Source organism: Apteryx mantelli, chromosome 1 (assembly GCF_036417845.1).
Source record: "Apteryx mantelli isolate bAptMan1 chromosome 1, bAptMan1.hap1, whole genome shotgun sequence".
Lineage (NCBI taxonomy): Eukaryota > Metazoa > Chordata > Aves > Apterygiformes > Apterygidae > Apteryx > Apteryx mantelli.
Genome location: NC_089978.1, coordinates 13,063,152 through 13,182,676, shown reverse-complemented (window position 1 = coordinate 13,182,676; position 119,525 = coordinate 13,063,152). Strand labels below are relative to the sequence as shown.

The 119,525-nt window shown below is 40.5% G+C and overlaps 5 protein-coding genes, 1 long non-coding RNA gene and 9 other non-coding genes across 25 annotated transcripts; 11 read left to right on the top strand and 4 right to left on the bottom strand.

Annotated features, from left to right (window-relative positions):
* The first annotated feature begins 13,354 nt into the window (after nucleotides 1-13,354).
* VSTM5 (V-set and transmembrane domain containing 5) lies at nucleotides 13,355-24,977 on the top strand. Of its 7 annotated transcripts, none has more exons than XM_067289577.1 (6): nucleotides 13,355-13,618; nucleotides 17,797-18,126; nucleotides 18,222-18,359; nucleotides 19,997-20,121; nucleotides 22,995-23,233; nucleotides 24,511-24,977. In XM_067289577.1, exons 1-4 carry the CDS (start codon nucleotides 13,534-13,536, stop codon nucleotides 20,038-20,040), a joined length of 597 nt encoding a protein of 198 aa, XP_067145678.1. In that variant the 5' UTR covers nucleotides 13,355-13,533; the 3' UTR covers nucleotides 20,041-20,121; nucleotides 22,995-23,233; nucleotides 24,511-24,977. The 7 variants fall into 7 exon arrangements, with proteins under 7 accessions (XP_067145678.1, XP_067145695.1, XP_067145673.1 ...); XM_067289594.1 differs by having other exon boundaries at nucleotides 22,954-23,233; nucleotides 24,878-24,977; XM_067289572.1 differs by having other exon boundaries at nucleotides 22,954-23,233.
* On the bottom strand, nucleotides 24,779-38,713 carry MED17 (mediator complex subunit 17). The gene is made up of 12 exons (XM_067289548.1): nucleotides 38,432-38,713; nucleotides 37,951-38,117; nucleotides 37,114-37,333; nucleotides 35,722-35,858; nucleotides 35,544-35,628; nucleotides 34,225-34,377; nucleotides 33,230-33,360; nucleotides 31,928-32,112; nucleotides 31,188-31,325; nucleotides 29,980-30,097; nucleotides 28,496-28,655; nucleotides 24,779-25,166 (listed from the first exon to the last, which is right to left on the bottom strand). Exons 1-12 carry the CDS (start codon nucleotides 38,661-38,663, stop codon nucleotides 24,961-24,963), a joined length of 1,932 nt encoding a protein of 643 aa, XP_067145649.1. The 5' UTR covers nucleotides 38,664-38,713; the 3' UTR covers nucleotides 24,779-24,960.
* A 553-nt stretch (nucleotides 38,714-39,266) lies between these two features.
* C1H11orf54 (chromosome 1 C11orf54 homolog) lies at nucleotides 39,267-52,401 on the bottom strand. 2 transcript variants are annotated; one of them, XM_067289531.1, is made up of 9 exons: nucleotides 52,322-52,401; nucleotides 49,172-49,295; nucleotides 47,085-47,183; nucleotides 46,063-46,136; nucleotides 45,130-45,231; nucleotides 42,842-43,018; nucleotides 41,922-42,071; nucleotides 41,213-41,329; nucleotides 39,267-39,691 (listed from the first exon to the last, which is right to left on the bottom strand). In XM_067289531.1, the coding sequence occupies exons 2-9, from the start codon at nucleotides 49,227-49,229 to the stop codon at nucleotides 39,518-39,520; spliced, it is 951 nt and encodes a 316-aa protein (XP_067145632.1). In that variant the 5' UTR covers nucleotides 49,230-49,295; nucleotides 52,322-52,401; the 3' UTR covers nucleotides 39,267-39,517. The 2 variants fall into 2 exon arrangements, with proteins under 2 accessions (XP_067145632.1, XP_067145638.1); XM_067289537.1 differs by lacking the exon at nucleotides 41,922-42,071.
* Nucleotides 52,402-52,514: 113 nt separating this feature from the next.
* On the top strand, nucleotides 52,515-68,427 carry TAF1D (TATA-box binding protein associated factor, RNA polymerase I subunit D). Of its 2 annotated transcripts, none has more exons than XM_067289514.1 (16): nucleotides 52,515-52,556; nucleotides 52,994-53,077; nucleotides 54,784-55,035; nucleotides 55,138-55,594; nucleotides 55,892-56,067; nucleotides 57,195-57,246; nucleotides 57,568-57,848; nucleotides 59,501-59,550; nucleotides 60,886-61,043; nucleotides 61,397-61,445; nucleotides 62,344-62,381; nucleotides 63,264-63,336; nucleotides 64,151-64,206; nucleotides 65,143-65,218; nucleotides 66,072-66,146; nucleotides 66,868-68,427. In XM_067289514.1, the coding sequence occupies exons 3-7, from the start codon at nucleotides 54,797-54,799 to the stop codon at nucleotides 57,652-57,654; spliced, it is 1,011 nt and encodes a 336-aa protein (XP_067145615.1). In that variant the 5' UTR covers nucleotides 52,515-52,556; nucleotides 52,994-53,077; nucleotides 54,784-54,796; the 3' UTR covers nucleotides 57,655-57,848; nucleotides 59,501-59,550; nucleotides 60,886-61,043; nucleotides 61,397-61,445; nucleotides 62,344-62,381; nucleotides 63,264-63,336; nucleotides 64,151-64,206; nucleotides 65,143-65,218; nucleotides 66,072-66,146; nucleotides 66,868-68,427. The 2 variants fall into 2 exon arrangements, with proteins under 2 accessions (XP_067145615.1, XP_067145622.1); XM_067289521.1 differs by having other exon boundaries at nucleotides 64,893-65,218.
* LOC136991214 (small nucleolar RNA SNORD5) lies at nucleotides 59,291-59,362 on the top strand. Its single transcript, XR_010883258.1, has one exon. It is a non-coding gene; the product is annotated as a small nucleolar RNA SNORD5 (small nucleolar RNA).
* On the top strand, nucleotides 60,653-60,778 carry LOC136991208 (small nucleolar RNA SNORA40). The gene has a single exon (XR_010883252.1). It is a non-coding gene; the product is annotated as a small nucleolar RNA SNORA40 (small nucleolar RNA).
* LOC136991201 (small nucleolar RNA SNORA8) lies at nucleotides 61,136-61,269 on the top strand. The gene has a single exon (XR_010883245.1). It is a non-coding gene; the product is annotated as a small nucleolar RNA SNORA8 (small nucleolar RNA).
* On the top strand, nucleotides 61,673-61,805 carry LOC136991203 (small nucleolar RNA SNORA1). The gene has a single exon (XR_010883247.1). It is a non-coding gene; the product is annotated as a small nucleolar RNA SNORA1 (small nucleolar RNA).
* Nucleotides 62,874-62,946, top strand: LOC136991199 (small nucleolar RNA Z40). The gene has a single exon (XR_010883243.1). It is a non-coding gene; the product is annotated as a small nucleolar RNA Z40 (small nucleolar RNA).
* On the top strand, nucleotides 63,969-64,101 carry LOC136991205 (small nucleolar RNA SNORA18). Its single transcript, XR_010883249.1, has one exon. It is a non-coding gene; the product is annotated as a small nucleolar RNA SNORA18 (small nucleolar RNA).
* On the top strand, nucleotides 64,897-65,035 carry LOC136991200 (small nucleolar RNA SNORA8). The gene has a single exon (XR_010883244.1). It is a non-coding gene; the product is annotated as a small nucleolar RNA SNORA8 (small nucleolar RNA).
* On the top strand, nucleotides 66,193-66,325 carry LOC136991202 (small nucleolar RNA SNORA25). Its single transcript, XR_010883246.1, has one exon. It is a non-coding gene; the product is annotated as a small nucleolar RNA SNORA25 (small nucleolar RNA).
* Nucleotides 68,428-68,514: 87 nt separating the features above from the next.
* On the bottom strand, nucleotides 68,515-117,433 carry CEP295 (centrosomal protein 295). Of its 3 annotated transcripts, none has more exons than XM_067289499.1 (29): nucleotides 117,391-117,433; nucleotides 115,536-115,668; nucleotides 114,104-114,304; nucleotides 112,790-112,914; nucleotides 111,822-111,915; nucleotides 107,317-107,430; nucleotides 105,835-105,975; nucleotides 102,160-102,343; nucleotides 99,753-99,920; nucleotides 98,560-98,784; nucleotides 97,298-97,404; nucleotides 95,335-95,550; nucleotides 94,436-94,533; nucleotides 93,213-94,308; nucleotides 92,071-92,236; nucleotides 91,771-91,923; nucleotides 89,655-89,873; nucleotides 82,925-83,031; nucleotides 80,691-80,829; nucleotides 79,303-79,461; nucleotides 78,277-78,431; nucleotides 77,866-78,028; nucleotides 74,260-74,921; nucleotides 73,317-73,490; nucleotides 72,127-72,217; nucleotides 71,099-71,302; nucleotides 70,296-70,404; nucleotides 69,648-69,747; nucleotides 68,515-68,623 (listed from the first exon to the last, which is right to left on the bottom strand). In XM_067289499.1, the coding sequence occupies exons 2-29, from the start codon at nucleotides 115,653-115,655 to the stop codon at nucleotides 68,573-68,575; spliced, it is 5,541 nt and encodes a 1,846-aa protein (XP_067145600.1). In that variant the 5' UTR covers nucleotides 115,656-115,668; nucleotides 117,391-117,433; the 3' UTR covers nucleotides 68,515-68,572. The 3 variants fall into 3 exon arrangements, with proteins under 3 accessions (XP_067145600.1, XP_013811441.2, XP_067145607.1); XM_013955987.2 differs by lacking the exon at nucleotides 117,391-117,433 and adding an exon at nucleotides 116,997-117,069; XM_067289506.1 differs by lacking the exons at nucleotides 68,515-68,623; nucleotides 69,648-69,747; nucleotides 70,296-70,404; nucleotides 71,099-71,302; nucleotides 117,391-117,433 and adding exons at nucleotides 71,317-71,738; nucleotides 116,997-117,069.
* On the bottom strand, nucleotides 81,068-81,151 carry LOC136991207 (small nucleolar RNA U2-19). Its single transcript, XR_010883251.1, has one exon. It is a non-coding gene; the product is annotated as a small nucleolar RNA U2-19 (small nucleolar RNA).
* A 404-nt stretch (nucleotides 117,434-117,837) lies between the features above and the next one.
* Nucleotides 117,838-119,300, top strand: LOC106495511 (uncharacterized). Its single transcript, XR_001294462.2, has 2 exons — nucleotides 117,838-118,060; nucleotides 118,917-119,300. It is a non-coding gene; the product is annotated as an uncharacterized lncRNA (long non-coding RNA).
* Nucleotides 119,301-119,525: the final 225 nt, after the last annotated feature.

The window sequence follows — 119,525 nt, the reverse complement described above, 5'->3', positions numbered from 1 at the left end:
AGAAAGATGTGGACCTACTAGAGTGAGTCCAGTGCAGGGTCATTGAGATGATTAAGGGACAAGAGCATCTGATATTTGAGGAGAGAGACTGAGAGAGCCGGGACTGTTCAGCCTGGAGAAGGGAAGTTTCAGGGGGCTCTTATCAATGTGTATAAATAACGGATTGGGGGAGAAAAGAAGACAGAGGAGGAGTCTTCTCAGTGGCATCCAGTGGCAGGACAAGTGGCAGTGAGCACAAACTGAAATAAGAAAAATCTTTTTTACTTTGAAGGTGATCAAAGACTGGAACAGGTTTTCTGGAGAGGCCGTGGAGTCTCCATCCCCGGACATATTCAAAACTCAGCTGGACACAGTCCTGAGCAACCTGCTGTAGCTGACCCAGCTTGAGCAGGGGTTTGGACTAGATGATATCCAGAGGTCTCTTCCCACCTCAGCCATTCTGTGAGTCTGTGACCCTGAAAGAATGCAATGTGTGTAGCAAATGGGCTAGTGGTTCAGTCTGCCATGACGGATTTTGGAAATACTTGTCCCTAACTTTAAGGACTCACCAGCCACTCCAGGAGGTGTTCACTGGAATGATGCCTTGGAATCTGTGAAAATTAAGCAAATCTGAGATGTTTCTGGTGACATATTTCAATTCAACAAGCTAAACTCTTCCAACAGCAGCATCCCTACCACGGACTGGACTGAGGTTTGGCTCTTTTAGTATATGTTCTTGCTTTTGTCATTGGTAAGAGGAAGCAGCTGAATCCTCGAATGTTTTCATTTTAAAATTATCTTAAAACCATGCCTTTTTTTTATTGCTGTACAGAGGTCTGGACTCAAAGTTGTCCAATATAATGGAACTCCAGCTTAGCCTGCTGCATGCAACTGTTTATGAAAACTAGCAAAAAGCTGAAACAAAAAGGCCAGAATGGGCTGGATTGTTTATGTGAATGTGATAAGCAGTATTCAAGGCTCCAGGTACAGCTGTGGTTTATGCATTACAAAGAGTAGAAAGATTCTAGAAATGGGAAGAAGAGCTTACAGAGATCAATTGCTGGACTTGGTTTTTGTTGGTTACCTTTAAACAGATGAAGGCTCTCTGGGACATTGCTTGTGCTAGGTTACTCCATGGGACAGGGAGAGGACCTGGTGGGCTCAAAGGCTACATCTACATCACTAAATGCATCCACATGATGTTGCCATCCTGGGCCCTCAGGCCAAGCAGTGTAGAGTGGATGCACCTGGACTGTGGGGGATGCTTGAGCCTGTTGGAATAGCAGTGGATGACTGCAGAAGTTGGAGAATCCAAACCTAGTTCTGTTTCAGCCCTCTGGGAATGGTCTGGAGTGGACTACCTTCAGAATAGCACCTGGATTTTGTTTTGGAAGTTCGTTCCAAAAATGACCCAGGGAATGAACTAACATTCACGCAAAGTAGACAATCTATAGTCCAGGATCTGGGAGTGGACTGAGAAGATGAAATCCTAGCAGCACACAGACTTAAAGAAGCAAACTTCAACATTGGGGCTGCACTCTACTGTCTCCTGGGGTTGCAGGATCCTCTGTGACATTGTGTGGCTTCCATAGTCTTGATTTTCCTTGACATTTTTAGACTTTATCTTTGTAGAGTGTCTGAGTTGGCAGCAATCTGATTAAGAAACAAGAACAATACGAAATCAATGCCATGTACTTTAGGTGGGTTAACAACTGGCTAACTGACAGGCCTTAAAATGTAATTACAAGTAGGAAGTTATCATCCAGTATCTGAATCTCTAGTGCGGTTGATTCTTAACATTATGCTGTTGAACTGCATTTATCAGTGACTGGGCAGGCAATGAAGAGCAGTCCGTATTGCGTGCTTGGTTGGGCAAACAAACAAGATGCACTTTAGTATGGGCTAATGGACAGTCTAACACAGATGTCTATACACAGGTCAGGTGAATCACAATCTCTGTTTTCTCTGTTGTCCTTAAAGGAAACCCCGAGTGGTGCTGTTATGTTAAAAGTTCAATGAGATGAATCACACCCAGAGCATCTTCCTGATACTTTGATAATGGCTCTTTCCTCTCACAGACAGAGCTTATGACATGATCCAATGTCTGGAAGTTAAAACTGGACACATTCAGACTAGAAACAACACTCAACTTCTTAACTGTAAGGACTATTAATTGTCAGAACACTTTACCAAGGGTTGCGGTGGATTCTCCATCACCAAAAATGCTACAATGAAATTGGAAGCTTTTCTGAAAGTTATCCTCTATTTTAAGGAGGAATACATTCAGAGGAGCCCCAGGATATGTGTGCTTTCTAGCCTGGATTTCAGGCTGGGAAACCCCAGTGATCCCTTTTCTTCCTTACCTCTCTGAATCCTTGCATCACGGCCAGAGAGAGGCAACCAGAAAACATCACCACAACCAGTTTTAGCTTAAAGCAGATGAACACTGCTTGTCTTGCTGCCGTCTGCTGAGCTCCAGTCATAGAGCTGAAGTCAAGACCGTGGTGTGACTTATATTTCTAAATCTGAATCAGGGCCTAAATCAACAGACTGTCTGTATTCGGAACCCCACATTATCTGTGCAAAGACATATGAAGAGAGTGTGATTATTAAAGCAGTAAAAAGCACAATTAAAAATTCAAGCATACTTATATCCCCCCAAACTGTTGTTATATAATTGCAAACTCTGATACTTGGATTCCACTGCAGAAAGGGCATGAGAGGGTTTTATTTAATACACATATGGGATTTATTTTCTTCTAGAGTTTAGCTATGCTCTTTCAACTTAGGAATAACAGACTTTGATATAATTACATGATGTGAGAAAAACTTTACACCATGGAACTAGAGCAAACTGAAAAATTTCCAGCTTTTCCACACTTTCACAGTTCTGGTGAACCCGTGCAGCATTATGTTGTACATTGCATAATGCACCTCTGGACAGAGCTCAAATTATAGTGTGATGAGCACAGTTTGAGGATTGATGTAGAACAGAACTGAATAGGACAGTTTGAAACAATGTCTAAAAGAGATGAATTCCCCTGCACGTCCTTAATCATACTAATTTGTCAAGCCCAACTATGATAACTAATTGCAAACATTAACTATCTAATTGGTGATTATCTTATTAGATGGGATTAAGAAGGAACAGGTAGGGAACCCTGCAAGTTTGAAAGTGGTCATTGCTATAGGGAAGGAAACAAGAGGAAAAAGTGGAAGAGCCATAGACAGCAAAGAGCGAGAAACACAAAGGGAACATAGGATTGAGGAAAACAACACAGGGTAGTCATAGACATGGTGCTAGATGTGAGACTGTTCTCTCCTATGCGGAAAAATTCCCATCTAGGGAATGCTTAAAGTGACAAATAGCCAGAAGTTCAGCTACTATTAATATCCACCTTTTCCAAACCTGCCATCGACACCAGTGGACAGTCTGTGTTGCATAAATTTATCCCACAGCCCCATACAATCATTAATTAAAGGAGAATTGGCATGTAGGAGCAGAAAGTTCATGGATAGTAAAGGGGAACCATTATGCTTTCCCAAGCAGTAGTATTCTCAGATATCACACACACTGGACCTTCAATTTTTTAACTATGCAGCTGTCATCATTTCATTGGGTGGCATTATCTCCTACACTTTCCTTGGAAGACCATACTCTCTTGCCCGTGTGGCTGTAATACAGCTGGTTTCTATGATGGCCAGGTTGGTGACGCCTGTCCACTATCAAGATATTTGAATAAAGTGAAATAGAAATAAAGGAAAAGGAGTCCGTTTACATATAGAAATTGGCTTTGGGGATTTTTTAATTTCTCAGCCTCACTATCTGATTAATAATGCTAAGCATAAAAGGCACTTTAAGCACAGGGAGTTATATACAGGACATAAAAAAGAGACATCTGATACTCAGAAAGGAGTTACTTTATCCACCACTGATGTTTAGCTTCTTCATGAGTGGATGTGGCTGACTGGTTAGAGACCACCATTCACACCACTGCTCAGTACCCAAGGAGAAGGAGCACTGAAAGTGGTTGGATCTAGAGAGGGAATGTAGGCAGATTGTACAAACTGTGTCACCCTCCAAGATGTTCAGAAACTGAGAATAACATACTGCTCTTGTGAAAATGAAGTCTGTAATGCCTATGAGAAATGGTGGCCACCTGAGCTTTCCATTTGTCCTAAAAGGTGATAACCTTTAGCAGCACCGCAGTCACTGAAGGCCATGCAGATGTTGTGTCCTGACATAATTCAAGCAAATTCATGCCACTTTGGCACAAATTCATGCTGACTTGCATGCAGTCTGTGAAAGATTACTGCTCAGTCCCATCAGGATAAATCTAGGTCAACCTCATTGAAGCTCCTTTGGACATACACCTACCTCTTCAGGAGAAAAGTCACCCTTGCACACATCAATCTGTGAATAAGACTGTGAAAAAAGTGGAAAGGAGACTTAAATCAAACCTACAATTTCTGCCCTGGGGCCTCTTCAGTTTGTCCAGTTAAAACACAGTTCCTACATAGGCTTATAAGAGGTTTTCACAACAGCATGAATCAAACATCAAACTTTTAATGAGGCTCAGACTGAACACATAGTAAATAGTAAATCTTTTTTCCCAGTTGTTATATTGCAGTTTCTACATCAATTCATCAAGACACTACCTTTCCAAAGCCCTTCCAAGAACAGAGAATGATTTAGACGTTTGAAACAGACAAAGAGCGTAGAAAAGGCAGGTTGTGGAGTTGTATCTCCTATGAGGCTGACTGGTATAATTAGGAAACATGGGCAGGCAAGCCCTCCTCCTGCGTTGTGCCTTCAGATGAGTTAAGGAGCCTGGCACGCTCACCGCTGCTCAGACGCTACAGAGGGGCCATGGAGCTGACGCTGACAGTGTATCCACCAGGTAAGGGTACCTGAGCCTGGTCTCAAGCCCACACTCACCTGTTATCCCCTTTTTTAATTAACCAGCTTATTCTGCTGTGGAGATTTAGGTCAGTCTAGAGATGGAGAACACACTCTGTCTCATGCAGTATAAACCCACACTTTCAGTTACACGTCTAACAACTCAACCTATCAGCACACACACCGGGCTCAGCTCATCCTACGTGCAGGATGGATACTCTAAGCCTGACATGCTACAGCTTGCAGTATGAATCTGGCCACGTTACACCCTGCTTTTAACTTTGCAGTGGAGATAGGGTCTGACAGATTGGCACACGAGTGTTAAAACCAACAGCAAGGCTTAAAATTGACCAGTTAGAATAAAATGTGAAATTTCTAGCTGTACCTCCACTGTTGAGTTCAACAGTATCATGCGCCAGCCCTGTTGCAAGGAAGGGCCAAATTCTGGGTCCTAAACACTTATCATAAAGCAAGCACCATGTTCTAGAAAGTCCTAGAGCCCTCATCCAAATGCTGTGTATGCCAGGACCATAAAAAGCCCAAGTGAGAAAGGCTGCTTAGCTTTAACAAATGAATGAGATACCAAAACTCACTCAGTCCAAATTCCTGCAGACAGATTGGATATCACAGCAGCACACACTTGCTCTTTGGGGTCTGAATGTCACACTAGCCAGCTCTCCTCTCCCTTGCGTGACTTGCAGGGCAATGTAAATCCATGGTGCCAATCCCGATTTGCATGGCAAGAAAGGAGAATCAAGTTGCTTGGAAATTTGGAAGAAAAATGACCTGTGCCAGAACTATGACAGAGGCTGCACTCACTGCTCCTCCTGGCTGCCGTCTTTGGGGTGAGAGAATGTGTAAGCCAAGTTTTGGTCTTTTAATTTTTATTTGGACTGTATCATTCTAAAAATCCCTCTAGTGGGAAAGTTAGGCAGGGATTTTGACACTGGTTAAAACATGAGAGTCTCTCATTCTTCAAATTAGGTTTTGAGAAAGTACTAAAAAGATCAAATAAATTAAGATTCTTTTTCCTTAAATACTACTGGCCTGGCACATCCTGTGAGATGTGCCTCATATGACCGCTGCAATGTTGAGTCAGTCTTCCTACTGTTCTTCACAAAATGTTTTAGGGACAAATTCCCCCCCCCAGCTCCCAGTTCAGGCACCCAAATTGCAGAGGTTTCAATTATTTACTCTCTAGCACCACCTAACCCCAGCTCCAAGTAACACAAATCAGCACTTCCCCTTTGGAGCACCCCATTCCCTGTTGCCCTAAATACGGCTTTCTCTATGTCCTCAGAAGTCTCCTGATCTGGGGACGCAGACTGCAACCAGGCACCATCGTCTGCCACTTGCCATTCAGAAATTCATCTCCCAAAGCGGCAGACGTCCTTCAGGCTCTGGCGAGGCACCCCACAGCCCTCATCAAGTCGCCGTGCACCAGGCACCTCCACTAGCGCTGCTGGGAGGTCTTCTGCTGCCACTGATGGTGCCACGTGACCTCCTTCATGGGCCACCTAGGCTGTACTGCACTTCTGCAAACTTGAGGCAAAAAATAAACGAAATTTCCATCTACAGTATGTCCAGGGCAGTTCCTAGGACCTCCCCCTGACGCAGGCCTAGGCAGGAAGCCGGGGGCAAGCCTCTAATGGATGGAGTGACGTCTGCGGCGCTCCAGGAGGAAATCACCTGCGGCACGTTCGCAAGGGTCTGAGCTGTGTCTGCCTTCAATTACCAGCATTTGCTTCCGTGGGCGACACCAGTAATTACATCAGTGTTGCCCAATCACAGCTATTATTCGAAAGGCTACATGCCTAAAATATTTCAGCAGCCATTCTGCAAGGGCCGGATTCAATCTGCTTTGGTGCTGCCTATTTCCGGCAGCCCCTGCAGGGCGCTGTGTCCGCAAGTGAGAGCAAATTCGGGGAGCGAGCCTGCGCGAGGCCAGGAGAGCAGAGCTGCTCCCGCAGCCTCTGGGTCTCCAGAGTGCCCCTCATGGACAGCACCTGCTCAGCCCTCCCGCAAGCTTAGAGAAAGCCTAAATCAGCTGCAGAGAAAGGCTTCTGGCTTCTGCAGCTCAGTTAGACCAACTGAGGACACGGAAGTGCTGACAGAGCACATCAAAGAAGATTTGTTATACCAAATTTACCCTGAATGAAGTGGAGAAATACTAGGTGATCCACATAAAAAGAGCCATTGAGACTGTGGTGTAGATATTTAAATGGTCCATTTAAACTAGACCAGCTTAATCATGCTTAATTATTGCCTTGCTTAATTATAACTCTAGCTTAATTCTAATGAAGTTCTCAACCCCAGTATGCACATATCACTACTCCTGCATTGGCAAAATTAGTGAGGAGAGGCAGGGTCAGGCTCCTCAGGCATCCCAGGAGCTGGGATGATGAAACCTTGTGCTATTCTGGAAATGAAGAGGGGAAGTTGAAAATCACAGGGAAAAGAGGGAAGACACAAGGGTTTCTTTGCGTATTTGCCCCTTTTTGAGACTGTTTTCGCTCTGCACACAGTGGATATATGTACTATTTGCTTTGCTGAATTCTGCAGATGAAAATATTTATATTGCTAATAATGAATATACATAGTGCCATGATCAGCAAACTAGAAGTAGAGTATTCCGGAAAATGGTTAGATGAGTTCCTATATGTGATAAGAGCTCCTTTCACATCTTTCCTTTGTATGGTGAAATACTGCGGCCCCTTTCTAGAAACCCAGTCTTAGAGAGAGAATTCTTAGGCAACAGATGATAACTTTAGACTTTATTCTTTCAAGGTGGATTCATGTCAGCTGAAGGTTTATGTCAGTGAAGGACCTTCTGATGTCATAGCCAAACTGGAACATAAATAATTTTATTTAATTGGAAATTCTTTTTTTATCTTGTTGGTGTAACTTTGTTTTTGTTTTCTGAAATTAAAACCTACCTTGTCTTGTGGGGTTAACATTTCAGGGTGAAGGAAACAGGCATCCAGTCACTCTCCTCCATCCCACATGGCTAGAAGTGCCCATATTTGAACTGGGTCTCCCATTTCCTGGGCGGGGGGTTCAACCGCCGAGCTATAGAATAAAAGAGAAGAGGGGACAGACGGTGAATCCCGCTCACAGGCCTTTGGACTCTACTCAGGGGACAAGAACCCTGAAAATATTCAACAAATGGGATTCAAATTCATGAACAGTTTTAGGTCAACCGAAACAAGATTTTGATACTGACTAGGTTCTATTCAGCATCGAAATACTATTCACCTGGGTGATTCCTGATATTCTTTAAGCCTTTCTGATTTTTAGAGCTGGACTACAAAATTTGAGAAACAAGCCTTCAAGTGACATTTATACAGCTTTCTGGGAGAGACTGTCTGCTTGTGCCATTAGGCACCACATTTCCAAGGTCCCCCAGGGACCTATACTGACTGCACCAGGCTGGAAATTCCCATCCAGCCTTAGTAAACGTGAGGCATGGATGTATTAATTGCCTTCACTTGTCTCTGGGAAGAACTTCATGGCAGATCCATTTCCAGAAAGTCTTTGCAGCTGTCTCCCTCTTATTTTGGAGGGGTTGGGTGTGTTTTCATGCTCCTCACACCTGCCCTGACTGGTGCACTAGTTGCTTGCCTGGGTAAAGCTGTTTCTTGAGCGTTATTTGTAGCATATGAATTGCACCTAGCGTTGATAATCAATGCCCCAGTGCCTTCGGCACCATCTGCAGGTACATGCGCAGCACACAATAAATGAGACAAAGAAGATGGAAGGAAGACGGAGAGAGAGAAAAACAATAAAGGAGAGCTCAGCGAACTTCACCGTTGGTATAACACGTGTCCTAGCGCCGCAGTGAGAGCTCGCAGCCACCGCCTGTGCGCTGGTGGGCCCCGGCGTCTTGGTGAGCTCGCGGGAAGGCAGAGGCATGGCCAGGGAGAGATTTCACGGCCCGGCACCCACCGCTGCGCTCCCCTGCCCAGCCAGCACCCAGCCCGGCTCCTACCTCACCTTCTGGAAGGGACAGCGATGACCTCAGAGACTCAAGGAAGCAGGTTTTGAGTTTTTTCCCCTCTGTTTTGCCACAGGCTTCCTGAAAACAAGCAATTTTATCTTCATGGTTTGGCTTCCCATTTAAAGAACACAGAGGTATTGTTACGTCCTGGTTTCAGAAGCGTGCAGAGGGGTGAGTAATGTCTTGGACGTGTTTCAATGCCCCGTGGTGATGGCCTGTTTCACTACCGATGTTGAACAGGGTGATATGGGCAAAAGCAATCACCTGGATATCCCCACTTGAGGGTGTAGTTTGCTATACCTCTCATCTGATAAAAGTTATTTCCAAATGTCTCCCTTCTACTAAGTGTCTGTGCACCCCCCCAGATATACATTCCCGTACCTTTCAGGGTTGAATTTCACTTCCTTTCATTTTTTCCTCTATTTTCCTAACTCCCAAAGCCACAAACCTCAAACCACAGAGAGACTCAGATAGTACAGATGGCTTAAAAAGTGGAGGAATGCTGACAGACCGGACTCCCTGTGATTGCTCCTCTTAGAAATATTGATCTGTTTGGGATAAGATAAGGATACTTTGTACTGTGCCCTTGCCAAAAAGTTAAAAGGCAGAAAGAAACCACCAACAGACAAAGTGCAGGATTTGGCCACTTCCCGCTTCAAATGCTGAAAATGACTTTTTTAATCTTATACGGAAGAGAGGAATTTTTTTACACAGTGAAACCCCACCATCCTCCTAATGAAGGGTCTTTTCACCTTCAAAAGTAAGGTAAGCTTGGGCTGCCAACTACACGTGAAAGAGGAGAGTCCAGCAAGACGCTACCTGTTTTTCCTCCACATCTTTGTCCTGCGCTCGGGGCGCTGCTTCGGCAGCCTGCAGCTCACTCCCGCTATCTGCCAGCCGTTCGCTAGCCTGCAGCTACCAAAAGCGTCTCAAGGAAATGGCACGTAGCCACCAAACCCCTCGGGCCCTGCAGATGAAGTGTCCCAAAACCTCTGTTAACATTTCTTCTCCGTATTTTCTCCCAAGGTTTCTCTCAAGACAAAATTGCCTCTAAAATGCTGTTGCAGGTCGCTGGATACGGGGTTGGAATCTCTGTGAATTTTTAACTTTGGGGTAATTTTTCTTTTCTTCAGCAAAAGACAAGGTCAAGCATTTGTTCCTGTGCAAAAAAACATCAAAGGAAAGGGCAAGAAAAAAAAAAACACTTTGTACAAAGCATTTCAGAGTACTCATGCAGCATATTAGAGAGCAAAGGGAGCTGCCTGGCTCCTAACTGGCTGTTGTTGCAGTTGTTAATGTGGTTTTGTTCCATTATTAATGACACCAGAAAGAGAAATCAGGCCTTCCAGACAAACTTGAGAGACTCTCAGACAGCAAAGAGAAGGCAGAAAAAACCTTGAAGTACTGAAACTAAGCATGTAGCAATAAAAATCTCCAGACATCTATAGCACTGTAGGGATGGCGAAATGACTCTTTTGTAAAGCTTGTAAATCATTCCCAGAGTCTGCTAGTTTCAAGGCACTTTGTAATTGAAATAGGAAAACTAATTCTCTGCGGCCTGTACTTTATTGTTTGATACGCTCGTATTTCCTACAACTGCTGTTTGCCATAGAGAGAAGAGCAAAACCGGAAGAGCAACATTAATGGACAAAACGTCTGTAACCTGGAGCAGCGTATCATTAGTCTCATCTGAATGTGGAAGGACAGGATTTCAACAGAAGGCTGTGTTAGGAAAATACATCATGGCTAAGCCGGGATGAGCAGTCTCACAGCTAACACTGTAGTCTGGATTTTCTGTGAAATTGCTCTGAGTTAGCAGCCAGATCAACATTGCTGTGGAAGAGCAGGGCAGGGGGTGCCCCGTTCACTCCCACCCGATGGAAACCCACTGCCAAAGTCTTGCACTTTTTTTTGCACTCCCCATGGCCATTTCGGGTACGGAGAGGTGGGCGCGTGCTGGGGGCACTCGGGGTGCTGAGCCCCAGGACTCGCCGGGGCTGAGCACGCCGCTGGGGCGCTCAGCTGAGAAACTCAAGCGCCAAAGGTCAAGTAGGAGCTACGCTAGCCAGCTAATCAACGTTGGCTAGCTACTAATTAGCAATACAGCTAATAGAGTTGCTCCTCGAAGTCCAGGGTTGGTGTGATTTGCGCTCCAGGAGCGGAGCCCCCCGGCCGGTTTCCCCTCCCGGCCCCGAATGCAGGAGCTGGCGCCCACCCGGCACATCCTGCTGCACCCCACGCGTCCCCGCACCAGCATGCCCCCCAAAACCCCCGAAGAGCCCTGCGGCCATCCGGCACTCAGCCCGCTCCCACTCCCGCTCCTGTGCCTGCCCCTCGGCTGCTGCCCGGCGAGCCGGTGAAACCCTGGTGCAATAGCTCCTTAGCGCTGAGTATCTCACAGCATGTGCCACTGGGTACTTCTTGAGGTGCGGAGGGTTATTTTCGTTTTTTTCTCTAGATGTTTTATAATTTTCCCTTTAAAAAGAAGGAATCTGAGATCTCTTTGCTGTTATATGTTGGTGCTGAAAACAAACTTATCCCAAGACTGAACATTTGACCTATACCCCAAAGCCAATAGTTCTGGAAGAGCTTGAGACCTGGATTTGAATTTCATGACTAACATCTGTCTTTCCAATAGACCAGATTAAATCAATGGAACCAGTGTGATATACTTTTTTAATTACTCAAAGTTCAATTAATTTTGTACAAGCATATGCCCCATGTGCTGTGCTGCCAAAACAGGATCCTGAGCCAAGAGCTCAAAAAAAAAATTAATACAGCTTTAAAAAATGAAAAAGGAAAATGACATAAAGTCACATTACCATAAGATCTTCTTTAAAGCTTTGAGGAATAAATTCACCATGAAGTCCTTTGGGTGAAGGATTGTCCTTTGGGTGAAGGACTCTGTTACTTTTTTCAGTAATCTCATTTTCAGCAAGGACACATGGACATGATATTGGCCTGACAGAGCAAGGGGGATTTGGCAAATCACAGGAACAGGCTCAAGCAGATGGGGTGTATGGGGGAGATCCTCCAAGGCTGCCTTTATGGATGAGGTGTCACCACAATTCCAGATGCCCCCAGCACTAAGTGCACAAATCAGTGCAGGCTGCAAAACCTACTTAAAAGCAAATATTCAGGCAATAGGTCTTCACTGACTTTTTTTTTCCCCTGCATCTCCACCTGACTCCCATTGCTCAAGAGATGCACCAAAAATCAGGGGAGCTGGTGATTTTCTTGCATCCTGAATGAGAAAAGGGCTCTGGAGTCCATGCAGGTTTCAACCTTTTCACCCTAAGCCTGAACTAACTCCTGTGAACTGCCCCTGAGGTGTGCAGATAAGAAACAAGTTTCTTACAAGCTTCACACCAAAGTTTTCGTCTGGTTGCCCGTGATAGTGTCACATCTGCTGGAAAGCCCCACAGGGAGCAGCTCAAGGTGGATTTTGGGAGGGGGTAACAGATAGGCAGGGGTCCCTCTGCCCCTGTGCAAGACGCGGGGCTGTGCCGGCGGGCTGCAGGGCAGCCGGTTACTGAGCGCGGCAGCTCGCAGGCCCCCTCGCACCCACGGCTGAGCCCCAGCGAGCCCGGCCCCACTTCTGCTCAGCCCCCTGCCATGGGGCCGTGTGTCGGCCACCGAGAGCCCCACGCGGTGGCTCACTCGTCGCCTTCTGGTTGCCTCCTGCGGTTGGGCAGCGCCGCGGTGGGTTCCTCTTGCCCTCGCGTCCGGCTGCACGGGGTGAGCAGAGACTGTCACACCACTGCCCAGCAGGGGAATGTCCTCTCAGGCTAGAAATCTGAATCTCAGTCCAGAAGTACGTCCCCAGGTCCCTACTAGTCTATATAGCAAGGCGGGGGAACCAGCCGCCCGTAGCAGCGGGATCCGGCAGCCCTTAGCCTTCCTCCCGGCACAGGAATTGCCCTTGCCTCCCACGCGGCTCTAAGGACTAGCACAGCGTAGGTGCCTAGCTTTTGCGCAGACCCCACTGGGTTCGCCAAGCAGGAAATTCAAGAAGAGGGACGCGCGAGGGAAAGGCGGAGGGAAGAAGCGCGGCAGGGCCGCCCCGGCTGGGTGACCCCTCGCCCGCCTCTCCCGTCAGAGGGGGCCGCAGCGGGGCCGCGGGCAGCCCCCTCCCCTGGGCAGCACGAGCCGCCGGCGCGGGGGCCCTCGCGTGTTTTTAGGTCACGCTGCCCCCTGAGGCGCTCCGTTCCGGCCACGCTCCCTCGGGACGGTGCCGAGCCCTGCGCCGCAGCCCCGCAGCGCCAGGAGCCCCGCGGGCGGCAGGGCCGTTCCCGAGGCGCCCCGAAGGCGAAGGGAGGCTCCGCGCCCGCGCTCCTTGCCCGGCCGGCCGGGCGGCGCCGGCGCCGGGGCTCCGCTCCCCCCCCCTCCCCCCCCCCGCCGCCGCCGCCGCCGCCGCCGCCGCCGCCGCCGCCGCCGGGCGGGCGCAGCCGGCAGCCGCGCGCAGCGCGCAGCGCCCGAGGCGCCGTGTGCGAGCCGGTGCGCGGCCGAGCCCGGCGGGTACGCGCCCCCTGCCAGCGGCCGCAGCGGGAGGAGGAGGAGGAGGAGGGCGAGGAAGCGGCCCGGCAGCCCCAGGCGCGGCTCGCGCTGCCCCGCGCCGCTGCTTAGATGCGACCCCGCGGCTCCCCGCGCGCCGCGGATGAGACCTCTCCAGCGCTGCCGGCGGCGGGGCGTCTTCGTGGGCACCGTGGCCCTCTGCCTGGCGGCCGGGTGGGCTCTGCAGAGTAAGTGTGGGGCCCCAGCGGGGCGGCCCCGCGCCCCCCGGCCCCCCGCGGCCGCCGCTGCGCTCCTGGCGCTCAGCCGCTTGCGCCGGCGGCGCGCTCGCGCGTGCCCTGCGCTCCCACGCGTGCCCTGCGCGCCCGCGCGTGCCGATGCGGGGCGCCCGGAGAGCTTCCCTGCCTTCAGCCCCGGCTGCACAGCGTCGGGCTGCACCGCTGGGGAGGGGGACGGGAGCTCGGCACCACTTGGCCTCGCGAATGTCAGCAGGAGTGCCCCACGCGTGTGCGTGTGCGTGTGCGTGTGTGCGCCCGGGGGGAATCGCGCAGGCATTGCTGCTCTCTGCAGGCTGGAAATGTTAATAGTCGGAGAAATCTTGATTTCTGTTCTCTACTCCCGGTGCTCGGGGGGAATAAGGGAGCTGAGAGACACCAGGCTGGGCTGCTGCACGGGTTCGGAGCGCGGCACGCCAGCTGCGGAGGGGTGAGCGATGCTCCCCGCTTCCGGAGGGACAGGCGGCTGCGGGGAAGCAGGTTTTCTCCCTGCTTTTTAAACAAAAAAGGAAATGAGAAAATGCAGAGCAAACAAAGCCTGTTTAACCAGCCCGAACGGCTCGAGTCGAGCTGAGAAATGTGGAGGCCAGTGAGGAGGGAGGTGAATTTGGACACAGGGCCCCATGCAGGGTGAGCGGGGATGGCGTGGCACACGGATGGACAGACAGACAGCTTGCGGCTGCTCCTGGCAAAGGCAGGGTTAAAGGAGGCTGCCACCAGCATCCACACCTGGGACCAAGGGTGGGGAGCGCTCCGGTGGGGTGGATGGGGGTGGACATGTCACTCCATCTCCTTCTTCACTGAGGTGACACAGAAGCAGGACGGTGACGGGCGCTGATGGAGGATCTGTCGCCAAAGTCCCTCCACCGCCAGTCAACAGCAGCTTGTTCTGCTTGATTTTGTGGCTCTGCATGGGCAGCGCCTGCACGCAGGCATGTTGCTGCCAGCCTTTTTCCGTCTGCTCTCCCAGCTTGCTCTGCGGGCCTGCCTTGCATTGCTATGGTAGGCGCCGGCAAACGCAGCATCGCTCCTAGATTTGACTCTCCGCCAGATGAATAGTTCGGAGTCCGGTGTTTGCAGTAGGCTGGAGACACGAACCCGCCGCATTTAGAGCAGGGCTGGTACACTCCTCTCCGCTGGTGCGCGCGCACTGCTGTGTGTGTAGGAGCTGGTTTTGCAGCGGGGGAGAGCACCGTGGCCTTGCACGCGGAGCTGCGCAGGGGTGTGATGTTTGCTCTCGAGGCTGATGCAGCTCTGCTCAGATTAAACTGGTTCAGGTGAGCTAGGCGGACTGCATATTAAAAATACTTCCAAATGTTTAGGTATTGCGTTGCCAAACTTGGCTTTGCGGGTTGGACAAAGACATAACAAATGTTTGCAAGTAATGTAATGGCAACTCGTGGAAGAATTTTTTATATTTACCTTGCAATCACACATTCAAAACAAAGTCATGCCTTTATCAAAGCATAAAAGAGGCTCTGTGGTGACACTCAGCTCACACATGGTCAGAAATAGAGCAAAAAGCCTTTAAACAAACACGTGTAGCAGAAAGAACAATTGGAACAATGTGCAGTAATGACCAGAAGTCCCTGCCGGTTCTGCCTGTCCAGCTGTCACTAACATCTTTTTTGCAGGTCTCTTGTGCATACGTGGTGAAACCGAAACCACAGCTTAGCTGAAGATGGGCTACCCAGAGCGTGGCGTCCCTGCGAAGGGACCAGGAAACGCGAGCATGCCAAGATACCCATGAAGGGGTAATTCCAGGAGTGTTACCCTGGAAAAAGCCCCGATCTCATGTGGTTAATAAAAATAGGGGGGCTGGGGCTTTCTCCTATGCTGGTCCCTCACACCAGGACCTGAGAATCAAACTGCCCCCCCCCCCCCCCCCCCCCCCCGTTATACATTACCTTGACCAGCAGAATTTCTGCAGACCAAATACTGTGTTACTCCACTAAACTCTGGTGGAGATCCCAAGCGGAGCAGTGTTGGCTTCTAATTCATTTACCCATCTCTCTCTCCATTCATGGTTGCTTTGGAGCTTTCTGGCCCAGGGGAAAAGTAAGATTTTTTTAAAAATGTTTTTTTCCCCTGGAGCTTTTTTTCTTTCTTTAACATGCTTCTGTGAATTTGCACCGCCTCCAGGAGGCACCCCAGAGAGGCTCTCTTTGCGCTGCTTCAGTGTAGCTCAGGACCCAGCAATTTCTGACCTCTGGGTTACAGATATTTGAAAACGAGCATTATTTTTCAATTCAGCAATGGCAGACAGGCTGCTCAAACAGTAAGAGAGAGAGCTGGTGAGCTGGTCCATGCTGAACCAGGAAAAGATATTCAGAGGTAAGGCGTACTCTGTGCTTTATCTGGCTTTTGTCTGGTTTGATTTCTGTGGGTAGATAACTGGATTTCAGTCTCCAGCCAAGTCTCTCAAACATGCCACTAATTTGAAAAATATGTATGCCTATTGAAACTTGGATGTTTGGTGTTCGTCCAAATCTTCAAGCAAAAAAACCCCACGTATAAGCAGAATTATTGCAGTTACACATTAAACTGCATTAAACAGTGGTTAGTTCGGGTCAACAGGGTTACAAACAGCTCCATAATCACATCCGGTGACGCCCTGTGCACAGGATGCATCCTGTGTCATGGGAACTGTGTGAGAATTAAATATTCTTTTGCATCCATTCTTGCCTTGGAAAACGAGTCCTAGCTTAATGTGAAACTGGGCACCTTTGATTAGCTGTGATTTATCTGCACTGGCATATATAACTGGCTGCTTTTACTTCACTTACATTTTGCTGTTGTCTCAAATGACTGATTACACATTATTACTAATTTACAATCCATTTGGTATCACCAACAGTCAGCTGTGCTTCTCTCATCCTGAAAACATGATGAACTCCTCACCTAGTCTTCTACAGTTCTTGCTTTTGGGGAATGGTAATCAATTAACATAACAGGTTACCTTGGCCGTGGCAATTAAGCTTGCAGTTTAAATGCAGGATTTCAAAGGAAAGCCAGTTACTGATGAATACAAAATAAGCATATTTATCTGCACAATTCTTGATCCATGGCATAAGGTAAATAAACAAGGTTTTATACAATCATATTTCTTCAAAATGTTCATTTTCTTTTTTTTTAGTGGGGGCATTAGGTTGACTTAGCCTCTCTGAAGTCCACGTAAACTGGGATGTTATAATTGACTTTCAGAAACATAAAAGCCATCTCTAGATTATTTTAATTTTTAGCTGCCTGGCAATTAAGTTGTAAACAAATCACTGTGAAACATCTCGACTTTGGGTAAAGCGGGGTAGGAGAGATGGGAGGTGAGGGCTGCTCACAAAAGACAACATGTCTACCCCCGAGGAAGACTGGTGCCAGGACTTGAAGAGAGAGGTACTCGCTGTCACTGCACTGCACTATAACAGGGATCTTTATTGTAAGCTATGAAGCAAATGCAGCATCTACTTTTCCCATGTATTTACACACATAATTTGATAGTTAAAATGTGTTAAAGATGAGATTTATGAAAGCAAGTGATGATTTCTTTATCTCAATTTGAGATATATTCAAGGTCAGAGTTTTCAGAAAATGTTGCCCTCTCTTCCCCAAAAAAGACTCTTCCAAACCATCTTCTCTTGGGTAAACTGAAACATGCACAATTACATGTCTTGTAAGGCAGAAACATTTCTCCTAACTATAACCAAATAAACTGTGTATCTATAAGTTAGATATGTACGTGCCTTCTGTGGTCAGGAGAGAGACAGAGGCTGCAGAGGATAACCCATCTTCTAAGATGCAATGCTGAGATGGACAGGATGACTTACCCCCCAGAGGCACCCCTCTTCCCACAGACTAAAGAGGGAGCTCCTCCTAATTTTTAGACTACGCATAATGCATGATTTTCTGAAAGCCAGTACTGAAGTGAGATGAATACCAGCCTTAGCTAGTATCTGTCTCCTCTGTTGTCAACAGAGAAGGTTGTGTCAGTGATTACAGAGTCTACATAGGGCACTCATGTTTGTCCCACGCAGCCCAGAATTTGCGCAGTGGCTGAACACTAGCCATCGTGTCAAGGCTGATCGCACACCCTTGCTGAAACATCACCTCCACGCTCATTGCCCTCCTTTGTCTTTCAGCCCCCGGAGGAGTTTCGTTACGTGTCCCGCAGCCCAACATCAATGCAACAGTGGCACAAAACATCCTCCTCTCAGTTGAATACTCTTGCAGAGGTGTCGCCACCATTGAGTGGAAGCATGTGTCGAGTCGGGGCACCACCAAAATTGTTGAGTGGAAAAGCAGGAATTATGTTAACATATCCACAGTCTACAAGGACAGAGTGACTATTTTTGAAAATGGCTCTATACAGCTTCTGAACGTGGGCGTGAGAGATGCTGGCTACTATTTTGTCACTGTAACAGAGGAGTATGGAACCAACATCTATGGGACCATCGTAGTCAATGTTTATGGTATGAGCTAGGCAGGAGTGCTTCGTTTTACCCCGTTTAAACATTAATCTGCTCATAATCAGTTTATAATATTAATTTTTCTGTCCTCCCTGCAGAGATTATCTATGAAGATTTACATTTTGTAGCAGTTTTCTTTGCATTTCTCACTGGGGTATCTGCTATTTTGATCTGCTGCATGTGGCTGTGTAACAAATCCCTGCATCTATTCCAGAAGAAGACACACAAACTAACAGGTATCTCCCTAAGAATTCAGTCAAGGTATGGGGTTTTCAGGTCTGAATTTTGAGCCTAACTTCACTCATGGTTAGAGCCACAAAAGTGCTAAGCAGTGACACAGAGAAACAAGGTTAGAAGGGCTCAGTTGAGTTATCTTGTTCAACTCTATTCACATAGTCAACTAAGTAATAGGTATTCAGTTCAAAAAGATCCGCAGGACATCAGCCCTACACATTTCACATCAGAAACCACAAAAAGCTTTCCAACATTGCTAACTGCAAAACTTTGAGAGAAAAGGCCAGAGCTTCAATGTCACATGATATAAACCAAAGTCAAGAGTATTTGCAACGCTCTCAGTGTCTGCAACAGAAGGGAATTTCCTAGGGGAAAAATACCCAAACAGCCCCTGGGAGTGGACTCCATCTCACTTTACAGAGGGCAGCACTGCTCACCCTCCTTCCAAAACTCCCTTTAATCTGCCCTCTCATCCAATTTATCTGCTACCTTCAATGAACAGAGACTAATACCAAAATTAGACTCCTAACAAAAGCCAAAACAAGATATCAGTCAAAAAAGCATTATTTATAGTCAGATCAAGAGAACATGAGGTAGGCATTGAAGGGAACTTTCACACATTAACGGAGAAACTTTCAAGCCAAAGACAGGGATATACTGCCCCGGCAGCAAGGCAAGATGCCAGGCTATGGGTTTTGGCTCAAGCTCTAGGCACAGCACTTCCTCCTTGGAATGGGAGGTTTCTTTTACCACTTCCAAACATTTCAGGCATTTACCTGCCTTCTTTGTAAGTGCAGATCCACTAGTGATTTCTTGCCCTGTAGGTAAGAAGTCTGTATTTCTTCTCTTGAAGCACTGCTTAACTGTTACAACAAGCAGCTGAAATACCAGTGTTTTTCCAGACCAACATAGACACTCCAAGAATCCTAAGCCTTGGGGCCCAGACTCTTTCCTGACTCTGCAGATGCTGATGCGATGAGAAGAGAAGAATTTGGCTCAGGCTGTCTCTTCCTATCTGTCTCTTACTGCTACAGCTCTAAGGGCTGCTGAAGTTTTCACAGTGCACACATGGTTTACGAGTTTCTATAGCTGCTGAAAATTTTCATGCCATGACAGAATATACAGGCTTTTGTTCAGCTAAAGACTCTCCTTATGAAAGAGTTAAAGCCGATGTTCCTACAAAGCCAGTTTTACATAGTCTGAATCAAATGCACCTGTTGGGCAGACTTTTGGAGTAATACAATTCTGGATACCTCCTCTATAGTCAATGTATAGTTGCCCAGAACAAAATTCAAAGCAGGAACCTAACTTTTGTCATCCAATTCCACCTTAGAAGAGTCCTCCTTTCAATAGTCATTGAAGAAAGGAAAAAGGATCAGCCCTACGGACTTCTAATTAGTTTTGATGGTGTCTTTAGTCTTGTCCTGGAAGAAACCAGTGTCACTTTAAGGATGGTGAGGGACTGTTTCTACAGTTATATGTTTTGAAAAGATGTCTTATATTTAAAAATACTACAATTGTTCTCTAATTGTAGATGAGTAAGTTTGAACAAATACTAAGAAGTTCACGATGTCTCAGCTATTGACACATAATTTTGGAATCCATTTGCCAATCAATAAAATTATCCTTTTATTTGCAGCAAGTACAACTGAAGAGATTGAATTGGAAACCATTGAGTGTTAGCCAAGAACCCTTTCATAACAAAAATAACAATTCTACCTCAGGAAAAAATATTGGCAAGGAAAGCAAGAAGAAACCTAAAAGGTAAAGTGTTTGTGACTATTATAGAAACATCCTGACTTGCAAACCTAATTAACATGAAATCAGCAGTGATGGAGCTGTTTTTACCTATTAAGATTTTGGCTCTACTAGTCAAGGTTAAAGTGAAAGAAAGCATGCTTTCATGGCTTAGTATGAACACATTTTTGTGGTTAATTAATAAAAATCTACAGCCTCTACCATATTTAGAACAACCAACCAACCATGCCTCTAATACCAAAACATAATGGAAATGATCATGGTCTTGAAGGACATCTGTATTTTGGCTACAGCAAGTCTCCTATTACAGAGAGAACAGTAATTAGCATTCTTCAATGTAATAAATTTAGTATCTAATTACAGTATTACATTAAAAAAAGGCAAGGATAGAGTCCTGTTTATTGCACATATGCTGCTACTTTTGGGCATAACCCTGAAGCTCTGAAGACAAACAGTAACTCTTCATGAGACAAAACTGACTTTGAAATAATGCCGAGCTGGTCAAAGTTCCCTCACTTACTTTTTCAATTGTTTACATTGCCCAGGGATATTAACACACATTTTATGACTTTATTAGGGAAGGTTGTTAAATAAGGAACCATGCAGAGGTACTGAAGATGACGCTGCCTATAATGATTAGATTGTTCAGATAAAATACTGACGCACCACGCCAGTGGGGTGGGAGAATAATAACCTGTTTATTGTGAAAGATGTTGAGTTCTTTGCAGACTTAGCCCACTGAAGAACAGTCTATCTGGTAAGAGAAGTTAACATAGCATCATTTTGAAATTTAGTATTTACAATTACAGTCCTGAAATCACTCTTGCTGAGAGGGGCCACCTTTGCTTTCCTATTTTGTAAGGAAACAAAGTGATTAACCAGCATTTTTTTTTTTTTTTTTTTTTGAGTCTGTGTGTGCACCTCAATTTTCCAACTGCAGATCAGCTGGGTGGAATAACATTTGCTTTTGTGAGCAAGAAAGCACTGAATGGACCAAGCTTCAAATGATCCTGGTTTATTTTTGGAAAGAGAAGAATTTTGCAGTGTGAAATATACTTTGAAAGAGACTGTGGATTCTTCTGCGTCTGTAAACTGCCACAGGGCTCTTTGAGCCTAACTGCTGTTACGGCCTCTCCCACACTTTAACTTGCTTGTTAAAGCTTTTACAAGGCAAGCTGACACAGTTTTCCCCCGTTCTGTGGAGTCAGGTGCAGACATACTACGGGCTAGATTCGTAAAAACAAAGAAATTCTCATTAGGTGCCTAACAATGCTGATAGGTGCCAAATAAACTTTTTCCAAAGTGCCCAGTACACACAATACCTTTAAAAAGTCAGCCACAAGAGAACTGGCCATTAGTAGAGCAAAAGGCCTCTTGTCTGCTCATCAGTTCAGTGCCGGATTCAGCTGGTTGCTCTTTCCCGCATCCAGAAGAGGTCAGAATGAGTGAGGAACTGTAGGAAAACCCCAGTTACAGCTTGGCAAAGGAACCATTTGTTCCTATTCCTCACTTTAAGTATACTAACAATCTTCGTATCTGTGACTGAATTCAGCTTTGAAGACACAGAAGGAGCTGAGAGCATGTCTATTTTAATCACCAAACTTGAAAGTACTTTGTAGGATATCCATATGGCATATGGATACCATGAAAGTTTTTTTCTGTGCATCTATTTTAGATTATTGTTTTTTTAAACCCTGAATCTTAAAACTTGAATGTGAAGTTATTCGTTAGGCTGAGTACACAGCACATACTCTGCCAGACATATTTAAAAGTTATGAAAAGTGCTACTTAAAGGAAACACCACTATTATCCGCTAACATTTACTTGAATACTGTAGTTGTCAAGAGAAGTCATGAAATGTACACAGACATGAATGACCTTTGAAAGCTTTGCTGAAAGGGTAGTTTTAAGTGATCTCTACAGTATTTGAAAGTTAGGATGAAAGTAGTAAATGACCACTTAAAATTCTTATATTTAAAGATACGATGTAACAGCAGAAAGAAGTCTCCAGCTAGCAACCTCTCTCAGCCTGGATAAAAATACAGCAATTTCAGGCATCCAGCCTTAGTTATTAGTTGATACCAATCTTGCTTTTAGGTCATAACATCCTAGGCAAACCACAGGGATTCAAAGAATATTCAGCAAAGACACAGAGTACAGTTAGGTTTTGTACTACTTTTCTTAAAGACATTGTCTACAAGTTTTATGCAAAATTTAACATAGTTACTCTATGTAGGCAGAGTCACTTATAAAATATGAATATTTTGTGAATTTGATTTTTCTCAATATGCATTAATAATTTCAGTAACATTTGACCAAAAAATACCATAAGGCTAAGCAGTCTGGAGTTAAATCTCTTGCTACAGGAGAGGTGATTGAAATATCTGAAATTTTATGGCAAGCTGTTAAGGTTAAAGTTTAGAAATTAGTAATGATTCTTAATCCCATCATAAACTCCATGCAGAACAGCAGCAAAAGTTAATATTTAGAACATTCCAAGTGATCAAAGGGATTAAGGCATTTTGCGTTTAAACTTTTTAATTAAAGAGATGTCCAAGTTCACAGGATTGCTTTAGCAATCAGTCTAAAGGTCTTAATCATCCATTAATGTCTCCATTTCATATGTTTAAAGATACATTACCAAGAACTTCAAGATTCTCTCTCTCTCCAGTTAGGAGTCTAATATTCAGTCTGTTTTCCATTAGTGTTGAACACACAGGAATTCTCACTTTTAAAAGTCAGACTCTCAAGGTCTCTAATCACATTTTACAATGCTAATCTTTTGCATCCAAGCCTGAAAACCTTGAGGAATGTCTTTACTACTAATCCTTTATGCAGTGTTTGCAGCACAAGAGAAGTGTTCCTCTTGCATCCATTAGGTCTTTTCTGAAGGGGACAAATCCTGCAATCTGAAAAAGCTAATAGCTCCACCATGATCTTGCCAGAAAGGATATTTCTATGTGCGGACCTGTTTAGGGTAAGAAGACAAAAGTGTGAAGACACGTTTCAAGATTATATACTTATCTTCTAATCGAGTGAGACATTTGCTGTGTTGCCAGAGTCAAAACAGGCCTATTATAGTCAGAGGCACAACAGATGGATTTCCACCCACTGTTCAGTAAGTATAAACTCCTCTTTCTACCTGCAATCCTACAGTGTCACTAGCCAGGTATGGGAACAAGCATCACAAATGTTGCATAGGATTCACTCATCTTTCAAGAAGATAAAGAGACACACACACTATTTTCAACAGGTATTTTTTCATTTTCATGAGTTATCCAGGACAATTTATAAGAAACTGAAAGCAGAATCTTTTCTTTCCCGTAGTTCAGTTAGGCAGAAGTAAGTACTTCAAGAAACTGAAAATAACCATGTGTTGCATACTGACAAGTACTACCATAAGCACAACAGCTGCTTTGAATACACACTGAACAGCAGCAGCTTACCACAAGCAGCTGCTTAATATATGTATTTCCCGTAGCTATTCTTTATTGCTCAAGAATGTAGCACCATAGAAATATGACGGTTCAATTCAAACCTGCTCTGCCATATGTAAAAAGTTCTTGTGTGTATGTGTATATATATATATATATATATACACATACACACACACCCCTTATAAACACATAATATGAATATAATTCTAAACCAGTTCTACAGACAGGTTTCAAAAAGACCTTTAGTAATTAATTATCAAACAAAAGAAAAGCTTTGTGTAACACCTTAATAGAAACTGCAAGGCAGCTACAATTACAACCAAAAAACAAGTTACATTACCTCCTTGTTACTTTAAGAACTCAAAAAATGTCCTGGATGATAATCAGTACCGGGGCAGAAACAAAAGAATACCATGCCTGTAGAGATCCAAGATGTACTGCATGTAAGTTCCCAGCTTCTACCCAGTCATGACCTCTCACAAAAAAATTACCCACAAATTCAATTGTCAGGAGAATTCTGTAAGCAGAGAAAGACCCTTCCTTCTAATGTGCTTGCAAAAGACCGACAGAAATCACAACCAAAGTAGCTGACACCACGTAGACTCATCTGTGGCCACCAGAGGTAGGAAGCTTGCCACAAGCTGCAACTTCGTAACGCTCTCAAATCATTAATTAAATACCCCTCTCAAAAACAGAAATGGAGTGAGCAACCCAGAAGCCACACCAATGCACAGTTAGCACAAACCCCAACTAAAGAACGTCACACAGAGCAAAGACTTGTTGCTTGAATCTTAAGGTTTTTTTAACCTTAACTTTTGATAAGGGTGCTCTGTTTCTCCTCCTTTATCCCACTTCTAAATCAAACAAGTCCACTATCTTCCAGGATAGCCATTCCTGACAATACAAGTCACCGAGAGCTTATCAATAGCACAACTCAATTCTAATAATCTTCTTTCAGAAATGCCTGCAAAGATCCTACTGAGGAAAACATGCGGGGGGGGGGGAGGAAATCACTGAGCGTACATCTTTCATGCAGCAGAGGACTACAAAGTTTGACTTGATAGAAGAAAATTACATGAATTACTCGGATATAATGTTACTCTACACAGACACAGAGCAATCTCCAAAGATACAGTTCTGCTACTGTTTAAACTCTGTGCGAAACAGTAAATTAATATGTCATTTTATTTTTAAACTTTAACTGAAATGTACTTTTTCAAAAGTCATTTTTGTATGTCATTGAGAACATTTTATTATAAACATTACAATGGACATAGCTGTACAGGAAATTAATTTGTTTTTTCTTTCTTGTATTGCCCTATAAGTTCCATTTCCCTTTGTTGCGCTGGCAGCGATCCTTCACATGGCAGTAACAACTTGAAGCTGCGATGGAGAAGCTGATGGATTATTAGCACGGAGTTAGGGCAGCCATGAGGAGTTCCATTTTATATACGAAGTTGCGCCCTTCCATTTTATTCCACTGCACTTCCTTGAACGGCCCCCGAAGATGATTCCATTTGTTGTCTTGCAGTACATCACCTTTGGGGAGATCCTTGCATTGACTCCGTGGAAACTGAACCATAACTTTGCTGCCACTTTCAGGACCATTACGCACTGTGATGAACAGAGATTTTATGAGCACTTTACACTTCAGAAATTCCTCATACTATACAGCGCCCTTCATGTATGCTATACATTACTGTCTAGTCAACTACAAGCATGCTGGAAATAAACAAGGGAAGTTCTCTTTACACACATTATTTTATTAAAGGTATCTTTGCATTTGCTCTGATTGCCCACATTTCCCCCATGATTCTTGTTAGTGCTGCATGTTCTTGGTTAGAGCAAACCAGAGAAATACAATAAAAAAAAAAAAAAAGACTAAAAAAACCAAACCAAAAAAACAAAGGCATTTCTTTTTCCCCCAATGATGTCAAGAACTCCAAAATCTTTTTTGACAATTCTCACCTTGGATGTTTTGCTTACCACTCTGTTAAAATAAGTGCTTTCTAATTCTCCTGAAAGGAATCTATAATTTTTTTTCCCTAGTGGATTTATCTCAAAGGCACAAGAATTAAGTCACTTTGTATTTTTGCTGCTTTTATCATCATAAAACTCTGCAAGTTTGGTGGGAGGGGGCTGGGTTTTTTGGTTTTTGTTTTTTTTTTTTTAAATAACTAGTTAGAGACTAATGCTCAGTTTTCCCAAACAGCACAATCAAACTTAGTTAGCAAGCGATGAAAACTGTGCTGCAACATCATTTCAGATTTTGGAAGCACAGGGGACAGACATCTTATGCTCTGATCAAAAGTAACAAACCTAGATCAAAATCTAGACCCAGAAGTGACTACCTCTGTAGTCTATATTATGTACATAAAGTTTTTACATTACATTTGGAAGGCCTTCTCAGAATCACAGAACAGCTGAGGTGGGAAGGGACCTCTGGAGGTTGCCTAGTCCAACCCCATGCTCAGGGCAGAGTCAGCTAGAGCAGGTTGCTCAGGACCGTGTCCAGTCAGGTTTTGAGTATCTCCACAGATGGAAACTCCACAACCTCTCCAGGAAACCTGTTTCAGTGTTTGATCACCCTCACAGCAAAAAAGCTTCTTCTTAAAAAATTTCTTGCATTTCAGTTCGTGCCCTTTGCTTCCTGTCTTTGTCACTGAGCACCACTGAGAAGAGTGTGGCTCCATCTTCTTTATTCCCTCAATCAGGTATTGATACACACTGATAAGATCCCCTCAACTCTCAACTTCTCCAGCCTGAGCCATCCCTGCTCTCTCTGCCCGTCCATACATATATCAAATGCTCCAATCCCTTAATCTTTTTCATGGCCCTGCATTGGACTCACTCCAGTAGGTCCATGTCTCTCTTGTACTGGAGAGCCCAGAACTGGACACAGCACTCCACGTGTGGCCTAACTAGGGCTGAGTAGAGGGGAAAGATCACCTCCCTTGACAGGCTGGCAACACTGCCTAATGCAGTCCAGGATATCGTTATCTTCTTTCCCTTAAGCGTACATTGCTGGCTCATGGTCAACTTGGTGTCCACCACAACCCACAGGTCCTCTTCTCAAAATGCTTTCCAGCTGTTTGGCCCCCAGCATGTCCCAGTGCATGGGGTTATTCCTCCCCAGGTGCAGGATGTGGCGTTTCCCTTTGTTGAACTAAATGAGGTTCCTGTCGGCCCATTTCTCCAGCCTGTTGAGGTCCCTCTGAATGGCAGCACAACTACCTAGTGTACCAATCATTCCTCCCAGTTTTGTATAATCTGCTGAGGGTACACTCTGACCCACCATCTAGATCATTAATGAAGACATTAAACAGTACTGACCCCAGTATTGAACCCTGGGGGAACATCACTAGTGACCGGCCTCCAGCTGGATTTGGTGCCACTGATCGTGTCCTGTGAGACCAGCAGTTCAGCAAGCTTTCAGTTCACCTCACTATCCACTTACCTAGTCTGAACTTTATCAGTTTGTCAGTGAGGATGTTACAGGAGATAGTGTCAAAAGCCTTGCTGAAGTCAAGATAAGTGACATCCACTGTTCTCCCCTCATTCACCAAGCTAGCTATTTCATCAAAGATGGCTATCAGGTTGCTCAGGCATGATTTTCCTATCATAAATCCATGCTGACTACTCCCAATCACCTTCTTGTCCTTAGTATGTTTGGAAATAATTTCCAGGATTATTTTTTACATCCCCTCTCCAGGGATCAGGTGAGGCTGACCAGCCTGTATTTTCCTGGATTCTCCTTCTTAAAGACAGGAGTGACATTTGCTTTCTTCTAGTCCTAAGGAATCTCTCCTGATCATCATGACCTTTCAAAGATACTCAAGAGTGGCCTCACAATGACATTGGCCAGCACCCTCAGCACTCATGGATGCATCCCATCAGGCCCCAAGGACTTCTGTACGTCAGTTCGCTTAATGTTCCCGAACCTGATCCTTCTCTACTGAGGGTAAGTCTTCCTTCCGGATTTTCCCATTGGTCAGGGACCTGGGATTCCTGAAGGCCAATAGGCTCATCTTACCAGTAAGGACAAAGGCAGAGAGGCAGAGTACCTCAGCCTTCTCCATATCCTGTCACCAGGTTCCCTCCCCATTCTGCAGCAAGTCCACATTTTCCCCAGCCTTCCTTTTGCTGCTGATATACCTGAAGAAGCCCTTCTTGCTGCCCTTCATGTCCCTTGCCAGATTCAAGTCCAGATGTGCTTTGGCTTTCCCATCCCCATCCCTGCATGCTCGGACAGTGTCTCTATAGTCCAGTCCTCTTGGGTCACTGGTCCTGCTTCTATCTCTTCTGTGCTTTTTTTCAAATGTTCGAGTTTAGCCAGGAGCTCCTCATTCACCCATGCAGTCCTTCTGTCACCTTTGCATGACTTCCCGCGTATCAGCATGGACCATTCTTGAGCTCAGAGGAAATGATCCTTGAAAAAAAATCAACCAGTTCTCCTGGACTCTCCTTCTCTCCAGGGTCGTATTCCATAAGATTTTTCTAAGCAGATTCCTGAAGAGGTCAAAGTCTGCTCTCCTGAAGTCCAGGCCTGTAATCCTGCTATTTGCCTTGTTCCCTTCTCTCAGGATCCTGACTGCTTCTGCAATTACTTTTATGTATATATTTATATATTTTACTTATTTAATATATGTATTTATAATATATAAAATGTATATACAGGCTTTGTACGTCTGCTTCTAAAATCAGTCTCAAAACCTTTATAGAATATTTTGCTATAAATTGTCATTATTCTAGAAACAATCTCTTTTGCATATTGAATTGACACCTAAATAGAATCAATACTTTGCCAAGTAAGCAGCTTAATGTAACCATAGTATATTACCTTATTATACAAGCTTGAAAATATTTCTTAAAATTAGCATAGAAAAAAGGTATATAATACATATATTTGTGTATTTTATATATATTTGCAAGAGAAGTAATACCTGAAATGGCATAGTCTCCATTCGGTGATGCTACAGTTATTGCTGACGCATTGCCAATACTCTCCACTGGCCCCAGACCAACGTGATTACTGAAACTCAGCACATGCCATCCCATAACTTTTGCCAACTGCTGAACTGCATGTACTTGGTGCTGTGACATCTGAAAGATAACAGAGGTTTGTCTTCTCTAATATTTGCACCACAGAATGAATTACATGTTAGTTTTACCCATCTTTTTTCTTCTGCTGCACAGTAATTATTTATAAAAGTGACTTTGTGTTATATGTTCTCTAGTTTAAAAAAATACCTTTAGTTCATTTGAAATGCTTATGCAATATACATGCCTTAGAATAGTTCCTTTGCAGACAGAGAAGATCACTGTATTAAGCACACACACAAGTTACACAGCTAGATAAATCTTTCATAGGCATATGGGCTTTTGCATTTTATTTAAGTATTACTTTCAATAAACCAAAACCTTTATGTAGGTCTCAAGAACTTATCAATGTGTTACAAATAGGATTTTGAAACAATCCTTTCTTCTTGGAAGTGAGGAGAGACCTCTGCTCTATTTGCAAGAATAAGTATTATCATGGCAAACTCAAAAATCAAAGTTGAGGTTCTCAGATGCATGATATCCCCACTAATGTTCAAGTGTAAGTACTGCACAGTTCCTAAGAGCTAATATTTTTCCTTATCAAAATTTAAGTCTTGTAACAAGGAAGAACATAGCACTGTTCAGCCAAGCGGTTCTCCGTGAACTAGTCTTGATCAAATTAATACCCTCAGAAGAATCTGTTTCAACTAGGGTTTTTTGTGGGTTTTTTGTGTTTTTTTTTTTTTTTTTTTTGTGTGTCATGGAGTTTCACGTAACAGCAGCAGGACAGCCACTATTACCAAAGACCTGTATTTTGACTATTTATAATGCATATTAGGGAGACTGTCACTTCTGAACAAATCCAGCAGCTTGCCCTAAGCAATTAAGAAACTGCACTTCATTCAAATATCAGCTGATTTAGTAATGGCTAATGCAAGGTGAACATTAACACAATAATGTTGAAATGACAGTAATTGTGGGCCCATTAAGATCTCTACTCCAGATAGGATTTGGCCATAAGTTTCATATATAAAAAACTTATTGTCTGTTATGACTCTCACTGACTCGTTCTGAAGTCAGCAAAAATCTTAGTGCTCCCATGATGAGTAGCACTAACAAATGTACTATTTTAAATAGGAGGAAAAAAAAAACCTGATTAATACTACTGACCTTAATAAAAACTGGCACTGTGTTTCAGTACTAGTTGCTAAAGTCAGTATATAAACAGACTGAAACATTTAGTCATCCACTTTCCTATTTGCAATATTTTTATTTGAAGTTTTCTATTATTTTCTACAGAGATAAAGGGAAGATTCTAACTTCTTAAACAGAACTTCTGTTCCCCAAAATACTACAATAAAGGGAAGAACAATGTATAAGAGTCTACCTGAGATAAAAGGAAATCCTGCAGTTCTTGCTCTTGATGCGACAACGTAATAACTCTTCCATCTCTATGCACTACTCTGATCTGTTCAACTCCGATGTTCAGTTGTAGTTGAATGGATCTTTGAAGACAAGATGCACACTTATTGAAAATGTGTAACAGCACTTAAGAAAGGTATCTTGTTCTAAGAACACAGAATTCCATTAACTGGTAAGAACTCTAAGATGAAGATGGTACAAAGCCTGCGGAACACAACAGCGACACCAAACATTTCAATTTCATCAGTCACCACAGCAGCGCTCCCTATATTGCAGGACAGGTGTATCGTATGGCAGGTTCCCAGACCCCGTGCACTGCTTTTTCAGGTCAAGGAACTTGCTGAAGTACCTCACAACTTCCTCCCTGCCAATATGACCAGGTTTCCCTTCAGAGGTGCGTGGGAAAATGATGTGAATCCAGGGCCTGTTCTATTCTGCGGCCAAGACTTGGCCACCACATGTACCCTGGGACCAGGCCTGGAGACTGCACCAATGAACACATCTGTTCCACAGTGAGGAAAGTGCCAAAGAGGACTACTCAAAATGGAAAAATGAAGCTGAAGCAACCAGTTCATCCACTGTTACAGATTAGTTATTTCATTGCCAGTCAGCATGCAGACATTCGTTTCTGGAACATGAAATCTCCTATTTCGATGACAGTGTGCATAATTAATAGAATGAATTCCAGCTAGTTTCATGTTTTAGTGCCTGTGTAATCAAGTTAGGACTGAGCACTGACTAGCTCTTCATAAATAGATTGGAAGCTTAGAATCCAGCACATCCAACGGTACTTTAAATCCTGATATCTCAGTCTGAAGTAAATCCCTCCTTAAACAACCACTTTCAGCTTTGATTCCTTCTTTGGAAAACAACAACCAAACACTGCTGGTTAACTACTTACTAAGTTTCTTTGTTAAATGCAGTGTAAGCTGGGTGAACAGCTTTCTGATGGTGGCTGTTCTCCCCACCATCCAGAAAGCAGTGCTTACAGGTAAACCCTGCTTTTAAGTCATACCATCTTCAAAAAAACACTCACACACAAATAACACACTTTTAGTGGTCTGTTTGAAGCTGGATCTAAACCTGCAGAAAAACAACTTTAGTATACTCAGTCACTGTAGTCTAAAAGCAAGCTTCTACAACTAGAAAAATACATGCATTTTTAATACTTACTTGCATATCTGCTCATATCCTTGAGAAGTTATTAGAACTTTAACACTGGATTCATAAACATCATTTATATTTGACCAATGAGCCTGAATCTGAGGATCCTCAATACGACTGGCCAGACTGTCGATGGTTCGAGCAGTTCTAGAAAAGAAAGACATATTCCACCCACAGTAATCTAGACAGTTTGTGCAGTTATCTTTGCTTACAGGAAATGAGTAGGTTATTAGTTTGATTTCTTTGTGGCATACAAAAGAAATATAAAAATTTTACAGAACCATGTAAATCAGAGTTCTATTTGAGCACTTGAACTGCAGATGAAGCACACTTGTTTACTCTATTTCCTATGCGTCCTGCAGAAGTATTACAATTACATAATTCAGTATTGGCTATTTGATTTTTCCTTAATACTGCACAGCAGAGAATATTAAAACAGATTTATGCAGTCCCTTAAGAGAAGCAGGGACAGCAGTCTATGTCATAACTGCAACAAGCAGATTTCAAAGTAATCTGAACTTTCCTTTCTTTTTTTTTTCTTTTTCTTTTTTTTTTTTTTTTAAACTACCTGGTGGTTATTTGCACATATTTGATATGTTATTGATTCTCAGTACTTAAAAATAAACACTATTTTAATAGTCAAGGAAAAAGAAAAGCAGCTAGTTTTAAGAACACTGAAGAAACAATCAACTGTGGTCTACACCATGATACATTTTATTGTGACTTGAACAAGAACAGGTGTGACCTACCTGCGTCTCAAAAAGATATGCTTTGCCTGCTTTATTATCTTTTCCAGAAGTCCTTCATTGGACTGTAAAGAACTGATGTCATTTTTATCAAATGCCTGGGGTCCTGCTAGCCTCATTCTCTTATGGCCAAAAGGTGCACTAGCTGGATGTGGCATCACTGTTGAGCTCAGAGTTTGCTTGTGACACTGCAACAAACAACAGCTGTTACAAGAGAAAGTGACCAAATGACAAATCTGCAGCAAGTAATAGGTGTACTACAATATGCTGCTTCACACACTGGTTCAAAAAGTGTTCAAAAAGTGCATTTTTCTTTTTCTTTTTTTTTTTTTGCTTTATGCATTTGACAGCACTTTATATAAAGCCAGCTTTACACTTACACTTTGCTTTCCCGGTTTATGTGGATCTTTCAAAACTTAATGGAAAGAGAAAGCTATTAAAAAAAAAATTGCAAAGTGCAAGTCAATAAAAAATTGGCAGTGTGGCTCCTACACATCCCAGAGCCTTAGGGAATAAGTCTCTGAAGAAAGACAGATTGGTCAAACAGAAATAAAGGAAGCACTTTACAGATGAAAATTGAGGTACAAGAAGATTTAGCAACCTGTTCAAAATTAGGGGAGGAAATTTGCAGCAGAGCTGGGCACTAAGCCAACAACTCATGAATTCTGTTCAGTGTTTAAACTACTGGACTATTCCCCATGACTGTACAACTTGTGGAACCATGCTCCAGGGAGATAAATGCTCTCTAGAACATGGTTTCACAACCACTTGGACATCTGAAATTGAGCTCCCTTACCTGAACAGACACAACCTCAGCCTTCTACACCACATCCTTCCACTAGATTAAAAGATTATAAGAAAATCTAAAACACTGAAGCAGAGAAGTGGACCTCAAATGAAACAAGTTATTACAATAATTGATTTTCATGACTTTCATTCCTAATGGGAGTATGGTTTGAATAGATGCTCATTTTAAGTGCTTGACAAGCAGTAATTAGACACAAACGAAAAAGGGAGACTAATGAGCTGTACTGAAAAAACATCGAATGGCTGCTCTTCTGAAGTGAGCAGCTAGGCCTGAGGTTAAGTCCAGAACCAGTGTTCCATGGAAGCACACCTGGAACTCCCTAATCACTCATACATATTAAAACTGAACCATAGGTCGCCTTACACAAATAGGGAGAAATCGACTGACCTCTAGTGGTATTCTGTTGTTATAACATTGTCACAGGCGGTGTGAAATTCTGAGCAAAATCAACAAAAACAAAAACATCCCTCTTCAGTACTTCACCATAAATGCATTACCTCTCTGATAAGCTGATGCAAATTATGTTCCAGAACATAGAGATGATCCTCTGGATTCTGTTTTTCAGAAGCAGATTTTTGTGATTTTTTGTCATTGGAAGAGTGACACAAAGAAATAGACAACTGCAAACCTGTATACAGCAAATAAAGTTAAAAAAAAAAAAAAAAAAAGAACACTGACAATTTTCAAGTAGCTACCATGAACTTTTTTCCTTCACCTTTTAGAGTCATTGGTTTTACAACTGTATTTATGGTCTCAGAAACAAATCCAACAATGATGTCTGAGAACACAGCACCAAAAGTAGCTGAGACTTGCTATTCACTGAAGTGTTGACAGGTCAACTACTAACTTAATAGGCATATTTCACATCCGATGTCTCTGACTCAGTCAGACACAAAAAAGGGAAGTCCCAAGATAACACACAGAAGGAATGATTTACCATCCTATCTATTTTTAGAAACCCAGAAATATATTCTTCATATGATATACTTGCTTGCATACCCCTTGCAGGAACAGAGGATTCACCAGCCAGCTCTGAACTGTCTTCATGCTATTTAACCATCATCATAGATGAATAGAAAAGTACTGGCCTTAGCTCTTCTGAAGGCCCTTTAACCCAAATCAAATCTTAAGTTTTTTCTGCACGCAACTCAGGGGCAATAACTTATACACAGCTCCAAGTTGCGATATGCAAAGCATTACAGTTGACAAGACAACTTTAAATACTAGTGTTAAAAAACCTCACAAAATCCACACAACAATAAAAAATGAATAAATCAGAAAATAAAGTGCATTAGTTGGATTTTTCTATAACTACTCAGAAAATTCAAATTCAGAATTCAGGGAAATCCCATTCTTCAACAGTTCTGAAGAACAAGGAGATTAACACTCTTTCCTAAAAAAGTCACATAAATCAGAATTTCAGTCTGGATTTAAGCAAATAATCCTCTACTTCCACATTCTTAGGACAAGAAGAGTCTTAAAAAGCTTCTACCTGGGAAAGGCTGGGAGATGATTTGATTCTTCACAACAATGTGAGGAATTTGTGATTTAATTTGAACAGCTTCTCGTGACAGCTGGGCAAAAATTTCTTTACATAAGAGAACATTCTGTGCAGTCTCCAATTTCGTCTGCCAGTGTGGAGAACCTGAAAATTTTAAATCATTTTTTTCAGAAGAAAAGAGTAAAGAGGAGCTACTTCCCCCCCCCCCCGATGTCAGGTACTGAGCAGTAACTATAGGGCATCAAACAAACAGACCAGCTAAAATAATAAGCTAGTCAGCATCTTCTATCCAAACTGAATCTTTTTAGAATTTTACCTCAGTTAAACTTAATAAAAACATGAAGAAACAAACAAAAGCATAAAGAAAACACTAGTAAATTTTACTCAGAATTTACATCTGTATGTTGTGAACTGCTACTGCCTTCTGGAACTGCACGCTATATTCTCAGATATTTTGTGAACACTGCCTATAGAACCCCTGCCTTCATGACTTGCAGCTTTATTAAATTCACTCTGCAAAGAACCACCAAATAATGTTAAAATTTAGCTGCCTGATGCTATAGGCCAAAATTCTTGAAAACTCTGGTCTGAATAAATACACAAACTCTATATTGTACCCTGAATGCCATGTAAAACATCTACATAATACAGCATCCTGTCTATATTCAAGACAGCACAAGCAACTGTGGTCACAGACCACTGTGAAATAAAATCCTGCAAGAATCAAGTTCTTTTTAATCCTGAACAGTTAAGGATTAGTTTATAATCCAAAAATTAACAGCTTCAGATACTGGCCTGTTTCAAAAGAATCAAGCTACTATCTGCCAGGTGAGTTGTTGTAGTCAATGCCCATGCTGCCAGCACAGTCTCAAATTCAGAGAAAACATGTGAGCCACGGCAACAAATGATGCCTTTTTGGACAAGATTAAGAGTGAACAGATGGCCATTTAGTTCAGTTGAGCTAATGGGTTGTTACTGGCTGAACCGAAGTAACTTGGTTTACTTTCGGTTATGTGCTCAAGCTCTTAATGACTGGCACACGGTGCTCCAGAATATCTGAATACAATTTTAAGAATTTTATTTCAAAAATGGAGTAAATGCATATGAAACACTGAAGGACTACTAACACTTTGAATGTGTCATGTTTCCAAAATCGAGCAGCATCCTACAAACAGAATTTCACTTTAAATAAGAACAAGAGAACATTATTCTTCACTCTTCTTTCAAGCTCTATGCAAGTGTTTTCAAATGAACATCATACGCAAACATATTTCTTGAGAATGTGTTCAGAAAACAACATACAGCCATACCTGGTTTTGATTTTGGCATGGGTCTTTTAAAGAGATTAACTGTCCCGAGGTCACCAATGTCTGGAGCTTGTTTCTGAATAGAAACCTGTGAAAGAAAAGGTTATTCGCTGTTTGTTCTTTATTGCAAGTGTACAAATAACAAACAAAAAAACCCACACCATATCTGTTTCTAACAAACCTTTATATAGGCTGATCCCTCCAAATCACTTGGTATTTGAACATCCAGAGGACAGTAATCCTCAGGTATCTTTTTATCCAGGTCAATGTCAGTGTTCTTTATCACCTCAAAGGTGCCGTGATGAAGAAAAAGGGAACCTAGTAAAAGAAGAACATACATGCTATATAGCATCTTTTGCAAATAAAGAAGCCCATAAATACATATTCTTCTGAAACTAGAGTATAAGTCTCCAAATCTTCATAGTTTGTGTAAGATATTACTAGCACTTGACTCAAACTACTTCTTAAAAGATATACATAAATAAGAAAGCTGTTTAGTGCAGCATCTTCTCAGTCTTCCAGTGTGCAATGTGCAATATTATGCAGTAAGTTTTCAAGCAGTATTTAATAATTATAGAACAAAAACAGTGTTTTAAAATCATGTCAGTAGATGTAGGGAAGAGGAAGAAAGTTATTTGGTTATTAAAAAAAAAAAAAGTTCAGTGCCTGAATTTTTGCCAGCAGGTAGCTACAGGTATATATACTTATTGATTTAAAGTGATACTGTTTATGTTTGGCGTGCAGCCTTAAAACTATGACAGTGTTGAGCCTGTAAAAAGCAACCCTGCAGCCACTCACTCTGGCCAGTGGGGCTGATAGAAGTAGATGGTTACATCTGACCTAGTTGCATCCCTTTCACATGCAAGACATAGTTCATCTAGCTTAGGAAGAATCATCCAAAAAAGGGCATATCCCAGGCTACATCTACAACTTCTTCATTAACACAAGATGAGTAACACCCTAAATTGTCTTTCCCCCCTTCACTGACTACAACAGGACCCTAGCATAGGCTAGTTCAGGTGTCTGCACTGTATCTACACGTTCATTTTGGTGAGATTCTGTATTCAACCCTGTATTCCATACTTGGTTCCAGAATTCTGGGTAGGTTCCCTTCTCCTACTGTAATTCATTTAGTAATATATTGGCAGGCCCAGGATCAATTCTCAACAGTGTACAATTTAGGATACTGAATCCGTGTCTTCACTCAGAAAAAAAATGCAAGATACTCATTTTTTTTAAATTCTTTATAGACTAAACATGGATAAAAGCCAAAGACTTACAAGATCTACTTGTCCGCTGATCAACCTCATTGCCAATGCAGAACTGCTCCTTAACATTATCTTTATTAAAACTCTAAACATTTGGCCTTTAAAAATCAACTTTCTCCAGTTATGAATGAAAAGATACTTCTCATAATAAACAAGTTTCCTCCCCCTTCTCCTAATTATAATTATCACAATCCTTTTGTTATCTACATTTTTTTAATAAATTTATTCCATTTCTGTTTTTCTAGTTACCAAAAATACTTACTAGAGATAAAAATATTAATTCCTGAGAAAATACTACTATATACCTGCACTTCTGTAGCTGAGATCACCAAGAATTTTGTCTCCCACTTTTCTCAGCTTCCAGTGTTGTCTCAGCCTCAGCAGTTCAGAGTTGAAGTCTCTTTGTCGTTTATTTTCCTGGTTTTCTGCAACTGATTTGGATAATCTTTCTGCTCCTTTCAACAGGATTTGGGCTGCTCCTGCTAATGACTTCTTCTTTGAAATTAACTGTAAAAACTGAGGATTCTAGTAGCAAGAAAAAAAAGCTACTTTTATCTTAATTCTCCAAAAATTATTAGAAATTGATTGACAGTGACCTGCAGTGACAATGACTGATAAATAGCTTTTACTAGATGTTCAGAAACTTATTTGAAACTACTTTCATGTCAGTGTTACATGGCCACAAGTAGCATTTTGACTGAGCTTCAGCAAAGAGGCCTTTGAAACCAGTCTTATGTCCCTTTCTTAGTCTTCCCACTGACCCATAGCACACTATACCAAGACAATGCAATGAATATTTTGCTAAGTTTTGTACTTATTACATAAAAGAAATTCCAGTGAAATAAAATCTTCAGTATCTAGGCAATGGGCACAAACTGAAACACAGGAAGTTCTGTCTGAATCTAAGAAAAAAACTGTTTACTGTGAAGGTAACTGAGCACTGAAACTGGTTGCCCAGAGAGATTGTGGTTGAATGTCTCCATCCTTGGAGATATTCAAACCTGTCAGGACAGGTTCCTGAGTAGTTTGCTGTAGGTGACCCTGCTTGAGCAGAGAGATTGGACTAGATGATGTCTAAAGGTCCCTTCCAACCTCAGCCATTCTGTGATTCTGTATGAGCTATGCCATAAGCTGCACTGTACCTGCTTTGGAGGAAGGGGATCCTGCACAACTGGATCCAGAGTCATGAACTTTTTATCCTTGACAATGCTGAGAACATCATAAAGCACGCACATCTCAGTCAAGGCACTTCTTAAGTTGTTCCTCACTGAATCCCAAGGCCAGAGGGATGGCTGAAACTTTACCAACCCTAAGAAAAACAAAACAAAAACAACAAAAAATGAAATAAAGGTTTAGAAAAAAAGACATGGTGTAAGGCTGGTTCTTAAACCACTGCCAGGCACTAAGAGGATGAAAAAGACCGACGTCCGGATCTATCCTCTTCCTCTCCGCCACTGCGATTTGTTGGCTACAGTCACCAATACCGATCTGATCCGCAGCCAGCCAAGTGGAAAGGCGAGCCGGGCCCAAGCGCCGCGGGGCTGCGAGCCGGGCAACTCCAGCCCTCCGCGGGCCGCCGCGGGCTGCAGCTCGCCGAGGGAGCCGCGGCCCGCCGCCCCTCACCTTCCTCATCCTCCGCCTCGCCCGGCTCGGCCCAGGCGCGGCCCGCCGAGCCCGGCTCGTCCTCCTCGGATCCGGAGCCCTGGCTGAAGTCGATGCGCTGCGCCAGGCGCGCCAGGTTCTGGGACATGGAGAGCGGCTGCAGGTAGGTCTCGCTGCCATCCAGCCCCACCTCCTGCACCTGCTTCTCGCACGCCGACTCGATGCTGATCCGCACCGCCGACACCCCCGCCATCTTGGCGCCACCTCCGCCGTGGCCCCGGCTGCCGCGCCTGCGCGCCCCGCACCGCGGCTACGGGTGCCGGGCGGGGACGAACAAGCGGCAGCGCGGAGCGCGCCCTGCGGAGGCGGGAGCGCGCCCTGCGGAGGCGGGAGCGCGCCCTGCGGAGGCGGGAGCGCGGCGCGGCGGGGCAGAGCTCGCCCGGGGCGGCGGCGGCGGCGCAGCGCTGGCCCCCAGCCCGCTGCCGGCCCGGCCCCGGCGGGACCGACAACGCGAGCCCCCTGCAGCAGCTTCCTTTTATTGGCGCCAGGCGCTTCAAGAGCTCGCCGAAACCAGCGGAGGTTTCCCGCTGCCCCTCGTTCAGCAGCCGCGCCCGGCTGGCGCAGCACGGGCAGGATCTGCTCGTCGAGGAGGCTGCGGCACAGCTCTGCGCCACTGCGGCCGCTTCCTTTCGCAGTACTGTTTTTTTTTTGTTTTTTTTTTTTTTTGGGGGGGGGGGAGGTTGTTTGTTTTTTGGATCAGAAGCCGTTTTCTTTCCCTGCTCTAAACATAAATTCACTTTTGGTTCCCCGTCATCAGTCACAGCCATGCAGGAAGAGCAAGCAAACAGCAAAAACGTACATGATCAATACAGACTTAATATTGGAATGAAATTACTGTTTCATTTTGGACATAACCATTTCAATTATATTGAAGCTCTGAATATCCCCCTTTTAAAAATGTAAAAAGTTGGCAATTTATTGCTCTCATATTTGTTCTTGACTATGATAAATATATGTGCATAATTGAAAGCATTATAAAATCAGCATTTTTACTTAAAACATTAAATTGCTATGCCTTCACCAAAACCTCATGGTTTATGGACCAATTTAGTCTCTTCCAACCATGTGAGTCTCCTTGGGCCTGTCGATGCGAAAGAGCAGTTCTGCAGGCAGCAGGTACCCCAGGTACTGCACGCTGTCCGGCGTGGTGTCGTTGTGGTAGTGCCCTCCTTCGCCGTGGTGGCTGAAGCAGTGCGTGTGCTCCACACGCAGGTCGAAGCCCTGCAACCAGAGAAACGCCCGTGAGCACGCTTCCAGTTAAACAAATGTAAGAACAGTGCTTTCATAGTGTCACATTAATGCTGCGTATTTCCACAGATCTCTACAAGCATTAAGGAGTGAAAACTTGCCAGATGTTTGTGAAACTAACAGTAAAAGACAACAAAGGAGAAGGAGCTGTTTGAGGCTGCACTACAGGGACAGCAGAGGAGAGGAGAGAATTTTAAGTCCTGACAGCCCCCAACCCTCAGCATTGAGCTCCCAGAGATTTCCTCTTTTTTTTATTTTTAAATTGGGATTAAATATTTTTTGGTATTCATAAAGCAGTAGCACCAAGGAACCCCAGCTGGAAGTCAGAACCCCACTGTGCTGAATACCATAGAGCCATCCAGTCAAATGACAATCTCTACTCCAATTCTGAGAGCCAGCTTAGAGGAGAGTGGGAGAAACAGCAAAAACAGTAACAGCTAGCACACTGAACAGTGAGCTCCCCCCATCAGTTACTGTATCAAGAGGATGTTGATGAGTAATGCTATGGCATTTGAATGCTAGAAATCTACCAACAAAACAGTTCATTAACACAGGATTAAGGCTCTATTCCACTGCTGTCTCTGTAGTGACACTCAAACATTTCCAAAAACATAGGTCTAGCTGTGTGCTTTGGAGCTTTCAGTGGATTCATGGGAATAACCCAGCTGCATTCGCTACACAGGTTGTACTGGTTCTGAATGGAGCAGCTGTTGATGACCATTTTCCAAGCACTCATCAACAGATTCTGGGAAGATGCACATAATTTAGCCTTAGGCCAGAGGCTGCCAAATAAAGACATAACAAAGTCACACCCTTGAACACATTCTTGAACACCTTGAAGTACATCATGACCCATTTAACTTGGGAAAAATTATTTTTCATATTACTTATGACTGCACTATTATTTATAATACAGACATTTACATCTATGGTTTCTTGGTTATTTTTAAGTAAATATGTCTACTGATGAACATATTGGTTTTTATAAAGCAGATTCTTTTATCCTAAATTGTGTGCTGTTGGATTGAATGCTTGTGAAAGGTGAGTTTTCTTTCAGTCTTGAGGGTTTGCATCAGCAGTTATGAGACAGATACTGCACGTATTTCCACACCACAGCGGCACAGACAGTTTTTATGAAAGTGAACTACATGAATACACGCCTGGCCCAGCTTCCATCCACTTGATATCCCCCCTGATATAGCCAGCAGTTAACACAAACTGTGCTGCTGGGTTTGGGATGCACACAGCTGTACACTTGCAATTGGAACAGAACCACTACGTTCATTCTACTGTGAACAGCCATCAGCTTTTAGACTTGATTGACCTAGCCTCAATTCAAAGCAGGGACAGAAATGAGATGCTTGTATTTCATTACACCACCTCTGGAAGTTTAATACAATATATACACACTCCTGTTCTTAAAGGGAAAACCACATCCAAGACAAAATTCATTACAAGTCTCAGTTTACACTTAGAAATGAGAAAGAGACTCACTGGGTCTCTGGAAACTATTACTGGCTGACAAACCAGTGGAGCCTTCATTTCAAAGAATTTGAGCCAGTTATTCACATCTTCATCGGTGTTCAGAGGACAGGCAGAAAATTCTGGAGGCTACAGCAAAAACAAGTGCTTTATAAGTGGGAAGAAATTATACCAATACCTTTTCTCTAGCGACTTTCTTTCACTTTTCCCCTCCCCACTTTTCTCTTCACCACATTTCTTCTTGCCTTGCACAAGCTCAGCAGTGCCCATTACTGTGTTTCTGCCAGAAATGGAAATGACGAGAATATTGCTCCTTTCATTGCCCAGATACTTAGTGGGAGAACTCCTGAAGTAAGGATTCTCTTCCTGGTACAAGCTCAATTATTTAAAAAAGAAAATCTATTGCTTGTTATAAGTATCACCTCAGTTACTGTATTTCATCACGTCCTTATAAATCAAAATTCATTTTGTAATAGTTCTACAGTTCCTTCTTTAGCTGTCCATGGATTCCAAAAGAAAAGATGACAGTATTACGGCCAGATAACATAGCATCAGTAGTCTGGTAATATCAGCTTCTTACTTTAATATACTGCTTATCCTAACAGTTTGTGCACGAATTTGTAAGTACAAAACAAAGTCAGTGCACTAAGATGCTACACCCTGGTTTATACTTCTGTGTTCAACAGGACAGAGAAAGTGACACGAATTAGGAGCAACTTACCATAACGTGAATCTTTGCTTTCCCCTTTTGAATGATGAAAGTACCACCCATCCCGACTGGCTTTTCTCCATAGTGTTTCTCTAAAATTTGTCTCAGACAAGACACAAAGTTAAGTTCCCCAGTTCTTTCATTTGCTTTCACTTCAATAACCTGAAGAATAAAAGTAATTCACCACTGCCATCTTCTGCAGCAACAGTCTGCAAAGGTCTGTTTTGGATGCTGAATGCATTTATAAGTTGCTGTGAAATTTTCCCAAGTTTATAACCCAGGATTACTTTTTCAAAGCACAAGTTTCTCTACATATGCTGCTCCACTCACATCCTTCCAATACCTGATCAACTTGCTTTCCCGATTTTTTGTTCAACACTAGCTTTTCCTGTGAAGGGTGCTGGGCAGCAAGTCATTTATTCACACATGAGAAATGGTATAAGCAACCCCTTTCTGCCCACCAGCTGGCTTCAACTCTATCATAAGGAAACTCTTGGAAACAGAGAAGACTCCTCAGTTTCCAGGTAGCATTCAGTTTTTGGTTGCTCCACCTACACTATCTTGTACAAGCTTTGTTGGGAGAAGCACTTCTAAAACCTCAACAAGTGCACAGACCTGATTTACAAAAGTCAATCATTAGGCAACAATAACCTTAAGTCGCTGCCAGTTTGCACTAGATTTGAGTGGATGATTTACAAGGAAAAATTTTACTAACCGGCTACTAATCCCTTCAGAAATTCAAACACCACTCTGTTTCCACCAATTCTTCCCTTCATTCATCAACATCATTTTCTTGTGTTGGGATATTATTTCTTTCATGCAATTTCTACTTTACAGTTATCATAGTGAATTGATAGAAGAACATTGAAACATAAATTTCTCTTCAGCCACAAAGCTCTACAAGCAAAGTTACCTTTGATCCAAGTACGCACCTTGCCAGGTTGGCCCTCACTGGCATAGAGGTTGGCCAACAGCCCAAACTCACAGTCAGTATATTTACTGCTGTACTTCTCAAGCAGGCACCCTTTGTCTGCAGGGTTTATCTGAGCAATGTAGCTCCCATTCACAGCAGGCTTTTTTTCACTCTTAGCTTGAACAATAGGGATTAGCTGAGAAGAACAACGTGTAAGAATACGTCACATTAATAGAACTCACATATATGCAGCCTAAGCTTTGGACCATGATCCCAAGAAATAATCCCTTTCAGCACACAGCTCTGTCTCTCAAAATCAAGTCTGTACTGGTAAGAAAAATGTACTGATATTGTAGTATAGTAGAAAATTCCAGAAATCAGTTTTACTCTTTCTGGAGAGTTAAATTTAATGTTCTGTGAAGATGAGCACTGTTGGAAAGAAAGAAAGAAAAAAAAAGAAAAGCCTAGCCTTTGAGATCTGAGGCCTGCCTGTAAATAAGGGCATTCTGTGTGATATTTTCTCATGTGATATCCCCTTAACAACCACAACTATTATAGTGGTCCAAATTTAATCCTGAAATGGACTGATCTCATCCACCAAAACACACATCAAAAGGAAACGGCAAGAGGAAGCAAGGAACAGTGAAAGTTTCCAGATAAGTTTTCAGAAATGAGCATACCAGGGTGACATCTCATTAGGTCTCACTGAAGTCAGCAGTAGAACAGCCATTAACTTCAATGTGAACAGATTTAGGGTAAGCCTGGCTGGTGTGTAAGGCTCTCCCACAGGGAAAAGACAGTGTGCAAAAAGACAGAACATAGTTTTCTAGCACCTACTCTCTGTGCGATAGTAATAGCTTAAGCAGGATTGCATTGTTCTCTATGCATTTTCACTAGTGTCCTGCATACTAAGGCATAGATTTATCACCCCTAAATGAAGGTGCCTAACTGAAATGTCTAACTGAAATGCATCTTCCGCAAGTTTCCTCAATAGTAAACTGTGAGAGAAACGGGGGCTTCTGGGAGCAGTTAGTCTCATCTGTGATTTGAAATAACTCTCTCATGGTGCCTCCATACTCTCTCTCTTCCCCCTCTTTGAAAACAGCACTAAGCTTTAGTGTGAAATGTTTGAATGAAGAGCATGAAATTAGATTAGATGAATCTGGACGTAACTTCTTTGAATAGGTGAGCTGTTAAAATAAGCTAGAGAGTCCACTTGTCCATTAATCTAGTAATTTGCTTTTAAACAAAACACATTTTAGTGTTAGTTTTCTAACATTAGAAACTTACTATTTTTTGTACTGTACTCAATACTGTACTTTAACATGTCCTAAATCCTCTAATGCCTAGTTTAAGACTTTTTCTTTTCTCCTTTTCATATTTTAATTTATTAAAAACATTTCTTTAATTACATACTATTCCATAGCCAGGTGAGGGGGTTGAACCTACAATGTCTAAGTTTTCCATTTATCCCAAAACAAAGCTGCTTCATTTATACATTAAAAGCATTGGATCAGATTAAGCAAAATCATCCCTTAAGCAACCATCAAACTTATCTCACAATGGTTGCACTCTGTACATATCACTACAGAAAACTCTGCTGTCAGAGTGGCCAGACATCCAGCTCTCAGATGAAATGCACTCAGTCTGCCCCAACTTTACTCATCTTCACAGTGACAACACTAAGAGGCACTTCTGGCATTGCAGTGTACCTTTGCCTCATGAGCTCCCAGAGCTGGGGAGGCACAACACTGCTGCAGCTGAAGGTAACTTCCAAGCAGAGACCCATGCCTGAAGCGACTCTGACGGGCCAAAGCCTCCACAGGCAGTAGTTTTCACCTCCTGTCTCTCACACAGCAGGTGATTTGGTGTGTAGTGTCTTTAAAGCTTGGAAGGTGAAACACAGCTGTCCAAGAGGGCAAAAGACAAGGAGCATTTTAAAGCCATTTCCCAGTAAGTGATTTGACAGACATCTCTAGATTTTGTCATTAAAAACTTCGGCCAGGTTGTTGTCAATCAACTAGTGCTATATCAGAAATCATGTTTGTTATGAGCTTCAAAGCAATCACATGCTTTCTGGAGAATTACAAGTTAAAAATCAATCTTTATTACATCAGAAGTGAGCACCTCTTTGCATGAACCTCATCTGAATTCCTTTTAATGTGTTTTATGTGCTTTTGACAGGAAAGCTGTTTGTTAAATGATTGTTTTGTTGTAAACAGGAAATACCCAATAAGATACTGCTCTCCTATTTTGATACTTCCATGAATTAATTATTTGAGAACTGTCATACTTCTATTTACTGACCTCAGCATTTACTCCAAGAATCCTGGATGAAGCAGCTCCAGCTCCAAGAATGAAAGCTCCAGGTAGTTCTATGTCTTTGGCAACTATATTTAGATCATAAACCTGCAAAAGCAACACAAATCTTTCATTTTAGAGTGGTAATCTGTTTTGGACTTGTCACTCTGTTCACTATAACTTCTAGATGCATTTAATTCACAACACCCTCATTAGTATTTTGGATAATTAGGCTGAACACAGTTCCCAAATCTGAACAATGCAACATCTGATAGTAACAGATTGAGTACATCTCCCATCTATTTTTTGGCAGGTAGAGTCTGCCTGTATTCCCCTACCATTTTACCTAAAGACTGAACTACTGTTCTTGTTGAAAATGATACTTGCATAAAATAAAAAAGGAAATCACATGGAAGAGAATATCATATAGAGTCAGATGTGGCCAGGTGTCAGAAAGGAGGCATGATAATCCTGAAAAGGGATAGTAATATGAATCCAGGGTTGGCTTGAAGATGGAAATACAGCTAGTTTTTACAAAGAAGCATGGCTGTGGCTTGAAGTCACTGACATGCAACAAGCCATTTATAAACACACAGACCAAGCCCTTGCTTATAGGTGGTTGCTTCTATAGTTCCTGTTGCAGAGAGCAGGTGAGTCTCAAAACCTACCTAGTATTTGAAGGCAGGAGAAGAGGAACTATCAACCTCTATATGCTGCTTCTGCTAAGATGTATAAGGTTACCTGATGGGATCTATGTCAGAATAAATCTCATTGAAAACATTGAAAACAAAATCTCATTGAAAACATTGAAAAGTAAGTTTCTTTTGCAAGTAGAAACTTATAGTATCTGTTAGTCCTTGGTTTTGTTTTTAAATCAACAAGATACTGCATTTTTCTTTGACAAATGTATTAAAACATCACAGCTACGAAAGAACTCACTTTTTCTTTTTGTACAAGAGGAAGAAGGTAAGGAACACCTCCCACATCTGCTATCCTAGGCTTTCCACAGATTCCTGGAAGAACACAGCCAGTTAGCTTGGCAAAATGTTTTTCCTAAAAATCTTAAACGCACATGCAGTCTAACACACCAAAGAACTGGTTCTTCAAACTTTTAAAATACTTTTAGATCAAAGTTTCTCCAGCATGTTAAGATAAACTGTTACACTACTAAGAAAGCAAGGAAAGTAAGCCCTAAAATGATTCACAGTAGAGAGATTTAATGTGAGTCAAATTGTTGGGAAATTAGCATACTTTAAGCACAAAAAAATATTATAGTGGGCAATGATTACCATTTGGCAGTTCCCCGGTAAGATACCCTCATCACACAGTGGATAGCACCACCTGGACTCCACTTGCAAAATTTCAGCAAAGTTGGATGCCCAAGTCTCAGAAGAATTCATCCGATCTATTTGGACATGTATCTTAAGAAGGGATGAATCACCTTCTGGATGGGCTTCTTTCACTGCACTGACGATAGAGGAAACTCGGATGAGCTGCGCAGATCAGATGTCTGTCTTTTGGACAGCTAACATCAAAGAAGATGAATGACCCTCAGAGGAAGAGTTTCACTTCAGACATACATGAATGGCAGGAGTTTAGACACAATGGAAATTGAACTCCCTAGGTCCCGGAAGTGATTGACATGGATATAAAAAAGTTCTCCAGCTGGAAGATAACTTAATTCCAAACCATGCTGCGTACACTAAATGAAGTCTACGAGATAGGCGAGTGTTGCAATCACAGGTTAAGAAAAAATGGTGACAAGTACTTGAATGACTTGTCCTTGTTCATACATCAACTAGGCAGCAAATCCACGAATAAAATGTAGCTTTCATCTCAAGAGTATTGGCTATCTGAAAAACAAACTGTCCTCTTCCAACATCTGTAAAAGATCAAAACCAGACAGAATAAAGTATAAAGGACTGGAGAAGTCCTAGTAGAAGACAGGAATGCTAGGTTACCTTTAGCAGGAAAGTTGAAGGGTTCTTGAGTCAGATCAGGACAGTCTACAACAGAGACTTGAGCATCAGCAAAATTTTCTTTAAGCCCTTTCTGCAAAACTGTAATAAAGAATAATAACAAGCAATTGTTTTTGTTAATAACAGTGAAAAATTACCAAAAGATTAGCAAATTACTAATAACAAGAAATATATCTGTTTTAGGCTTCACTTCAGCAAGATGAGTTAAAAAGATAAGTAACTCCATTGATTTAAATGATACTTTCTGTAGGTATTTAATTGTTTCCTAAATCAGAACTTCAGAGAAGAGTGAGGACTGGTTTAGAGAACTGTGAACTACCACACTAATTCTTTTAAGACATTACAAAGCTTTTACTTGAGATACAGTACCTGACTGCTCCTAGGGCTACAGGGAGCGATGCAATGTGGAGTTAACATGGATTAGTGTAAACCACATTCAGCAATGGTTTTACTTCACAAGGGCAGACAAGTATGCTCATGCTCATGTGATTGTGAAGGAGGAAGTTAGTTTCAGCTGAAGTTACAGTGACTTCTTTAAATACATTAACTTGACTGCTTGCAATTGCTTGATTATATTCTCAAGCTGTCTCTGCTGTCTGGAAACTTCTGCCCTCACCGGATATTGACTGTCATGTTTCCATTCATGTGGAGATTTTTTGGCAAGTGCCACTGTTGGTACAAGACAGATAATGAACATAGTGAAGCTGTGCTGATGATCAGCCCAAAATGTAAACTTTTTGTTTTGTTTCATATCAGCATTTTAGGCCCAGAGCCTGCAGAGTCACTCAAACAACAGGGAGGACTCTGACTTAGACAAGTCTGCTGTAAGAAACAGCTTCCAAACCTTAACTGAGTTGGGGATTACCTTCACATACACTGCTCCAAATACTGTGTAAAAGATCCAGCTTCCTCCATCTCTGGGAGCTTGCTTTGGCAGATGTTTCAAACTAAACAGCAGAAAACCCAGTTTGTGATCTCAAACCAGGCAGTTCCTTGTTTTCTCAGAGGACTTTTCTGACTGTGCCTTTGTTTCCTCCAAAAAGTTTCAACCCCACTTCTGGGGAGCAGAATTACCAAGCCATTGACCACAAAGGTCAGGAGAAGGTACTCGGCAGGTTTCTAAATACATCTCGGTACCTTCAGGTAAGTGGAGAAGAACAAGAAAATGGCATTCCTCAAATCATACTCAAGAGTTTAAAAGCAGCAAAACTTGCAACTTATAGGAGATCCTCAGGAGAAACAGGGAAAAAAGGAGAAAATCATGCTCAGTACCTCAGCTCTTTTGCTACTTTCTACTGCAATTACACTGAACCCACAGGTCTATAAGCAGCCCTGGGCTATTGCCCCATCCTGACAACTCCGAGTGAGAAAAGCATTGAGAACCACCCATGGTACTGCTGGGACCACACTCTCTCAAAACATGGAAATGTCAAACTAAAACACATTTGGAAGAGCAGCAGACTGAACTTGAGGACCTCTCTGAAGAAAAACTGTAGTACACATGCTGCAGGAGACAGAAGGAATAGCACCTTTCTACTAGGGCAAGGAAAAGAGGAGCTCTATAGTGCGTGAGAACATTCTGTGAAGGTGTCGGGAAAAAAACAAAATAAATAAAATGTACCCCACAGCCTGGTTCTAATTCAACCATCAAAAGAGGGACCATCTGCAGCTATCAACCTGCCATGTTATACTGCATCTTGTCAGCTGTGTTTTGAGTAGCCCTGAAAAAGAAAGATTAATGCTGGAGGGACAAGAAGATAGGTGATCCCACTGTGTTAATAACCTCAGTCTATAACTGTCAAACTTCCACAAGTTCTGCATCAATCTGCAAAGGCAGCTGTTTTAAAGGGTTTGAGAACCTGATGGTGTGTCTAAATATAATTTGGGAGCTTTTATTTATTTGTTAATTTTAAATAAATAATAACGTATAGAAAAACAGTGCTTTTCTTTACATTTCAGTGTGCTAGCAACAGAAGCATTCTGTGCGTACTTGCTATAGAGAGGTTTTGGTAAGAGCTTCAAGGTGAGTTTGAAGTGCACATTTTAAGTGTGTAGAAAGTTGCACTTACCTCCAGCAAGCTCCTCCAAACTTGGAACATGAAAAGCAAACCTTTCGACTTTGGCCATTTCCTAATTTGTGTGTTTTTCTTCTAGTCAGAACTCACAGTATACCAAGCTCCAGAAGTGACTGATCTGTTAACAAGGATAATGGTTTAACAATTAAAACTGGCTTACATCTTCATATTATTCTTTGATATATAACTTATTTTGCAATTTCCCTCAAGAATGCAGAGACAGTAGAACCGTAATTCTGTCATCAAAGGAAAGTTTATTGTTAGTTGTCTTATGTGCTTTGGAAGAGGACATATCTGTCAGCTCTACAGCAGGTTCAGAGAATTACACATGCTAGTCCTCAAACCTACAAATGGCTGTAGGCAAAATGCAGCCTATGTTGAAACTGGTTCAAGAGACAAGTCTGTAAGCTACCTGTCCTTTGTAAGACTGAAGCAATCATTTGTTTTTGGGGGGGGGGGAAAAAAAAAAAAGCTGGGCTGTTCTGAGCACATTAGCTGCCTCCCCAGGTCCTTCCCTACCTTGATGTTTACTTTCCCAGCATAACCTACTGTGGACTTTCAGCCTCAGCTGTGATATGGTCTCCAGTTGATATTGGGCACGTTTCCCCTTCCAGAGGCAAACAGGCTAGCAGCATTTCTCAAGGCATAAAACAGCAGCAGCAAGTTCTAACACCAGTTGTGCAGTATCTCGTTAAGGAGCCCCTAACAAAAAGTTTTGCTTTGAACTTAAGTTTCAGAGTCTCTGTACAAATGAACTATATTTCAGTCAGCCTTGCAACAGCAAAGTCAGTTACTAGGGCAAACCACCAGGTCAGGGCAGAAACAGCTGATTAGACACTACCTCTAAACCAGCAACAGCAATCATTAACTCCTTAGGCACTTGTCTGCTGCACACAACACAAAAAGAAATTGGGTCCCACTTATCCCTATCTCAGGCCTTGGAGGAAAAAGACAAAAACCTACTTTAACACCCAGATTTGAAGAACTTTTGTTAGCAAGGATTATAATGCAAGGTATCTGTTTATGCATACTTTTAGTTTTTATTAAAAAAAATTCTTGCATTTATGATTGCCCAAAATACCAGGGTGGGGGAGGTGGGGGGAAAACAGTCCTTATACCACAGTCCTCTGGAGTCTGCAGAAAGGAAAAAGGCCCACTGGAAAAAAATATAAGGAGCTGGGAGATTATAGTAGTCACATGAGGTATTTGTGCTCAGAGTTCAGCCATCCCAAACTACTTCTATAGCAGTAGAGAAGGAGGGAAAGACAGCTGCCTGTGCAGAGTATTCTCATTTTAGCTAGGCTGATGCACCTCTGCAGATGACTCCCTCTCTCCTCTGACTGTAGAGGAGAAGGTAACAAGCTGGATTAGGTGCCTCTGGTAGGAGCCTTCTATCAGATAGAGTGAATCAGACCCCAGCATTTTATATTTGGTGTGCTCTGAACACAAAAGAGAGGGAGTAATTCAGTCAAAGAAAGTCAGAAGATGACTTTGTCAGCACTGTTTTAAATGATCTTCATCCTGTCAAAAACCTTCTGTCATGTCCAGAAGGAGCCTGTGACAGAAGTCAAGATACAAGGTGAAAAAGTCCTGAAATAGACTGAGAAGACAGGCTAGAGATGGCGTTGTGCACAAAACAGAAGCAAAACTTAGACACAGTTCAAGTAATCAGGGTTAGATATAACACCTAGACTATCATCTGCTGTCTAAAGGACAGTAGTCAGCCCACCACAATCAAGAAAGGCAGTAAAGATTGTGGGGAAAGCTCAGTTTATCATAATGACCTTGAACTGATTGCTAGACTCTAGTCGACTTAGAAGAAAATGAGAAGTAGATTGGAGTCTCCAGCATAAGGACAGCAGTGACAGTGGGGTTGTGTGATGCGGGAGAGGGACAACAGTAAAGGAGACAACAATAGACAATTAAGATCCATTGTGGTGAGCTGGAGTGACATCAAAATAGTACAGAAAGCTTTGAAAGAAGCGTAGATATGTGACAAACAAAAACGCTAAAGGAACAGTAGGGAAAAGCTAGGAAGAGATCGGGGATGGTATCACAAGAACCAGGAGAACAAGATCCCAAAAGACTTCAAAAGGTTGAGCTCTACCAAGGGGAACACAATAACAGAGAGAGGCCAGGAAAAACGCAGATGAGATAAGAACCCTGACATTTAGGCAGGGGTTAATATCAGAACCTGAGTTAAAACAACTTGGAGGGAAGAAGCCAGGTAGGAAAAGTTATAGGCTAGAAATGCCACAGGATAGGGGGAAAGAGACATCAGGCAGAAATTGGAGATAACACAGTCAGCAAGACAGGAGAAATTTAGAGACGACACCAAGAAGAGCAAAACGCCTACAGATGTGCCTGCAGAAGTTGTGTTTCTCAGCTAGGGAGACGCAGGAGATCTTACACTTGCGGTGGAGAAAGGGTACACGGCAGCAGAGCCATCTGCTTGACTGGTTGAGGTAGGGAACAGAAGTCGGTAGTGGCAGGATAAGAGCTGGGGAATCAGCTGAGACCGGGAATCCTTAACGGGATCATCAAGTCAGCCAAGACTAACGAAAAGCACTGGAGTGAAGAAACACTGAAGTTGTTGCTGAACTTGGGAAGGGTGTGAGAAGAAAGAAGGGATTATTCAGGTTGGAGCCGCCAATTTAGAGAGCCCGGGCGGCAAGGGAGAGCGGGAACGAGAGGGAGACTCTGCCAGGAGCCTGCGGGAGCGCTGCCGCGGGGAGCCGACGCCGAGGCGCGGCCGTCCGGGCTCGCGGCCCGCCGGGGCGCTCGCGGACTGACACCGCCACCAACGAAAAGCCCTTTTCTGCTCCACAGGCTCCTAACTCAAAAAAGCGCAAAACCCCAAAGAGCGCAGTCCTTGTCTTCCTTCCTATCTCGCAGCATTTCTCGCGGACAGTAAATCTACGATTGCAAGCAGCAGCAACCCAAGGAAACGTGTGTCACAGGCAGCTCTTGGGGGGCTCGGAGCAGGCAGGGAAAAAAGGGGAGAGCCGTTACCGCGCCGCCGGCCCCGAGGAGGGCGAAGGGGGAGCTCAGATCCGCCCAGCCAGGCAAAGAGAGGGGGAAAAAAAGCCGAGAGCCGCCCTTGCTGCGCCGCACGGCCGCGACGAGCGCCTCAGCGCAACCTACCTGCCGTCCGCGCTGCGCTGCACGGCGCCTCTGCCCGCCCCACGTCCGCCGCCGAGCACCGCCATCCCGCCCCGCCCCACCCCTGCCTCTCCCAACATGGCGGCGGCCCCGGGACGCCGAGTCCGCCCCTCCCTCCCGTCAGGCAGCGCGCCTCTCGCGAGAGCCGGGTGCTATGTAAGCGCCTGGGCGGCCATTTCGCGCTCTTTGCGCGGGAGAGGGGGGCAGCGGGCGGCTGGTGAGTGATGGCGCGGGCGGAATCCGCCGCCATCCGCGGCGGGGAGGGCCCGAGGGGTGGCGGCGGCGGCGGCAGGGATTCACTCGGGAGCGCGCCCGCGGGGTGCTGCCTGCCCCTGCGCGGGGAAGGGCCTAGACCCGCCCCGGGGGCAGCGCTGCCTGGGGCCGCCGGCGTGGCCGCCGTGCCGAGGCTCTCCTCGCGGTGGCGGCAGCAGTGCCCGGTGCGGTGTCCTGGGCACGGGGGCGCTTTGCTCACGTACAAGATGTCCGCCGTGGTGGCGACCCCACTGCGCCGCTCTTGGTGGGGCTTGGCTGGGGGCGGCGTGTTCAGCGTCCATCAGCCCCGAGGTGACCTCGAGCAGAGTAACGGAGGGCTTTGGGAGGGGAGAAGGCTGTGTGAGATGATTAGTTTGCAATTCCCCCCTCCTCTCCCCACAGGAGAACGGTTAGCACTGTGGTGTGCCAGTCGCTCTTCAGAATAGAGCTGAAATAGCGAAGATAAATGGTGCAGAGCTGCTTACTGTAAGTATTAGCTACAGCTTGTCTAGTTAACGTGCTGTTATTGCATGTTTTTGTGGCTTTGACGTTTGTTGTGTTGTTAATTTCTGGTCATTGCGTTTGTCAGGACGTTGGTCAGTCAAGGTGAATTAGTAGCAGTGTAGCTGCTCTCGAGTCAATGAAGAGAGTTCACCTAGAAAGTAGACGTGGGTTGCTCTCTGGAGTTACTTTCCCCTTCCTGACAATGAAGGGGAGATTGGGCCGCTGTGCTGCTAATTTAACGGCATTGGGATGAATTTGGGCCGTCCTGTATTTCCATAAATGTTTGTTTCCAAGCCTGCATTTTCATTTTAAAAAAGGCAAGCAAATAGGTTCTACCTTGAACAGTTAAATGATGCAAATAAAGTTGGCTAAATATAGACCATTTAAAATTTAATAACTGCTGTAAGGCTGCAGCAGACGTGTGGTACTCATGCCTTCTTTGATCCGAGAATAAGTTTGAAGTCATTCTAGCTGTATGGGATGGAGGAAATGGAACTCACTGCTTTGAGTAGGGATGACTGTCACTGTCCAGTAATATCTGGCTACAAAAGCGTTTGTTCTAGCCTGCTGTTTTCATTCATTCTGCTTGTCTATATATACATCTACAGTATTTCTAGATTTCTAGATTTCCTGTTGCATACCTTTATCTTCCTGTACTTTTGTTCTTTCCCTTCTTCCCAAATCTGTAATAATCTGTACTCTGAAATGTGAAGCTACTACTCTAAATGACAACAGCAGGTTACCTAAAGATGTAAGATGATTTTTCTTGTAGTGTCTTCAGCTAAATTGTGTGTTACTGCCTTTGAAATATTACTGGGCAAAGTGAAGGGTTTGTGAAACTGTAGAAAGCACTGTAGAATTATCAAGATGCAGCACTAGGGATTAGTAAATAGCAAGCAAGCAGATGAAATGATTCTAGGCTACTGCACAGAAAGTCAGGTTCCCTCTGCTGTGTGTTCTAGGCCCTTCTGCATAGACTTGGGCAGCTGGAGAGCGAATTGGATTGTCTTGGTGATTCAACTAGAAACTAACTTTTCTGTGCAGTTAGTCTCCATTTGGGTTGACAGTGAGTGAGCATCTGGTTGATAGAGCAAGCACCAAGAGGCTTTAGGTACCATGGAGCTAGCGAAAGAATAGAAGAGGGAAGATTGAGTTGCTCCTGGTTATGACACTTAGGTTACTTTAAAATGATGGTAAATACAGGAAAGTGAGTATTTATGTGTTACACTTGTAACTATCTTGCAGTTCTAAAATGCTGTCGGCTATGTGTATGTATTCTTGTATAAGGGAAAAATTATCCCTTATAGGGAGTGGGATAAAGCTTTGTAAAAGGTTGCCCAAAGAGGTTGTAGAATTTTGACCTTGGAGGCACTGGAAACTGGCCTGTACAAGTTGGTGAACAATCTGATGCAACTCTGAAGTTAGCCTTGCTTTGAATAGGCAGTTGGACCAGAAGAGCTATACATATCACTCCCAACTCTTTTGTGGGTATCTCAATATGTAGCTGTAACTTAACTGTTACTCTGGCTAATACAGTTGATTGCAGTTCATAGCAAAATCTGTCCAAGTTTCCTGACAGATTGCTCTGATAACCTAGCCCTGTTAGATGGAGCAGGGGGAGGCTTGTTATCTGATTAACATTAAAATTTTCTTTAATTATGAATTTCTTGAATTCTCATTGATTTTAGGACGAATTGAAACATGACTGATGCAGATGAATCTCAGGCTTCTGGTTCTGATTGCTCTGATGCTCAAGATTTAATATTCACTCAGCAGAAAGAATCATCTGAGGTATATGAATGTGAATTAAATACACAAAGGGAGTGTTCAGGCTCTGGGCAGAAGGACGCCACTCCTGAGGAATCTTCAGATGAGCTTAGTAGTAGACATAAATCAACTGCTTCAGTTATGGCCTTTCTGGACAGCAGTGATTCAGAAATGTGAGTTTTGTTTAGCTTCTTGAAATTCTTCATATACAGAACTTGTATGATGAATCGTAAATGTAAACAGTCCTGTGAAAGTAAGTAGTGTTTCTTCTTTAGCGATCTTTCCACTTCCAGTGACAGTGAATACCATACCAAGTGCTCCACTATACCTTCCAAGCAAAAAATGAGATCGCGACCTTCAAGGCAACAGGCAGAATCTCTTGCAGGAGTGCCTGATGCTGAAAGTTCAGATTCCTCTCTGTCCCCTCAAAGTTCAGTGAAATCATCTAAAACTTCCAAACAGCAGAAATCAAAGCTCAATTTGAAAGCCATTTTTGCCTATCACTTCCGGGGAAAGAAGTTTAAGGCTGCTGCACACCGAAAATATAAGAGTGGCTCAGGGAAGAGGAAGAAAAAGTATGAGAGCACGCAGATGCCTATGGGGAGGCCACCACTGACAGCATCACCACAAGAGCAAAAGAAAAGGCTTCTATCTAGAGGCTTTCAATTCCCTTTTGTTGAAAAACATTATGGGAAGAAACATATCCCTTTAAAGATGGTCCTTGGCTATGAGGTGAGTCTCCTGTTTGTAGGAGAAACATTTTATTTTTGTACTTATTTTAAAAAAGTGAATTTAATTTGGCTGTATGGTGCTTTTACTTAACAAAATGGGTCTCACTGAACTACTGTGAAACAGATTTCATTGTACTTTTGGTAAAAAGGACACTTGTTAAGTAGTCTGCTTACTCTCTTAAGAGAAACACAAAAACTTGAAGTACAAGGGTGTCAAAATTCAGTTGATAATATAACTGCTTTATTTTTTGTTTTATAATGATATTTAAGATCTTGTCTGATATATTTTTTTCTGTAGCAAGCAGCTGTAAAGGGATATTTCCAGTACATTGAAATGCTCAAATATGAAGAACATCTCAAAAAGGCTTTAAAAAACCTTCAAGCTAGCGAAGACTTGGAAAGAGAATGTCTGGCAGTGCGGAAACACAAGTATTTAGATGATGAAGGCCCCATTTCCCCTATCCAGGAGACAAAGTAAGTTAATAGGCTAATCTTTAAATACTTAGGCAGTATAAAAGTTCCTGGCCCCTCCACCCCAGTCTGAGTGTGTATTGCCTGGCTGTCCTCTTCAATGGTTAGATGCAGGACAGTCACTGGTGAAAAAACTCTTAAATATTTCTGAGATTCAGTAATGTATACCACTTTCAAAGTGGAGTTGAGGTAATACAGTTGCTTGTAGTGGCATGCGGTTCTGTGGCTGAGTTGCAAGTTCATCAAGTTCAATTCCTACACTGTCCTTCTAACCTATATAAATACATTGTGTAATCTGAATATGGAAATCTGTTCAAAATCATTTATTTGGGGAACGAAATGCTTGGCCATTTGGGATTCTGTGCTTGTAGAGTGGGGTATACTTAATCGGAGGCCTGTTTTTTTGTTGTTGTCTCAAGTGGTGGTTTGTGCTGTTTATTAAAATGACATGGTAGAAATTAAGTGAGAAAGGTGATGTAAATTTCCTAAAATAAATTCTACTGTTATCCCATATAAAAGAAGTGGAGCGTTTTATGGCAAAGATTCAAAAACATTTTTGAATCTCCTTTTTATTTTGAAAAACATCTGTGAAGTATCATTTAAAGTCTTTCCTTATGATCAAATAGGTTTTCTTACATAAAATAAAGGGATCAACAAATCAGCAAGATGACTTATTGCTGTAAATACGTTCAACATTGTAATACAGGAGAGTCTAGAAGACTTTGCAGAAGTACAAAGCTGTTTTTCATCCCTATTCACTTTAGTAATCACCTACACTGCTAACTTACCTAAGTTGAAGCATCTGGCTGAGCCTGTAAGATAACAATCATTAGTTGTACTTTTGTAAGAGAGCAGAAGAAACTAAGTTCAGTAGGATGAATGCAAGTCAGCTGATCCAGACTGGCATATCTTTATTTGATCTGGGTATTAGAAGACCTAGGATATAATTCTGCCATCAGAATTGGTCCTTTTAGAACGACCTAGTGTAGAAGCAGAATTATTTTACACTTTCAAGCTGTACACTTCCATACACATCAAGAGAAACTTGGGGGCTCTGGTAGGAAGATAGTCTCAAGTGTGCAGATTATTCTTGTAAAAGTACAAACCTTGATTTGAATATTATATTTCAGTGATAACAGCTTGGATTCTGATAATCAAGAAGACTTCGATGCCAGAGTAGTGGTGAGTAAATATTCCTTAACTTCACAAACTCTCTAACTTTCTTTCTGTTCTGATGCTAAAGAATTAGTTTAAAAAAAAGTACTTAATTATTGAGTTTGGATTCAGTGCTTGCTCTGTGTGATGCCTGTGATCCTGATCTGTAATACAGAAGGAAGTTGCTTTGAGAGCCCATATCCTCCTCTATGAAATAATGTTGGAATGTGCAGAGATTCTGGAATTCTGTGAAGAATTCTCAGAAGCTTGCAAAGTTACTACCAGAACATTTACTTCAAACTATCTCAAAACTAGACTTGTGAACACTGCTATTTTTCATTGACTTAGGAGAACAGCTGTTTCATTATAAGCAGTAAAATTCCCAACAAGAAAAAATCAAAGCCAGAAATGAAACGTGCAAAATCAACAGAGTGATGGGAGTAGAAAATGAAGAATATGATGCTGAGAACTCTGGCTTCTGCAAGGTTCAATTCAGTGAATGGAAAGCTAACAAATGAGGTGGCGGTGGTCGTACTTGACAGACCTTTCATTGCCTTCTTGGCTTAAATGGTTGTTCTTCAGTGAACATTGTACTATCAGCCAAGGAACCTAATCGGGTTTGGTTTAAGGTGAGTATATTTGGCTTGTTTGTGTGTGAAACTTAAACTACAGAAATAATATGTCTTTTTATTAAGCTCTTAAGAGTGCTCTGTGCTGTCCTGTACCAGTAGCCTTGGCTCTGTGGCTGACAACCCTGTTTGAACACTAGCTTCTGCAACTTAACTTGTATAACCAATGGATAATCTATAACTAAAAATAAGAAAATAAGTTCCAAATGCTGCAGTTCAGCAGCTGTGTGGTATGGAAGAATTTGTGCATGTGCGCACATGCATGTGTATGCCCATATTCTTCATTAAGAGAAACTTAAACTAGAGCCCCTTTCCCTCTTGGTGAGAGCTATTTGGGGGATTATTTTTCGGTATCTTAGGGAGATGCAGGTTATACTTCAAGATATTCTAATGACTTCATCAATGGGGAGAGCAGGGGTTGAAGAGAAAACTTAAGCGAAGCTGATACAAACCAACAAAAAAAGAATAAAATGCTCATAGAAGTAGACTCTTAACTTGGATAGAAGCTTATTGCAAAATGCTATTAATACAATAAACATGAATTCTTGTGTTAAAGGTTATAGTCTGTTCTTACATCCACAGTAATAACACTTTGGGAAAACTAATTTTCTATTGCTGAATTGGATTAATGATAGGTTATTTTAGAACTGTAGCAGTGGAAGGAGTCTTAGATGAAAAGATTGTCCTTTCTCCCTTTTCCTCTCCCTGGTCCAGGATGCTAATGATGTGATATGAATGTGACTAGACAAAAGACTGAAGTTGTCCACAGTTGCAAATTCCTTTCTCAAAGGTGTTTTAGTCAGTTGGAGACATGACTAGCAAATGCTGAGAAATGGTCTGAATACTGCTAACTTCTAGATCACAAGACTGCCTTGATAGCAGTAGAACTTGAAAATTATGTTCAAAAAGTTCACCTGTGAATCAACAAGAAGCAAACTACCAAAGGGCAATATGCCTTACTGAAGTACTTTATAATAACCAAATTGCTGTCATCAGCAAATTAACAGCTCTTTAGTGGGTAGAAGCTGTCTGCTGAACAGGGATGTTGTCAAAAAAGATCAACTCTATCTGTTCTTTTAACTTCCTTCAAAATGTAGTTGACAAACTGAGGAGATTTACTGCAGGTATTCTAGTATTAATGAGAGTTCAACAAGTTGCATTGCTTATGTGCTTGGATTAGGGTTCCAGATATTGGTAAAGAAAGCTTGAGGTTTCACTAATGCAACTTGTTAGCTCTAGGGAATAAGATTGCAAAATTTACTCTTCAGTAGTTGAACATCATATTTAATATTGGTCCAAAGTTAATGGCTAAATGTAACTCTTTTAGGCGTCTCCATCAGAAATATTCTGTATGGCTTGAAAGACTCATCTTGGATCTAGGAGTGGGGGTCTTGCTGGGTAAGGCATAGCAAGATGGTGTGTGGAGTCCCACTCATTCTGTAGTTCACATGATGAATTTTTCTGTTCAACTGCTGAGTGACTCAGAAATGAACTAAATTTTAATTCTGATTAGAACTGAATAAATAGACATGAAAAGTGAGCTTATGACAAGTGTTATCTTGGTTGCTGAAACCTGGTTTTCAGCTTTAAGTCTTGAGTTATTCAACTATATCTGACAGGTGTTTTATCACCTTCTTTTTTTTAATTTTCAGTTTGTTGCCTTTGGGAGATGGAATACTGCTCAGTTTTCTTGGTGTGAGAGGTAAGCTATTACTTGGTTTTGAATTCCTATTTCCTTCAGGTAGCTTTTTTTGCTTTAATTTACAAAATGTCTTTGAAAGTTTTCCATAATTCAAGTGAATCCATTACCATGTTTCAAATCCATGCAGATTGTCTTCATGTGAATCTTCATGGGATTGAGTTCTGTGCAACATCTCTGCTTTTACCAATCTAACCAAGATTAGAACCTGTGTTTGAATGAAAACTAGAACTTCAAAATCTTGAAAAACTGTTAAATGCAGATTTTGTGAGAAGTTGTGTATAGAAATACTTCTGTTTGACCAGGTGTTGAATGCTGCAGGGCAATCTAAAATGTCTGATTTGTTCCTAACATGGCCTGGAGCCCTCCCAAGTTGAAGGAGTTTGAGAACTGCTGTGCACTTAGTCTCCTGGTGGTACCCCACCATCACTTTCTGTACCAGTGTGTATCATACAGCTGCTGCTTTCGGTCACTTTCCTGTGGTAAAATTCCATCTTTGTGCATGCCATCTTGTTGGAGTCAGTTCTTCGTTCCTGCTTCCTATGCAAGAACAGAGAGCACATCAGAAGGCAGCAGTCTTGTGCATATATATAGAGAGAGAGAGAGAAAGTTGAGAAACTTCTTACTACGGGATGTTGTAGTTTGTGCGGGTTCAGGAGTGGGAAATACCATGTAGGACTCCGATACCATGTAGGATTACTGAATAGCAAAACATCTTTGATGTGGGAAGTCCTGAGCTGCAGGCAGCAAAGGCTGGGCAAGTAATGATACCTCACAGGAACATACTTCCTCGAGTAAGAGGATAGAAACAGGGCATCTTCTTTTAGCCTTTGCTATAGTAAGGGTACTGGACTAGATAACACTTCAGTCTGACACAGTATAAATTGCTCTTAAACAATATATCTGATACTGAATTTCTTGCCACAATTACCTTAGTCCAAATTATACCTCCCTCTACAAACAGAAATAATGGAAGGTGACAGTTGCTAATGGAATAAGTATATAGCAGAGACTGAAAAATAGCTTGGATTTTTGTGTACTGTTCAAATGCGGTTTCAAAAAATAGTGGAAAATAAGATGAAAGCTGATGTGTTTGTCTTGTTTCAGCACTTGTTCAGTTTTTGTCTCTTGCTGTAGACAAAAACCTGGAACCTAGTGCTTAGAAAAAACCCTTCTTTGCAACCCACAGCTGATCACCATATTAGTTGTGTTACTTATGTGAAGGGACAATATTTGAATGAGTTACTAGTAGAATACATGCAGATACTGAATCTAGGGCATCAGTTTCATGTTCTGTATTTGCAGATATGTAATCCAGTTACACTGATTCCTTTCCAGACTGTTCAGTTGAGTTCACCAGCTCTGCCACAGTGAGCAGTTGTTTGTAACTATTTTGGACTACTTCAGTTCTTGCAACTGTTTCCTGGCCTTCTGAAGTGCAAATCTGTTACTTCACTGCATTTTTGTGGAAAATACTGAGCCTGTTAGTGAAAGAGGTAAGTTCTGATGTGTTTCTGCTGAGCTTCAGTGTGAGGATATTGGGTTTCTTTAGGGGAGTACTTTAGACTTCCACAGCGAATGATCAGACTAACTTTTATGGTATCTGAATCCAGCAGTATTTACCTGATGGTGTGGAAAAAGTGCTACAATAATTCAGCAGCTGGCATCATTTGTTTTTGTGCTTATGTTCTGGTTAAACTTGGTATTTCTGTTGAAACAAGCAGATTAAAAGTTTCTTATTTGGATACTTGTCATTTTAACCATTCTTCACTGATGTATTTCACATTTTGTTTTTATACAGTAAGTATAGCAGTTAAATCAGTGAACTAAAATATTTCTCTCTTTAAAGGGGAGTTCCTGTGACATGTCTGAAATGGTGAAAAGCCTCTGTAGTTAAGGTAAGTATTGAGGGAATGGTTGTTTTTGTCAAGGTGGAGATAGTTGGATGAGGGTCATATGAACTCAGGTCTTAGATTTAAGTTGCCTTTTTCCAAAGGAACAAGATTTTATTTTGAAACTCAAATTCAAGTACTAGAAGGCAGCTAGTGAAATGTTTCTGATAATGTGGTTGGTTAGGCTTAAAAATAGAAGCTATTCTACAGACACTGTCCAAAGTTGATTGTTATGCCTCGTTATTCAGCAAATAGACACAACTCACTGTGTGTCTGAAATCGAACAACGTGGCTAGAGGAGTAACAGGTTATGCTTTCCTCGCTGCAAAGCTAATTGCAGTGGTGACAATGAGGCCTGTAACAGGCTTAGCAAAACAGTTCTTAGCTGCACTTCAGACCATAGCTGCCTACTATGAAGTAGTCCCAAGGATTAGCTTGTTTTGATGGCTTTGAACTCTGGATTGTGTTTGCTAAAGGATACAGGATTGGCAGCTAGAAGAAAAAAGGCATGGAGTGCTGCGTTTTTGCAGATCGTTTAGGAAAGCTTATTTGTAATCTATCTTAAAATGGTATCCCTTACGTGTTTTCTGTATCTCACAGTACCAACTGACTTCTAGGTGACTCCTGTGAAAGTTGTACCTTCTGTGCCATAGTGCTCTAATTTTTTAACTGCAAGTGGTTGTTGTTAATACTTTGATGGATGAGACCATGTCTCTGGCTTCAAAAGAAATGCTTCTGTGTTTTGGCATTAGCACTTAGACATTAAGGCAGCATAACTTGACTGCAGCCTGCCTGCTTCCTCTTGCAAATTAAAGAAAGTACCTAAATCTTCCTAAAATTATTAAAATGATGAGGAAACTTGAAACTAATTCTCAGATGCAGCAATTCCCTGTTTTCTTTTTAGGAAGCTGACTTGAATGTGCAGTCTGTCCTAACGTCTTGGTAAGTTAATATGATTGATTGTTGTTGAAATAAGGTTGCTACACTGCTCTGAGGGATATTTTATTCCTCCAGTCCATATCTGCACATTAGGTAAAGAAAACCATGCAGTATTGTGGTATACCAGACTAGAATCCATTTTATTATCTTTGCCCATAGTGATATTCATCCTTTAATGTAGCATCAGTCTCCTTGATACTGCATGTGGAAAAGAAGAAAACTTTCTATTCTAAGTTTTTGGTCATGATATGTAGGTTAATATAAATCACATGAACTGCAGTAGTTCTCTGCAGCCTGCAGGAAATACAAGGCAATGCAGGGTGTGTGGGTGGTTTTTCCTTTTTTTTTTTCCTTTTTTTTTTTTAAATCTTTACCTCTTGCAGGTTAGCTGTGTTACTTAACTTGCTGAGCTGTTAGCCTGTACTCTTTCAACTGAAAGGGTGCAATGTTGCTGAATAAAACAGAGCTAATCTTCCCCAAAATTTTAAAATGCTGTATTGTTGTGATGATTGGCAAAATGTTCAACTGCTCTGAAGACAGTGAATGAAAACAGCCTTTCTGAACAAATCTTAGATAAGCGTTCTTTTCATTGCACTTTATTGTGGGCATCCATTATGAATATTTAATATGCTGTGTTTTGTGTCAGTGAACAGAAAGATAGTGATAGTTCTGCGTGACTTTTTTGTATGTTTTTTAAAAAGGCCTTTAATTGAGAGCTGACAAATAGGATAATGAATACTTGGGCATACTAGTAGCTGTAAGTGCGACTCCAGGGAGAGTGATCATCAGGAACCATTTATAGTTATTTCCAGCATTGCTCTAGATTCTTCTGTTTTGTATATGCATACATGTCTGTAATCCTGTAATGATGTGGCTTTTCTTTAGGTGGTACATGCTTAGATAACAAACTGAGAAGAAATAAAGAAGCCATTTAATAGAAATACGAAGCCCCTACTAGGTTAGTAGGATGCAAACTTTTGCCTATTTCTTAGTGATGGGAGGGCTTTGATTTCCAGTGACCGGAACTCTTTATCGAGCTTACTGACTTGTGGAATGTTTCAGGGACTTCTCTCAACACTGCTACTATATTTCAATGTAGTGTTCCTTCTCATTCTGTTAAGGAAAGGATTTCTTTCTAACTTTGGTTTGTCAAAAGAATACTTGCACAAATTTGTCAAAGGGAAACTGAAATTATCAAACTAGACTTGATAATTTTACTTCTGCAAGTAGCAAACACTTGACTAAAGTCACAGGAAGAATTTTCTGTTCAGGTTAATTCCCTTTGTTCTTTGCCTTTCAGGTAGCATTAGCTTTTCACACTAAAAATGTTGCTAGTACTTGTAGTTATCTTTATGCATTTCACATCCTACTAGCTCACTTGCGTGATTTTTTTTTCTAATGAAGGAGTTGCTACTTCATCTTTTCCAAGTATTGATCTTTTTTCCCCAAGCGTTGATGATACTAGTGTCTCATGTCTCCTTCCCCCAAATGTATTCTAATTTGTATATATCCTTCTAAGTATCTTGAAGCAAGACAACTTGTCAGTCTACTTGATTTTTATCTACTGTATTAATTTATAGTACTGGAAAAGTTGAGGTCTATCCCGATAGGATCTCTTCTGTAGGTTCCTGTCGTTGGAAACGCCTCACAGAATAAACTTGTAGTTTTGCTTTACCCATTGAGCTACTTGTTAGCTCTGTGGGATAAAAACTGCAAGACAGATCTTAATTTGATATTCTAGGAATGGAAATAATGCTTACATTTTCCTTTAGGTACTGACTCTATGCTTTTGATATGAATGAGAGAGAGATGCAAATGGAAAAGTTTGGTAAGAGTCAAAAAATAGCATGTTTTATGATCTGGGATTTCAAATGCAACTTGCATGTTGAATCATACAGTTTGAACTTAAGTGAGACTTTTGTGTAGATACCTTGTTTTCTAAAACCTTTCTAGTTATTGTGGTTTAATTTTTTGGGGGTCAATTGAAACAGTCTGTTCCCTTTTAATCTTAAAGGAAGAATTCTTTACTGTTACTTGTTTAAACAGGTACCAGTTAAAAAGAAACAGCACTGTGGTGTCTGTCTGAAATTAAAGTAACTTCATAAACATGCTGCATTTTTTTTCTGTTCTGTGTTAAGTAGATACTTGGTAGTTTCATACTGAGCAACACAACATTGTTTTTGCATTTCAAAGTTCTTAATTCCTGAACAACTCAGCCACTTATTACTGGACCATTAAAATTCCTGGGTGCTTAGCTCTAGAATATAAAATAAAACAAAATATGGTAAGAAGTATGAAATGCTTTATTGTAGGGATATATAAAATAACTGAAACGATTTCTGAAGCTGTTCCTCATAGGTGAAGTTATAATAGATTCTCTTTTCCCTTTTAGTTGCATGACAGTTTTTATAATAACCAATGACCTGTTTTAAAATTCAAACTCCTATATATAACACTTAGCACCTAGTGGTTAACAAACTAAAATTATGCACTTTTTATTTCAAACTACTGCAGCTGTTGCACTGTATGGTATCTGCACCCAACAGTATTCTCCTGATGGGATGTTCAAAAAACAGTGCTACAGTAGTTCAGCACTTGGCATCGTTGGTTTTCATTCTGCTGTGTCTGTTAAACCTGGTATTTCTGCTGAAACATCCTTTAGTCCTCTTCAAGGATTTGAATGCAATGGCTTTCTAATTCATATAGGAAGTGTGAGACCTGGACATGAGCTCTCCTAAGTGCATTCACATTTCTTTTCCTAAAGGTACTTTAGAATACTGAATAAGCTGAACTTTGCTTTGATAAGAGGATTAGCTGGAAGATGACAACTTTTTTGGCAGGTAAGTGCTGAATTACTTGTCAATTCGGAAGATTTCATGCAACTTTACTGAGTTAACGCACAAACATAACTTCAGAATGACATTGAAACTTCAGTAGACAGTTCTAGAAAAGTGTAGAAAGTGTTGTTGAGTAATAGAGACTGCTAGATAGTGATCACTTAGATTTGGGCAGGCTGCTTATTTGCATATGAAGTTATGCTTGTATGTCTAGTTTGCTGCCTAAGTCTGACATCTGTGTAATCTGTATTACTAGTGTCTGAGGCAAAGACTGATACCAGCTGTGAGGAATTCTTTTGTACTTGGGATTCCTAACATTCTAAGCTGGTTAGTACACAGCTTGACCTAACTTAAGTGGCATGATTGACAGTCCTTAACAAGAAAAGACAGGAAATTTAAATATTGAGTGTGGGCTAACTCCCAGATCTGAGTTGGTAACAGCAGTAAGAAAGAGGAGTATCTGGTCATTACCAAGGCTGCTAGGATATTACTGTTTCTGGTGAGCTGTGGACATGACCATAAAGTAAGGCCATCAGACTCTTGACTTGCCACATTGTATGGCACTAGGTCTGCTGGGAATAAAGCTTTAATGTAAAAGATCAGAGACAGTGCTCCCTTGCTTTGCTTTAAGGTAAGACAACAAGTTCTTGCTGAGACATTATTCTAGTCAGAACCTTGGGCTGTAATTCAGACCTAAGGTAACTCCAGAAGTTGCTGTTGAGGGAAGTTGTGACCCATACAAAAAAAAGGCAAGAAGGGAGAAGGCAGAAAAGGCCACTCAATGCAGTTTGCATCTAACTTTGACTTGTTCCAGCTTTTCATTTCTACTAACCAAATCTGACTTTTTGATCCACAGTGTCTGCTATTGAGTCACTGACGATATCAGAGGGGCAAGAAGCAACATTTTAGTGCAGCCAGAGTGAATCTGAAGGTAAGAACAGTGCTTAGCAAAATTGCTGGTATTTGAAAGAAATTCAAGGTCACCTCAAAGAGGGTTTGCATGGCTGAAAAACCAGCAGCTCTTAACGCAGTGACCTGATATTGAAATCCTCTGCAGGATGCCTTGGACACTTGGTGTGTGCTGTGGTCTATTTCTGAGGAGATAAGCTTAGTGTAGCCAGGCCTGTTTGAGTGAAAAAGGATGTTTATTTACTGACATCCCAAATTTGAGATGCTATTGTAGAAAGATGTTACTTGGTTTCAGATTGAACTGAGTTGACTTCTGCAGCATGTGAAGTTGGAAGAGAACAGATAACATGATAAAACTGTGTGCTGATGAGCAGCCTTGTAACTTAGGTGCTACTTCCTTCTGCCTTGGGAGTACAGTATACCTGAGATAAATGGAGGTGTTGGAGAGAGTAATCCAGAAGAGATGGGTGGGGGAGGAGTGGAATGCCATGGACACTGTGGTAATAGGAAAGATGAAATGATTGTGATCAGAGCTGCTTTGGAAATGATGCTTTGTCCCTTACATTTTAATAAGAGATGTACATGTTCCCTGGATTAATGCTTTTATCAGCACTCTGCTTTGAAATTAAGTTGTTTCAGACTGTAAGACTTGTTCATGTGTTAGACTTTAATGTGAGGAAGACAGCTGAATTAAGATGTTTTTTAAGTGAAAGTGGTGCTAATATGTGCTTCATCTCTTTTAGGTCTTGGTGACATTGCTGCAAGGCTGAGGAAGAACAAGATGGTTCTTCTAAATCAGATACAAAAAGGACCTTAACCTATTCTGACTTCTCACTGCAGTAATTAAGAATTATAAACAAGTAATTCTATAACTTTCCTTACTGCTCTATAAATTGAAAAAATGCATGTTGTTTGAAAATTAGTGTAAAAGCACACAGGAAAAGTAGAACATTAAAGACTGCTGTTATCAATTCAGTCCATTTTGCCCTCCTGGGAAATGTGATGGCAAAGCTTAGGACTGCCTAAACTTAGCTGCCTAGCTTGGTGTTGCAGAAGAGCTTGCTAAAACAAGGGCAGAGAATGTGTGGTTTGACCAGAAGTGGATTATCAGCTGTTTCCTCTGCTTCCTTATGTGACTTGACTGGATATTCAAGTTTGAGAGGGGAGCTGCTTATTCTGTACAGAATGTCATAGCATTTAAATAAAACTGATGTAACTAAGTGTTGAAAGGAGCAGCTGCAGGCAGGGCTTATTTCCTCTTGCTACAATACCCTATGCAACTGAAAAGGTGAGTAAAACAGAGCTTGCAGTTATCTGTGGCTTGCTACTAGCAAAATGTTTCTCTACTCTTCCATTCTGATTATGATAGGAGAAAGGGATGAGATCATTCATGCAAGGCTTCTGCACTGGAGTGGAAAAGCACCCCTTCAGTGCCCTGGGTGAAGATAAGATGGTAGAGGCTATATGCTATAATCCTTATGCTTTAACAAGCCTCTGACTTATTTGCATTGAATGACACAGGCTCTTGCCTCCCATGCTGTTTACTGAAAGGGGGTAGCAGTTGGATGCAGCTAGTGCTGCACTTTCAATGACTCCAGAGACTGAACACAGAAAAAAAGTCTAAATTAGTTATAGTAATTGCTTTTTAAAAGGAAGCTTGTTAGTGGCCTACTTTCTACAACTCTGCTACATTTTAAACAAACCCAGATTTCATAAAACTTTTCCTGCTGTTCCAGCTGCAGATAATACCTAAACTCAACTTTACTGTAGCAGCTGAAATTTGAATTTCTTATTCTATGCAGATGATCTTGCCTTTAAATTCTTAGCCCTAAGGAAACTTGGCTAGAGGAACCAACACTTGGGAATAGCAGTTACCTGTCTAGCAGCAGGTTCAATAAATTTGGAAGGGCAAGGACAGTGTTTGCTTTTAAGTTAAAAGTGCTAGGGGGATGGTAGGGTGCTACATCTTTTTGCCAGAAGCCAGTTCTTTTTGTACTCAGGTGCTTTAGATGTACCTCTCAGCTGCAGCACTGAAGTGGTTAATTACCATTTGCACTGAATACTAAAAGAATGGTTAAGTTTCAGCTTTATAGAAGGGACTGAAGTTTTATTGCAAAAACTTTATTTGAAAAAAAATTGACACATGTATTACAAGAATTAATTGGAATTTCCTTTAAAACAGTAACCTCAGAAAAGGCTTTTCAATGTCTGTCTACCTGATCTGAAGCCAAAAATGTTCAAAGCAGTAGTTGCATCAGCTTTCTGTAGTGATTTGTCAATAAAATGTCATCTTGGCTGCTACAGTGATTGTTTACTTTTGATTTTCATACAGCTCAAGTTTCCCAGCTGTTCCATAATTACACTGCTTAGTGCAAATTTCATCATTCAGTGCATTCTTTGCATTGTACCAACAAAATAATTCTTTTGTTCTTCAAGGTGTTCTGACAGTCATGGTGTTTTCCAAGGTTTCTTCCTGGCTCGTAGTTTTTCTAGTGTTTTCTGCAAATAAGACAAACAAGGAGAGACTACAGTAGATTAGCTTAAGGAGGGATAATACTAAAACAAGCTGCTGGAGATAGCTAACAATATATTGAGGGGGGATGCAGTTCAAGTGCTACTCATCGGTATAGCCTAAATATCAGTAATGGTGCAAATTTAGACAATGGAGCAAGTGAGTAAAGTGGCTGCCACTGATCCAAAAGGTCAGCAGAGGAATAGGGGAAGATGCGGTTATTTGTCTGTTTATTAGGGAAGCTGGAAAACAGTATGATCAAGAGAAAAAGAACAGTTTGTTCTACTAGGGAGGGGGAAAAAAAAACAGGATTTAGTCTTGCAGTAGCAGTCTCAGCCTGTCAGGATTCTTCAGTATTTCATTCCTTCAGAGTTGCCAAGGCCCAGCAGAGTAGGAAGGGGAAAAAGAATTAACAATTCAGAGTTTTTTCTGTTGGAAACCCTCAACTAGAGTAACTGTACATAAATCCAGACAGGATCCTTGCAACCTTAAGCCTGGGCATGCTCAGCTAAGCAGAATCTTAATTTAACAAACAAGTAACAAACAAGTATTAGCCAAGAAAGGAAAACTGCCTTATAATGAAAATTCAGTCAAGCTTGGAAAAATAAAAAACCCTAAATCACCATTCTTTTGCCAAGTAGATCTTCCTCTATAAGCTTTCTAGCAGTTGGAGCTTTGAACAGACTTGTTGCTTAGCCCATGTCACTTACCAGAAAAATTCAGCCTGAAACAGACACCCATTAGAGAAAATTGTAGACCAAGGAGTTTTGTATTAGCAAGTACAACCATGATGTTGACAGAAGAATCTGTGATATACTAATAACATCACTTAAAATTTACAAAAGCTGCACTGAATTGTCATTCAAGTCTCATCAGGCCAACAAACTGAGACCTTCAACCTAGTTCCAACCATCTCCATTTCGGTAGTTGTACTCGCCTCTGTATGCATTCTATGTATTCTACCATGCCCCTGCAACAGTCTGGTTCAGTGAAATAATTATGAACTACTACCTTTTGAAACTCTTTAGCCTTTTCTCTGTTTTTTGCATAAGTTTCTTGCCTTGTTCTTTCTTCCTTTCTGATTTTCACTTCTGCAAGTTGGTGATAAAGTCTGTCAAAACAGTAGAAAAAAATATCAAGAAGTGGCAAAGGAGAAATAAGAATTAGTGTCTTAAGTGTTTATATAGTCTCAGCTGCTGAAAATGAGAAAAGGCAGTTCTGACTCAGCTCTCCAGTAATACAGAATCTTTTCAAATTCCTTTTCAGCTGCCTATATCTAACAAACATTCCATTCAGGAATTCAGTTGTATTGTGTTTTGTATTGTACACTGTATTTACTGTGTGTTATCATTAAGCACCTAAGTGCAATTATGAACTTCTCTTCAAATTTAAACTAATTTCAAGAAATAACTGGCACAGCTATCTTAGACTGGCTGCCAGCCATACTTCCTCCTGCCAGCTCTGCAAGGGAATTTCCCATCATACACATATCAAGCATACTTGCTCCTTTCTCCCAGCAATTTAGTGTTAAGCAGTGCTCCCTTGGGGTCCAGTCTTAAGATAAAAAACAAAATGCGATCTAGCCAGTAGCCTTCACAAGACAGATTACTACTACTGTTTTTTTTGGTCCAAATTTCTCCCACTTGTGTTACACAATACCTGGAAGTACGCTGGTGCATTTTGATTTCTGCAGACTTCCTGTCTTCTGGAGAAGACACTTTAACTTCTCCTACTTTCTTCAACTGCTTGGTAGCTGCACCTTTTTTTTCTTAAAATAATAAAAAAGGTATTTTAAACTTAAATCATTAGTCCAGCTAATATATACATTTGTGAAAAACTGGACTGTTTCTTCAGTAAAGGTTTACTCTTTACAAAGTTAACACTAGGACTGGCTAGTAGTAAAACCGTAACAATCAATCTAGGTTTTTTAGTCTAACAACTCAAAACCATTAAAGGTTTCAAGTATATAATGGTAAAAAATAGTAATTTTCCCATTTTAAAGACAGCACTACAGAAAAGAAATAAGCTAGCAGAACAGACTCAATAGATATAGTCTTCTGTTAAAAATAAGTCTTCATTTTCACTCATTGCCTGTAATATAGCAAGCCATGCTTCTCAACAGCTGACTTCCAGCTCCCCATCAACAGACATTAGCGATGCATCAATTTACTTAACATGGTTGTTCTTTGATAAACAACTACTATTTGCACAGAGACATATGACTATAAACTTGTGGACAGGCTGTAAAAATAAGATGATGAGGGATAAGGGCCTTTACAGCACTGAAATAAGGGGTACACCAGGCAGTGAAAAAGAAGCTTCTCCACATTCCTGAAAGATCTTACCAAAGAACATCCTAATCTGCAAAAGCAAAGATGCAACAAGTGTGAAATCTGCTCTTTGTTAGAAAGGATTAGCTACAAGGATCCTTAATGCTTTGTCTTGTCCCCACATAAACCTACCAGTGGTGAGAGAGGACTCCTTTTGCCTGCTTAACATCTCAGTCTTTCTTCTCTGAAACTGTCCAGCTTCTGGCTTTTCATTTTTTCTCTCTTTATTTTTTATTTCTTCTACTCTCCTCAGAGATTTTTGGATGAAGTTTTTTTTTCTTTTTAAAAAAGATTCTTGCAGACTTCCTGGCACAGAAGCAAACTCTAGCAACATCACTGAGAAAGAAAAAGTGCCAACATTTCCAATTTTTAGTGAAGAACACTATCACTTCTACTAACTCACAGATTTCAGTGTTTTTCTTCTAGAATGCTGAGCTTGACTTTTTATAAATTGTAGTAGGAGAATGACATTATGAATAACTAGGAATTTTGCAAAACAAGTAACTCAAAGTTACTGAATCTGAGTAACTGTAAACAGTGCTGCCAAGACAAATACTGTGATACTGCATCAAAAACATCTTAATCCCTCAAAACATATAAAAGACTTGAGAAAGGCCCCCCCCCCCCCCCCAAAAAAAAGGTGAACATCTCGTCAATTCCTGTCTTTGTTACTGCTGTCCATCTTGGCCAAAAAATACTTCCATATTTTACTGATGTTCCACATTATCATCAGAATAGAAATGTGATTTCTTTCAGGTGCAGAGCTTAGAGACTAACAGGAAATAAAAACAAATTAAGGTGCATATATATGTGATGACAAACCATATAAAATACCACAAATTAAGTATTAAATAGTTACAATACAAAAAAAGTATTATAGATATTATGAACCTTCAAGAAAGATGGCCTGACATAGGAAGAGACAAGTAAACATTTACTTATCAGTGTGATGTACATTAAACCTAGGCCAAATAAATACAGCACAAACCAAGCTGGAATGGCAGCACGTACTTACATAAGTAAAAAGTTCTATGTTTTGTGAAGAAGAGGTATATTTTATTAATGATTTTTAAATTATGTATTTAGGACCTTATCTATCTCAACTTCATTATACTGAAGTGGTACATAATTACCTGCAGTCTGATATGATGGAAACTCACCTTCATTAGGACTCTGTGCACTGAAAGAACTTTCAGGCCTTCTGAAAACCAAATAATCCGCATCTGGAGCTAATGGTAAAAATTCCTCCTCCTGTTTCAAAAGAAATCATTGGTTGAAAATGCTTAAAGTACACCACAATTTTGAGTGAAATGGTAGTAATGTACCACTAGCATAGGTCAGATGAAAATAAGACAACATGCTCTTTTGCCAATGCAGGAACAACATCAGAAATGGATTTTGATAGTGAGTATTAAAAAGCCACTTCCTAAAAATATTTAAAAATTAAAAAACAAAGTTTCCAGTAAAGTCCCTTTTCCCACCAAATTTCATTTTTTTGCCCTTACTTTGGGCCTATGCAACTCTAGCTCAGCTGGTATCTGTTCTTCCTTCCTCCTGTTTTCCTTAGTTTCCCCCTCATCACTCTTTTACTGTTCTGTCTCTTTTCCCCATTCTCAGCCAGAAGGTAACAGCCAAGGCCACTCCAGTACTTTTAGGATCTTCTCTAAATGCCTCCTGCAATTGAAACGTCATTTCATCTAGTTTAGTCACCTAACAGACACACATTACTTGGTTCTGCCTATTTCCTTTTTCATGTTTTTTTTTTTTTTTTTTTTTTTTACTTTTTTTTTTTAATTGCTTCAGTACCTAAGCTATTTTCCCATACCAAACCAGTGCCTCTATAATTTGTGGCCATTGTTTTATACAAGCAAACAGCAAAAAGTATACCACAGCCAAAGTAAATATGGCAGTATGATGAGCAGATCATATTCTCCCCATAAGAACAGAACTGCTGGGTAGGTTTGGTATAGCTCTGTTCACTTGGATGTCTGCTTTATTCCCATCTACTTTGTAGCTTTGTTTTGTCCCATCCCACCCTCTCCATTCAGATCTTCAACTAAGGGGTTACAGTTTAGTCTTGCAAACATCTACAAGATGATAGTAGTTTTGCTTCAGAAGCTTACCCAGACCCTACCTACACAGGTGCAACAAGACCATAATATTACTGTATTAGATCTATCTGGCAAACCCAACATCAAAACAAGATGGTGCAAGCACTTACTAATCTAGGATAGTCCTAACATTTTCTCATTTTGCAATACTGTATTAACTGCTATAATGTGGCCTTTCCTTATTCTAATTAAGAAGTATCAACTCAAAACCAGAATTATATTAGAAAATCAAGACTCACCTCAGTAAAAAAATTAAATTCAGGCTGATCCACACATGCTAGGTTACTGATTTTATCTTCTTTAGTTTTCTCTTGGCTAGTATGTTCAACGTCTGATTCTGCAATACTGATGTCATTGGAGCTTATTAGAGTGAGTTCAGGTTCTTCCATAATACCATGCCCTGACTCAGTCTCCTAGGAAATAAATTACACAAGACAACATCAATGTTTAAAAAAAACCACCATGCACCCAAACACACCAAACAAACCCCAAACCACCACCCCCAAAACCCCTATTTCTAGCAACAGCAACATCTGTTAGCTTGTCTCAAAGAGGAGGCTCATTCAACACAGGAAAAAAAAGTCTGCCCAAACAATAAAGGAAATACCTCAGGCAAAGTGTTCTTTCTATATTAATTGATGTTTACAGATGTTGGGACCTAAGTCCCATATAAAATATCAATCAGTGTAAAAAAAACAACCCCCCCCCCCCCAAACTCACCTCTCTTTGGCTAACCTCAAGTTTAAACCACTGATGAAATCTAGTTCCAGGGTAACATTTTTTTAATTATGTGAAAGTTATTTTCGTAAGTTTGTTTATCCTTCCATTAAAAAAATGTATCTCCTTCCTCTTCTAAACTGGGGATAAACGCTGTTGAATAATTATGCCATGTAATGCTACTACTAATGCTACCTACTGATGCTAACAGAGGGAGGAGGAATGGAGATGCTAGAGCTCATCCAGCAGTCACGGTAAATCCACGTTTTCTTTCGTGACTGTTAATTTAGTGTTATAACCTGAAAGAATAAGTAGGAGGGCAGAATTCCAGGAAACATGCAAGTCTTAAACTAGAACTGTAAATTAAAGGCTTGCTAAGTTTTCAGATATTGAAGGTCTAAAACAGCTTGGTGTAAAGTTAAATCACTGCATAAATTACTGCTTTTAGAAATCTGTTTTACTCACCCAGATTGGAATACGACAAGAGCCTCTGAGCACAGAATTAGAATGTTTTTTATATCTTTCCAGAAAAGAACCATTTTGTTGTACAACAGCCTGTAAACAGATGTCTGAGATTTCCAAGTTGGTTTCAATGGGATGCCTGGAAGATTTTCGTACTTCTGGAAAGCCTTGGTCTGTCATCTTTGTATTTGTGTTCCATTGAGAACCCACTTCCACAGTTTTGTTTCCTTCATTTCCATGAACTGATTTTTCAGTAAGTCTCACATACTCCTTATCAAATGCCTCAACAGGTATTTTTTCAGAACACAGAGTCTCTTTTTTGAATGTTGCACCCTCTTTTAATAAGTGTTCAGGCAGAGTTTTATCCATTGTAACTGGCGTGGTATTTAGTTGATAAAATGATCTTTGCTCTTCCAGTGAATTTGAACTTTCATTTCGCAGATCTTCCATTGAACACTGGAGATTAATAGATTCTATATTTCTTGCCAGTTCTTCATATTGTCTGGCAGATGAAACACAGTTCTCAGTTCCCCAGTTTTTAATCCCGGGATTTTGTTCAAGAGACCTCTCTAACATAACATTAAGGTCCGCTGGCTGATCAGCCTTCTGACAACGATCGCTCACAGTAGATTCTAATTGCAGTGGATGGAAAGATTCTTCAGATCCTGTTTCAAAAATTATGGAGAGTCAGAAGTCTAACTTAACACAACAGAATTTCAGCTTAAAAAGAACCCTACATAACCGGACTTTTCAGTAAGGTACAGAAAGAAATCTAGTGAATAGGAAGAAATGTTTAAAAAAAAAAAGTCTGTTTATCTTAAAATACCTTCTTCAAACAATCTCATTAGTTAATATTACATACATTAATTCATTCACTGTATGACTGTAGGTAAAACAACTTCAAGAAACAGCATTTTTGTTGCTTCTTAGAAAAGATTTAAGCATGTGGAGGACAAGAAGGTGATCAGGAGTAGTCAGCATGGCTTCACCAAGGGGAAATCATGCTGAAACAATCTGATAGCCTTCTATGATGGAATGACTGGCTGGGTAGATGAGGGGAGAGCAGTGGACGTTGTCTACCTTGACTTCAGCAAGGCTTTCAACACTGTCTCCCATAGCATCCTCATAGACAAGCTCAGGGAGTGTGGGTTAGATGAGTGGACAGTGAGGTGGATTGAGAACTGGCTGAATGGCAGAGCTCAGAGAGTTGTGATCAGCGGCACAGAGTCTAGTTGGAGGCCTGTAGCTAGCGGTGTCCCCCAGGGGTCAGTAATGGGTCCAGTCTTGTTCAACTTCTTCACCAGTGTCCTGGATGAAGGGACGGAGTGCACCCTCAGCAAGTTTGCTGAGGATACAAAAGTGGGAGGAGTGGCCGATACACCAGAGGGATGTGCTGCCATTCAGAGAGACCTGGACAGGCTGGAGAGGTGGGCAGAGAGGAACCTCATGAAGTTCAACAAAGGCAAGTGCAGGGTCCTGCACCTGGGGAGGAATAACCCCATGCACCAGTACAGGTTGGGGGTTGACCTGCTGGAAAGCAGCTCTGCCGAGAAGGACCTGGGAGTGCTGGTGGACACCAAGTTAAGCATGAGGCAGCAATGTGCCCTTGTGGCCAAGAAGGCCAATGGTATCCTGGGGTGCATCAGGAAGAGTGTTGCCAGTCAGCAGGTGGAGGGAGGTGATCCTCCCCCTCTGCTCAGCCCTGGTGAGGCCACATCTGGAGTACTGTGTCCAGTTCTGGGCTCCCCAGTACAAGAGGGATGTGGCACTACTGGAGCAAGTGCAGCGAAGGGCTACAAAGATGATTAGGGGACTGGAGCATCTCTCTTATGAGGAAAGGCTGAGAGAGCTGGGCCTGTTCAGTCTAGAGAAGAGAAGGCTGAGAGGAGATCTTATCAACGTGTACAAGTATCTGAAGGGAGGGTGTCGAGAGGATGGGACCAGACTTTTCAGTGGTGCTGAGCGACAGGACACGAGGCAATGGGCACAAACTGAAACACAGACAGTTCCATCCAAACATGAGGAAAAACTTCTTCATTGTGAGGGTGACAGAGCATTGGACCAGGTTGCCCAGAGAGGTTGTGGAGTCTCCTTCTCTGGAGATATTCAGAACCCACCTGGACACGATCCTGTGCAACATGCTCTAGGTGACCCTGCTTGAGCAGGGGTGTTGGACTAGATGATCTCCAGAGGTCCCTTCCAACCTCAACCATTCTGTGATTCTGTGATTTAGGGACAGATTTTCTCATCCAGCCATCACTAGAAAATCTTCCAGATGACAGGCCTAAATATCAGCCTTCCTTAAAATGGCAACTAAAATTAGTTTTTAATTTCTTAAACTGTTGTTGATTGTTTTTGTTTTTTTAAAGCACAAGTATTTTGTATTCCCAAAGCAATTAAGAGATGAGAATCTCTTAAACTGAGGATGAGATACTGTAATTACATTTAAAGCACACGGATTGTTTTTATGAGCAATTTACAAATATATTGCTGAAGTTGGAAGGAGCTTCCTAAATCTTATTTACTGTGACCATAGGTAGTCTCATGGTGTAAGCCTTTTCTGGCATTTTATTTCATTGGCATCTGGCAGCTAAAGAGAAAGAAGTGATTTACAGAATAGTTGCCTGCATTTTTAAACATGAACAGTGTGTGTTTCCAAGAGTTATATGCACATATATGCAAATAAACAAGATAATTAACTAGGAAAGTTTATATCATAAATACATGTATTACTTAAAATATAGTGCTGCATTTCCTGCTGCTTGATCAGCCTTCTAGTAGAGGACTTTACAATGCTGAAATACCTGGGTCTTCGTAAATAAGAGCCTTTGAAATACTTAGGTTACTACTAACTGCATTTGAAATTACAGGTTGGTTCTTTCTTTAGCATACATGGAAGACCAAAATAATTTAAATTCAACTGCAGAACATTAAAAAACTTCTCCTGTATGAGCTGCAGTTAACTTTTTAAGCTCCTGTAGAACCAAAAATTTTTAAGATATGGAATTAGTTATTAAATTGTCATCTAAAACTTCATTTCTTCCTCCTCACTTCATTTTGTAGATAAAGCAATTTTTCTATACTCAGATGTCTCAGCATGCAGTACATAATTACTGTTGGTGCAACTTCACAGCAGAAAAGGAAAGTCCAATGGTTTCTTGAAGGACGCAATGTATAAAAGAAAAATGAGTGAGAACAGAGAGTCTAACATATGCTTCAATAATTTGATTTATGGATCCCCCTTAATTTCCTCAAACTTACAAAATGAAGAATATACATGAACAAACATTTGGAAAAGTACCTGAACAAATTTCATCCCTGGCAGTTTACTAACACCACAAGTACTTGATTAGAGTTGCTTGAATGCAAGTCTGCTTTTATGAGTCATAACTTGAGTAAATAAAGAACTTCACAAAATTTAGGAGTTAACCCATTAAAAGTGGTGGGGAAGAAAGCGTGTAGAAGAACAGCAGCAGCACTAAGACATTTCAGTGTAGGGCTGATATACAAGTGAAAAGTTCCCAGTGTCAACACAGCACTTAAAGTTTGATATTTATGCCTCAGCAATAGATTGATATTGAAGCATTGATCAGACTACACTATACATACCCAGGGTAACATTTTCTTTGGCAGACTCTTGTTCTGATGTAACATTGTTTGACTTGTTTGTTTCAAGAGGAGAAGGCAAACTGTTTCTTTGTATATTCAAACTGGAGTCTCTGGCTTCTAGAAACACAGTCATGTCTTCACTTCTTGTTGAAAATCTTGAAGTCTAATGGCAAAAAAAAGTCTTAATTAAGATTCATTTTCTCAGGAGTATAAAGGACAAAAAAAATTAATAGCAAGAGGCTCTTTGAATCACATTTCTGCTACAAACAGCAAAAATGCTTCCAATTCTAAATATATCAAAAACTATTATTGTGTTTAATCTGAACAGAGTACAGTATAGAGATTATACATTTAAATATTGCATAAGTATTAAGCCAAAGTATTTCTTCCATCACAGCTTTTCTGTAGTACCTTGCTAAATTCTCTGCTGTCTTGTGAAATCTTGTATTGAGAAAGGGATGATGAGATATCCAAGTCAAGACTTGGTTCCAAAGGCTGAAAGCGCTGGTGATGGAAGTTAGGAAAATGTCTTTCCATTTCAGGAAAATCAAATTCAGCTGCTGGAACTACAACAAAAAATGTTATTTTTAAACAAATGAACATTTCACATCTTGCCTCTAGAGGTAATCAATAGAACATACAGAATTCTGTAAGCATACAAATAATAACCTGGGGGGGGGGGAAGATCCTTATAACATTTGATACTTTCACTCTAATACAATGCAAGTATAAACAGCAACAAGAAAAATGCTACAATGATTCAATTCTTTGATAAAAAGCTGAGGTCAAGAAATAGTCTGCTCAGCACTTGTGAGACTGCACCTGGAGCACCATGTCCCATTTCGTGCTTCCCATTACAAGACAGACATCGACATACTGGAGTGAATCTACTGAAAGGCATAAAGATGATTAAAGGAAGGATGAAGCACATAACATTCAAAGAGAGTCTAGAAGAAAAGGGTTCATTCAATTTTAAGAAAAGGCTTGCTTTGGGGAGGGGAAGGGGGGGAGACAGGGAGTGGTGAGGCACTGAAATCACATGGTTGTCCACAACATCTTAAGAGACAGTATAGAGAAGACACAGCCAGATTCTTTTAAAACAAACAAACAAACAAACAACCACACAAACCACAACCCCCCCCCCCCACACACACTAACCCTAGAAGCAGAAGCTGTACAGAACTAGGCTTTGATCAGACAGATACCTGATCAGATTTTCTTTTGTTGCACTACACTATGCTATGAATTTGTGTCCACACTGCAAAGGATGAAGAACATCATTAAAGGAAGTGATCTCATCTGTAGAATCCTCACTGGCTATAAAATATAAGCTGAACGTAAATAACTAAGGCTAACACATAACCCGGATGATTAAGCTCTTTCTCATTCTGTATGATGAGAGCATAACACACAAAAATACTCTAAAATGGTAATTACCTTGAAAAGGAGTATTGTCTTCTGATGAAAGATTTAAATCTCCAGATGCTCCAGAGAGATTCTCTTGTCTCCGCTGCACATTAAAAGGCAACGAGGAGTTCCAAGGGTGACTTGCTGTTTCTCTCAAAATTTGATCTTCTGTGCTGCCAGAAGATGATCCTGAAATAAAAAGCTAGAAGTTGACAGTTTTGCATATAAGCTACTTGCATAAGCTCATCTGAATAGACACTGATTCATATCCCGAAATACTCTTAACAGCTTTAGGGTTTTGTTTCTTTAACTCTCTCCTGTTATTTCTCCCACAAACCTTACCACAAATTTCCACAAATCTAAGTTGGCAATACCTAATTATATAATACTCAGTGAAATTTAGCCATTTTAGAGGATGTAGACTTAGGAAATACTGAAACAATAAAATCAGAAAAGAATTAATAGTTATTTTACACTAGCAAGCATATTTATGTTTCCCATTGCCATTGCATATAAATATGTCAATCCTTTAATATGATCTTGGGCATCTTTATGATATAGCATAATAGCTTTATTCATTCTCAAACAGGAATTGCCAAATACCATACAAGAAATTGGAGAGATCAAGGATACCGATCTTGGATTCTTAGTTAGTGCCACAACCACCTTTATCTATATATCTGAAGAATTCCAAAAAAGCTATCAGAAAAATCTATTATAAACCACCAGGCATACCATGAAAATACAGCTAGTCTCAGAAAATTTATTCATGCACTGAGCAACTGAAATGTTAGGGAATTTTTTTCACAACCAACCACCAATAAAAAAAAAGCAAAGCTACAAGTGATAGCAAATGTTCTAAGAGCTTGTCACATGAATTAGGAAGCTTACGATGCAGAAAGTTACTAGTTTAGAAGATTAAAGTCAAAAGAGAGGCTGAGATTTTAGTAGCTCAAGAACTATTTTCTTTAAAAATTGATTTATAATCATGGAATAACTCATACATATATAAGTGTGTGAGAGATCAGACACAAGACAGATAAACACAATATTAATATTTTACCTGAAAGCCTTAAGAAAGTAAATAATCTGTATCTTCTGGGGGTCAAATTTCTTAAAATTCTGCCACCTAAAAATTTTCAGTGTTACAGTTGCTGATGAAGTCTCAAATGCCCTTTGCCCAAGTCAATGTGTTATTAGGTTAATTATGGAAGTCAAAATCACAAGCACAGAAAGCGTGTATTCCAGTTGCACTCTATTCTGCAGGGCACATTAACTATTGAAGTTCCATACTAATCTCTATCAGAAGAACTTATGTTCAGTGAGTTAGATCCATTCTCTTGTAAAATAAGGCAAAGAGAACACACAATTTTCCATTTAGAAAAAGGGGGGGGGGGGGGAGAAAAAAAAGAGTTTACCAGTGTCAACAGGGCTTGCATCCAATATTTCACTAGTCAAAAAGCTTCCAGTGGAAATTGTTGAAGACAAATCACCAGGTCCCCCTTCCACGAAAGCCTCTGAACCTAAGTTTGTGGATACTACTTTAGAAAGTACTTCCTAGGGAGGAAATAACATATATAGTATCATATATTCAGCTGTCCATAGTTCAGACTTAGAAAAACCACACATTTTATTCTGAGCTCAGTTCAAGTGTAGAAGCCTTCATTTTTTTAATAGTCAGGCAAATCCATGTTCATCACTGCTCAGTACAACGCATTCACATCCAGCCTCAGACCTCTCCCTCCCCCCACCCCCCAACACACGCACTCACACTCGCGCAAACTCTTATTAAGCTTCTCAGAATTGTGTACAAATCATAGCACCTGGAAGATTAGTTTATCTCCTGGTGGTCAGATTTGGCTATTTCTCATCACAGACCCACTTCAGTAGAATTGTAGATCTCAGAGGAATATAGACGCAACACATGAAAGACTCCAGAATTTCACAAGTATTTGCAAGACCATGCCTTTTGCTTACAGGAGACAGACTTCAGTTTTGTTTTATGACTAAAAGTATCCAGAAAATACCCTAAAATATTATCTTCCTTAGTTTTGAGGGTAAGCTCTACAGACAGTCACAAAGCATGGAATGGGGATCCTTATACCTCTGGGTTTACAGGGATGAGAAATGTATACATTTCACTTTTTCCCAATCTTTGAATTCAAACATTAAGAAAAAAAGACAATCTAAGAAACCCAGCCTAATTACCTTTTTACATAAGTATAAACACACTACTTTCTAAATACTGCTTTTATCTACTGATAAAATGACTGGATCTGTGGATGATGTAAGAGCACTAGATATCATTTACCTTGACTTTGACAAGGCTTTCAATACAGTCTCCCACAACATTCTCGTATCTGAGTTTGGATGTTACAATCTGCATGGATGAACAACCAGACAGAGAAAAACCTGGCTGGACGATCAGGGTCAGAGGGTAGTGATTAATGGGTCATGCTCTACCTGGAGGCAGGAACAAGTGGGGTACCACAGGGGTCTGTCCAGAGACCTGTCCTGCTTAACATCGTTGGCAATGACCTGGAAGAGCTGACAGAGTGCACTCTCATGTTTGCAGATGACATCAAGTTGGGGGGGGGGGGCAGCTGACACATTTGAGGGCATAGCAGACATCCAGAGGGACCTCGTCAGACTGGAGAAGGGGCCTCCAGGAACAAGATGAAACTCAGCAAGGACAAGTGCAAAGTCCTGCACCTGGGAAGAAGGAATCCCCTGAAACAGTCCAGGCTGGGGACAGACTGCCTGGGGAACAGCCCTGACAAAAAGGACACTGGAGTGTTCTGGCAGACGGTAAGTTGAGCATGAGCCCGCAGGGTGCCCTGGCAGTAATAAGGGCCAGCAGCATCCTGGGCTGTATGAACAGGAATATTCTCCAATAGACCCAGACAAGTGATTACCCCCTCTTACTTGGTGCTTGTTACACTTCATCTAGGAGTACTGCATCTAGCCTTGGGCCCCTAATAGAAGGCAGGCATCGATCAGATAGGAAGAGTTCAGCAAAGGGCCACCAAGAATGGTCAAGAGAGCTGGAGCACTTGCCCTGTGAAGAGAGGCTGTGGGAGCCAAGCCTGTTCAGCCTGAAGAGATGGCTGGGAGGGGGCAGGTCTACCAGCAGCCTGCCAGTACCTATGAGGTTATCAAGAAGATGGAGCCAGGCTCTTCAGTGTTGCATGGCAGGAAGATGAGAGACAGTGGACGTAAGTTGAAACAGCAGAAGCTCAGGCTGGATATAAGGAGGAACCCTTCCACCAGGAGGACCATCAAGCACTGGAACAGGTTGTCCAGAAGTTGTGCAATCTCCATTCTCGAAAGTTTAAGACCTGGCTGGATAAATCCCAGGGCAACCTGGTCTGCTCTCACAGCAGGGTCAGCTGTGAGCAGGAGGTTGAACTAGAGACCTCCCCAGGTCCCTTCCAGCCTGAATTATCCTACAATTCAAATAGTTCTATACACCCACCTTCTTGAGCATTCTGGAAATACAAAATCTAATTCTCAAACATGCACATGCTTAAAGGCAACAAAAATATAGCATACTTTCATTTTTGTGCACCATCTTCATATTCATATTTCAGATAAATGCATCATGAAATAAAAAGAGTAGATTATGTTGTGTGGTTATTCTGATATGACTAACCATATCATGGAGTCTGAATGATGGTCCAGAATGTGTTACAGCTCCGTTTCCAATTTCAGGAGCAAGAACAGGCAAATCTTGAGCCGCATGAGAATCCTGGGACCAGGCTGAACACAAATGCAACAAAAGCAGTCAGGAATAGAAAACAACTTTGAGTTCAGAGTTAGCAATTTTTTTTTGAACACCAGATGGCAATAACACTCTATTGTTGCTGTCTTCACTGAATTGATTGAGCCCATGCTTACCTCTTTCTTACAACTTATAATACACTTTCTGCTCCACTGTAGCACTATAAGAACACCAATTTAGTTGGTAAACAGAGTGACTCTCCCTAACCAGCCTTGTGACAATTCCTAATTACCATGACACCTTTCTGCAGAGAATGCAGAAAGAGTAAAAATGAATGCTTTGCAGGAGGAAATACGGCTTTGGTAGTGTTAACATAACCATTTAGTTGGGGGGGGTTAGGGGGAGGGGGCTTTTACTCTCTACCATGGCAATGATTACAAAGAAAAGCACACAAAATAGATCAGAAAAATCAGAAACACTGAATTATCTCACTACAGCGTGACTCCTACTGCAGAACCGGTAAGATTGTCTCTGCCATAATGCACTTATACACAAAAATAAGGATGATCGATATCGGGGGAAAAAACACCCTAGCAGCACCAAAAAAATGTAATGGCTCTATTCAGTGCTGACAAGTGCATTCAAAGTTTGGCAATTCTTGTAAAATTTGAGATTAAATTTCCTGCAGCAAATAACTCTAAAGTATTATTATTTCCAGTAATAGTTTTCAAGAAAAGAAGCATTAAGTATCAAGTAGAAATTGAAAATAAACGTTCGAAGTTAATGCGCTTCCTCCCAATTCTGTAGGGGCTGCTAATGGCAGACATTCCAAATTCCAAGCATTGTAAGGCTCTATCCTTTAGAATTAACAAAACATTGTGAGATCTGCTAACAGTAATTTGTAGCTTGTATAAACTGAAACTCAGTCTCCATCTTCCAGTAAGAAATTAAATGTTCCATTTTTCCTCCTGTACAAATAAAGTGGGAAACATTTCCTCCGTAAGGCAACAAGAGATAAGACTCTATATGATGTGATACCTACATACCTCAATCAATATGAAACATTTTGAAATTTATTTCAAGGAAGAAGAAAAATATATATATAAGGTTTTCTACAGCCACTGTCATCTAGTACTCTCCCCGGAGAAAGTATAAGAAATGAATGGAAATAACATCTAAAATAAATATATTTGGATTACAAAGAGAAGTTAGTCTATTCTTCATTTATTTAATATATTACTACCTTAAATGCTAACTGACAGATCTCCAAGTAAAGGATAAAGAGAAATTATCAAACTGGCTTCCCGCCCTGCAACAAATTCTCCAGAAATTCCTAGTAGGCCTGATCCTGATCATTTATGACATTTTGATTAGTAACTGAACAGGCATTGGCAATAAAATTTTCAAATAAATGTAAAGACTGAAAGAACGATAGACAACCACAGTACAACGTGATAGACAACAGACAGACAACAACAGTACAACCATAAAAAAATTATCCAAATCTCCTGCCAGCCTAGTCTGCTACACAACATTGTTCCAAGACAGGTAAAGTCATAAAACCAAGAACACAAAATACTGGTTTCTGATCCATTTTCTGTAAGCGCATGACAAAGGTCTTCAGGTTTTTTGGGGAAAAAAACTTAAGGCCCAAGTAGGCCAAGGCAACAGAGAGCTCCCTGGGTGCATGCGGCAGTAGCGAGACTGAGACTGGAAGCACTGCAGAGGTCCGCTGTTCTTGGGATCGGAATATGGGAGAACTAGAGAGGACCACAAAAATGACCAAGGCCTTGAAAAAAAAATTCCATCAGCAAAACTGCAGTCATGTCATCTCTTGACATTTAAATATCCCCACTGGAGAAAACATAAGATATAAAAATTTTTAAACTCAGTCATGACAAGGAGAAGTGATTAGAAATGGCTGTCAGACATACTGAAACAGGAACAGAGCATTTATTTTAAAACGTGATAAAAAATGAACACTGGAACAAGCTATCACAGAAAATGAATTCTCTATTTCTTGATATCTTTAAATCAAGATTGGATAGTTTTCTGAAAGAAATGCTTTAGTTTGCCAGATAGAGGGATCAGAGTGACAGGTAATAATTTAGAATACAGAAGAGATTAAAGCATCTAATACTCTCTTGTATTTAAATTCTATAAAGAGCTATGCTACAAGTATCTTTTATTACTGTACAGTAATAACGTATACTGTTCTTGTGATATTAATACAAGGGATGAATAGTAGTAATTTCATGCTATAAGCCAAATTAATTACCGATTTCAGAGTTAAAATAAAACGTGCTCACATCTCATGAGTTTATTATACTATCCTTAAAAACTTAATATTTGGTGGCTCATAACGGAGGTTTTTTTCTTCCCCTCCTCCCTCCAAAATAATAATGCAACATTCTTATTTGGCACAGCTGACTTCTATATGGCACCTTCATATTTTAAACTCCTGGCCACCATACTAGGACAAACAATTCATATTAGAATACTGAGGCTGGAATATCCAGAATGCAATTTATTCAGCAGAAATGGCAGTAAGATAGCAGCAATTATTTTTGGGTGCAATTTAGAAGATTAAAGCCTGAATGATGAATCACTCAGCGAAGATAATGAAAAAGCAGGGATTAGTTCAAACCCAACTAAGGATACAAATAGAGAAGAATTGTGTCAACAGATGTACTCCACACTAGTTTGTTATATTGACAATGGATAAGACAATCTGTTGCAATACTGAATTATGGACAAATATTGAGGATTAAGAAAAATAAATTGAAAACTTTGGGGTTTTTGCCTGATCCAGGCTAACCTATCATGCATGGAATAATATCTCTTTTTAGAGTCGCAATATACGAAGATAATCACATCTGGAACTGCTCAAGGGGACTGTTAAAGAAGATGAATACTGAGGGAAAGGTTTATTGGTATACAAGGCAGAACTGTGAAAGCTGATGTATATATCAAATCTAGTCACTATTTTCAGACTGACTTCCTAAGGAAGTGAGGCTCATGCAATCAAATTGCCTGCCTCATCTGTAGCATCACTCTGCAATTCCCTACTAACAATTTGTATTCTATTAGCCCATTTTACCTCTCAGTCAAATTTGGTTAATCTCAAAGACGTTAAGTTCCTAACTCATTTTAAGACATCAGTGGCACGGTAGGAGAGGGCAACCCAAATCAGTGCCATCACAGAGGCTAATAACTGCTGAATTGATGCTGCAGTATCTGTCCCTTCTGGCCTGCCACTTGGCCCATCAGTTTGTGCAGCACTTGCAACCACTCAATACCAAGAGCAGCGACTCATTCTCATCCCACCAGAAGCAAGCCCTTAAGACCCCCTTTACAGTTAGATATGTCTGCCTCTAAATTTGAGAGGCTTGAAATTATTTTTCTTCTTATAATACTTGGAGGAAAGAAATATGGTTACTAATTAAGCATGACAGACACCTGGGGTAATTACTGAAGTTCCAAAATAATTTTGTTTGTCACCCAACGGCAAATCTTGTATATCAAAGGAAACACTTATCAATAAAGTATCCAAGCAGATTTACAAAGTTTATCTTTACAAGAATCTGTATAACATCTGTGCAGGTTTTACCTTTTTATATTATCTTTAATGCTTTATTCTGGAAAATACACAAGCATTATTAATAGGATTTGTGCACATCTGGTAGTTCTGTAATCACAAGAGCAATTCAACTCCTAGGTTGTAAAGCTATACTCCGTTTGATCAAAAGTAGGAACCACCAAGGATGTCACTTCAAAGAAGATCAAGATCACATGTATAAAGCACTCATTTGCTTTCATCATTAGGGAACAAACTTTAAGATATGATTGTGTCTTTGAAAACATAAAAACACAACTGTAAACAGAGTCTGGTTAAAATCAAGTATAAAAAAAAAAGCTCACCACTACAACCATAAGTTACATCTTAAAATACACTTAAAAAAGCACTTTCACCCTTTCCAAAAATTTTAAACCCAACACATGCTAAAGATTTTTCTGCTGCAGATACCAAATTAGTTACTGCAGGTACCATGAAGTGCTTTACAACTTTCAAATTATAAAGAAGATACTGCTGGCCATATTTTGGTTATTCTTTGAACTGTTCAAGGGGACAATCCTCTTCAATACACAATCCAGGACTTACCCCCCTCTCCCCGCCCCTTTTTATATATACGTTCATATGAAGTTTCCTAATCCTCTTATATATAACTACTGCACTGTCCATATATCACTAATGTAAAAAGATACTATAGCAAGATACTTTTATTAACTGGGTAACTGCTGATCTGGCAATGCTTCTACAACTCAGACAAAGATATAAGCCTTTTCTCCAACTATTAAGGAAAGACTTTTAAGGATAATTTAAGTTTAAATATTATGCACGTTTCAAAAAGACTATTCTGAGAATTGAAGGAAGCAACTGAAAGAAAATGAGCTTGTAGGTACTTATTTAAAACAACTTAATTTCCCATTAAATCTTGATCAAATTAAAAAGGATATCTCAACACACAAACTAAAAATCTTAAGATCTTTCGGGCGGGGGGGAGTGGAATTTCAAGCAATATCAAGAGATGCACACTACATAGCTGTATTGCTTGTAAAGACGTACACATAAAATTACCAAATTGACTTCTTTGCAGCTCTAATAAAATCTGTTTTAGATGGATACTCAGAACTACTTCACCATGAGATACTATCATCTTGTATTAAACTTTGAATTGCTTAAGTCAGCGTTTCACAGACTGTGAGTACCACTGATCGCTAGTCAGGCAAAGCACTTTCAATTATAACCTAGATACACTGCATTTCAATCTGCAAGAAATGCAAAGAGCTGAAAACAAAAATGCAACTGAAAGTTTTGAAGCCTTCAAGTTATACCACTGTTGGAAGACTGGAGAGGCAAGCTTAGTTTCTATCAACAGTGGGAAAACAGTAGGATTTAAATACCTCAGCACCCACTTGTTAGCCCAGCAACATAACCTATCGAAAAACTCTTAGTAACTGACAATTGCTTTGTTTGCCTAAGACCTTTGTCCTTTATAAGTCAGTTAACCTACTGGGTGCTATGACTAGTTTGACAGCCCTATAATAAAAACATTTTGACCATCTATAGACTGCTTTATTTATTTGTGATAACCAAAACAACTGTTTGTTTGGGGAATCAGGGTACTTTTGTCACATATGGACACAGCCTATCCTCAAAGGTGCAACCTCTGATAAAAGCTCTTCACAGAAGAGAAGAGATCAGAGTTAAAGTATCCTTGCATTATTGTAATATTTTTCTGTCATAGCTAACAGCTGATTGCTTCAATGCTGTTTCTTTGAGCAAAGGTTGACACCTGACCTCCTATTTTTTGTCTCAAGTGTAATTTAAGCAATTTGTTAAGTATGGTGATTTTTCAGGGGGTGTCTACATTAGCCCTTTAGCACTCCAGAGTTCTGCTTAAACATGAATTTGCCTTTTGTCTGTACAAGGAGTCACTGGGTACTGACATGGGCACAGAATCACAGAATGGTTGAGGTTGGAAGGGACCTCTGGAGATCATCTAGTCCAACCCCCCTGCTCAAGCAGGGTCACCTAGAGCACGTTGTACAGGATCGCATCCAGGAGGGTTTTGAATATCTCCAGAGAAGGAGACTCCACAACCTCTCTGGGCAACCTGTTCCAGGGCTCTGTCACCCTCACAGTGAAAAAGTTTTTCCTCGTGTTCGGATGGAATTGTCTGTGTTTCAGTTTGTGCCCATTGCCTCGTGTCCTGTCGCTCAGCACCACTGAAAAGTCTGGTCCCATCCTCTCGACACCCTCCCTTCAGATACTTGTACACGTTGATAAGATCTCCTCTCAGCCTTCTCTTCTCTAGGCTAAACAGGCCCAGCTCTCTCAGCCTTTCCTCATAAGAGAGATGCTCCAGTCCCCTAATCATCTTTGTAGCCCTTCGCTGGACTTGCTCCAGTAGTGCCATGTCTCTCTTGGGGGGGGGGGGACCCACAGAGTCACCGCTGCCACCCTGCACCCGCCCCCACCCGCCAGGCAGGGGGAACAGGTGGGGCACACAGCACCTCGTCCAGCCACAACATGCGCCCAGCCCCGCTTCGCGCCCCAGCCTGACCGACCCAGCCCTTTCATTACCCCGACTAGCAGACCACCAGCCTGCTTAAAACAGGTTGCCACCCAGTGAAGTGGATGCTGAAACTACTCACAAAAACTCTGGGCAGAAGGTACCTCCCTTGGAGGAAAACATCTACAACACTCTCCAGCTGCTTGCTCCCTACCCATGCACGGGACTTTGTTTGCAACGGCAAGGCAGTCAGGGGATACAAAACAGATTTCTTTACAGTCAGCTGCACTAGGTACAGATACAAAGCACATGCCTTGGATGAGCAATTGTTGATGGGCAAGGAAGTTCACTTCAGTGCTGACATATGTTACTAGAATGGTAACGGATCAGAAAAAAAGCAACCACTCGGTCCTTCTGAGACACACGCTTATTAAAACACCTCTTTTCATTCTTAAAATTAAACAGTATTTAAATAGTGCTGCACAATCTTTAACGAGTCAGGTCAGACAACAAATAAATAGCAGTAAAATTAGCAGTATTTAATAGGACTTACATAATCCCTAGAAGAAAGAGGATTTGCTCACCTGGGTCATATGAATTTTCAGTCATCAGCATCTCTTTTAATAGCCTACTTGACTGTTCACTTTCCCTTAGACTTCCACTAGAGATTTGTTCTTCACAGTTGGTTATGCTTCCGGGTAACCTGCTGTCTTCATGAAGAGCACGACTGTAACAGCTAACAGACACAAACTCCCCAACAGTCGAAATGGGAGAAGATTCTCCACCAGCAGAATCTGTTTTATCTGAGTTTAAACATTTGTAATCAGTTTGAGTATAGAAATGCAGTGTTTTGCACTTCATAAAAGAATGTTAAGATGCACATACTATTCCAAAGAAATAATCTGGTAAATTTGTACAGTGCTCCATTTTAATAAAGTTAACCATTCAAGCAATGAAAACTGCTGTATTATAACTGTTCAGACTCGGATTTCATAGGTCATAGGACTTCTCAGAAAGTAATTCTTAAATAGACTAAATCATTCTTTCAAGAAAAAAAACTCCAAAAAATAAAAAAAACCCACCACCACTAACAGGTTTTCCATACAGTAAATCCACCAAAACTTTTGGTAGTTTCACCAGCGGTCAGCTTCCTTTCTTGACCAGCCAGGGAGAAGTCATAATCACATTTTTATTCCCTGGATAACCTATGGAGACTGTAATATCTCAACATAGCCGATTCCACTGATTCTCTTGATAAGGTATATTTTTAAATTCATGAGTCGTTCTCATGATTATTCTTTGAAACATCTTTGTTTTTTGCAATATCCTGTTTGAAATGCTTCTGAAATGTGACGCTATGGTGGTGTCAGTAACTGTATCATTCCCAAATCCAGATGCAATATAACTTTTCAGCTCTAGTTCAAGATTTCCCTCATTTATACAACCACAGATCACAATAATCCCTTCTCTCCATAGAATCCCATTAAAAACTCAAGTTCAGTTTATCATCTACCATGACCAACAGTTAGATAATATAGGAATAAAAACACCTGTGTGTGGATCACAAAGGGATTACTCACCAAATGAATATTCCCTGCTCTAGAATTCCATTGGGCAATTTGTCAGAAAATCTTTGGTATGTACTTTGATTTTTAATCTTGTTTTTTTAATCAAAATGTGTGATATTAGAGTCAAGTGCCTTATGAGAGCACAAATGTACTTCAATCGAACACTTTACCAACTGGAACTTTTTATCTAATCAAGACACTGAATTGGTTTGACAAGAATTATTCTGCATAAACTGATGCTGACTAGCATTAATTACTTTTCTTAATTAAAGAAAAAGTCCCATATCAGCTGTTTCATTATTCTGCTCAAGATCAATGCCAGTCTGACAGGCCTGTAATTACTTGGGTTGTTCTGCTTATCCTTTTAAAAACACTGGCACAACACTAAAACTTCCTAAAATATGCATGGAATTTTAGCTGTGAAGAGACTTTCTTAGGGAGTGTGGGGGTGGGGGAGAATAAATGTTTATATTTAGAAAACATTATTTTGTTGTATATCTTAGACTTAACATTCCACAAAGAATTATAAAGCATTGTATACACAAATACTTAGAAAATGCTAATAGCTACATAAAGTTATTCTTGGAAAATGTTACAAAGAGTGTTTTGTAATTGAAAAAATTAAAGAGCTCTTTTAAAGTATTTCTGTAGCCACCTGATACTAACTCCTTAATTATAAGGTTTCACACACACATTCTAGGTGTGCTCCAAACCTTTAAATACCCTTTCCTCAACTCTGATGTTTCTCTTTTCAATTGATAGATATATTTACAGGTATCTGATTAAATCCTCAAATTAAAAAGGGCATGAATAATTACATTCACTTTAAAGATTGAGATCAGAATATATCATCTTTACTCTGAAAGAAATTTTTAACACAGACCCTGCTCATTTTATCATACAGAGGGAAAAAAAGTTAAGTACTGGAATTATGGTGAATTTCCTTTTTAGTGAGTCTTTTGACTGCGTTTTTCTAGACATATACACCTGATAGGATAAGCTTTTCGCAACTATAACTCACATTTTGCTGGAATATAAAAAATTATGCCACAGTAAAGGCAACAGTATCAGCAAATATTTCGTATTTTGTTGTCTGTATTTTTCAGAACAAAGAATCTAATATATATTTTACCTGCAAAAGAAATGTTGCAACTCCTCGGTGTGTCTACTTCTGGTATAACACTAAGTTCATGCTGTTCCAAACCAAGCCCTAACTTGACTTTTGCCAGAGGTGGTTTGGAAGATCTCCATTTCTGTTCTTTACATTCAAGCTTCTTAGGCTGCTCTGCAAAATAAAGTTTTGTGATTTATATGTTATTGCAGTGTGCTAGGGGAATATCTATTGAATTAGCTTGAGGAGGTGGAAGAAAACTCCATTTCAACAGAAAAAATGAGAAAAATTATCATAACGAAAGATGTTACACAGCCTTACCAGAGTGCCCAGCTGGACTGATGCATCGCAAAATCATTTCATTTTCACAAAATTCACTTGTATCACAACTCTCTTGCTGGTAGTTTTCTGAGTCTTGCAAAAAGTCAGTCAGACAGTCAGGCTTTTTTGCCTGCGTCATTTCTTCGTTTGTGCTGAACTGTCTTACCTTAAAAGAAAAAAGCAACTGTACATAAGATTATACTTATACTCACTTATTAAATCAGCAATCCTTTTTGGGTATTCCATGGAGTGTCAACAACACTGAGTACTTTGAGAGGTAAGTTCAAGTATGCGAGGTACTGGACAGACTTGCTCATCTGCCCAAATGCTTTTGTAGGTAAGTATTTCATTTAGCTCTACAGACCTCATTTACTAATACCCAATTAGTTATGTATTCAAGGCCGTTGCTAGATTAGATCAGAATAATCAGTATTTTTAACAGCAACATTTCTTGAAAAGTCTGCTTTGTTTTCCATTACTGATACCAGGAATTTTAGCTGTCTGAAGACTGCAAAAGCAGAAGACAGGGACTGAAGACAGTTATTTTTCTAAGATAGCTTCAGTTAAAAACAGAGGGGCAGAAGGAGCTTCTTTAGGAATAAGCTTGCAACTGAAAGAAAAACTTGTTTTTTCTCCTAGAAATAAGTGAGCAAGTACAAGAGATACAGAAGATAAAATACCGAAATAAGCAAAAGTACAAGTTGAGTGTAACTGTCAAATCAATCTCCTAGTTTGCACATGTAAAAAGAAAAAGCTTATTTTTAATTGTCTGTTCAAAATGCTTAGTATATCCACTGAGATATTATTTAAAGATTTTTAATAAGAGCTGTTTTACATATAAGCCACACTTCTAGAGCTGACGAAAACCATGCCTGCTCATATGGTATTTCAGACTATTTCAATAAACATTATGTTCAGAGACCAAGCATAGAGGAAGTTTCTGTAAAATTTCTGTTATACTGAACAAAACAGCTCTCTCGGGTCTCACGGAACAGAACTACTGATTACAAATCAGAAGCCCTAATTCAAATTTTCATTTTGGTAAATGACTTAAAATATTAACACTCCATGGGATACTTTACTACTTGGTAGAGCGCACTTTAAGTTTGATCACCTACTAGCACTGCATTTATAAAGCATACCTGCTTGTTCAGAAATTCTTTCAAAGCCTCTTGTTGTCTCTGCATTTGTTCCTTCAATTTATCCTGCTTCCTTATAAGTAGTTGTTCTTGTATTTTTTGTCTAGAAAGAAGAGCTTCTCTTTGTGCATCCAGCTGCTCTTGAAGTCCTTTCAAATACTTTTGCTGAGCTTGGATGCTCTCTGATGAGGCCAACACCCTGTCCCTTAAATTCAGTATACTAGAATAATTTAACAAAGATGCATCTCCACTTTTTGATATCAAGAACTCCTGAACACCCTGGGCTTTAAGTTCTTCATGAGATGAAGTCAGAGGCTGAAAAAGAGAGGGGAGTTGTTCAAAGCTTGTTTTAATGCTGCTCTCTGCAGATCCCTGCTGGTACTCTAAAGAATCACTTGAGGCTGCCTGAGCTATCTGAGATCTCTTCGTTGCTGGCAAAAGGGGTACCGTAAGTGGAGGCTCTTCTACAGCTTCTGTCTCTGTTTGATGGTTTGACATCTTCTGAGATAATGATTCCTTATCACACTCAACTGTTCCTGAAGGCTCAGAGGAATTTTCTGCAGGCAAAACAAATCTAATCTGTTGTATGCAGGCTTCAGGTTGCATTCTGACAGAGGGGACATCTTGCAAAGCCATGCCTAACCCTGACGGTGTCTGAAATTGAGACGAATCTCTGACCTCAGTATTGGAGGTTTCCGACATTCCCACTTGTTCCTGCGAAGGAGAGCTATATGGCAAGTGAAACACTCCTTGATTCAATTTTGATGTTTCTAAAAACTGCACATGTCTACCAGAACAAACGTCATGCATTTGCTCTTCATATTTCTGTGAAGATGGTTTTTCCAACACATGTGGTAGTCCTGAAAACATAGGTGGTGACTGGCCATACTCTTGTGTACAAACTTGTTCAGACAACTGGTATTGTATTGGATGTACTCCTTGCTTCTGTAGAACGGGTTCTGAGGTAGACTTTAAATTAACTGATTTTGTTTCCACAGAACTTAGAGGTGTTACAGGAGTACTTGGGTATCTTTGCTTCAATTTATTCTGATACTCCTGTAGACACTTTCTAGCTTCTTCAACAGTCTGTTTGTGCAGCCTAAACAGAACAAAAACACACATCTTTTCTAAGCATTGCAAAGATAAACGGCAGTTTCAATAATTAAACCATTTCAAAGTTATTTTGAAACTGTCAACTTAGATTTTCATTTTATACTGGAATTTACCTGTTTTGTTGTAGAAGACGTTGTTGATAACTACGAATCACCTGTAAATGATCGGCTTCTCTAGGACTTCCAGTTTTTAACACAGCAGTAGTTTCAGTCTAATCAAAATTAAAAAGTTTTAAGTGGAAATATGCAAATCATTCACAGAAAACTATTAGAGCAACATTAATCTTTAGCAGTATGTTATTCCTCCTCCTAAGCCTATAGAAGGTACTCTGTACCACTGTTTGAAGTCTGCGGGATTTCAGCCCAAGGCAATGAAGCTAGAGCAGGTGCTGGAACAGATGGCCTACAGCTCCAGTTTCCCACTGGAAATCTAGCATACACCGTGAAAGTTGATGGTGCTTACAGCAGCTTAGCTCAGAGAGGTAAACACGCCCAGTAGCAAACTAAGGAAATAATGATCCAACACAGTTGCCTTTATAAGGAGAACAGATTCTTAGAGTACAGGTTGTACAAACGATTCAAGATTTAAAACTAAGACTACTTTCCTCAACGAATGCCCCTCCTTGAAACAGATAATGTTTGAGATTTAGACAAAGACAAAAAAGGTAGACTTTTTTTTTAAAGAATACTTTTCTTTTTTTTCTTGATCAAGAAGGATACGTGTACACGCATAGTCATTATATGACTCTAATCAGATTTTACCAACGTGTGCTTTATATAGATATGCTATCTCTAGGACTATGCAGAGATAACCCAATATCCAAAGCCCAGCACATGAAATAAATGCTTCTACTTCAGCCAAAAGGAAGCTTTTGTACATAGGAACTTTTGACTCATGGCCTCAGAATCAAAAATGAAGTCTTGATTGTTAGAATTTAAAATTCAGAATTTGCTCTCTGGATTTTTATTAATGAATAGATAAAAGAAAAAAAAACACTTTTAAGATACTTCACCTCATGAAGACGTTCCCCTTCTTTCTGCTGGTCTGCAGAAGGACTGCTGCTGCTTTGAACCAGCTGACCATTCTCCTCTTTTTCTTTTTTCTTAACCTCCTCCAAACACCATTGCATTTGGATCTTTAGAAAATCAGCCTCCAGACATGCCCTCTTTTCTTCAATTTGTTTAAGCAAGGCCAGCTGTTCCTGTTTTTGTTGCTCTATTTGCTCATTCTATTGAAAAGAGAGGAGGGTGAATCTCCAGAATTGAATGACAAAAAAAAGTTTGTCACAAATTACAATAAAATTTCTATTGTAAAAGGCATTTCCCAACTCTAAGAGGCTTTTACAAAAATAGTTCCAAAGTTTACAAGAACAATTTATTTGGCTGGCTAGATATTCCTAATATTCCATGAGTACATAATATTGTACTACACATTCACTACTGCACAATTATCTGCTATCAAATTAATAGAATGGATAAAATCAGAATCTAACCATTGAAGATGCAGTACAATTTTCCAGAGACTGCAAAACAGTCCTCTTTAGATTGAATTTGGAAGTCCATTCTGCATTTTATAGAGTTTTTCATCAGGAGTTCAAAGCAGTTAAATGTTAATTCAAGTCTCACAGTATTTATGAAATAGCTAATATATAAACAATTTAAGAGTACTCCATAAATCTCCAAAGTGGTTTGCTTATTTTTATTTTCTTCCCAAGTTATTCATTAGCTACAAATCACTGTTGTATGCAGGCATAGCAACAGCACACTCCTTTTGGAAAGGAAGCGAAAAAAATTTCAAAGTGCTGGCAAAGATGAACTGGACAACAGACATGAATATGCTTGCCCTAAAGTGATTCTGAGGGGCACTGAGTGATCACTTATGAGCTTCACTTGTGTAGCTCCCATCACTCATTAAAAACAAAGAAGAACTGATACCTTCATGCATTTACCTGTTAATATTTTTGTATTTAGTTTGCCAAGGAATACAAACTCAGGCTCCGTTACTGTAAGATATCTTATATGTAGTGTAAGTTAATTAGACTGCGATGGCTAAAGTTTTACTGAATACCTGCAGTGTGGCAGTCAGAATGAGGACTAGAGAAACAGCAGCCTGAGAAAAAGTTTGGCCTGAAAACTGTTAAGTGAACCTAGTGACCTATACCTGGGGGTAAAGAGTGGGAGAAAACTGCTGTTAAAGAAAGTAGCCATACTTTCAGGGAGGATCTACTGAAATATTTTTGTTCTTGCAAAAAAAAAAAAATGCATCAAATCTTTGCATTTCCTGACTTGCTAAATTTTAACTCTTCAATTTAAGGCTGCATTAAGACCTTTTTTTTTTTTTTTAAATGATGAATCCCCACATAATAAGGTGTAAATCTCTAAATTTCTAGGATACAATGAAATAACATACAAAGTTTTATACAAACTTATTATCTAAATATAATAATGTAGCATTCAAAAAAGACACAAAAGTTTTTGCATTTGATTTTTTAAGTAAATAGGAAACAAAATATTCAAAGTTTGCAAGCTTTTTCTATCAACACTCTAGACAACAACACAAACCTTACTACATTATTATGCAGGCTTAAAATTTTCACATAATTGTGTATTGTTGACTACCATCTTCCCTACAGCACATGTATTAAGCCACAATCGGGATTTTGATATTTTCATATGGTAGCATTCCTTACCTATAGCAGTTGTTAGATTTTAAAAAGCAGTTTTTCTCCACACTGTTCTAAGCTCTAGCTAGAGCTCGGTGATTTAAAAAACAAAAAAACCAAAAAACCCCACAATACACAGAAGTTAAGCATAGAAAATATTACAGTAAGAATTTATGTAAAAGTTACAAGCATGTTAAAAGAAACTATAGCTGTTTTATTACGTGAAGCATTTTATCAGTCTTCTGTAAAACACTTTATATTGTAACTGAGACAGGAAAAAAAAAAGTATATATATACACATACATACACTTACCCATTTTCGTCTTTCCTCTTCCATTCTAATTTTAGCTGCTTGTTCCTGAGGATGAATTAGAACTGAATTTTCAGCTACAACTGTATCTTCCAAAATTTCCATGGAGTCTAAAATATACATGTTATTTAACTGTAAATGCAGTCAGAAAGGACACTATTGCTCACATTGAAATTTGAAAGCATAAGACTACTACCTGGAGCATGGAAACAACTTCCATTACTGAATTCATAAAACACTATTCTAGAAATTAGTATTTTCCTCTATTTCCAATTGCTAAAGAAAAGGCAGCAGTGGTTACTTCTCAAATAGTCAGGCCTTGGATCTCTCCTATGTCTTCCTTTACACTGTTGTAACCTCTCTAAACAAAATGCATTAGCATCTCTTGAAACAATTCCCACCTACATCCCACTCTGCCTGTCTCAGCGAGATGGAAAAATCAGATTTTTGTATTATTTAAGCCCTTGCTGGCCACTTTACCATGTGCTTTTGATATACAAGATGACCCATCTCCAAAAGAAATGAAGGTTGCTTCTACCCAGATTATTCAGTAGCCTACTAGCAAGATCATTCTGAGGAACGAAAGACATACGTTAACCTCTTGGAACAAAGAGGGCCTAGAGAGTAGTACACTCTAGGCAAATGATCTAACATCTGGCTACTGCACAAAAAGCAAATATTCATCCCATACTGCCAACTTAAAATATCAGCAGATCTTCCCTACTGGCAAATGCAAGCTAAATGCTTGTTTTCACCCATGCTGCATTCTGCAATGTCCACAAATTATGCAGGTGTGTCCACACGCACGTTATTGAAGTAAATCGCTAGATCTAGTTAAAAAAGATTTACAGGATTTCAGACACACTTGTCTTGAGCACTTCCAGTTGTGAATCTCTGAAGCATCTAGCTTCTCCAGGTTTGCACTGAGAATTCCACTCCTGGAGGCAAACATCTATTAAAGCACGGTAACACTGTGTGTGACAAAAATCTGGGCAAGATTTACAAGATGCAAAGGTATTTTGGAGATTTCTTCTCCAGAAGATCTTTATGGGCAAGACAGACAAAAAAGCAAAAACCTCTCCAATTTACTGGATCAACAAAACAGAAGGCATAGAGAGGGTAGGGAGAGGAGAACTGTATTTGCCTCCTGACAACACAGTGAAACAGCAACACTGAAAATTCATTAAACAACTTTGCTATACTCCACTTTCATAGGTCTCTTTGTTCCTAAACAACAAATTTTGAGGCAAGTATGTATTACATACCTTTGGTTTCAGATACTGAATTTTTACATTGTTCATGGTTAAGTTCTAAATCATATAATCGTCTCTCTTCACTAGCAATTGTGCCCGATTCAATAGTCTCAATTTCACTTTGACTCTCTTTCTCACTTTTTGATGTCCACTCCTCTTTTTGGCTTCTGATTTTGTTCAACAACTTCTTTAAGGCAAGTTTTGACTGAGGTTGGTGAATTTTTCCTTCTTCAGGATCTATGAGGAATATACACCTTTAAAAATTTTGGGTAATGATCATCTTCATGTTATAAAACTTCAAAAAACACTCATAATTCCTTCAATTGCTTACACAGCTGGACAAATAGCTCAGACAAATTATCAAGTTTTCAAAGCTTAACAAGTTATTTTTCTTACCTGGAAGAGATGAGCAGTAATTTGACTCAGCACACTATAAAAGGAGGGCTAAGCTAAACAGAGTGTTTTACAGTCAAACTAAACCTAGCCTGTACTGTTGAGGCCGTACTTTCTCCCCTTTCACCTTTGCCTGTATGTTCCTGTGCTTTCTATTGTATTAGCACTAGCAACACAATCCATCACATAGGCCAAAAATGGATAGCGCCAACAAACGGATGGGGCAGAAATGCTCGGCGAAGGAGCAGTTTGTTAACACACCTTTTGTTCACCTTGTGTTACCCTGTACATGCCACAAGCAAACAGTACACGCACATGCACTATTGCAGCTTACTCACAAGCTGAGGTAACTCGATCATGAACCTGAACGTAAAGGACAGACAATAAGTAAACCTTCATACGAAGTCAAGCTCCAACTCTGATATATTTCAAAACAAATGAAAAAATACTTAAGTTTATATACCAGCTGGTATGAAGCTGGCTTCATCCCATAATTTACACTAACTACATAGGAACCATTATAGCTACTAAAAGTGTAGTTTTACAGAAAGTAAAAATTATTCTCAGCACAATATTAAACAGAGGTATATCAGAAAAAAGTCACATTTTAATTTTTAAATCATATTTGTTAGACTATTATCATCCCTGATAAACATCATAAACCATTTGAAACTGAAATATTTCATAGTCATTGAAGCATTTAATAGTTAAACATTTTAATTAATATTGAAGTTAATCTAATCAATATATTAACTAAAGTTTCTTTTCTACTATGAATCCGAAAAGTTTAAGCTAAAGTTTAAAAGCTTTACTTTCTGATTCATCAGGAACTTCCTCTTCTATCACCTCTCTCAATTCTTGTTGAGTGTCACAAGCAGATTCCTGCTCCAAAGTGATATCAAGTTCATTGTCTTGAGATCTGTCAGAAGGGGCTGGTAAAGGTTGTGGCTCAAACTGCAAAATCAGGTCTCCTTTTATTTCTAATTAAGGGAAAACAACCACATAAAATGGCCATTTGGAATAAAGAAAAGCAAACAACATTGCAAGACTACACTCACTATACAAATTCTTAAGAAGTTCCAACATCAACAGTTGTTTCAGAACAGATTTAATACAACTTTTTTTCAAAATACAAGACTTGCAAAGTTGAGACTGGTTAGTTCTTTAGCCATCTCTTGAATTCAGGATTCTACAGTGTTTTCTACTAGCATATGCTAAATTCTTCAAAATAAAAGATTGTGGTAAAAGCCTCGTCTTCACACGGACAAAGGAGTACACAGGAACAATAACAAGCAGAAGGACCCCAGCAACCCAGCCAGATAAACAGAGCACCCTGACCCAGCTGCTCCCAGGGCTATAACAGAAGAGCAACCAGCTCTACCACCTAGGTTTTAAACCCATTGATTCATCTTGATAGCCACTGTTCTGGGTGAGGAACTCTATTCTGTGCGCATGCGTGTGTATGGAGGTCTAAGTGCCAACAACTGGTGTGGGGACTGTGAATCCTAGGTTTGCGTGCCCAGGTGCCAGCAACTGGGGACACCAAGGATCCAGGGCCAGCTGCTGGGTAGACCAAGTGTCTAAAGACAGTTACTGGGGAAATCCATTTTACATATTTGTAAGTGCCAGCGAGTATGTAGGCATGCAAGGTAACTGGAAGGCTAGGGGGTCCTGGGCTAGTTACTGGACAGACTGAGTATCTAAGGGCAGTTACTGGAGGTGCCCAAAAGGAGGGGGAAGGGAGGGAGAGGGATGTGTATCTGTGACTGAGGGGGTCTGAATACAAGCAGTTGGAGAGGGGCTGCAGGCCTTGAGAGCTTATATGTGCAGGTGACAGCAACTGGGGAGACAGGATCCAGGGGTAGCTGCTGGATAGACTGACTGAGACAAACTGCTGGAGGGATCCATATTGTATATATGCTGATCAGCCCGAGCAAGGAATAGGATGAGGCCATTGGTGCTACTGTGTTTGTGTGAGTGCTGTGTTTTCTGTGTTGCTCTGTGTGGCCAGCCATGTGCATATGTTTATGTGTACTGTGTATGCAACTTTCTACATGTGCCTACTGGGAACACACACAGCCTTGCTACTGGCTGGACCTGGGAAACAGGGAGCTGCAACAGTCTCACCTCTATTGGGATACTAGATTCAGCAACCCCCAACAAGCAACTGTGGGGGGATGCTCCCAGCTTCCCCCCCCCCCCATACACATTTGGTGCCAGTTACAAGTAGCCTGAATTCTTGTGTTTTACACTCCAAAAGGGAGGATGTCAAGACTTTGAGATAAGGCCTGCTTGGGCCTCAGGACCTTGAGAAACAAAAGCCTCCTCTCACTGCTGGGGCAGTGTTAATTGCTGTGGTCAGGACTGTCTCCTCCTCATCAGGACCCTGAGAGATAACACCTGCTTTCAAGGCTGGGGCCCCATTGCAAACTGGAATTAACTCCTTCTTAGCCCAGCTATGGGATCCCTCCTTGGGACCCCCACTGCAAGAGTAAAGCAGTCATTGGAAGTCACTCAAACTCCTTTCTTCAGTGCTGAAGAGTGCACAAGGCAGCTAGCCTGCCACTGGGGGTGTTTGGCCACCCTCCCCCCCCAACCCATGACTGTGGGTGCGATGGTCCTAACAACGACGAAGGAGAGTCGAACCCTGCAGCAGCCAAGAGCCAGGGACTGCGCCTGCGTGAAGAGAACTGTAACTGGCCTAGAGACTCCACCTCCACCTTCCCCTGAAGGGTATAAATAAGTTGGCCCCGGAGGCTGTCTTTAGCTCTTCGTGGGTGACAGTGGGTCTGCCAACTTGCGGAACCCCTTGGGACTTGGGACGGGGACGCCCTCCCGCAGTTACTTCCCTGGGATTGAGTGTACGTTGGCCGCTGAGGCAATGTGTGGGTAAGATCGATCAGAACTGGTTTGCCTAGTTCATTCATTTGGGTATTTACAGTTAGTATAAATTAGCTATCTTCTTCTGTTTACTAAGTAGTTACTGTTAGCATAGCTTTTAGTGTAATTAGAAATAAGTATTGTAGTTGAGCTAAGTTTCTGTTAACAAGAATTCTTGCATTGTACCTTTGCAGCTTCTGTAGTAAATTTTGGTCTTTGAAACCATTTGTGGAGTCATGCAGTAAATCTCCTCTGCCCCTCCTCCCCTCCCTCGCGCCACACGAAACCCATACGGTCTGGGACTGTAAGATAGTCAGTCGTCCCGCGACAGTAACTTACTCCTGTCTTCATTGCACATGTCTTCAAATGCAAACTCCAATTCCCTCTGCCAGTCGTCTTTTATTTCCATTCGTTTGTATGCAGGTACAAACAGTTGAGGTGGCATCTGTGCTACAACCTGCCTTCTGCGCATCCGATCCATATTCTGCATTTGTTCAAGTTCTTTCAGTAGTCTTTCCCTGTCCTCCAAATAAAAAAAGTGATCTCTTAAAAATACAGCATTCACATTCAGACAGCAATACATCAGAACTGACAAAATGCTTTCATTTGGTTACCATGAAGTTTAATTCTTTGTTTAAAGTTAATTTCATTCTGAGAGAAGGAACTTCCGGACTTAAATGCTGTATTTAATCTTTAAATACAAGAGTCAATGCTACCCAAAAGATTCAATGTTAAATACAGAATCGGATTGTACACTGGTAGCATGCACTTCAGCTTAACAACTAAAAAAAAAAAAAAAAAGAAGTGGGCTAATATTCTTTGGGTATTATGATGGTACATGAAAGCTATTTAAAAAAAGCTTTACTTGAAGTTTATTTTCTTCTATTAACTTAAGGAACATCAGTAATTCAATTTCCACATTTCCCATTTTAGTTAGATTACTCATTCAGGGCCTCTCATTTCTCAAAGAAATAGGAAACTGTCGCTATTTATAGTCTTCTCAAAATATTCGTAAAGGTAACAGACAGTGGGAAAAAAAATTGAGAATGTTCCTCTGGGTACAGAGACCATTCTCAATAGTTCAGTTTTTACTTTCGGGGGGGGGGGGGGGGGGAGGAACTAATATTTTCACACTTTTGAACTAACAGAACCTAAATTTCTAAAGTAAGAAAATGTTTTGCAAAATAAATAAGTTGCATTCTTAAGAAATAAACCCAATTTTTCCCTGAAGCTCAAAAAACTACTAAAACGAATATGGAAGAGCAGAGCTCATCACCCATTAAAGAATTTGATCCTGAATACAGCCAGTTGGATAATATTTGGTCATACGTTAAGTCAACAAAAATTAAAGGACATTCTTCTAAACGATGATCTTAATCTGCGTGCTTTCATTCTCTCTCAGTAAAAGATGACTACCTACTTCCTCCTCGCAGAACTGCTGTGAATATAACTTCAATTGAATCTTTGGAAAACTCTCAGATGCTTTCAAAAGCACAATGAAAGAGTCATGATGAAACTGAAACGGCTTTATTCAGCATCAGGTTTGGACACTGTGCGATAAAGCAGTAAATGAAAGATCAGGACAATACAGTATTCAACAGCTTCCTCCACTTTCATACATCTAATGAAATACAGGGTTAATGTCAGCAACAGATAGAGAGCACAACTGCTAAGACACATAATCTGGGTCCACACCAGCAAGTTCAGATTTGAAAACAGATCTACATTCATACCAGCTCATCTCAGTGCTAATTTAACAACCTCTGCACCTCAGAAAACCACTGATTTCTCTTTCTTTTCTACAGTATATATCTATTGTGCATTCTTTTGCCCTTTACACATTTTGCATGTTTTTGCTTTACCTGGATTGTCTTACAGGTTTTTTTAGACAACATAGCAAAAACTTACATGACTGACAGGCATAATTATACCAGGAATTTAAAGTATACCACACACACACTAGAACTGAAGAAAAAAAATATATACAAAAAAGGGAGTTAGAATGACCAAGAGCTACAGAGCAACTTCTCTGCAAAGATCTGTTAAGTAGTTTAGTACTCCTCAGACTAGAAGAAAAAACAAACAGAAGAAGCCTATTTAATTTTCAGGGGCATTGTGAAGACAAATAGGGAATTCACTGTCTTCTAATAGAGAACTAGGGAAAACAGATGAGACTAATAAGTATCAAGAAAAAAAAAGGTAAAGCTTCACACAACACATAGCTAAGCTGTAGAAATTCTGGCCACAGGAACACTCAAAGTCGCAGACACTCAAACCTTAGTCACCTTTTGAACCCACACAGTCACAATCACAGAAGCAAGTTCCATCAAATTCAAAGACATCAGTGGGGATTCAGGAAGCTCCTAAGCTACAAATGCTGCAGGTGAGGAGGCTGAATATGTAACTTGTTCTTGTTCTTACAGTCTTTAGACATCTTCTATTAGTCACTGTCCCTACCGGAATCCACACTGAGGACAAGGTGACACAGTCAAAAAGGAGATCACAGAAATTGGGAAAAAACAAAGGATTAAAGGGTAATAATAACTGAACAGAACAGCAAGAATAACAGTCAAAAGTCAAAAACTGAAAATAAGGGAAAAAGGCAGCTACAGCAAGCAATTCCCCAACCCGCTGCAACACCTGTACAACAGTGCCCACCATTTCTTGAAGGTGTCCAAGTTACTGAAGCTGACTGGATGCTCAGCCTGAAGATATGGCAGAGAACACCAAAACTAAACTCTCTCTCTCCCACCCCCACCATTGATGCTATGGATAGCCAGCTCCAGCAAGGCCAGGAGGAGATTGATAAGATGGTCTTGTAATTTTGCAAAGGTTCAGAAAAGCAGTGCATAAGGAGAAAAAAAACGCAGCTCAAGAATTCAGCAGGCATCTCTGGAAGAAGAGTATGTACGCAAATGTATGCGCTTCCATTGCAGAAACAGCATATTTCAAGGAGACTCTTTAAACTGTTCCATAAATTGACTATGCCCACTGCTCCAGACAGCACTCTCTAGAAGTCCATGGAATTGAGGTAAGTTCTGGCTTATTGGCATCTCTTGCCCTCTTTTGTAATAACAGCTCCTTCCACCTTTTATCCAGACAGGACACAGGGTGAGAAAATAGGCTGAGAGAAGCACAAACCCACAATTAAATGTTTTGAATACTCATTTAAAATGTTTATGTGAGCAGAGCTAGATGTGAAGGAGGGAGAAGGACTGATCATCATGTTTGATAGGTTTCAGTTTTCTCAGATGCACACAAATGATTTAGGCTGACTGATAACAGACATGCTTTTGAAAATGTTACCCTTCTATTCTGGTCATAATTTAAAATTATACAGTTCTCCCTCAATCTCATATAGCTATAAACTAAACAAAGTTTTAAATAAAAACAACAGCTCCAAGAACAGTTGATGAAATGAAGACTCACAAGGCAGGACTTCAGGCTCAAGAACTCCTTTATATTAAAAAAACAAAAAAACCCCCCAACACACACACACACACACACACACACACACACACACACACACACCTCCCACGTGACAAGTCCTGGAGTACAGTCTGCAATTTTGTCAAGCGTTCTTTTTTTCATTTAAAAGCAAAACCACTTCCTGCACTACCACATATTTAAAAAACAAAAAAAACAAGAATTCCACTTCTACTTTTCTATGAAGCAACATAGTAGATCACTTGACACCTGCTAACTTAACAGAAAAACAAATTTACTGATTTCACATATTTAAAGATACAGCAATACTAGTTTCTGTAAGAGCTGTGGCACTGCATAAGAAAACCAAATTACCTGCAATGTCTGTTCTGCTTCCAAATGGATTTCCAATTTATCTTTGTCAAAAAATTCCTACCTTATAAGCTTTCAGATAGCCAAAATAAGCAAATGGAGTTTGATGGGGTTTTTTTAAGAAGCACTTTGAAAACACCAATTAATCCATCAATTTTCCTCCTAAATTCATTCAGCCTGGTCATTCCAAACAGGCACAATTTCTACTTTGCTTACCTGAGCCAAATGGACCTTCCTCAATGCATGACTTCCTCTAAGATGCGCCTTTTCAAGCTGCTCTCTTCTATCTCTCTCCTCCTCTCTGTGCAGTTCCTCCAAACGCTTTGCTTCCTTTTCAGCAACTAACCGAGCATCTGCCTGGCAGCGATCAGTAACAGTTTAGTCTGCAAAGTTCTTTGTGGTAGTTTAAAGCATATGTGACAATAAACGAGTAAGTCTGCACCAAAAACATACAATGCCATATGAATACCCTCTAAAGTTTATAGCTCTCTGTTGCAAGCAGGACCAAACTGGCTTTATACCTTTGAAAAAAAAGCATAATTACACATTGCACCTGCAAGTCTTTCATTCTTATGCACCAAATTTTAAGCTCTGGAGTTTCAAACTCTGTTCTGGAAAAATATTTGTACTTTTTTTTTTTTTTAATAACAGAGTGGTTATTTTTCCTTCAATACAAGGTAAAATGAATAATACAATAGATATTACAGATAGACTACTTTTATCTTCACCGTTTTAAGAAAAAATATATTCACAAATGTTTTCATTCTTATTTGGAAAATCAGAAACATTCTGCAATTTTTAAATAACGATCTTACTAACATTTGAAAATAATACATAAGGAAAAAAAAAATCCTTAAATGTAAGCAAGGCTATACAGATTGGTATTTTGGAATTTTCAGATAAAAGCTGAGGAAATTACAGTATCTCCTCTCTTTGTTTACATCTAATGTTTCAAACACTGATCAAAACCTAAAACTTCATGAAAGAAAACAGTGCCAGTGAACATAAAGGAAATATTCACAGACACCGATTTACTGACCGCACACATAGCTTTTCTAGTCTAAGAGAGGCTGATTCAGAACAAGAACTTAGACTGTGGTCTCACATCATCACCTCTGAAAGCTAAGTTTTTAATAAACTCTCCCCTTTTCCTGAGCTGACTTTGGCCCTTGTCTGATTTTACTATAACTTGAGCAAACTTTCCCATCTGGCAAAAATCTATTTATGTTTCTTGTTCCCAAATTAGATCTTTGCCTTTTTCACAAGCTGAATCAGTTGACTGCACAAACAGATGAGCACCAAAATGAAGTAAAAACTGAGAGTACACAGCTAGAAGGGAAAAAAAAATAGGGCAACCACAACTGTTAATTTAGCATAAGCCATAAAGTGAAAGATTCAGATGCCCTAACCTTATGTCAATCTTGTGAACTCACCCCCTTAAAAAGGCCTGCCCACGTGGGAAAGATTGTCAGGTCTGACCCTGCATGTAATTGAACACTACTTAATAGGCCTTACAAGTTTCCATCATCTAAAATCCTGATTAGTTAACAAGTCGTGTAATGGCTGCTTTATACAAGTTTATTTTTTAAACAAGTTCTGGAAAACTGAATTGCTGATATCAGAAATCCAGATACTGTGTGCAATATAAAAAAAGATATACATAAGTATATGCCACAAAAACACTTGGGAGTTAATCACCTGCTCTCTGTCCATTTCTCTGTCCACGTAAGGTTCTGAAAGATGATAATGAGTAACATAAAAGTTGTCAGCACTATAGACCTTCACTGCAGGAATCTTTTCCACTTCAAAATTCTAGAAAGAGAAGTACAAGTAAGTACAGCTGTATCATGGTTAACTGTCTCTTGCAAAGCAGCTAAACAGAACGTAAATGATTTGCAAACTCAAATTAGTATTAAAAGAAAGCTAACACCAAAAACCTATAATCACAAAATTCTCTCCTGTAAACATCACATACTTTAAAACTTTATATCTATATTAATTATTAATAAATCACATCAACATAAGGCTATCTGGAGGACTTAACGACTAAGAGCATCTAACAGCCTAAGGCAAACTCCTCTGCACAAATTGACATTCATCACAGAACTGTATCTTCATGCTTCAACAGCATCACCTTAATCCAAAAGCACTTGGATTTTAATGTGCTAAGACAAATCCCACTTAAAATAGCTGTTCTGTTCATCTGAAAGCAGGACAACCACAGGTCCACAATATAATTACCAGTAACAGCAAAATAACATTTCTCAAGTACAAGCTTTGTTTACAATACTTAGAACCTGTTCTTGTGCCCTATTTATTACAGCTGCCCAGAAAAGAAAGCATTTTCCATAATTTCACTGAAACATATCTATACATACAGACTATTCTTTTTTTTTTTTGGAAGAGTTTTGAGTATACTGCCAAATATCAAGTCTTGTCTGAATGTTTTTGAACATTCAGCAACTATATCCCCTCTTCTTTGGCTCAGTCTGACATTCTCAGTAGTAAGGTAACCAGATAAGGTAGCTCATTCTGTAGGAGTTGTCTTTATACTTCTAACATCTCTTCTGTTAGTTTTCTCTCAGCCTCCTCTTCTCTAGGCTTTCTCCTAAAGAATCAGTTCTCATCCACATTAATTAAAACAGTATATTTTCATAGCCTGAGCAATTTAGCACGATTGTAAACAAACGCCCATACATAAAAAGTAGAAATATCTTGAGAATATCTTAAACTTCAGATCTGTCTGCTTTTTACAATTTCTTAGAAAAATTCTATCCTGATACAAGATGTCATACAAAACTTCAGGATAGATTATCTCTTGGAGAGCTCTTAAATTAAAATTCTGTATGTAACTAGTTTTAGCCTTACCAAAGGAACTTGGGTAATTTATTTTATGGTTTTAAAGCAAATGCATGCTATTCTAGTAGGGGGGAAAAAAAGAAAAATGTACAGATAAGAGCACTCCACTGAGTATTTCACTTTTATTTGTACATTATAATGCTGTTTGAGAATTGCTAATTATCTTAGACAACAAGTCATAGTAATTGTAACAGAAAGACAATAACTAAAACTCCTGTAGATACTAATTATAGTTCTGAAAACAGACAAATCCAATGACTAACCCTCATTAGCTAGATTGCCCATTGCTTGGCCTATTCTGTGTTACTTTCAGAATCTGTAACTAGACTCAGTCTTCTGAAGTATTTCAAAAGTTTAACATTAAAAAAAACAGTAATTAATAGATGAGATTTAATGAATCCAATTCCAACATTTTATTCAAAATGTTGTGAAGATGTGAAAGTTATGTTGCAGCCTGCAATTTTCCAATTAATATCAAAACCCATTTAGATCAAAAAAAGAACAGAATAAAGGTTTAATTTCCTACTTCCAATTAACATCACACCTCACAGCAGAACCACTGTATTTTAATCTGATAGCATTTCTATCAAGGGGTTTGCAAGTCAGTTAAAAAAAAAAAAAAAAAAGAGTAAATCATCCCATACTAAAATCTGGCAAAATTGGAGGAATAATGTTTCCTGAAATTAAAAAAAATATATATATATTTTATATATATCTATATATACACACACACACACTACAAATTAAAGCATGTTTAAAATATTCAGGAAGAGTACAGAAATAATATTTTTAGCTGATTTCCACTAAAATGAAAATCTCATAGATCATATCAAAAATTTAAGTTTGCATGAACTTTATCAAGTGCAACTTCAGAAAAAAAAGTTTCCTATGTTCTAATAAAACCTGCAATGGAGAATATTACTCTAGCTCCACATGAAATTTTATTCAAAAGCTATTACAAGATGATCATATTATAGTTATGTTTAAGCTGGTCCTTAGGTAAATTACTTCAAAAATAAGCATGCTTATGCAGATGACCTTGTAATTTGCTGTAATTCACAGGATTTGCAGTAAAGGTAGTCAGTTCAAATTCAGTGCCTTTTGAGCAATGCATTTCTAAGACAAAGCCCAAGATTTTTTTTGCACTGAAGTTGACAATTTCTATCTTTTGCTTGTTCTATACATAAGGAGGAATAAGCCACATACTGCATGGAGTAAATGCTAAATAATTGAATTAACTTCAGAGACAAATATCTGGCACCCAGTTATTTTTCCAAGATTAAAAAAAAGAAATCTTCAACCTCTGTCCCCCGTAGCTACACAAACCTATGAGAATAGGATTAAAATTCATACAGATGAAAACTGGCAAAAAAGGTTCACAGTCAGCCAGTCTTTACATGGATCAAACTGACACTCTGTGCTATACTTACCATAATGCAATCCCTTCCTTAAACAGAAATCCAACAGGTCTATCAACTTGTTGATTCAATCTGCCATTATTAGAGCATAAATGTCTTAAAATAAGTGAATCTAAGTACTGTAGAAAATCCAGATGTTTGCAAACACTACTGAAAAAAGTTAAACTCACAGGTTTTCTCAAAAGGTACAGAAAGGACATGTCTGAATGGGTGGAAAGGCACAAAGTTGCAGGATGTCAGGAGAAGAAATTATGATTTCACAACACTAAAACAGGATACTGACCAGGACCTGTCATCCAACACATTTGCGTATGCAATTGCAAGGGAACCTGGGGAAACCTGAATCAAGTCGTCTTGTTTCTCCTGGTGAAACAAGACTAAAGAACAAGAAGGAAATTCTCCATTTGTAAATGGCAAGAGAGACAGACTGCTGAGGTTGTTAGATGAAAAGTCTTATATAACAGCTATGAAAACATAGTATTTTATCATCTACAAATTTGCATATTAGTGGCAGCTTTTTGGGGCCACCAATAAGAAACGTGTTTCTTTAAAAAGAAAGCAACAAAAAACCCACATGCTAAACTGCAAAAGTTACAAGAAAGCAATTCTGCTATCTCGTGTTCTTCCAACAACGGCAAACTGAGCAACACACAAGCATCTGAAACCCAGGAAATGAAGAGTCCAGATTTAAGCCGATACAGCCTGAACTCTGCTCTACAAACATATTGGTGGTGTGTCGCTTGGAACAACATACAGTGTAACTGCAGCAAGTGTTAAATTTATCTGGAATGTACCACACAGGACCTTCCTCCATCTGTTCTGAATTCTAACACAGTGCATACTTCACCAGAAATAACCCCAAACTTTACTACTCCCATACAACGTTTGCTCTAACCCTCACTTACACCCCAATTCCACAGCAAGAAAACCCTTGGGTAGCAAGTGACAAGACCTGCAGAGGAGTACGTACTAAGGGATGCAGCTGAAGGCACGCAGGCACCCCTTCCTTTAATCATTTTGAAAACCCAGGGTGGGTAAGGGGGTGTCAGACCTTAGCTGATTTCTTCAGGTATAGCACTGCCAAATCACCATCATCCACACTAAGCTAGCATACTGGATGTAGCTGGGAAAAGCACCGATAACTTCCAGTGGCTCCGAGAGCGACTAGCTTAACCTTGCGTTATTGTATACCGTAATCCTTTATTTTCTGGTTTTCAGTGGTCTGAATATCACTGAACTAAAGGTTCTGAAGGGGTATGACACCTCGTACGGCAACTTTAACTGTGCATTAACAAAGTTACTTTAAGGGTAATTCCAAAGTAAAAATGCTCATTATTGTGCTTTTTTGGGAGTTTAGACCTGCAACCTTGCAGTAAGTTCTATACCTATGGAAAGTGTATGTGAAGAATGTGCAGAAACACCCCATAAAAAAACAAAAAAGCACAGCAGAGAATTAAAACTATGTTTCTTATCTACTTTCCTCCTCAGTAGCCTCAGATACTGGTTTCCTATCGAAATTAAACAGCTTACCATACATTTTATACTCCCTACAAGAAACAAATTAAAGAACAGCTAAAAAGCTAAAACCATCCTATAGCTTTGTTACAGAACTAATCAAAACACAATGTTACCACTACATCATTATGACAGAAGGCTGGGGTGGTATGTACATGCTGGGAAAGATCACTGTAAAGTTTAATACTACTAAGGCTATTGGATGAAAATGAGATCACAATAAGGTTGAAAGAGCATTAATCACAAAAGTAAGGCCTCAGCTGGCTATCAGAAATAAAATCCACACATAAGAAATCTGAAAAAAGCAAATATTAAGAGCCTAGTAACAAGAAGTTTGCTAACAGATAATTCTTTCATTTCCTTGATATTGTATCCTGAAATTATGACCGCTATCACATTATGAATACACACCTCAAGAGGATGTGGTGGAGGAGGTGGTAGGCTTGCAACTTTGGCGGCTCTTTCTCTTTCCACATCCAGAGCATGTTTACGTGCATTGATTCGTCTTGAGAGAGAGAAAGAGAGAGAGAAAGACAAAGAAAAAAAAGGGGGGGGGGAGAAAGTTATTCAAGCAATAATGACAGCACTGTGTAAAATAAAAGGCAAACCTAAAAATCAATTCAGAAACTTCTGAATCTATTTAACTCTTGGGAGACAGAGATGCACAAGCATACTGAAAAGCCAACAGAACTGATGATGGAAGGCAGCACTGGAAAATTAGTTTCTTGAAATAATACAAAAACATTAAGAAAACATCTGCATAAGACAAGCTTTTCAAGAACAAAGTAAAATCCGTGCTTTTCACATAAGTTTCTGGAAAGTTCTGCATCACTTCAACATATTTTAACTGTTCATATGTATGCAAAACTAAGCATCTCATCAGCAGGCTTCATCTCTATTCAAGCACCACTATCCCCAAGAGAACACAGTTCATTTTTCACACCAAGCTCAAGTCTGGAGCAATCCAATGGGGAGGGAAAAAATGCTAAGAAGGGAGAGACAGTGACAAATGTATAAGTACTTTTTTCAAGTGGGTAACTCTCCTTCAGGAACTGGACTGAGAACATCTCATTTCATGTGTCATTGAACAGCTGCCAGTCAACAATTTGGACCACAAATAGCGATACAGAGATAAAATGCTCCTCAGTCCATTGAGGGTCTGTCAGGCCAGCTAGTATACCTGACCTTTTTATCTTTGTTTTAAAACTACAATTCTTACCACAATCCATATGTTTGTCCTCAAGCTCTAGTCCTCCAATTTCATAAAATTTCAAAATTAAAAAAAGCTCCAAACAAGAAGGATCAAGATTTTTGCCTTTCACATTGCGAAACTGTAGAGTGCATTCTATGCTTAATAAAACTAGATTACTACTGCATACCGGGCTTGCTCACGAAGCAATTTTTCTTTTTGGTACTTCTGCTCTTTCAGGGCTTTTCTATGTCTCTTCTCAGCTCTTTGTTTCCTTTCCTCTGCTTGCTTTGCCAGAGCTTCTAAATCAGGTTCCTTTCCAATGAAACATTATAAGGACTTAATACAGGATTTTAATTACTTTCATACTATCAGCATGATATTTCAAGTTAAGTACTGCTGGTAAGAAACAAGAGCTTGAAAATACTTTCTTCCATATTAAAAACTTTTCCTTTTTTGCCATCTTCTTTATTCTCTCCTCATCTACCACCAGCAGTACCAAATTTGCCATATTCCTCAACCAATGTAATCAAACACCAATGTGGAAACCTTAGCTTCTCTCTGTACCTTTTTAACAAAGAACAGTAACATAAATATACTTAACCTTTTAGCAAATGCTCACTAAACCATACAGAGAAAGGATATTACTATATCTCAGTCATTAATTACAACACTTGTGTATCAACAAAAATATTTCTTCATAATTATTTCTCTATTACTACTACAGTGTTCCCATAGTTTTCCAAAAAATTCTTCCATCTTAGCATCCGAAAAAGCTTTAGAAACAATGTTGAGATATGGGGAAAAGCATAATGCTGTTTCACTTGAGTTAAAACAAAAAAACCTGACTAATTCAGGGATTAAGCTAGTCTACTAAAGTCACAAAAGAAATCTGTTGCAGAGCTTGATTTCTACAACTCTGATTCAAAGTCAAACCTATAGAGGATTCCTAACCCCACAACCTCAGTGATCTCAAATAGAGTCTGCAGAAGTTACAGGATTTGGAAGACAGTGAAAATAGTTTACAGAAGCAGAATTACGAAATCATGTCAGTTTGGAGTTCACACAAAGGCCTTTGAAGCCCTTCCTAAGACCTTCTATGCCACTTGAGCACTGAAAAAAAATTTTCACAAGTGTTATATTATTCGGCATAGAAAAGATACCACGCACAGACTAATAAACAGCCTCCTAAAATTCATTTAATGAGTTACTTACACTCTGACATCTAAGGATGTCCATCCTGCAAAAACATGGCTATAAATCTTTCCCAATAAAAAGTTTACATTCCTTCTCACCATGCCTGGTTCCATGGATAAATGTCTGCATACCAATACATAACTGTTTCTGTGAAGTACCCACTCTTAAACTCTCTTTTCAGATATTATCACAGTAAGATCAGGAATTAAAAAAAAAAAAAAAATCAAGTAATTAAAAACCCCTACAACCTTGATATTTCTAGAACATCAAGTATTTTTATGACAACCACATTAAGCTCTTTACTTACATTTTCCTTGGCTTGTCTGTGTCCCTCACCAACAGCTCTTAAACTCGATAAATACAGTTTTTCTAACGCCTTAATCTTTTGATCTTGTGCTTTCTGCCACTCAGCTCTCAATGCCATCTCTAACTGATGTAGCTGTTCTTCTCTCCTCTGCTTTACTTCCTGTCTTATCCGCAAGGCAATGTATTTCTCCTGCTCCCTAACCTGCAGAAATAGCATTTATGTTTTGTCAGCAACTTAAAAAAGAAAAGTAATTCTTTCTGGCAGCAGATCTTTCCACAATACACTCTTCCCCGCTTATCACTTTACCACTTTCAGTCTCGCCTGCTCTTCCATTACAACTCCATCTGTCCCAAACATGTTTTAACATTGCCATTACCCTTTTCCACAATTCATCTTTAATAATAAATGTAATCTTTATTAAATGTTTCGGTTTAAGCCCAAAGATCAACACAAAGATGACAATTGAAATACAAAAACTGCTTGGAATATCCTTCCCTTCACAGGAAAGGAAACAATACAATGACTTAGTAATAACTTTTATTATGATGCAACACAGGTCTTTAAAGAAAGACAGCAACTATATTTCTTGATTAAAGTTTATTTACCAAAGTTCTATTGACAAAGTGGAAAAAAATAGACTCTCTCCCCTAAAGAGAAACATGTATAAGGGAAAAAAGCCTAAGAGGCTGGAAGATTAGTATATATAGTCTTCTTGAAGATGTATATTTTTGAAGACGTGAAAGATCTAAACAGCTCATGTAGGATAGCACAGAGAAAGGCAAATTTTAAAAGAGTAAGAAGAAAAAAGGGAAAATAGTCACGAGCCCTAATAGCAGCAAAGCATAACAGAAATGGAAGAAAGACGACACAATTGACAGCTGAAATACGAAGAACTTAGGATTAATTTAACCAAAGCATCTTTAAAAGGAACAACACAGTAGCTCTGAATGCTTTTAAAGTAACAACTCTTAGTCTACTGGAAAGCTGTCAAATTTCATATTCGCCATAGTTAGCTTGTTTTAGTGGTGATCATGCAGAAAAAAATATCTGGAAGGCAGATATGAATCTTTACACAAAAGACATATCAATAGAAAATAGACATATTCACATGCTAACTGACAAATAAAAATGGTAGCCAAGGATAAATATTTAGATATAAATGAAAAAAAAAGTTGACAAGAACAAAGAAGTTCTGGAACAGAGACCCAAATGAACCTAGCAAAGAGAGAAGATATCACAAGCAAAACAAGCATTACTAATAAAGAAACAAGAGAAAAGGAAAATAATTCACAAACTACATACAAATTTAATGCACAGTATAATGACCCTGCAAAATTTAATTTACAGGAAATACATTTTTACATATTTTCCTAAACTATTTCTTTTACATCATTAAATGAAATGGACAAGTAGTGCAAAAACACAGGCATACCTGCTGCAGCCTCAGTTTTCTTCTTCTTTCATATTCTTCTTTTAAAAGCATGGTTTCTTCATTAGGACTAAGCCTCAATTTCCCAGCTCTTGCCACTTTCCTCTTCATCTTTGGGAACATGAACAATCAACTTCTGTGAGAACAATGTGAAAAAACAAACATTGGACATAAACGATATTAACAAAACAGCTATAAGAAATAAATATTGCCATAATCTTGCAAATCTGTAATGATATCTGTGAAGGTGGGCTGCAACTGTTTATGCCTGTTACAAATTTCATTTGATACTATTGGCATTGTCTTCATAATCATAAAACAAAACATACTGGTTTCGAACTATTATGCATGTAGTAAACTCCGCAAAGAGTAGGCATTACATTCACATTCCAGAAATTTGTACTAGAAAATAAATACTATTCCATTCATAACATATACAGCCCCCCCCCCACACGCACACACCCCCCACAAGACACACCACCTGTACAGTAGGCGGGTTACATAGATGATTTGTACTGAAATATTTTCATATAACAAGATACAGAGATTGTTAACAGCTTAGACTGCAATCTAAGGCCCCCCCCCTTTTTTTTTTTTTTTAAAGAAAGTTGTGAAAGTCCAGTACATCTGCATTCCACTAGAACACCAAAATTTCTAGCTGATAGTTTTTTAGTTCAACTTCCTTAAATAGCTTTTTCAAATAATGTTCCCCTATGGATTTTACTGTGGAATCATCAGCAGGACAACAATGCTGGTTTTGCAGATCTTTTTTTTTTTTTTCCTTACAATTATCATTTCCTTTCTTTTAACCTCACAGCAAAAAGAGCTTTTCAGCCTGACATAAAGACCAGTCCAAACCCAACCGGGGGGGGGGGGGGTCTTTAAATGTTAATAGTCCATAAAGATTTTCCTCTAAACCCTCCCCCAAAATAAACAAATTTTCAAAAACCACTGTTTAAAGATCAAAGGGTTATTACTAGCTAACAACCCAGATAGTATTAACAATTGTAACCAACATAACTGAGCTTTTGCTACACCAGAAAAGGTTTCTTTTCAGTATCATGGATACAGAAATAACATAACTCTAAAGTAGTCAGAAGAAGCATAAAAAGGAAATAATTTTTCATAAGGTGCATTTAATACAGGCTTAGTAAACCACTGGATTCCAGGGTCCACTACAGGGTAAACAGGGAATGCATACTGTGACTCCTTCTAGCCATCCCTTATTCAGCTGATAAAGTGCAAGTCAGGAGTTTAATCAAAATCGACAGCTGAGGAACAAAAGACTACATTCCACTTTATTTCCCACTCAAAGAAAGGAAAACCTACAGGACGAATAACACAAAGTCAAAAGATCTAACGCTTAAGGGATAAGAACAAAAGTAGGTGACACAAATGCCCCTGTAAAACAGGCGGCATTTGCAAAGATTCAGGTGCAGCAGCAAGCAGCCAGCACAAACACACCAGTCAAAAACGAGCCAGGCTTCTCCGGCCCCGCTGCTCTACAGAAGTGCTCGTAAGCAACGTTAGCATCTCCCGCTCTCCTGAGCAGGGGAGCGAGCAAAGCAGGCCGCCTTTCAGCACGAGCTCGCCCTCGGGGCCTGGGAGGGCGGCGGCGGAGCTAGGGGGGAGGGCGGGCGCCGGGGGCCCAGCGCCCCGCGCCCCGAGGCGGGCGGGCGGCCGAGCGCCGGGGGACGGGCCCCGCCGAGCCGCCGCAGGTCGCGCTCCGCACCGCTGCCCGCCCAGCGCGGCCCTCGCTCGCGGGGCGCCCTGCCCGCACCCCCCTTCCCGAGCAGGGGCCGCCGGAGGCGCCCGTCCCTCCTCAGCCGCCGGGACCCAGGGAGCGGCCCGCACCTACCCGCCGCCGCTCCCGCCGCCAACGGCCGCTTCGTGCGTTGCGTCACCGCCGACGCTCACGCCCAGCCGCCAATGGCCGCGGGCGCAGCGGGAAGCTGGGCCGGGCGCGGCGGGCCTCGCCCTTTGCGCATGCGGAGCGCCGCCCCCGCCGTCCCGCCACACCTCGCAACACCCCAGGCTGCCAGAAGTGCGCCTGCGCCAGCGGGGCGCCCCGCCCTTCTACGCCGCGATGAGCTCCGCCCCCGGGCTGCGGATGACCAATGGGAGCTAAGGAAGGCCGTGATTGACTGGTGAGGCTGAAAGCGGCAAACACAAAAGTATGGCGGGGCCTGCTGGTGGGGGGGAGTGACCGACCGACCGACCGACCGACCGACCGACCGACCGACCGACCGACCCACCCACCCACCCACCCACCCACCCTTTTATTTTTTGTTCAGCTTCTCTTCCTTTTACTCAAACCACCAGAAAAGAGGCAGCGGTGCGATAGCTGCCCGTGCTGCGCTTGCCCTGCCAGGGCCGCGCTCGATTCCCCGCTCTGTTCCTCTTGTCCGAGCGAGGCCCAGCCACGCGTCGGGCAGCCTCTTGCCCCTCGAGCCATCTGTTCCCGGTCAGGCCCTCCCTAAGGACTGATTTAATTTATTTGCTCCGCTCTATCAGGCAATCTCGGCTACGTATGTGAACGGGTTTATTACTATGATGTGTGCGTGGCATTGCAGGGGTGCAGGGTCTCAGGGGACTCGGGTTCATATGAGAGAGGTTTTGGCTGGCCTGGAAATGGGGGAATTGGGGAGGAAAAAATAAAGCTGAGCGCTGCCTTTGTGCTCACCCTTCTTCCCCTACATAACTCTGCTTCAAAGCTCCTTTTGATGCCCTGTATGAGTAAAATGAGTGAATTTAGACTATGATAGTCCAGCTGGATTTCTGGTGTTGCTCTGCCTGTTTTCTGGGGTTTGCATGTGGCTGCTTAAATTGCCTTTACAATGAGTGGATCTATGTTGCTCTCTCAAGCTCCTAACTGATGCTGCTCTGTCAGAAACCTTTTTAAAACTAATTCCTGCTCCTGTAAGTCTGATGCAATACTTGTTCACTTCTTCACTTTCATCCTCATGTTTTAGTTTTCATTATAAAAGGGACCATTTTTCATATGTGTGAGATTTACAGCAGTTGGGGTTTGAAAGTGGAATCATCTGATATCCTTGGTTTATGACAAGCAGCAAAAACTTGTTATTCATGTTGAGAGAAACAATTCTGCTGCACATACAGATGAAGCAAGAGCGGCTGTGCCAGCACGTTTTGGGTTTTTTTTTTCCATTGAATATGTTCCTGGGGTCTGAGCTGTTGCTGCAAAAAGGAGGAGAAATGTCTGTGACCTGTAATCAGTTAGGCACACAGGAGAAAATCAGTTGTCTTATGCTGAAATGTGAGTGCAAAATACAGCATTTTATGCAATTTCTTCTAGAGAAAGGAAGAAGTGATTTTTTACTAAGAGCTAGCTGTCAAATTAACCCACTATATTGTGCTCTCCAGGACTGAAATCAGGAGACCTGAGATGACTTGGTAAAGCTTAGTGGCCCTGAACATGTGGATGCATGCCTGCACAGAAAATATATGGAAAACTACAAGTTGCAAAACAAAAGCCGTAAGCATGGGAAGAGGTCATGTAGGAGCTGGATGTGCTTTCTTCACGGTCTTCTGCATTTTATTGCTAAACTGCCTTCTTATTCAGATTTCTGTGCTATGGGATCAGTTAGGGAGATAATTTGCTTTGTATCACGTGCTTGCAACTTGTTTGCAAGCTGCTGAGTATAATAACTAGTGAGTAGTTAATATACCTGATTGTACGCTGCAGACACCCAGGTGTTCCGCAGTATGCATATTGAATAAATTAAACTTGAGTAGTGTGTTTCCAAATGTGTTTCTCAGTCTCCTTATTGGATTTTTTTGTCCTTCAGCATTTTCATTATGACAGTGCTCTCCACAATAACATCTCTTCTAAATAGCTTTTTTCTGCAGGTCAGCAGGTAAAAAAAAATAATTGAAGACAATCTATTAAGAGAGTAATTGAGATTATGGATTTTAAAACCCTCTACTTATAAAATGTGAAAGAGGTCAAATATATGCTCTAGAATTAGACTA

Coding starts and splice junctions, on each gene's coding strand:
- MED17 (XM_067289548.1), bottom strand. CDS start 38,663: ATGGCGGGGGTGTCGGCGGTGCGGATCAGCATCGAGTCGGCGTGCGAG. Junction 32,113..33,229: donor TGCATCAGCTTATCAGAGAG/GTAATGCATTTA, acceptor TGTTTGTTGCAG/TGTCACAAGCAAACTCTGAG. Junction 30,098..31,187: donor GGATATGAGCAGATATGCAA/GTAAGTATTAAA, acceptor TTGTCTTCAAAG/ATCCATTCAACTACAACTGA.
- CEP295 (XM_067289499.1), bottom strand. CDS start 115,655: ATGTTCCCAAAGATGAAGAGGAAAGTGGCAAGAGCTGGGAAATTGAGG. Junction 102,344..105,834: donor GGAAGGTCCATTTGGCTCAG/GTAAGCAAAGTA, acceptor TTTTATTTGGAG/GACAGGGAAAGACTACTGAA. Junction 95,551..97,297: donor AAGAGGAAAGACGAAAATGG/GTAAGTGTATGT, acceptor TCTTTTCAATAG/AATGAGCAAATAGAGCAACA.
- VSTM5 (XM_067289585.1), top strand. CDS start 13,534: ATGAGACCTCTCCAGCGCTGCCGGCGGCGGGGCGTCTTCGTGGGCACC. Junction 13,619..17,796: donor GGCCGGGTGGGCTCTGCAGA/GTAAGTGTGGGG, acceptor TTTGTCTTTCAG/CCCCCGGAGGAGTTTCGTTA. Junction 18,360..19,996: donor GAAGACACACAAACTAACAG/GTATCTCCCTAA, acceptor TTTTATTTGCAG/CAAGTACAACTGAAGAGATT.
- C1H11orf54 (XM_067289531.1), bottom strand. CDS start 49,229: ATGGCCAAAGTCGAAAGGTTTGCTTTTCATGTTCCAAGTTTGGAGGAG. Junction 42,072..42,841: donor GTGAGGGCCAACCTGGCAAG/GTGCGTACTTGG, acceptor TTTATTCTTCAG/GTTATTGAAGTGAAAGCAAA. Junction 41,330..41,921: donor AAGCAAAGATTCACGTTATG/GTAAGTTGCTCC, acceptor TTTTTGCTGTAG/CCTCCAGAATTTTCTGCCTG.
- TAF1D (XM_067289514.1), top strand. CDS start 54,797: ATGACTGATGCAGATGAATCTCAGGCTTCTGGTTCTGATTGCTCTGAT. Junction 55,595..55,891: donor AGATGGTCCTTGGCTATGAG/GTGAGTCTCCTG, acceptor TTTTTTCTGTAG/CAAGCAGCTGTAAAGGGATA. Junction 57,247..57,567: donor ACTTCGATGCCAGAGTAGTG/GTGAGTAAATAT, acceptor TCATTGACTTAG/GAGAACAGCTGTTTCATTAT.